Source organism: Calonectris borealis, chromosome 9 (genome assembly GCF_964195595.1).
Source record: "Calonectris borealis chromosome 9, bCalBor7.hap1.2, whole genome shotgun sequence".
Classification (NCBI taxonomy): Eukaryota; Metazoa; Chordata; class Aves; order Procellariiformes; family Procellariidae; genus Calonectris; species Calonectris borealis.
The window spans coordinates 16886875-17008770 of NC_134320.1; the positions used below are offsets into that span (position 1 = coordinate 16886875).

Genomic DNA, 121896 nt, shown 5'->3' on the forward strand with positions numbered 1-121896 from the left:
TGATCCTAATTCCTGTCCAGTGGTGACAAGGGGCAGTATCTCTTGGAGGGCTGATGTCTCAAAAGATGATCCTGACCCTGCGTCGGAGGGAGCTTTCCAACCCTTTCCCCCGGCCTTTCATGCATGATCATGCAATTCCACTTGGCCATGTTTTCAACAGCCCTTTGGCCACCTCTGCTGTAGGTTGCATAGAAAAGGAGTATCATGGGTTGAAAGCTGGGGGAGAGTTTCCCACTGGATTTCAATTCTTGCATGTGACTGACATTCCTGCTGTTAAAGCCATCTTGCAATGAAATGATAGCATTTGTCTGTACAGACAATGGGAACTTTGACTGCTTCTTGGCATCTTCTTCCATGCCATATTTATTATTCGCATGGTGCCAGAGCTGTGTATACTGTGCAGGGAACTTCACTGTCAGTGGGAATTACATGCTTATTTACATTGCTTAGATATTTCAAAGTAGTAAGAGAGCTCAAGATGTTTTTGGAATAGCATCAGCCTGTTGGATTTCTTGGCTTCTCCAACTCAATAATTTTAAGAAACTGTCCGTGCTAATGCCTTTATCAGGTTCAGCTTCTGATTTACACATGAGCTTCTTATAATAAATCTGCCTTTGTTTTCTGTACTGCTCTGAGCACATAGATACAGTGTATTGAAGCACTGAAAACTCTCTGAGAATAGAGATCCCAGAAATAAATCAATAGAGCTGGTGACAGCTGGTGATAAGAAATGTTTGTGAAATATTCATACAAGCTCAGAATCTTTTTAATGTAAGATAGAAGAAGAAAGAACAGCATTACTGAGGGAAGGAAGTTAATGCAGCACTTCTACTTAAGAGCAAACCCCAGAAATGCCAGTAACTTCCTGAAGTTGCTCAAATGTAGCAGATTTACAAATCCAGATAAGCAACCAGCCTGAAAGAGCTCAAGCCTTTCTCCTGAGCCTTGATACATGTGGAATAACTCTGGGGCAGCCTGTGAATTGACAGTGATGTGAAATTGTCTCAAGTGTTTTCACAAAGGACATCTAAAAGATGCCAACAGTAGCAGCATCTTCTTCCAGGGTCTACCTGAAAAGGCATCCCGCAGAGTCAGCTCGTTGCACAGTGGCAGGGCTGCAGTCAAATCTTGCAATGTAAGACCTCGGAAATGGCACCTATATGCATGTGTATGCCATCAGGATTTCTCCCCCACGATGTTGTTTGCCCACCACCTTAGCACCTGCCAACTGGCAGAGGAGATGGCTGGTGTCGTGCAGAGCGGAGGGGTGCAAGGGGGTTCCCTCCCTTGCCCACAGGAACAGCTGCTGTGAGGTAAGATAGAGGACAGCAGACCTTGCCACCTCAGGAACTCGGGATCTCTCTACCTGCATCCCCAGAGGGAGCTTATCACTGCCTGTGACTGCATTTCTGTCTGCTCTTCTTGAGGCTTTTTCATTCCTCCTTCCCCTTCAACCTGCATGAGTCTTATTACTTACACCTCACCTATGAAGGGTTTGCTTCTCACAAAGTCCCTCTAAACTGTCCATGAGCCCCACCGCTATATTCAAGAAAAATTCCCCTTCTCAGCTATTCTGTTCAGATTTCTGTTGTCTCTGCAGAGGTCCCAGAGGAATAGGATTGCTCTTCACAGAGCTGGTCCAGGTGTGCTCAGTTTTCAGCGAGTGCCGCAGTTTACCCCACCTGCCACAGACTCACAACAACCACATGTTTCAATCAGGGCTTTGCATCCAACTGGGCAACTGACCTGGACTTTCCAAACTGGCCCATTGATTGCAACACAAACAGCATTGCAAGGATTTTCTCATTATCCCCCTTCATTAGACTTTTCATTCCTCCAATCTCACTGGCTCTTCAATTTGCCTGGTTGCTCTTTCCTTCCTTCTAGAAGTCCAGCCTGCTTGCTCTTCTATCGCATGTTGCTTTTGACCCTGTCTGCAGTTCCTGCAGAAGTCCTGCACGCTATGGCATCTGCATCACTGAGCAGAAAGGGAAAAACACTCCTTTGTTGAGCCTCATGTGCTTGATTGGAAAAGATCCCAACTCCTACTGCTTTTCCAGAAAAGCCCTGCCTGGATTCCTAGCATACTGCATCAGGGACTTGCTGTTTCTAAGGTCTACGTTTCCTACAGAGACGTGCCGAAGACACCAGGAGCCCCCGGCCATGGGAACCTGTGGGTGCTTTTGCTTTGCTGCAAGCAGACACTGGCTGGTGGGTCCTGCCTGGGCTGGGGGCCGAGCACTGGGCAACCCATCCACTGGGTTTGCCTTGAGGCACAGAAACTGCCCTCTGCTCCTGTCTGGTTCATCAGCCAGGCCCAGGAGCAGGTTTCATGTCAGGAACCTGAATTTTGATGTTGTTTCCCATATTTAGGTATTTTTGTGTGTTCGTTTTTTGCCTTGCTCTGAAACTGAGTTCTGCTCCCCTCCTGCCCTTCTTCTCTACAGTTGTCCAGGTCATCCTCCTTGAGGAGGGACTATTCCAAAGTCCTTGCATCACCAGGTCCATCTGACCATACCAGGCTGTTCCTGACCGGCACAGCCGGGCTGGGTTAGACAAGCTGGTGGCACATTCTGTCTGGGACATTGCACAAGTCCCATTCTTACCATGATATTTTTGTACTTCACCTACCACATCACAAAATACCATACCTGCGAAAGGTACATCACTGGCTCTTGTCCAGGAAAGTGAAGGATGTGACTGACATACGAACAAAACTGCATTTTCACATCAGGGCTGAGAACAAACCATCTCATCACAGTTAAGGACCTCCATCTGTATTCCCAGCAAGGTCCCTCAGGACTGAGGGGTACAAAGACAGCCTTTGCTAATGCCCTATAGTTTGCAGGTGGCTTTTAATGAAAAAAAACCAAACAAACAAACAAAAAAAAGTTGAGAAAGACTCTATCCTGCAGGAGGCAGGGAGGGAAGAACAACATGGACTAGCTAGTGCCAAGCTTTCCTACTTCCCTGGCTCCTAGGAAAGACCAAGCTATGTGAGAGCTGCTCAGTGCTAGTACTAGTGCTCTCTCCTGCCATCGATTCACCTCCTGCTGCAGGCAAGGGCTTTGATTTTTAAGTTGGGAACCACACAGCAACATTCAGCAGGCGGGAGGGGTGGGATGCTGGTACTCCCAGCCCAGCGCTCCTGGCTGCCTTCAGAGCCAGCTCCCCCAGCAGGAAAGCAGCAGGGGAGCCATGAAAACAAGCTCAGCCAAGGGGAAAAAAAGCAAGAAATAGCATTCTTATGACAAGGTAAACAGCATTAACTCTGTCTTGGGGGAGTAGAAACACCACAGTGGTGATAGGCTTTTCTGCCCACAAGCCGTGGAAGGGCGGTGGAACGTGCTCCACCCTCCCCTTGTGTAACGCTCCCCACGCAGCAGCTGTAAATAATCATTTACCTGTGTGTGCTCCTCTTTTGCTGCTTTTTTTAGGGTCTTTCTTCTTAAAGAAGAAGGAGGGGTGGCTGCCCTGAGGTGTGTGTGGCACAGCCTCGGTGCCAGAGCTGGCAGAGCTCTGCCACATGCGACTGGAGCTGGAGCCGGTGGCCCCGGGTTACTCCTGCGAGCAAAGCTGCCAGCTGCGGTAAGGGGGATGGGAGAGTGTGGGCTGCATTTGTTGTTTTTCCAGCGAAAAGAGCTCAACGGTTCATTTTAATTATTGTTTTTCCCAGACCTGCAATAACATTTCTCCACACTTTGCAGTTCTCTAGAAAAGGTCTGGTAAAAACACATCAGCCAAAACACATCTGTCAGCAAGCCAGGTCTGCTTGTTTACCTGACTCCAGGATTTCAGAGCAGGTGCTCTGGGGAGTTGTTTGAATCTTTCCTCACTTCAGGTGCTCAGAAACTGGGGACAGAAAGGGAAGCCAGTCCCTTCCCATGTGCATTATGGTTTTTTAAATCAGTAGAAATGCCCTACCACTGACCCAGACCGATGGGTTGTCTCTTTTGTGGAGGCTTATTGGTCACTGGCATGGTGTAACATGACAAAAGCAACCTTTAGGGAGTATGAATGGGTGGCATGCTCTGGGAGCATGAGCAGAAATGTGACCATGCCCCAGCACACAGCCCTGCGCAAGGAGCAGGGGAGACCGAGGAGTAACGAAACCCTCTGCTGCTGCCTTCCTTAAGGGAGGGATGTGGCCTTGGCCCAGCAAGCAGAGTCTGCACAAGAGGGAGTCTAATTTACAGTGCCCTGTAATTTGCTGATGCCGTAATATGTTTAGCTTGGGGAAAAAGGCTGTGTTGATGTTAATGTGTTCGCTCACATTGGAGCTGTGGTATGTTCCATCGACATGAAAAACAACACCACACTGGGCTGTGGCTGGACCATCCTTGTGAAAATAACGGGGCAGTAGCTCGGCTGGGGCTGAGCTGTCGGGACTTCCATCAGGTGGGAGCAGCCCCCTGAACCTTCCAGAGCCAATTAGGATGTGCCAGCCCAGCATCTGGCTCTTCGTTAAGCGCTATTGCCCAGGTTAATTAGACTTAAAGTGTTAGCACTGGATCAAGAAATATTTCCCTAAAGCTTTGGAACTGGCCCCGAATCACTGATGACAGTGTCAAAAAAGAAAGCTCCATCCCGCATCTACAACCTTTCCCCTAACTGCTGCTTTCTGAGTCCAGACAATGATGGTGAAGATATTGTTGTTAGTACCAACAACGATGCAGAAATAACACGAATGATCTCAAGGCACAGACTGGGGTACCAGGGTGATATACCCTGCACGGACACTGGACAAATAGATTTGCACCGAGAGCAAATAATTACTGCTCTGTGATCTGGTCCTACTTTGGGATACAACATTGTCATGGCTCAAACATGCCTCTCCATTTGCCTAACAGATTTGTCATTGATAATTGCTTACACCTATGCAGCACTTGAGCTCATAGGACTGCTCCAGGCTGTCTGCTTCATGTTTCAGGGCAAGTCTGCAGGACTAAGCCCTGCAGATAGAGAAAGTACTTGTCTGAAATTCAGGCCAACTGCAAAGTGGGTATTTATCTCCACAGGACTTACATGGCTCTTTACAGTCTTATCTGCACACCTGAAGTCTTCATCATCCTCAGAGCAGCTTGGTGGGTTAGGACAGTGTGTTCATTCTGCTTACAGATGGGCAGCAGGCAAACTATAGCCCTGAACCTTTAATCCCTGAAACCAAGGGAAGTGCCTACAGATCTATAAGGCTTTGAATTTGAGTCTCCTGTCATCTGTGCTGGTGCTCTAATCTTCCTCTTCTCCTCCACAAATCCACCACGCACTTGGGGAGCGCCATGTGTGTTGGTTTGGGACTGACCAGCTGTGATGAGTTATTTGGCTTTGGGTGCATGCACAGGATAAAGATGGACCACATTGTCCTCAAGCTGTCCTGGAAAGGGAGAGGTCTCCCTTGCTCCATCCTCACCGGCTATGTGCTCTTACCTCCTTCTTTTTGCCATCTCTGGAGCACACTGAGCTGAGCAAATAGTTCTCTGCCAGGTTTGTCATGTGGTGGTCAGACCAGCAGAAGGCAGGGAGCACGGCTGAGACCCTTCAGCTCAGAGGGGGAGAAAAGCAGGGCGGTGGGGTAGGACCATGCTTTTGGCACTGGTGAGCCCCGGGGCATGGCAGGCCAGCAGAGCTCCCAGGCTTTCTGCAGAATTTCTCAGAAACTGGAACATAAAATAAGTAAGACTCTGGTGTTTCATGCTGCAGAGAAAGAGCCAAGCTTTCCTTGCGCACACCTAATTCTGCTGAAGGCATGAATTAGTCCTGACGCAGAGCAGCTCTTATCACCACAAGACCATGCTTTAATAGGAATTTCCTTACAATTTTTCCCCAGAACGAGGCTCAGGCCAGCTTTGAAAGGTGATGACATCATGACTCAAATTAGGAGCAGATGAAAATTGCTCTTAGAGAATTGCACTTTGCCTAAACCTTTTTCCAAAGAAGACAGATCAGGTGTTTCAGATCGAGTTAAAAACATTAATTACAGCCATAGCAATAGTTCAAAATGTGACAGGCCTTTTATAACTTGTTTGTTACTGTGGATCACAATGTCAATATTGCAAAAGTGTAGTTTGTTTCCATCATAATCAAGTTGTCTAGCACTGAATAATGGAGTAGTGGAGGCTGTCTCTTTTTATCTTGGCATACACAGAGCTCAGCAGTGTGTGTCAACACTGAGAACACTTGAAGGATTGCATTGCTTTGTCTGCTTGGACCCAAAAACACAAGGGCTTTGGAGGGAATTCAAGCTGATTCGTAAAGTACCTGCTCTAAGCCAGCTTACCCCCTCCTAATATTGGCAAACTTGCTTATCTATGTCCTGGCTTTCAGAAGTTCGCCCTCCCTTTCCTCCTATTATTCACCTGGATAATGAAATCCATGCTGTGTGAAAGGGGCAGTGGTACACTCTGCACAGGAACTGGCAGAGGTTTCCATCAGTACTCTGCTAACCCCAATTCTTTCAGTATTATATAAATGATATTTTTCCCCAGTCTCTCTGAGCAGTGGTTTCAGTTTAGCTGTTGCCAACTGCTGTACAAACAGCTCAGAGCTTGAAAAAATAAATAATGTATTAAGGGTGGGACAGAGCCAAATATATACACTTAAATCAACTTGCTCATGCATGACCGAAGCACAGTAATAGCTCTGGTGAAGCAGGCAGCATTGCCTTCAGTGTCCCTGAGCCCACACTGGGAATTGCAGCACCTGGACTCCCCTTCAGGATGCAACTTGGCTGTTCCTACAGATTTTAAGGAAGGGATACCTATGGAAATGATAGGACAAATAAAGCACATAGGGTCCCAGGACTGACCACGGTCCCATCCCTGGTTTTGTCAGTTAAGCATTTCTTACGGAATAGCTGCAGACGACACATGAAGTGCAGGGCGTGCCCTGCTCCCTTCCTGCCAGAGGGGAGATGTGCAAGTAAAGCAGTGCGAGTATTTCCACGAAGAGATTCAGAGAAAGGCTTGTCTGGGGCTCCCCTGTGACATGGGTGATTTTGATTCACATCCCTTGGACAAATGGGAGCTCAAAGCAGTGATTACAGCATCCATGACTTCCCACGGGAGATTCTTGCAGGACATTTGAGTTTTCACTTTTTTGTAGAACTGAAAGAAGTTCTGAAGAAATGCTGATAAAAGCTAAACAAACACTCTTCCTTCTCCCCCTGGAATTCATCTGCAAAACAACTCACAATGCAGCTAATCGAGACCGGAAAGGTTCCTCTCAGAGTTGTGCCTTCTCCTCTCAGGAGCAGTTGAGGTGATTTCCTACGAAAGGCTGTTTCTGTCAGCATCTGTAGCAGTGTTTTTCTTCTCAGGATAGATGGCCACACGTATTTGTGGAGACCACCGGTGCACTTGCTGATGGACGTGCCATAACACCCAGCCTGGGATGGGACAAGATGTCCCTCCCCGCAAGCATGGCACAGGGGTCTGCTCCTAACGCTGCTAACTCAGCACCGGCTCCCTTCCTCCCCGTGCTCCTCAGAGCCCCCTCGGCAGTGCAATCTCTTCCACGTCAGAGATTTCTTTTCTCCTGGTGGATGTTTCTCGTGTGGATTTAATTCTGGCAAAAGGCAGTGAACTTAAGCTTGTGGAGGCTGCTGAATGCTCAGACCAGAGGAACGGGGTGGGGGCAGTGTCAGCTTCCCACACGTTATCTCTGGTTGACCAGGGCAGGTGGGGAAGGGAGGCTCTGGGCTCCATCCAGCCCACAACCTGTGGGATGGCTAAGGATGGTTACTATAATGATGATATCTACTTCCAGAGAAGACCAGAAGAATGTGGTGGGTGCAATCTGGGACACATTCCCACACCCGCCTCTGTATACTTACACTCATTCAGCTTGAACATCCAATTAAGCTTGATGGTAGCAATAAAAAAAAGCAGCAGTATCTGTTCTTACTCATCTGTGAAAACCAGTTAGTGAGATTCTGTTACAGATGATCAGTCAAATTTTAAGCTGACTGGTGAAGTTAGACTCTCAGGATAATTCTGCCTTTTGGAAACGCTGCGCATGTGTGTCAGTGTAACACAGCACAGCCCAACACAGGCAGCCTTCCAGCAGGGTGAAGTTTAACTACTCAGTAGAGCGGAGAATGGGTATCCATTCTAGGACCTGCAGGAGTAAAAATGTATTTGTGCGAGTGTGCACGCATGTAGGTGACATACGCACACGTGTAGGTGACATATGCACATTGGACTGACTTTGCAAGGACGAACGCCAGAATGTTAGAGAAGATCACAGCATCTGCTTGAAAAAGGCTTCCAGCAGCATCATAAGAGTAATGAAAGTTTGGGAATGCTGCCATTTGTGGGGCAATTTCTGTTATTTTTATATGGGGTTCCCACTGGGAAAAAGGCCAAGTCCATTTGTTTGTTGTAACAACACAGGAAGGGAACAGGTTTTCCTTTTATCCTGCTATTACAGCTACCTTTGTCATCATATCCCTTTTCTCATCTGGTTGAGGTCTGTATTCAAACTAGATCTGGTCCATAGCTACCATTCAGTAAACAGTAACAAGCTACAGCCAGCTTTTATCTAGATTAAAGTAAGCAAGCAGCAGATCAAAGATGTAACACGTTTAACTTTCCTTACACTAGTGCAGGAAGGGGTATATTGGACCCCATTAGGAAAGGGTCTCGCTTAGTTCTGATGATAGAAACTCCCGACTGCAGCTGATCAAATAGAAAGCTCTTGAGTTCTGAGCTAAAACAGTTGACGAGCTTCTGACAATACTAGCAGTGAGCCCCTGCTTCATTTGGGTGCTCACATCAGTTCAAATCCAGAAATGATCCCAATCTCTCCAGACTGTTACTGTTTGAAAATGCCATCAGATTTTCAGATCTGGAAGTGCCCCGAGGCAATCTTCGCCTACCGACTCTGGACTCTCATCAGCCACCAAACTTCAAGTAATCCCTTTCTCCTTTCGGATAAACAAACCACCCTTTGCCTCCCTGATCCCCATCCAACAGAACAGTCACTCCCGAAAACGAAAGCATTTACTGATCTAAACTGCTCATTTCCCAACATAATATTCAACGTTGTGAGTCATCCAGAAAGACTCTCCCCTTTTCCATTAAGGTCAGGAGCAGTTTCAGCGGGGAGCAGGCAGGGCAGGCTGCCTGGTCACAGCGCCAGGCTGAGCTGGCAGCACCGGCAGCAGAGTCCAGGTGTCTGCCTCTGCCACAGCTCCTTGCTGGCACCACTCGGGGAAGTATATTCTTTGCATCGATAAATCTGATTGTCAGCTCAGTTACACTGTGGCAAGGTAGGTATAACTCCACTGGAATCAAATGCCAGAGGAGCGTAAATAAAATCCAAAGTTGGACCGTAATCTTAAAGGAGGTCAGGTGAACAAGATCAGTAGCATTTCCTGAACCTTCTTTTTTAACAACTCTTTTCAGATGCAAATAACTCAGTTTAATAAAGGTAGGTGCTGCCCCAGGACGCAACATAATTTGGGTGACAAATGAGGGATGGCTGGGAGGCAGGGAGCTTCGCCTAACTTTAGAAACTGTTTCATCTCTTTCTTAGAGCTGCAACAACGAGGACTTTTCTTTGTGTTTCTGTCCTCAGACAAACTTCCTTTGTTCTGGTGCAGTTTCTCCTCCCCTGGAATTTGCTGTCCCAACTGCCTCGCTCAGTCATGCTCAGGCTTGCTCCAACGCCAGCGTCTCAGAAGTCTGATGAAACCTTAATGATCCCCACTCCCCTGGTACGCCTGTACCCAGCCACCCAAAGAGAAGCCGCGGAGCGTTTTCCTGCAACAACGGAGCCAGCACCAGGCGGGGAGCGGGAATGGAGGGATTGCACCTGCTGGAGCCGGGCCTTTGGGTACAAATATTGAGTGACTCAGATGTCCGGAGTGAGACTGACTCACCAGGAGCACGGGAGTCTTGTCTGAGTCCTGTCTTTCCTGACGAGTGTTTTCACACCCAGGCACACCTTGACCGGAGCAGAGGACAGGGAGCCACCCAGAAGAGCCACCAGCCCTAGGTTAGGGCAGTCCCTTGGGAGGACGTTTGCAGCCTCCAAACTGACCAGAGCAGCACCAGGAATTAAATCTCCTACCTCTCATGTGGACACCCCAACCGCCAGCACCTGCCCAGGCTGCCTTTGCTCAAGCTGGCCCTATTTTCGGCTTTGAGCACGCCTGGGGCAGAGGTTGGGGAAATGCCCGTGAGTTCTCCTCTAGAGCAATCAGCTTGAACTGCTCCTTTGCAGGGGTTCAGCTCTTGGGCACCTTGGCTTGGTGAAAGCTTGGGATCCTCTGGGTATGTGGATACCCTTGAGTGAGGAACTATGGCCCGGGAGCCCAGCCCGTTCCCACCAGCTGAGACCAGTCAATCAGCAGTCTCGGTGGCTGACTCAGCCCAGCTCTCCCATTCGGCTTCACTGAGGAGCACCTCTTAAATCCTGGTGTGACTTCAGACTCAGGTGAATCAGACACTCGACGAAGGAGTCACTCTAGGATTTATGGATTTGAGAGCAAGCTTAACTGCTGCCTTAGGCTGGGGTCATTGTCTAAAGGGCAATACCAAATACAGTCTAAGGCAGCAAGATGCCTGCTGCAAAAGTCTCCTCCATTTCCTTGCTGCTTGCGGAGCTGCACAGCCATTTCTTCACGCAGAATCAGAGCAGTCTGCAATCTCTTGCATCATTCTTAACCCTTAGCGTGTTTCCCTACACATAGAAAGTCCTTTTGCAACCAGTAGGATCAAGCCTAGAGTCAAAAAGCAGCCCCATGTTCAGCGAGGGAATTCTCCCTGCTAGTGTCAGAGCCATGTTGCTCAAAGGGCCAGTGTGAGGCCAAGTTTTCCACATTAGACAGGAGCTGGCATCATTGGAGAGAGCAAAGTTTCACCCAGAGAGGTTGTTTCCACCAGTGCTGCCTGCACCCGCCTGTGCGACACCCACTTTGGAGTTACAAGGAGGGGGAGCAGGAAGGGACCGGGCTCTGTCTCTGATTGAGTCTCTATCTACACCCTTGCCTTAGCTTCTTGCTTTATTCTGGTTTGCATTTGCTCCCGTGCTTTGTGGGAGCAAAACTCAAGTTTCAGGAAGCGTCTCATTAAATTTTCCGTATTTTGAAATGGAGTGACTCACTCTTACCGAGCCAGCCGCTGTTTTGTCCTTGCTCTGTGTGCTGAACCGAGCACTCGATTCACACCTGCCCCACGACTGGCCCCAGGAGTCCAGGGAGCCGGGGGTCCGGTCCGCAGCCAACGCTCATCACCTTCCCCCCTCAAAAAATGTCCCTTTGTGGCTTTTAGACACAAACATGAATGTACATGAAAGGGCAGTGGGTGGGGTCTTGTGCTGAATAATAAGCAGCAGCCAAACAAGTCGAGCAGGTCTGTGGAAGCAATTCAAGGCAGGCAAGCCAAAAAGCTCGGTAAGGTGAGATGTAATTATGATCCCTCTAAGCTGGGACACGAGGAGCCAAAGGATCCACGATACAAACATCAGCCGTGCAGCCATGTTACACCAAGGGGAATTAGGCCCCGAATAACAACATGTTTACAACTTCATGTTTGTCCCGGCCGAGCCAGCTCCGTGATGATGTAACCAGGAGCGCATCATACCTTGGCCAGGCCAAAAATTTTTTAGGGGTAAGAGGAGATGGGGAAGAGGGACACAGGGACATAGAGCAATTTTTTTTTTCCTTTCTTGTGTCCTATCCAAAAAATATTTAACTGGAGAGTGATTTATTCAGGATTTTTCCCCTGTTTTCCATTGTGTGTCATGTGCTTTGGTGGTGCATCAATGATGAAGGGACTGCAGAGCAACAGCTCACATCCAACAAAAGTAAAACGAAGGTTCAGAGCCCAAGCGAACAGCCGCCAAACTTCTGCTACCCCGTTAGATAGTAAAGAGGCCAAAAGGTACCTTGGTTTTCACCAGAAAATAGCCTATGGAAGCATCCTGCTCATTAAGCTATCCCTCACTCATTTTCTTTCTTTACCTGTATGAAGTTCACAGTCTTGGCTGCCCAGTGGCACAACATGAAAGGATGAAAGGGTGGCCATCGTGAGCCAAGTGCCCAACCAAAAGCTAAAAGAAAACCCTACTCTATAGCCAAAGACAAAGCTTAACCTAAATGAGCATCATCATCAGAGGAAAATAGCGAAAGTGGGGGAGTTTCAAATTGTCCACTCACTTCAGAGAAGATCTGACTTTCTACAGCTAAAAAAGGAAATAAAATCAAGGGGGAAAGAAAACAAAAAAGAAAGAAGTTGAGGAAATGCTGAAAGCTTTCAGGCTTTGTGCTTACATCACAAGAAAGAAAGAAAGAGGGGCACGTTTGCCCCTTTGTAAGTTGTATTTAAGAGCTAGACCCTTCTTCATTTCAAGCCAAGGGAATTTTTGCTTTTGAGTTTGAAAAAAGCAGAATCAGAGTCATGATTTTAAAAAAGCTTAAATCCCAGGCGTGTTTTAGAAACAGATTCAAAAGCACATGCTCACTGCAATTATCTACGCCTGCGGTGTTTTCGGACATGTGGACTTCAGGAAAACAATAGCCAGCCCTGTTATCAGCACAAAGGAGGATCAGTTTGGAATTACCGTACCTGTAACGTCGGCAGCCCTCAGCTCTGAGGTTTCCATTCCCACTGTTGTTCAGCTGTGAATTTACTTACAACATTCCTGAAAGAAAATTAAAAAAAAAAAAAAAAAAGAAGGGCATTCCTGACTGAAGTGTGGAACAACTGAGAGAGCTGGCACCCTCTAAACAGTAATTCTTAGCACAGGTCTTGCCTAAACCCAGAGGCATATTCTGCCAGTGGAAACTGATGGCTTTTGAAGCAGGAAAAAGAATCAGATGGGGGGGCGTATCTGAGCACTGGGGTGCTCCAGCTCGAATGCAGGCACTGCACAAGGGTAAAGAGGTGATGGATATGTCCCTGGCTGCAATATTGCCCTGAACAGGAGCCAAGACTGGATCCATTTAAAACACAGGACCATAATGAACAAGTGCAGCCCCAGAAGATGGTTTAATAGAAAGGTTTGGAGATGATGGCAAATATCCTGATGCTGCCTGGTGTTATCACTCAGAGGCACACGCAACTTGGGTAGCTGGGTTAGGCTGGTGAGGAAGTATCTCTTGGAAGCCCTCAGCTTGTTATTTAGGTTAACTACATGTGACTCTCATGTATTTAACACTCCCAAGGATAATATTGTTGAATCTCAGAAAGTTGGGTGGGACGCAGCTAGTCGTGGGCAGTCAAGGCTTAAGGACTGAGCTGGAAAAAAAAAGGTGATGGTGGAAGTTTGGTGAGTTTTAGCAGGTTTGGGCTCCCCGGAGCAGAAGCTCCAGAGGAAGCGGTCCCTCTGCACTGTTTGCACTGCAAACTACACCATGCAGGTAAGCGACGTTGCTTAACCAAAGTGCCAGAAACCTCTTAAAAACATCTTAGAGATCTTGGATCTCTATCCCAAGGGCTGCAAATCCTCAGTGGCCCGGGCCTCTATGGTGCATCACTGTAGGGTGACGGGTCACCCTGTGGGTGGCTGCTGCGGTGGAGCGGAGCCCACGGCAGCCGGTGGGGGGGCGGGGGGACACACACTGGTATCTGCGGCAGCCATCTCGGCTCCTTTCATAATCGATGGGGAGAAACTGGGAGGAAGGCATGATTCACCCGACCTGCTGACACTCTGCCGAGCACCGCATGGGTCGCAGCCCTTCTGCCTGGAAACTGCCCTGCCAGACTCTGCCGCCACTCCCCTGCCTGCACGCCTGTCACCACACCCGCCACCGCCACCTGCGTCCTCTGCTGATGGCCCTTGAGACCCAGACCTGGGGCAGGACGCTGCAGCCTCCCTGCTGGCAGCTTGTGCTGTGACTGCCGGGACGGGGCAGAAGCCGCAACACAGGGCAGCACCCCTAAACCAGCACCCTGCCTCCTGCAGGGTGATCCCTTGGCACTTTGAAGCGGGAACAAGTTTGTGTCGCCCTTATCCATACGATCTCAGCGGTGCATTTTCTTTCTCCATCTGCCAGAGGAGGAGCTGAGATCTGCACCCGCTGTGATTCACGGGGACTGCTGCCTATTTATGCCATTACTATGGGTAAGCCCCGTGGTGACGATTAGCAATCACTTCTATAAAACACCAGTTTCCAGGGTATTGGGCACCCATGAACCATGATAAATTGCAGGCAGAGTGCTTGGGAGCTTCTGGACCCCCCTGGTCTCTGGCAGAGGCACCCATGGGCTCCCGCTGCCCTGGGCTAACCAAAACTGTGACGTTGTGTGGCAGGGAGCCAAGGTAACAGCCCTGCCAGAGGGCTTTCCCCTGCGTGGGGAGCAGATGGATACTCGCACCTCCCTGGCAGCTTATCTTGAGAGAGAACCAAGGCAGCAAGAAAGGACTTGGGATGGGGAGGAGGTAGAGAGGGGGGTGATCCTGGAAGGGAGGAGGCAGGACAGGCTGCACTGAAGGGGGCATTTGGAGAAGGAGGAGTGCTCGGAGGCTTGGCTGAGGAGGAGAGGCTGGTGAAGGTGTAGGGTGAGAAGGTGACAGCAGAATGTGGGGACACTAGGAGCAACCTTGCTGGGGTGATGGGATGGAGCTGGGGGAAGAGCCAGCAGAGGAAGGGAAATGTGGCAGATTGTTTCCCAGCTTTCTGCCACAAATGAATAGAGGTGTGAGAGGCTCTGAGCATAGATATGGAGATTCAGCTAATGTCTATGAAGTTAACCCTTCTCTAAAGACTTGCTGAGCAGGTATCCCATCCACGGGGTATGCAGGAGCCAGGCCTGACGCCCCATCCTTCTGCACCCGTTGGAAATGCACCGCTCACCGCTAACTCAGCACATGCAAAGAGACCGAATGAGTCCAGTCTGATGGTAGCGGGATGAGAGTGCCTGGTGCCAGGTCACCCCCCCGGGGCTCCTAGCAGGGACCACACTGAGCCTTGATGAAGTCGGATAACGGGGTCCAGGTGAACCGGTCCTGCAGGAAGCCTAGCAGAGCCAAACAGCCAGCTTGTCCTCACCTCTGTATGCACTGGTTAAAGTCGGCTCCATTCTGAGCCAGAAAAACCCTCTGATAAATAAGTCAGCCAGCTGCGTATTTACCTTCCAACGCCGGCCAGCACTGACATGCTTTGCAGAGCCAGGCCCAGCTCCAGCGAGAGGGGGAGAGCCCGGGAATGCTGCAGCGGGGAAGCGGGAGGATTTATAGCTGTTTGCAATGGGGGTCGGTGGGTCACCTGAGCTGAGGGGGCCTCCCAGGGCCTTTTTCTCCCTTGCCAAGAAAGGTTTTTCCTTGTTTGGCCTCCTGGATAGTTGGAGCCTGCAGCCCCCTCCCGAGGAGCGGGGTCACTTCAGAGCAGCTGAGCCTGGGAAATGAACCCACAGGTAGGGCTCGCATCTCACGGGGAGCAGGAATCTGCCACTGCCGGCAAGAAAACGGACTTGGGAGGCTGTGAGGAGCTCGACAGAGAAATGAGCTCGGCTGTATTGCTGAGCATTTCTCCCTCGCCAGCTGACCACTTCTTTGTACACCCTCACCCTTCCTGGCTGCTCTCACATTAAACAGCAGTAATAAAAAGACGTTTTTCAGGTGAAATGGGACCCAATGCCTGACGCGGAAGGGATGCATAGGGATGGGCTGTTTTCTGGGTGCAACGGCATAGAAAGACCAAGTGTTTTACCAGCCAGCAGAGCACTCTGCAGGGACTGTAGCACCCTGATGTTAGCCCCTCCCTGGACTGACATACACGTAGCTGAAGCTGAACATTCCCCACCTCTGCTCACACCACCATCGCCTCTGCTCACTTGCTGATTTTTTTTTCCTTTGCCAAGAATGCAGGAACCTGCTGCTCCTGGACGGCTCTGAGATGAGTTTCCGCTTCAAGCGCTCCCGCTTCCAAAGCAAAGCTGAGAGTGCAGCCAGCCGAGCTGCCGGAGAACTGCACTCCTCCCGGGAAGCGCTTGGCAGAGGCTGCTGGAGCACCCCAAAGTGCCTGGAGCAGCCAGCCTTGCGTAGGGAAGGGACGTGGGGCTGGAAGGGGGGGATGCGTGGGGAACCCCGCATCTTCCCTAGGGTGTGGTACAGCTGCGGGGGAGCATTGCCTCAGCTGCTGCACCGGGGGAGGCTGTGCAGGAGGAGGGCTCACAGTAACAATCTTCCACAAAACTGGAAAACTTTGCAGAGCGTTCCATGGCAACAGGTGGCATTTAGGTTTTTCTCTGGGGAAAATGTCTGCGGTTCGGGAAGGAGTTTTTGCAGGAAAAGACAGAAATCTAAGGAGAGTCTAGCAGGATCTCCCATAGCCAAACCCTGGGGACAGGGTCAGTCTTTCTGGGTCAGTGAATATTGAGTATTTATGCTAATTGAATAGCCTGGCAAGGCGAAGGCTGCCTCTACAGGTCCTTACGGTGGTAGTCCCACTCCCTGCCTTAAACTGTGCAGAACATGAACTTCAGCCTGTTTTCTATGCAAATATCCTGACATTTGGGTTAGTGGCTGTTGGTTTGGGTACTTGTGCTGTTGTCAGGGCCTTTCCTCACCATCCCTGGGATTTCCCTCCTACCTTATTTAGGAAACTGCTTGCAAAGCATTGCCGGATTCCTTCGAATACAAAGACTGATTAAATGCCTGGTGAGTCCCGACCTTCCTGTGCCAAAGTCTGTGGCCAAGCGAGGGTCAATGTGCTCCCCTCCACTCCTGCCCTGCTGCCTGCCTCACCCATCACCCACCCGTGCTTTGCAGGCAGGGCGGGTGCTGCCTGCAGCCCGCTGGCTGCTGCTGCTGCGCGGGAGCCGCTCTCGCAGCTCCATCTGCAGGTGCTCAGCCCAGGCTGTGCCTGCACAAGGCTCAGCTCCGTGCAGTGTGGATTTCCAACCAGGCTGCGTTGGTCATGCTGGGCTTGCACAGCCCGTTGCTGTCTGGCTCTTTCTGTCGGGTTCCTGCTCTTCATTGCGACACCGGGGTGCTGCTCCACCCGGCTGTCCCACTGCCTGCCCCACCACATAGCGTGTTCTCATGCTTCACCCTCCAAACTCTTTGAACCAGTCTGTAAGATCCTTTTTATCCTCCTTCAGATCTTCCCTAGAGACAGGATTTCACTGGGACACTGAGGAGAAATTCATCGTCTAGCTATGAGGAGAGGAAGGGTGTGTGGCGGTATCTTTAGCTCCGGTCCCTGCTGGGACACAGGCTCCTGGTGTGATGTGAACCATTTGCTGACATCCACATTTTTAAACTTTCCAGCAGTTGTTCTGCTTGCTGCTGGGTTTCTCTGGAGAAACAGGACCACAAAGCCATGGGCAGCAAGTCCTGGGAAGGTGGTCTAAGGAGCACGCCGAGGTTCCTGTCCCCATCTCCCCACATTACTCCCGTACACTGTCCCCGGAGCAGGCAGGAAGGTGTATTTGGCCTCAGTGCAAAGTCCATCAACAGTTAAGCCTGTAACAACGTTTCATCATCCCGGTGTCCCTCTCCACCCAGTGCTCCTCAGGACAGGCAGGGGACTGTGGCAGCCTGTTCCAGCTCTGTGCAGGGCTGTGGCCAGTCTCTTTGCCCGCTGGCGGCCAAAAGGAGAGCCCGCATCATCCAAAGACCGGAGCAGCTCTCACTGCTCCTTTGGTGGCTGCAATGGTTGTGGTGGTGGCTCTGCACACCTTTGAAACCGCAGCTGCAGGGTTAATGCATTGACCCAGTAGTGTGTGATCTATAGCACTATACAAGAAGGGGATAGGAGGATATAAGGAAGACCTTAAACATCCTCATCTGCAACTAAAAGCAATATTCTGGGAGGAGCCATGACTGAGGAGGGGGCTTCTGGTCTTGCATTATTAATAACAGCAATGCAAAGCTTTTTAACAGCAATCCCACAAAACCTAGTGTGGGGCTTGCATATGCAATTTGTGTCCAGTTTGCTGTGTGTTGTGAAAGGCACCTGCTCTGAGATGTCTGTGGGCAGAGCTCGGCAGACTCTCCACAGGTGAGAATGTCGAGATACTGGAGCAGACTGTGGAAAAACTGCCCAGGAAGAAAGAGGCTCCTCAGCCCAGGGCTGACTCACTGTCAAGTTAGATTTCACGGTGGCTGCTGTTGCTGTACAAGATTACAAGATAAACAGGAGCACTGGCCTACAAGGCTTTTAACTCAACAATTTTCCTTGGTACATGAAAACAAAGCTGAGAAAAAGAGCCAGAGATGGTCAGTTCATCAGGCTTCTAGCCTTGTTCAAAGCACAGCATTCAGGCTGGACTGCTCATGGGATGTGTGTTGATCCCATTAACCTAAGAAAACATGAGCATGGTCCCTCCTGACTACTTTGCACCCCATCTCATGTGCCTACGCGCACTGCCCTTGCTCATCCATCCGTCTGGAGAAGACGGCAGCGGGGTCAGTTAGACTGACCACCAGCCCAGAGTCTGGGAACTGCTGGCTCTGAAGTTTAGGCTTGGAGAAATCCCTCCACCTGTGATGTTTAAAATGGGGGATAATGATGCCTCAGCAAAAGTTGCTGAGCGCTGTTATGGGGATTAACTAGTTAATCCCTGCAAAGTGCTGTTGATGTCTGAAATGCAACGTTAATATTACTGCCTTCCGCGCAGGCAAGCAACGTTCACTTAATTTGAGAATTTAAAGAAGACTACTCTCATTAAGACTCCCAGAACAGTTTTTGCAACCTTTTGTGTATATGACTTTGTCAGGGCTGATGTGACCAGTCTCTGTGAAATAAACTGCAATGATCCTGTTCGTTTTTTTTAGTAGTCAGGCATGGTTCTTTCGTCAGTTCATTTGTCTGATGCAGAGACCGACACGTGAGATTTCAGGCCCCTGGACCAAGGCCGGTGCCTTTCTTGGCACAGCTGGGCTGCTGTTGGCCTGGCTTCACCTGCAGGTTTGCAAACTCTCCATACTGAGTAAGCTGGCAAGAAGCACATAAATAGCATCAATCCGCTTACACTTTCACGCATGGTAAATCCAAGCAGTACAGTATGGAGCAAAGCGTGCCTTGATTGCTTCAAAACTAGAAGAGGGCAATTAGGAAGGTACCAGGCGATACCATGTGATGGGAAAACGGCTGTTGCACACGGCTGGAAAAGCCAGCAGAGTAAAGAGGATCTCTGTCTCTGAGAAACCCCACGGATGTGGAGCTGCTTACCAGCCCTGGGAAAGCTTCGTGCAGTTGGTAGGGCGGCTTTCTAGGCATTGCCAAGGAGCCGGGAGGGTGCCTATGGAGGGAGAGGCAGGTAGCAGGGCTGAGCCGGGCTGCAGAGGCGCCCGCCGGCGCTGCTGCAGCGGCTGCGCGGCGAGGAAAGGCCGGTAGATGGTGGTGTGATCTTGGCACCGCTTCGTTATGGCGCTGATGCAGCGAGGACGGATCATTGCGCGGGGAGCAGAAGCTATTGCCTGGGTTACCGGGCCCTCAGCCCAAAATCCTGCCATGCAGAGCCCTGTGCCCTCAGCTACAAGAAGCCCAGAGTCCCAAAAGTTCACAGTATCTCAAACAACCCTGGGTGTGCTGCTTACAGCCGGTCTTTGTTCTGCTGGGTCCCCGGTGTTTGTTACCCAGCCTCTGGCCGAGTGACCGTGCGGAGGAAGGAGGGAGGAATTTGCCTACAAACCAGCTGGTTCTGACCTTCCTGCCATTGCCCCTTTCTTCCCCGCCTGCATGCAGGGGCGGCTGCTTACCCGCCTTGCAAGGAATGAAAGGCCGGCGAGTGAATCAGAAGGGAGGCATTGTACCCTGCTAATCCCCTTGAGCCGATGCTTGTCAATAAAAGGCGTGACTCTGGTCTCAAAGCGTGTTTTCTGCCTCCTCAGAAGAGCCAGGCAGCTTTGCCCCCAAAATGCTGACTGGTCTTTTTGAGAGGCTGCCAGCTCTAACTTCAGATGTCAAAATAGCACGGCTCAACCCCTCTCTATCTCGCCTGTGCTATCGCTCCTCTTTTCCTTGGGTTTTGTTTGCCTTATACAGCATCTAGCTCTGTTATGCAAGAATTATGCAAACTTAATCCTTACCCCTTCACCAAATTAATTTTCCTTTTTGTATTTCCCTATTAAGGTGAGACGCTTCCCAGGCGGCAAGGAGTCATCTTAGTCCTCCAAGAGGGGATGAATTCAGTGCTGCGGCACTGCTGCGTTTCTGTCGGAGTGGATGAGATACCAGAGAGCAGGGGGATGCGAGGGGCAGCAGCATGTCTCCTGGACATGTTACCGCTCTGGCAGGACGGGGCAGTGCTGGGTGGGACAAGTGCATGGGAAGGGAAAGGGAGGGACTTCCTACCATGGGCTGGTGTTTTTTGATCTTGTATTTTAGAGACTTGAATTCTCCCAGGATGGGAGCCTGGGCAAGCACCCCCACACCTAGGAGTGGGGAGGTCTCCCTCGTGGTCATTTCCTGCCTGTGACACCCTAAGTTTTCTGTGTCCCCTCAGGTTTGCCTGCACCCAGCATGACCCTCACACCTTCCTCTTGGCCATCCTTGTCCGTCTTCTGCTCTGGCATCAGTTTTCAGCAATCCTCCCTTGCACTCCAACCCCAGAGGAAGAGCTGGGAGGAGGGCAGCAGGGTGGGGAGTCAAGGAGCTGGGGCAGGAGTTAGGGAAGAGAAAGACCAGGGAGACTGTAACTTCTCTCCAGTGGTTCATTCTCCTGCCATGCCCCCCACAATCACTGCATCTCACTGCACCTCAAATTTCTTCTGCAATACAGACCCCTTGCTTGCTTGCTACATCCTCCAGCAACTCCCCAAATACTCCCAATATACCCCTATACTCTCTCTATAATACTCCTGTACTCTCCTTCTTGCCCTGCTCCCCATTCCAAGGGGAGAAGGGAAGCCACCCTCAATGTTCCAGTTTACAGGGTGCTGTATCCTTCTACTCCCCCCTGCACCATTGTAGCCACACAGCTGAGGACAAGGTGAGTGGGAAGCATTCAAACTCCCTGGGCAGCTATAGAAATCATAATATTGAATAATACCCTCCCATGCACCCCAAGCCAAGGGCTGCTCCTTGCACATGCAGCATGCTGAAGAACCTGGCCTTAGTTTTCAGCACACTTGAGGCCAAATCCTGATTTATTTATGGCAGTTTTCCAATCAACTGGAGTAGACCAGGACTGAGACCAAGACACACAATCTCGCTAATGTTTCACATAGCTGTACTTATTCTTGCAACATGATGGTCTTGTTAGTAGTTGGAAGGCTTCGGAAATGTGCAGAACAGATGCAGGTAATTTGGGGTTTCCAGTCTTGGGAATATTTTGCGCCCATTGCAGTCAGTGGGAAAGCTACCAGCACTTCCAGTGGGTGCTGGAATGCCTCTGAGCTATTTGGCAGAATAAATTTGACTGTTTTAATGAGCAAAGGAGGGCTTAGGTTTCCCACCGGATAAAATAATCAGCAGCAGTGAGCTCTGGAAATGGTTGTGTTATCACTTAGGTGTCTTTCATGCAAAAAAAAAAAAAAAGTCCTGAATGCAGAAAAAGGAGAAAAAAAGGAAAATTTTTTCTTAAAACCTCTGGGCATTCAGAGCACTGTGAGTCACCTTAGAGCACTGACCAGTTTGGAAATCAGGGTGTTTCTTAACCCGAGTTTGTTACGGGAACGTGCAGCCCGGGTCAGACAAGCTGGTATTTCTGTTCTGAGCAAAGAGCTCATCTGGCAAACTACCCAAAAGGCCCATGTTTATCACACTCCTATGGCACAACAAGGTCCAAGTCCCACTCCACAGACTCATGCAGCTGTGTATGCAGCAAAGCTCATTTCAGGAGGTCCTTTGAGGTGCAGATTTCCAGGAGCTCCACACTGCCCGTGGGGTGCTTCTTTTCCACATCGTGGATGTTTGCATGCCACCAGCTCCTGTGTCAGACTCACAGAGGCTGTGTCTCCTCCTCAGCTACCCACGGAAGGCTGCAACCTCAGAGTCAAAGGCTGAGATTCAAACCTTTGCTGCACCTTTTCTTCTTCTGGTCTGTGGTGCCATGCTTTCCCTTCCTCCAATAAGGAGGTTACTTTTTTCCCTCTGAAAATCGGTTGAGAAAAGGGAAGAAGAGCCCTCCATGCAGGAGCCAAACCTCTTATGTGGCATGAAGCCGATTTGCCTCCTCCTGTTACACTGATAGGTAACAAGGGTGTCACCTGCGTGATGGGGAGGATATTCTCAGGAGAGCTTATAGGAATCTTGGACGAGAAACAGAAATATCTCGGTACGGAAATTTTGTTCATTCATGAGACATCAGGGGCTCTTTAAAGAAGTCATGAAAGAAACAGCCCTTTGAGCTTGTTGCTCAGGGAACTGCACGTTTTCCTAATGCGGGAATAGGTGATGGAAAAGCCCCCTTCCATTATCAAATCTTTATAACCGCCCCCAGCCAGGGGGAGTTTTCCCTGTAGCGTGTTTTCCCTTTTTATTGTGTTATTTCATCACTTTAAATTCCCTTGCTTGTATTTCTTCAGTTCATAGCTACAGAAAGTAACTTCAGCTGTAGCTATCCTGCAGCCAAACTGATGTGCTCCACGTAGGAGGCAGTACCCTGTGAGTGACCTTACGATGACTTCACTTGGTGCCTCACAGTAACCTATAGATACTGATGCTGTAAAAATGGTTTTGTGAGAAGTATAAATACAAACACCATGAGATCACATATTCCGAACTATAACTGAATGCAGACTCTTGGAAGAAAATCGACTCAAAGCCCTCCTGGAAAAAGCTGTCAAGCACAGCACACTTCATAAATTTTTCCACAACCCCAAATGTACCATGCATCAAACAGCCTTCTTTTAGAAAGTGGTGCCATGAACCCCACAACGCCTGGACATTAGTTAGATTACTTGTAATCCATCCAGGACGGGGAAGGGGAAGGGCTACCTCAAGTCCTCTGTGCTCTGGTGTCCTGAGATGCCTGTCCTCGGGGACCTCCACGGGAACCACTGTGCAAGACCATCAGGAAGGAGTCAAGAACAAGCGTTCTGCAAAATGAGCCTGATGGCTTCAATCTTGTGCCACACGGCAGCTCCTCTTGCCCAGGGAATAATAACGAACCTGGCTGCTTTTGAGGGCAGTCCCAGCAGTAAAGCCCATGACTGAGTGCATCATGAGACGGGCCCACCCAACCCAACCCTGGGTAACGAAGACGCATACTGTGCAGGAAACCGTGCTGAACCTCTGTCTTTCTGGTCTCAGGTGCCATCAATGGATCTGAGATTCATACACATGCCTACCCACCAGTTTAATTTTTGCTGTCTTTTCTCTGTATTTCTAGGCAAGTCAGTCCAAGCAGGACTCCTAACAGCTTATTACCTTTGCTCTGGAGCCATCATCCTTCAGATTTCATTGGAGAAGATTAACCATCCTGGCAGATACACCTGCTTGCAGTCAGAATAACCAACATCTGCTGTGGAAATGATTTAGTAACAGTTAACCTGGCTGTAAAAGGTACCATAGCAATGACAATTACAGCATGGCCATGGGGATCTCAGAGCTCTTTACATCCCGTCTCACACTTGTCTATTAGTGGCTGGTGACGTTGCACAAAAGCCTGGAGAGGGCAATCAAAAAGAATTATGAGTTTAATTAAAAACCACCATGACCATTTAACTAGGCATAATGATGCCATCCGACCTGGAATTTGCCCAGCACTCAAATACTTGCTATTTCAAATGAGTAAAAATGTCCAGAAGTTGTTTTACATTTCGGGGGGAAAATGGCATGTCCAGTCCTACAGCCCCTCTAAATCCATGCCAAGACCTTGGTCCAGCACAATCTTTTGTGCACCTCGCATCGTACAGTAGCTGGGCAGCGGGCCACCCTAGCACAGCCCCTGCCAGGAGCGGTGGCCCCGGCACAGCGTGCTGCACACCAGCCTCTGCTACGCTGCATTTTTTCTCCCTCTTTCTGGCTGTTGCTCTTTCATTATTCACTGGAGCAGGGACTGGATGCTGTGACAACAAAGTTTGTGCTGCAGTCCTGCAGAGTCCCTCCCAGACCAGTAAATAGTTGTTGATATTGAATATAATCCATCTGGGCTTCTGTTCAGCATCAGAGGAGGAGAATACAAGAGGCTGTACAGGGCCTCCACTGCCACCTCCTACTCATGCTGCTTTTAATGAGGTTTAGCCATGCTCGTCAAGGCTCTGTCTCAGCAAGGGGCAGCAGTGTGAGAACATCTGGCTTGGGAGGGATGCCAGAGCTTAGCCGTGACGCAGGACCCTATCCCTCAGCTGGGTCGGCCCCGGTGACCGCTGCGGCACTGCCCCTATAGGCACCATAGGCATGGAGCATGGGCTGGGTGCCCACTTGCACTTCTGGGCAGCACCTCCCAGCAGAAGACCTTCCTCTATGACTCTGTCAAACACTCTGAGCTAAAGGTTTCCATGTGGTGTGTCCACCTCAGGCATTGCTGTGTTTTTGGAAAGTTTCAGCTATAATTGTCCTATTCTCTGTGGCTAAGATTTGGGACACATATGTAGTTTTGAGCATTCTTTGTTGAGAAAACAAAGTGCTGCCCAAGTCTGGAGGTTTGGCAGGAGGTGCTCACCTTGGGGAGATTTGCTGCTTTCCCCAAATTGGCCGAGTTACAGGTGTCTGAAAACCTTCTGGTAGAACTTGCTGAGGATGATGGTGCTTGTGTATGCTAACTCACGTGGCTGATGTTAATAGAAATTGTGTCCTAGATATATTAAGTATGCCATACCCTGAAAAATCAGCATATTGATGCCTCAGAAGGCACACCAAAATTTGTCGCTGTATTTCATCTTCATTTTGTGTGGATTAATTTTATACAGCTAACTTGGAGCTAATAGTATTTCCTTCTTGCGCAAAGAAATTAATGAATGGCAGAGCAGCATTTAGGGACAGCATAAAACAGTCAGAGAAAAGCTTAAAGTGAAGTTGTGTCCTCAGAGCAATATTTAAATGCTTGCACTGAATAAGACCTGAAGCTGCATGCTGAAGAATGAGGAGAATACAAAACACGGAATTATTTCATACGACATGAACGTCTACTCTGTGATCTGAGCAAACCACAATGCTGAGGGGGAAGGAGGCAGAAAGAGTAAATAATGAACAATATGCCCTGGAGGCCTCCTGTAGTGCATTCATCTCATGGGTACAGCAGGAAGCAAAATAAAGCAGCCTTAGCTCTGATACCCCCTAATTTCAGAGTGTTAGGCAGTACAACTGTCACATTCTCGTAATATTTTCCTTCTTTTATTCAGTGAATATACACAGTCAGAACTTTTTGCTTATGCCTCACGAAAATATTTGTTTGCTTGTCTGGAGATGTATAAACTCCATTATTCTTCTATTACTATATTCACCCTAAAAATCTGCTCTAGGTGTGTGTCTGCAAAGTGGGGTCTCCATTCTGTTTCTCCTCTCCTCGTGCGAGCCCTGACTAGGTCTCTTCTGCAAAGAAGCCACCTTTGCACAACATTAAGCTTATTTTCATAATAAATTACTCCCAGGCTTTTGGATTACTGGGGGGTGGAGAAAAATTATCCTTCGTTTTGCTTAGCCAATTTAGGAACAGAGAACTTCCCTGCATGACACGATAAAGCCATTTTTTTGTGGTTTGCTTTCAGTATCCCCAGCTCTTTGACCTCCCTTGGGCTTGCGTTAATCCTGTGGAACTCTGAGGTCCTACACCTCTTGCAGAAACCTGCCCAGGCTCGACCTTGATATCTCTTCAGCTTTCTAGTATATTAGATGAATGTCGAAAACACCTAATTTATAACTCACTGCAGGGTTCATTTCTCTCCCCCACCCCGAGATGCCAGGTTGGGACCAAGGAGAGGGAAGGCAGCTGGAGGCTGGGACCCTTCTCCATTACTCAGGACTGGGTGGGGTGATGGAAAGGGGGAGGTTTCCCTTGGTTTGTTTGTCATCATGAATCCATAACTCTGGCTTGCAAACCTTTCACCCACCTTCTCCAAAGGCAGGCCAAGTTTTGAGTAAGTTCACATTTAGCTCCCAAAGAGCCTGGGCTGATTTATAAGTTAGTGTGGAAGTCATACAAACCCCTATGCTTTTTGGCACAAATGCAGGCAATATCACACCTATTGGCTTCCAATTAGAAAGAGCATTTAGCACATATGTAGCACCTGCAGCCTTCAAAGCATTGCTCAAACATTACCAGAGTCCTGGGAATGCGGCTCCAGAGAGGTAAGAGGCTCATGCAGAGACCTGGCCCGGAGTCTGTGCTCTCCGTCTGCCAGCTCAGATGCACGTAGCAGACTTTTCCATATAACCTTGATCTTCCTCTTCCCAGCTCATGCCAGACTGCCTGATCACAGCAGGTGTGGCACAGGGAGCAGCAGCCTTCAGGTAGCACCCACTAATCTAGTCAGCCCCATTGCAGCAGCTTTATTTGTCCTTAGAGAGTCTGGAAGATCTTTGTTTCCTTTTGTGGTAAAACCCTATAGAAAATCACTTGTTTAAGACTTGACATCTGATGGCTGTACTAATAAGTTAGGAATACTTTTAGGGTGAGACCTTAAAAGGTTTTGCTCTCCACCTTTCAGTGTCCCTAGTCTGTGCATTTAGCTAACACTGGAGGCCAGTCCCTACACAATGCTCTCAACCAAAATACCTGCTCTTGCCAGCTAGCAGTCGTCCTGTGAAGCTAGACCTGACTGCAGACACAAGGGAATGGGTGCTACTCAACGTGGTGAGTGAATCAGATGAATGCTGGCGGGTTTTTTTAGGCATCATAAGTTTCTTTTTTATCTACTTTTCTCTGTGTCTAGCTGCTTTCTGTTTTTATGTTGTGAGATCCTGAGAGGGGGGACTGTTCTTTTTTTATTCTGCATTTGTACAGCACATTGCACAAGTCCTGAGTGCTGCCATAACACGTATGTATTCTAAAAATTCCTGTGTATATAATAGGTTATGTGGCTTCCTGGTCTCATGATGAGGTGCATGATTAACCTATACGTCTAATGCTTGGACCAGCTCCATAGCAGGTGTAAACCAACACAGTTGCCTGGTTCTTGTCCTGCGGTAGCAGGATTACTATGTTTAACCTGACAGTCACTGAAATATTACATGTGGCTAGAGATTTCTGTCTGAATTTTCTCACATGCAGCTGTCACTGTAAGAGATCGTTTGGTACCGGGCAGCGCTGGTTATCCCTTCCCAACTCTCAGCCCTTCAGGGAGAAGTGGCTGCCCCGATCTCGGCTCTGTGCTTCACCGACCTTACAGACTGTGCTGGAAATCAGCAAAAACCTCTTTGAAATAAATAGGTAGCACTGATATATGATAAAAATCTGGCTCAAAATATGTTTAGGGGAAGGACACCTTGATCTTTTCTGTCCTAGCTGTTTGGATAAAGGAGGAGAAGAAAATAGCTAAGACACACATAAGACAAATAGGATGGTTGGAGGCATGGGGGTAGACAAAGGCGGTCTGTATTCATAGGTGCCTGCCCACGCACTTCCCCTTTGGTATGAGGAGAGACAGCATCTTAGTTCCCAAATGCAAGGATTTATTGTCTCAGTGTCAGATGCAGGATGTCACTGAAATGTCTCAGTCTCTAGTTTTGCTGTGCTAAGCGCAGCAGAAATCTCCATGGCCAAGCCCCTGCAGAGAGACGAAGCGCTCCTGGCACCGGTAGCTGATTTCCCTTGTATTTAGGGCTAACTCTGCCACTTCTGCATTGACCCTGCTCTGTGTTCAGGGCAGAAGGAACTCAGCCTTGACATAGCTTTCAGGCTGGACACACGCAAACCTCAAGTAATGCTTTCTTGAGCACAGAAGCTCACTATTCATGCAGAAATGTTTGTGTGTGTGCAAAGCTGGGGGTGCAGCGTAGGGAGGAATGAGTTGCTGTGACGTTTTGTGATGAAAAAGCGGACACACAGTTAAAGAAAAAAGGTCCCATTTTCTCCTGGCCAAGCCTCATTGGGGAAACTCCAACAAAATCAGTGATGTTTGGCCCAGAAAGCGAGCATGTTGGCATAAGCATAAAACGAAGCATCCAAATGCTCACAGATGATTTATGAGAATTCCTAACGCCTTTACTGCCATTTCCTCCAGCTGCCCGAACTCCTTCCACACCATCCTCCCATCAGAGAGCAGGAATTAGCCTCCTTTTTCCTAAATGCTAAATTTGGGGAAGACATCTGACTGAGCAGGCCCTCTCTGCAGATGCCCATGAGGATGGGTTCAAATATTGAAGGGTTTCATTTAAAATCAACGTGCTAGCCCAAGCCCCCCTGGAAAACCAAACACCTCCCTTGGGCTCCTTTAGCAGGCAGTATTTCCCCTCGTGGAAGCACGAAGTCTCTGTGTAATGGATACAGCATCAATTAGGGAAAATCTAGCACCAGCAGATGGGCTGTGTGACTTGATATCTCCCCCACTGTAACATGGGCAGTGTTATTTTGCCTCGGGTTCTCTACTTGCTTGTTCATCTCTTCCTGTCAATCTGAACTCAGTTTGTCCCGGAGCTGAAGTATGTTTTTACATAGGTCCTTCTTCAGTCTCCGTCTACGTCTCCAGTTCTTAGGGCAGGGGGGCCTCTGGGGCCTCTGCAAAGCCATGGTTAATGCCCTGCAGAGACCTGCCACAACTTATAGGGGAGGAAGAGGGTCACGGAGCTTTGGTGTTCCGGTCAACCTGGCCATCATAAGCTTGAAAAATCAGTGCAGCCTCTCATTTCAGTAGGGGCACTGGGCTCCTGGTACATCTTATTGGCTCCTCATTTCTGGGGAGTGACGCTCAAAACAGGCTTCTTTGCTCCCATGTAACCTCTGGCTGGAGATGTGCCATGCTGAGGACAGGAGCCAAAAGTGGTAGCAGTTTTTAAGCAGCTGGGGAGTTGAGAGTGGCTCACCGAGACCACTCGCTGTTAGCTGGCACTGACCCTGATGTCAATGGCAATCCTCGGCACTGTCATAGCAGCTGGATTTTGCTGTCTTCTCTCCTCCTCAGGCTCTGCCTCTAGTTGCTGTGCTGTCCATGAGCCATCCCACCTGGCCTATGGACTGACCCCTGCATCTCTACCAGGATGCCGCTCTTTGGGGAGGGAGGGGTTGAAGAAAAAGCTGTGGGCACAGCCTCTCTGTGTGCCACTGGTGTGCAGGATCCTGATCCACAAGCCGTTTTCATGGCGAGTCAGAGAAAATCCCCTGAAGCCCTACCTGGCAGCCAAGCTCTGGCCAATGCAGTATGAGCTGTTCTGCTCAGATGGTTAGTGCAGAGGGAGAAAGTTTCCCAGGGATGACTCACAAATTCCTTGTGATGAATGTGCTGAGGTTTGTCTGAGATGAGGTCAGCTTTCACAAAGCATGAATGATGCAGAAGGGGGTTAGCTGTTGACTTGGTCTCCATCCCATGTCTGTATGAAGAGGGACCAGCAACAGCCCCAGCACAGAGTCCAGCACTGGCACGCATCCCTCTCCAAGGGCTGAGCAAACACAAGAAGCTCTGCCAGCCTCTCCTTTGCCATCTCTCCTTTGCAGATTAATATCTACGAACTTGTCTGGAAGCAGAAGTATCAGCAGTTCCCTGGGATTTGGTCAGCGCTAATAACCAGCAATGTAGCATGCTTATAGGCAGAGAAAGAAGCAGAAAGAAAAACAAGGAGCAGGCAACACTAACATCAGACTTGCTTTTATTTTCACTTTCAAGGTGGTTTTCCAGATTTAATTGTGTTCAATAGTTAAAAAGCACATTCATTTCTTCGTTACCTGCAGCGTATTGGACATCGGTGTTCTTAAGTTGTTTTGGTTTCTAGGTATTTGAGAGTTTAATAAGGTTTTCTGTTTGTTTAAAGAATTATTGCTCACCCAATTGAAAGATAATGGGACACTGTAGCCTTGCCAAGTGTTTTTATGCTTCAATAAAACAACAAGCAATTTACACAAGGCAATAAAACGGTACCCTGCGTTCCCGACGAAGAAACACAAAGCAATGTTTGAAATGATGTCTAGCTCAGAAAATAAATCCACCCTTACTCAATGCAGTCCATAAAATTAATTAGGTACAAAATCCCCCATACGCTCTCCTTTTCCCAGAAGTTTGGAAAATTAGCACAAGATGCGCTTGAAAATCCTGTAACATATCAACATAATTTGTCCCAAGGTATGTTGCTGTCTGCAAAACAGCAGACTGACTACTCATTAAGACTTCCAAAGGGGCATAGGTTTGATCACATACTCCATCATCCCTGATTTCTTTTCTCTTTGGAGTCTGTCACTTCTAGAGCCTTGCCTGGTTGTGTGAAATGCTGAAGGACCCCACCCGCTGTAATGATTTGCCTCTCTACCCACTCTGCTGCAGGGCTCAGGCATTTGATGGCATTTTCTAGACTGACATTCAGAAAATTTTGGAGGCTGTGCTGTCCTTCTGCCCTCTGAATGGCTCTTCCGCCACCTCTATCCAAGGGCTGAGAGCATCCCTGAGCCCTCAGAGTGGCCTCTTGTTGCTTTGCCTCCTTCTTCTATAGTGGCAAAGGAGGATTTTGGAGTCTACCCATGTCACAGTGAGCACTCGCGTCCTATGGAGACTGATGCTCGCAGGGAAGTAAGAGCCCTGTTCCCTCAGAAGTGTGCTGTCGTGTGTCTTGCCTCAATTTGAGTCTTGAGCTTCAAAAGCCTGCCTGGAGCTCCATTTTAAAGACCTCCCTGGCCATAAGGATGCTCTGCCCTTCCCCTTCAGGGACTGCTATAGAGAAGAGATTTCAAGTTCTGTCTTGACTGAAGTGGCAAGAAGAGGTCTGAGCCCAAAATGGGGTAGAAACCCCCTCTTGTTCTCACATCCCGCTTACTCTTGGCAGAAAACGGTTTCTGCTGGCTGTTCCAGTGGGAAATGCCATAGTGAACCCTGAGCCTTGTATTTTGCCTATATGCAGTGATTTGCACCGTCAGTGTTGCTGTTCGTAGCGCAGCAGGGACAGCACCGATGAATAAAGGCTCAATTCTGCCTTTTCAGATGCCAGCTGATCTCAGGCCTTGAAGCACAGGATGGCAAAAAGCATGGTAGAAAATCACAGCAACGCTGCCCTTGATTACAGCTGTGAGCCGGTGGGGAAACACACTTTCCAGGGCTGTTCATGCAGCCCCTTTCCAAAACCATCAAACTCAGCATTTTGAAGCGTGCATTGTTTCAAAAGCTTGTAATTATTCATAACAGCACTAGCCCTATTGGCACAAGGCACCCCCAGATGAGCATCCAGCTGCAGCCAAGGACCTTCTGAGATGCTTTTTAGGACTGCATCTCCACCCAACCGGCTGCTAATCCCTTGGAAATGCCCTACACCCTGCTTGGAAATGCTCTGCTGACCTTTGCTTCGGGGTGCCCACCAGCCTCTTCAGCAGCTGCTGCTCAGAGTGATCCTCCTGGCTTGTAACAACGGAGGCTGTTTAAAGAAATAAATACACCGTCCGGCCAGTTGCAAAGCCAGGTTCACTGCAAACTTTCTGACAAATGATAAGGTCAGAATCTTCTTAAACAGAAACACACCCTGGCACAAAGATTAAAGCTTTCGCATATCTCTCTTGCCATTAAAATCCCACTTCTCATGAGAAACCTCCCTCCTCCTTCCGTAAAGGATCCAGCTCGTTTGAGCCATCCGCTTGTCAGAGCATGATGGATTAGTGCAGCAAAAGGTTGCTGAAGCTTTTAGCTCTCCTTCTCTGGGCATATACTTCAAAAAGCACCCTTGGCCTGGCACACCGAGCAAATTTCACTCCTAGTCCTGAAGGCTTGGCCAGGGAGATGCTTGTGAGACCAGATCACTGTTCTCTGCAGAAATTACAGGGGTCAAAGAAGTAACCGCACTCTAATTTCTAACAGCTGAGATCTTCGATGCAAGGAGCAGATACAAAAGCAGCACTGTCTGTGGCTTACTTATTTTTCACTAGAAGCTATATTACAGAAACTAGAAAATGAAGTAAAACAGAGTCCTTGCTACTGTATTCAGAGATCTTCTCCTCTTGGCTACCCTCCTAAATATTTTTTTGGACAAGTCCCAAAGGTAATGCAATCTAGGAGAGAGGGAGAGAATGCACACTAGGGTCTATTTTTAGTGATTACAGTAAGGCTGAGATCTGCTCCCCCCCCCGCCCCAATCCATCCTCAGCCAAAAAAAAGCCCTGGAGAAACCGCTGAAGCTGAAGTGAACAGCCTGTGCCAGTGACACCCTCTCTGCTGGGGCACTTGCCTTCGGTGCCTGACCTAGCAAAGGGTGTCCCCATGCGAGGGCAGGGAGAAGAGTCAGGAGAGCTGGTTCTTCTGTCCTGAGTGATTTCAGGCTGTTTGCTTCCCTGCCTGGGTGCACAGCACCTTGTGTGTTGGGAATCTGCTCCTTCCAAAGCCTTCTCCTGCTCTCCTTGGAGAAACAGCTACTAATCACAGCAACATCGGCTTTTACAGAGCGCTACACCACAGGGAACATAGAGGCAATTTCCCTTCCCATTCTTCAGCAGTGTTCCTCTTCTGCAATTTCTCTAATTATAGGGAACACCTCAATGAGACAGGATATTTGCTCCTCTCCACTTCATTATCACCATCTGGATTTCCTGCTCTTGCCATATGTTCCCCAGCTGATGTTACAGTCACCCTCTGCAGTGCCACCGCCGGCTGGCGTGCAGCTGGCGTCCCTGGCGCTTGGCATCCCTTAGAAGGGAAGGAGGGGGTGGCTCAAGGCAGGTTCTGATCTCACAGATTTCAGTGTTGATCCTGAGCAAACTGGAGTCACTCCGCATCCTTATGCCGATGCTCCACCATATCCCACAGTTTCAATACTCAACTTTTCTGTAATTTATACTGCTGTGAAACCAGAGTAAATATGCTGCTGCAGGGGAATTCATCCAGCTTTACTTCAGCTTTAACGAAGCCTAAAAATTGGCCATGGGGGAAGAGAAGGAAAGAGAAAAGGGAATGAGGGAACATGTTATTGCTTGGATTGGCAGAATTGTTCCCAAACTGAATGTTTTCCACTGGCCTGCAGCAGCTCTGCAAATAACGGTATTATTCAGCCACCCATTCCAGTCTCCTTCCTCCACTCACCCCGTCCAGCCCTCCCAGACCTTCCTCCAGCAGGAAGGGCCCTGTGTAGTACCTGTGCAGCATCTAGCTTTCCCCAGTTATTGATACAGGTGCAAAGGATGGGGTGAGAGGAGGAATGATAGTGCAATCTCCTGCACGCCCCGGCTGGCCACGGACCCTCAATCTCCTGATTCCATTTGGTCAGGCTTCTTGGTTGGGGCTGATCAAGTGTTGGGAAGTTTCTTGTGGGCTGGCAGCCAGGAGGTACCCCCGCTGCTGTGTGTTACCAAGCTGGTACCAAGCGATGCAAGGTAGCTGCTATGGACCCACCCCCAGGTGAATCCAGGCTTGGTCTGTTGCACACTCACAGCCCAACTCTGAAATCTTGGTTTTTCCTCTCATTTGCCCCAGGGCCGCACAGTTGGCTTCAGTGCTCCACCTCCAGAATTACATCTGTGGGGAGAGACCAGGACCCGCAGAGGTCTGCCTATTACATGAAATGTTAAGAATTCAAGTTCTGCTTCCTTCCCCAGGGGTAATTTCCCTTGAGACAGGATTTTGCTGAGATGTCCTGGGTTGGTTATTCCCTTCCCACACCTGGGTGGGAAGCAGTGTGCCAGCAACCTGTCCGCCTAGCAGCTGTAGTGAAGTGAGTTTTATCTGTATAGCATTAGCAGAGCATTTTAGGATTCTCTAGGATGAAAACTACTGCCATATAAACCTAGCACCTTGCAGTAAAAATGATTCTGCCAAATGCACTTTGGAGTATATTTAGTTTTAACCACCTCTGGGCCTCTATCTCTGCATGCACAGTGTGTCCATGATCTGCCCCAACATCACTTCACTCTCACGAAGATTTTTGACTTTTAACTAGGGCAGGTCTTTGAGGAGAGCAGGGAGCAGGTACAGAGCTACACTGACTTATACTTAACTGCACACCATTTCTTCCAGTTTCCCTTGTGTTGCAGATGATCGGGCTGTGGGTGCTGATTTATGCCTTTTGGTCGGATTAGTCAGAACTGCATTAATGTACAAAAACAATGGACTGTGAAAGGGGAGCCACAGGGCACCCGATACTTGTGAAAGAAGTGAGCTCAATGTCTTTTATAGTCTCTCAGCCCCCCGCCTTTTCACTGAATCATAAAAACCAAAACTGGGAAAGACTGGCAACACGAGAGCCCCGCCCCCGCCTCTGCCGTGGTGTCCTACCATTGCCAAATTTGTTTTTAATTTCCTCAGTGGACTTTCTCTGTCTCTTGGGCTTCCCCTGCAGCTCTCTCCCCTCCTCTGATTTCATGGGCAGGACGTTGGGTTTCCCCCTGCGACGACTCTCCTTTCTCTCCCGGCAGGTTGCCCTCCTCGTGGGCCTCTTCCCCCTGCCTGATGTTTCCTTCTTTCTTCCCACAATAAGTCGGGATCTGGCTCACGTGGAGAGCTCTGCAGGGAAAAGAAATATTTACTCTTGGAGATCCAGTCTCTCACTGCTGGGCAACTCGGGGAGAAAGCTCTGTAGATAAAACCTTGCTGTTTGCAGGTTACGTTTCAGAGCGGGATGCATCATCTACCTGAGCAGGCACAGCAGCCCTGTGGCTTTCACATAAACTTATTTTTAAATGTTTTCTAAGTGCTGAATGCTATTTTGAGACTAGACAAGAACTGATAAAGGGAATGACAAAAATAATAAATGCATCAAGGTGCCCAGATTATGACTTAATGTGTAGGAAAAAATAAGCACAAGGTCATGCAGAGGAAAATATGGCCACACTGGATTTGGGGACAGTTATATTGATTTTAATGGGGGCTCACTTGACATTTCCACTAAAAGATACAAGCTGCTTCAAAACAGCTCTTGAGGGGTCCTTGAGTATTTTCCCTATTGTCCCACTTTGATGCCCACATCTCGCTTTCACAAACTGCGATTCTCCCATGTCGCTCAACAGCAGCTCAGTCCTCACACTTTCAGTGTGAACAGCCCCCTTGCAGGCAGCAGAGCTGCCAGCACAAGGAAACTTGGGAATCAAAGCCACCAGATGTTTACCCCAAAGGTTTTCATGGTCCTGGTTTTCATGGGAGCTCTTCCCTGGAGAGGTGGTGCAAACATCCACGCCAGCCGCACGGGAGCCTGGGCCATTCCATCCACACACTCTTATCTCCAACAACCACCTCATTTTGGGCAGAAGAGGAGGTTTGCTATGATGTGTGGCATGTCTCCTCCACCCCCTGTCTTTCTTCTCCCTTCACACACCACCACAGCGTACAATAGTCATGTCAGAGGGAAGTGTCACCTATGGCTCTACTCCTCCTAGATGAATTTTATGTCCTTCAAACCTTACTCAAACAGACCGCTTCATCCAGCCTGTCCCACCACTATCCATTCACCGTGTGTGGGACCTCCTAGAGCTACAGCCAGACTCCAGCTGTCCATGCACACGCTCTACACTTGACCCATCATTTTGGCAATGTCACTGACTTTGGTCCAATTACAGCAATCATGAATTGGACCCTGTTCACACTCTGAAACTGAAACTGCCACAGCTTACAGCTGAAGTTCAGACTGTTACACAATGAAACCATTCACACGTCTCATTAACTCCGGGCCACGCATTGAAAATAACTGTGTCATATGATTCTATGATTAAATTTTCTCAGTTTATATCATTTATAGGTACCTTCCTGTTCATAACAGCAACTCTCTCTAAATATGTAAAACTTCTTGTGCTGTCAGTGTAGGAAAAGAGCTATGTAGAGCACTATATAATAATTCCTTAGTGTTATTAGTTGTTGTCATTCTAAATAATATAGGCCATGGAGGTATTTTAAACCCAAGCTCAAAGATACAGGCATGTGGCCAACCGCTCCAAGACACCAGTGCGCCTGTGGTTGTGTATTTTGTACTTTTTGAACTTTATCATTCTTTTAATTTATAATGGCAGTAGAGTCCAAGTTTCTGACTAAGCAAAGTATACAGGCACTTGGAATTTAATAAGGTTATACTGTTGCCTACACATGGGAAGACACAAGAATCTTCTGCTTATGTGATTTATATGATTGTATTTCTCTGCTGAGTGCCAACAGCAAGCCTTGTGTTGTACTTGTCTGTGCTCTTGTATTAAGGTTTTTATAACAGATCCAGCACGGGGGTTTCTGCGCTTCACAAAGCGCCTGCAAATTAAAGCACATGTCCAAAGCCTTGAGAGGCACAATGGAGGGATCGTTGCAGAGATGGCTCTGGAGAGTTGGTTTTGGTTTGTACTGCAGAAGAGAAGCGATGGCAAATTCTAGACCACAAAAGCTTGTCTAAAACAGGCACAGATACAGTAAATCCCATGAAATGAAGCAGAGAGACAGGCCAGACCAGGACAAAGGAAAGAATAAGCTGTCAAAGCTGCTATTAATAACGGAGTACAGCAGACAGAGATGTGGACAAGCACGTGTCTTCTGCCTGGGCTGAGGCAACTTTACTGGACACTGAAAAGGAGAATATGAGATGGCCTTGACAATGCGTGTGAGGAACGATATGCCAGTGGGTGATGCACTTACAGCAACATTGTAAGCAAAGCTTTGCTGGCTATAATTTTGTCCATCTGCAGAGGTAATGTCTCTGCAGATGTCAAGGGGAAGTCATAAAAAAGAGGTGGTCATCAGCAAGATACAAGATGGACATGCCTTGGAGAAATGTCGGGATAGAGGCTCGCCGGGACAGAGGACCTCCCAGGTTCTTGTGATTGTAGGTTATGGAAGAAGAACATACAGCATTTGATCATAGGTCAGATGTCTGTTTGGGAGAAAATGATGGAGTCAGCTGCTGCCAGGTCCACAGTCTACAGAAATATTGCTATAAGGAAGTAAAAGTGAAAAGGTTTAGAAGGAAAAATTAAAGGCCTCCTGTTCACCTGTGCTGACCTCAAGTTGTCAGCGACCCATCCGGAGCAGTATGTCAGAGACAGGCTCAAAGGTACAGTGGGACAGCTGAGGGGAAGCAGATTTGTAAGTCAGCAGTAAAGAAACAACAGGTACAACCTGGAGCGGATGGGGAGGCATCCCCAGCACGCACCTTGTATTCTCTCCATCCATATCCTGCTCTGTTGCAATGTGCTCCATCTTGCTGTAAACAAGAATAATAATTTAAAGTGCAAATTCCTCCTTGGTCACTCATCCTTTCACTCCTCCCAAACCTATACTAGTTTTATGTGACTCTGATGATGGATTTTTCCTAGGAGAGTCCCAAAATGTGGCACATGATTATTAGTGCATCACAACGATTTAGTTGGTATTAATTTCCTGACATCTACTGACATTCACAATCACTCCCACACTTTCTTGAATAAAAAAGCTGTTGGGAAGATGGAGGCATTCTACAGAATTCTGGTCTGGATTCGGGTCTAAATCATGAAGTACTTCAGTAATGGTTTTGATATATTCAATAAATCTGTACTTTTGTACATGAGGCAAGGACCAAAGCCCTTCAGTGAGGGTGTGTTGTACTTTTCCATCTGATTCAAAACTCTCTCTCTTACTAAGGTACATGGCTGAAGAGGTGACCCATGTTTGATTTGGGAATTGTAAAGTTTGTCCATGAATTAAATACGAAGGCAAGTCTACAAATGAAACAGAGAGGGCTTGAAACTTAGGTCTGCTTGTAATGTGCATGTTGAAAAGCCATTTTGAAAGGCATTCTAAAATTTGCTCTTATCTGGTTGCCAAATCATCAGTGGTTTGACCCACATATCAGAGTTTTTCTCAAAAAAAAAAAAAAAAGGCTTCAGATGAATCTGTTTACGTAGGAAAAGGTCTTTCAAAACAACTTCACGGGGGCCAGGATCAACATCTGAACACGGGCTGAGTTGTTACATTTTTAGAATTATTCCTTTCATTAGAGGCATGAGGGATATCTCAGGCATCTTGGGGCCTGATTCAGAGTTGTAACATCCTAAACTAGTAATTGCTCTGCTGGGTGAAATCCTGCCTTTATATGTGCAACGCTTCTAAACCCAGCTCCTTTCCAGCTCTGATAAGGCAAGCCCACCTTGCCTACCATGCTGCCGGCTGTAGCAGCTGCATTGCTGAACTGTTATGGTTCAGATCTTCTGCAAGAACAAGACCCCCAATCAGGTGACCAGCAAACTTCTTTCCATCTGCTTGTTGCTTTTCATCCGGGCAGTGAGCAGGGGTATAAAAATAAGGGTAGTTGCTCAAGCAACTGCACTGAATGCCCTAGAGATACCCTGGATTGAGTGCCTTGTATGTGCCAACTGTTTTTGAGCTCTTTGCTGCAATTAGGTAGCAATGAAGCATCAAGGTAAGGGAAAGCACAAACTTCTGTGACTAAAGAAAGCATGACCCTAGGCAGGAAGACTGCAAAGCAGGGGTAGTGGCAGTCTGGTCCTAGAGTGAGTGGGTGCCTACAGAGAAGACCCTGGAGGAAATGCAACAGAATTGGACTGCAGGGTGTCAGAACTAAGAACCTTTTCTTTCCTGTTTCAAAAAGGATTTTTAATGAAAGAAACATTTTGATCAGAAAATGCACCAGGATGAAATATAACATTTTGTTTGACTTCGTCCTCTCCCCAGTCATTCATGTACTTTCTGCATTCCTTCCTACGCAGGGCCTCAATGTTATCACTGCACACGCAGAGATGTCGCTGACTTGGAAACAATATGGAATTATATACAGCACTTCTGCAAATAGATCATCTGAGGTGCATCCTTCAGAAAGTGCACCCAAAATTGCTGGGTGCTTTATCTCTGCGATTTGGGGCAGAGCTGACTCCCACTCTAAACTTGTGCAGTGGCACCTCTGTCATATCTAGGCAGCAAATCCTCAAGTGACCCTTGAGAAGGTTGAAGTAGCCCTCTCATAATGTCACCTCCGTTCCCCAGCAGTGCTGATAACACTTCCCTTGCAAAAGGCTTTATCTGGACCTGAGAACTCATATTGCATGGGCAAGTGGTTACAGCACGTACCTCTCCCGCTGGAGATCTCCCTTCACGGTGTTTGGTTCCCCTGTTGTGGTACCCTCCCCAACGCACCAGTCTGGCAGGGCAGAAGGATGGAGGGACACCCAAACCTTTAAAACATTTTGTGCCAATTTGCAAGAAAGCAACAAGGAAGATATTGTTATGAAATCTTTGCCAGATGGGAAAGCTCTTCACCAAGAACGCTAGTAAATCTCCAGCCATGTGGGAAAAAACGTTCTCTTACGTGAAACTGTCATAAACCAGACTCTATAATCTGATCACTTGCCCAAAGAGAGGGTGCTGAGCCCTGTTTCTGATCCTGGACAAAGCAGTATAAACGAGAAACAATTTGATCAAAGCCACTAGAGCAGCAGAGGGGAAAGCACAGCACAACCATGAGGAACATCTGGCTTGATGCAATAACAAAATCTGGACCAAATGGGTTTCAAGCATCTCCCATTTGCAGCTATTTTAGTCTATGAAAAGATAGCCAACAGCTATAGAGATATTCCTGAAATGTCTGAAATAACTAAGGCCACAATCCCTGATGAGAAACCCTACTGAGCATAGTGTTGTATGCACAGACTTTGGAGTGTTCAAGCCCAGAACAGCTTACAGTAAAGCACCTAATGGGATCCAGGATTTGCCCATTCCCTCTCACTCAGGAACAGCTGATTTCAGTCAAATTAACTGTATTAATATGAAAAACTTCTTGCTGACAGGTGTTCAACACTGAGATTATTTAAAATGCCAACTAAGTTTTTTTTTCGTGTGTCGCTAGGCTGCATTGCCAAACATCTCATCATTAAAATGCCTTAAAATTCATGCAAAAATAAAAGTAACATTTTTGGCAGGGTAGGGCTTTACAGCATTGGAAGAGAGAAATCTTGGAGGAAGCGAGACAAACACACAGCTGGGAGCTGAAAAGGCTTCACCAGCCACTCACTGTACTCATCCCAGATGATTTATTTGCAGAATTCCCAGCGGCGGGAGGCTGCCGGGGCAAGAGGAGCTAGGGGTGGAGAACCCAGCGAAAAACGGCTCCAAGCAATACCCTCACAGAGGGGCAAACGCTGCATCCTGCGAATAACGACGCCCACCGCGGGGATGTGGGGAAGCAGGAGGAGGCGTGGGGCACGGAAGGGAAAAGCGGGAGGAAAGGCTGCTGCTGCCCTTTAAATCACCCCGGGGCAATTTAAATTTCACAGCGTCATTTAAAAATCCCTGCAGCCACGGGGCGAGCCGCGGAGCGGGGATGCTCCGAGCGGCGCCCGGCCGCTGGTTGCGCCCCCCGCGCCACCACCTCGCTGCGGGGGGGCCGGGGCCGGGGCCGGGGCCGGGGCCGGGGCCGGGGCCGGGGCCGGGGCCGGGGCCGGGGCCGGGGCCGGGGCCGGGCCGGTGGCGCGGGCGGGGCGGGCCGGGCCGGCGGCGCGGGGCCCTTTAAGAGGTGCCGGCGGCGCGGGAGGGCGGCACAGGGCCGGGCGTGCAGGGAGCCGCGGCGCGGCTCCGCCACCGCCTAGGGCAGAGCCGCAGCGGAGCCCCTCACACGGCCCCCGGACCCCGCTGCACCGAGATCCGTTGTACGGTGCCCGGTTCCCATTGCACGGACCCCCAGGCTCTGCCGCACCGCGCCCCACTGCACGGACCCCCAGATCCCACTACACCGAGATCCATTGCACGGTGCCCGGCTCCCGTTGCACGGACCCCCGGACCCTATCGCACCGAGATCCATTGTACGGTGCCCGGCTCCCGTTGCACGGACCCCACCGCGGCGGACTCCACTGCGCGGACCTCCGGACCCTACCGCACCGCCCCTATTGCAGCCCGCCTCCGGACGCTATCGCACCCAGCTCCGCTACACGGTGCCCGAACCCCTATTGCGCGGACCCCCGACCCCACCGCACCGGGCACCCATCGCACGGACCGCCGGTGCGGCGGGCATGGCATCCGGGAGCCGGCCCTGGGGGGCCCTGCTGCTGCTGCCGCTGCTGCTGCCGGCGGCGTGCCGGGCGGGCGGCGGGTGCGCGGGGGAAGGCGGCCCGCTGGAGCCCTTCGACGCGCTGTACGCCAGCGGCGTGGAGGCGTACTACGGCGGCGACTTCGCGGGCGCGGCGCGGTGCCTGGAGCGGGCGCTGCGCAGCCGGCGGGAGCTGCGGGCCGCGCGGTTGCGGTGCCGGCGGCGCTGCCGCGGGCAGGTGCGGTTGGCGGCACCGGGTCCGGGTGCCGGCGGCGACCTGCCCTTCTTCGGCTCGGTGCTGCGGCGCGCCGGCTGCGTGCGGCGCTGCGAGGAACCGCGCCTGGGAGCCGCCTCCCGCCACCGCGCCGCCGAGGAGGTGCGCGCCGACTTCCAGCGCCGGGTGCCCTACAGCTACCTGCAGCGCGCCTACATCCAGGTAGGCACCGCCAGCCCCCCCGGCCAGGGCTGCCCCCCCCGCCCCCTCCAAAAGATTATCCTCTCTTCCATCCTCCCAAAACATCCCAGGTGCGGTCCCCCCTTCCATCTCTCTCAAGCTGCCCAGGTATGGTCTAGTCCCCCCTTCCATTCTCACTGCTGTGTATGGTCAGTGGTCATGGCCTGTTCCCGACATGAAGCATCCTGGATGACAACTTGGCCTCTGTCTAGCCTTGGCTTACCTGTGCTTTTCCTGTTTTGTTTTTTGTTTTGGGGGAGGGATGTTTCTGTTTGTCTTGTAGTGTAACATAGTGTAATTCTGAGAATGACCTGTCTTCGGTGGAGAGTTTGCAGAGAAAAGCCCCCAGACACTCCCCGCCAGTAACACCCCGATGCCCCGTGCCAGAGGTGTTTCCCTTTCAGACAAACTGAACTGATGCTGTGTTCCAGGAGCTGGGAGTGTGTGTGAAGCTGAGAGGTATATAACCTCTGCTACTGGGATCTGATGGTCTTTATCCTCTCGTGTTATCCTTTGCATAACACTGTACAGTCAGTATTTATAAGCCACTGACATCCTGAGCATCATCCTCTTATCCTGGTAACTTCCGCCTTGTAGCTGTTACCTTCTCTGAGGGAACCGGTGTTGTTCTTTCAACTTCCTTGCCAAAAAGAAGAAAAAAAAAGAAAAAAAAAACAACCAAAAAACCCCAAAACAACCCACACCAGGATAGTTAATGATATTTTTCTTTTAGTTCAAGACTTGTGCTCTGTCAAGCCAGGTACCTGTAGTAAGTCTTCCTGTTCATGACTAGTAAGGACAGAAACTGTGGGAATTTTATTTCATGCCAAGCTGAATGTTTAAAACATTTCTGGAACATTTCCCTCTGGATTTCTGCTTTATTTGAGCACATTCATAACCTTTTAGTTGCTATAGGCAACTTAATAGGTGAAGACCTGCACAGCGGAGCATGGGGAGAGTGATTCTGCTGAAATCCATTTCCAGTTGGAGAAGCAAACATCTGTCCTAGACAGTGCCAGTGTGGTGCAGTGCCTACACAGCAGCAGAACAAGGAGGCAAAATCAGCTACTGCACTTTAAAACCTTTTGGAAAATCATAGCTATGTTGCTTTTTCTGTACTTCCTTTTCTGTCATTGCCTTAATGTCATTTTTAGAAGTCAGGGATTAGAACTGCATTGGCTTAAACTCGTGTCCATGTGCTGCATAGAGTTCCTGAAAGAAATCCTGGGAGTGAACTGGCACTATAATTTGGCTCGTCTGCGATCCCAGTGAAGCCGGCAGAATTTTCCTGGGGTCCTTACTCTGAAAGATGCTCTGTGTAATGTCACCATCTGTGGGAAGTGACACTAAATTTACCATGCTAAAAAATTAAGTGATTTCTTCTTCTGAATTCAAAGCCTTTCCCAGAGTCACGAAGGTTTGCTCACATCAAGCTCATTGAAAAACTTTCCTTGGAATTAGGGAATGGGTCTGTTCTCCCATTTCTGTTTCTGCTGGGTCTGAGGTTTTTATTATCCTTATTTAAAAATGCATTGTCAACTTATCAAAGCAATATGTGGTGAAAACAGTTTTTTTACATATGACTCATCTTAATTTGCTTTTGCAACGTCTGGAGATTTTATATTCATGCTAACGCTTTGATTTTCCTGCTGTCTGATGGAGTAGCGGATGTTCTTGCTATCTGCATGGATGCCCAGGTTTCAGGCACTGTAGCCAAGGGAGGGTACTCTTTGAATAGAGCTGTTTACATTTTTAATACCTTTTTCTTTAACCCTTTCTGATGCTCTTGGGTTTTGTAAGCAGCACTCTGATCAGCTTTGTCCTGCAGAGCAACCTGTAGTGGTTTGTCCACATCCTCACCCTGCTGCTGCCTGCGCGCGAGCTCTGTTCCCAGGATTGCTCTTTTGATCTGGCTCAACAAGTCTGTGCGCAGAAGAAAATGCCCCACATTGGATTTGCCTGCACTTGCACAAAACATGAGTTCTAATGTTTAGCACTTGCATACACTCGGATGTGAACCATCCCCTCGTGCCAAGGCTGAGTGCCAAGGCTTTGGCATGTTCCCTGAGGGCTGGGATGTATCGGCACACGCACCCTCCAGGGAGACCTCGGCTGCAGCATCCGCTCGGCTTTTTGTCTGAGAAGGGGAACTGCAAAGCGGGGCTTGTGCAGACCCCCCTGCCTTGCCGTGGGTGCGTGGGCAGGCTGCACGGCTCCAGGGGCGGCTGTTTGACCCCCCCTGTTTTGCTCCTTGAAACTGAAAAGGAAATGAGATGAGGTTAAACATCCTGCTGTGTATCCTGTCCGGCCCCTCCCCGGGCTGCGTGGGGAGGCCTGGATGCTGGGCACTTGCGCGGGGTGCCGGGCTGGACAGACCGCAGAGGTTGGTGGCATTTGTGGTTTGAGAGAGGAGGAGCAGCCTGGAATGTGCTTCCCACCTCCCACTCCTGCTGACCTCGCGCTTGTTTGTTTCTCAGGAGGGGAGAAGCGCATCCCTTCAGGAGGGAATGAAAGAGCAAGGAGTAGATATAAAAAATTGAAGGGTTTGGCTCTTGTGCAGTGCTTTGAAAAATGGTGCTGAATAAACATGAGCTAATCCTTGCAGCACTCCTGTGGGGTATGAAAAGCAAAGGCTTTTAGTCCTGCTGGACAGATGCACAGACCACATGTTGGCCAGCACCGTCTGTGCCTCTGCTGCTTTTGGGGCAGCGGAGCCGCCCCGTGCGCCCTGCGGGCAGGCTGGGGTCTCCCGCTGCCTCCCATCTCCCACTGCAGAGCAAGCGCCAGCACAGCGTGGCCCAGTCGTCGATATGAATTAGTCTCTGCCGTGAATTGGTGGAAAACTGTGTTAGAATTGGAGGTTTGGGACTTTCTTTGCTGCATACTGGACTGTAGCAGCGGCTGCCCTGGGCTGCGTTGCTCCTGCTTCTGAGCAGATGCTTGAGATACTCCTGCACAGAGCACAGTAGAGGTGCACGGAGGTGATGGTGTGGTTATCCCTCTGTAAGAACATGTCCCATCAGCCTCTAAATCCATGTCATTCTATCAGTTCCCTAAATTATTTCCTAATTTTATTTTTTTCCTCTGTACTTTCTGAAATAGAAACAGTAGCCGCCTGAAGACCACTGTTCTGTTTCACAGATGTGATCTAAGTGTTTTTGGTGACTCTAGCATGATGTGAGGGGAGACTGTGGTGCACTGCAGGACTGGGACAGCTTGTGGATTCAGCTGAAGGTTTCTGTGGTCTTTGGGCTCTGGATCAGGCCTCTGACATTGACTTCAGTCTCTTAGACAAATGGCTTTGAACAAGCAGCCCAAGTCCAAATGTGCTTATGAGTCTTCTTTGCAGCTTCGAAACATGTAGGAAGACTCCTCCTTTTCCTAGGATAGCTGATGTTTTCAGGTAATTTAGAAAAATATACTGGGTACAGCTAACTGAGGCAGTTATGAGTGGGATAGGTTGTGAGAAGATGTGGAAACAGAGGTGAGAACATGGGGTTTAACTCTTGTAGGGCATGCAGTGGGCTCACCAGCCCACAGAGAAAAGGTCCTTCAGTGGATTTCTGATGTCATGTCCCGTGGACAGAAGGGCAGTTTGCCTTATGCTGTGTGATGGCCGCTTGGTCTTTGCCAGTGAAATACCCTCTAGGCCTGGCAAGTGGGTGGGTGGGGGGAATCTCTTTGCCATCTTCAATATTTTATTAATCACGTCCTCTTTGCTTTGCTGCCTTAGTCATCTTTTTTCTGTTAAAACCTAGCCTGCAGGCTATGATGTTTCTAAGCCCCCCTTTCTGGGGGTTTTCTAGCTCTGAGAGCAAGTGGAGAAGGAGGAAACAATGTGCACCGTGCGAGCGTTTGCTGGCCGCAAGCTGCTGACTCAGTAGCCGTGTTGGAGCTTGCTGTGGATGGTCTGTCACGAACCCTGTGACGGAGCATCGCTTCCAGTCCCTGTGCTAACTCCTGCAAGTCAGTCTGGTCCAAAAATAACAAGTAACCTGGAGAAGTTGATCGCTGTATCGGTTACAAAACCAAGCCTTGCCTCTCTCCTGCCCTGCTAACCCATCCCTCACGGTCTCTCTCCCTCGTCTCATCTTGTTCCCAGCCACAGCATCCCCTGGCCTGTTTGCTGGGTGATCGCTCTAGCCAGTTTTCATTTTCTCTGTATATTGGTGTGCTGCTCCTGAGCACTTGCTCCCATTTTGTAAATGCTGACTCGCAATGGTCTCATCTTCCCACTTGCCTGCGTGCCCCGCTGCACATCGGTGAAGCACGGCAGGAATTGTATGAATGTAGTCTGTAACCACCAGCCTTGGATCTAGATGATGAAAGGCCTTTTGGTCTCTGCTTGCATTTAAAACAATAAATAAAACAAGTCTCCAGTGCATAGGAAGTTACTCCTCTCCTAGTAATGTGAGATTGTAAGTGGGACAAAAGGTGCAAGAGTCCAACTCGGTCTTGCTTATTCTGTCTTTGTCTTGAGGTCCCCCTTGCCGTGTCTGAGTTGTGCTTCAGTTCCGTTATCTTCAAGATTTCATGTGTTGCAAGCGTAAAACAATAACGTTTAGGTTTTTCCTGTTGTAGGAAAGGCTGTTTATTTGTTCTTTAAAGTGTTTTCTTTTTAAAAAAATCTTATTCTGGTCATACAAACTTTATATGGGCAGCTTAATCTTTCTAGTGGTGTTGTTTGGGGAGAACATTGACTTTGTGCTGTTATCTTCTCTGCTGGGTCTTCCACGCTGCAACTGATGGGGCAGTGCTGGAGGCACCACTGGGAGCGTGTCCTTGGGTCGCACCGTGCTCTCGTGCCCACCCATGCCACCAAGATTTCTGAAATGCAGCACAGACACAATAATGACTTGATAAAAGACCATAGGAGAAAAAAAAGGGAATGGAGTGGGAGCCCAAACTCATAGAAACCTTTGTGATACAGATTGTTGCCCTACTCCGGTTCTGCCTTTGAAAACTCCCTATTTATGGGAATCCCAACTTAAGGGAGGAGACTTGTGTGTATAAAACCAATCCTCTAACCACTCCAGACTGATGGTTCTGTCTTCTGCCAGTGCTTATGTGAGCCCTACCACCAGCCACGCTTGGACGTCTGTCTCTGAGCGCCTGTAGCAAGCCTCCGGATGGTTGTTAAGACATCTCCACCAAATTCTTTCCACCTCAAGTAACTACTCGCTGCTGCCCATCTCTGCGCTGTTGCACTGGGCCAGAGTCTTTTGTCTCCTTGACAAACGTCTGGATTACCTACCTAGGGATCACAGAGTAACTCTGGATTCACACCAATGTAGTTGCTTTGGGGATTTGGTTTGTTTCACTCAAGGGCTGATATTTTCCATGAACGTTTTGTTCTGTTTCCTTCATGCTGTAATACTGCATGGACTTAAGCAGATAATAGTGTCCTGTCCTGGGATGAACCGCAGCTTTTGGGGGAAAGGTGGTGATTTCACTTATGGAGTCTTATGGGTAGTGACACACAATAATGTGCAAAATCACGCTAATAAAAAGTCTTTGCGGGAGCAGCCTACTGAGACTATTTCTCACCACAGCCACCACCTGTACTGCGAGGTCTGCCCGGTCAGTTGGTGCTGTTTTCGTAGGATTTGTATGACACATCCCAGACAAAGACCTATAGTAGAACTGTCAGATAATCGTTATTATTTGGATTATTACTATTAGCAGTGTTTGTTTATCTTTAATCTTGAGAATTGGTATTACTCAGATACTGGATAAATAAATAGATCCCAGAACTAATCTCTTGGAACGTCTCTTTATTTAGATTTTCTGAGAGAGCATTCCTAGTCCTCACCAGAGGGTAAATGTTAGTGCTCAGAAAGTTAAAATTATGTAGACAAAAATAAACTCAGTTTATAGGATGGAAAACTCTGAGTCTTGATGGTTGGGTCAGTGTCCCGGGTTCAGGGCAGAACTAAATATCCTGCCCTAAACCCGGGACACTGACCCAACTGCCCCTGCCCCTGGTCTTGCTGACCACTTCAAATGAAATGTTTCTGAAAAGTTTCATTTTGAGTTGAAGGTATTATCAGAGAGAGAAAGAGGTGACCCAGTGGTTCAATACTGACGCTAGCAAATGCACATGTTTTTGTGTTGAAGGTGAGCTTGCAGTTGAAACCAATGTACCAAGAATTACACTGGACTCCCTCGCTGTCTTCACAGGAGACTCAATCTTGACGTTTTGGACTTGACTCCAGGCTGGTGCTGTACTAAAAGTTAGACTAGATGGTTGTAGTAACTTTCTGCTGGGTTTTTTGGTTGTGTTTTTTTTGGTTTTTGTCTTGTTTTGTTTTGTTTTGTTTTGTTTTTAATAGAACAAATCCAAAACCAAAACTATGGTGTTTGCAAATTTCCACATCATTTCAACTGACAGTAAATTAGCACAGCCCTGCTCAGCACTGCTGCGAATCAGGACACAACCAATTAGCACAAACTGGTCTTAAACCCACTAAGCTCATTTCATACAGGCTAGTAGTCAGCCATTTGATGGCCAGGACTACTTTTTTGTCTTGCCAACTTCCTCTTTCTCACCTCATAGCTATGCAGTCATGCCAGGGCTCCAAAATATACTGGCGGCAGGTCCCAGCCTGCAAAATTTCTCATCTTTTGGAGAAAAAAAGGTAAGCCTGGATTCCTCTTATTTCTTGGCAATCCCTGGTGCTGTGGCTTGGATGATGGAGAAGACAATACTGTGACTCACACGGTTTCACTGGATCTTTTGAGATCTTGATCTAATGGCATCCCAATGCATGAGCTAGGTGAATATCCCAATTTGGGAAAAACTGTGCAGGAGAGCCCATTGACTTTGGAGAACAGACTCCTGCTGCTGTGCTGTAACCTGGAACCTGCCCCTACCCTGTTCTTTTATCTCCTTAGTTTCCTGTGGTTTTTTGCACCTTGCTTATCACTCATCTCAGACAGCTTCCTCCGCTGGCTGCTCCTTGGCAGAGCCTTGCTGCTGAACTGCCCTGTCCAAGGCAGTTGTGCTGGGATTTGTTAAATGGCTTTTTGCGCTGCCTGTTAATTCTCATCCATACATCCTAGCGAGCTCTGCTCTGGCTTCTGCTGAGTCCTTTTGTTGTCCTTGGCCACAGAAATAACTAATGGCAGCTCATAATGAACTGCATGTGAATGAGCAATGCAATTTAGCCCTGCTAAGCAAACTTATGCCCAGTACTCACTAGCTGTGCTTGAGGTTTCAACAAGGATTATTCCCATTTCTTCGTACAACTGGTGATTTCATCGTGGATGGCGTGGGCAGTAATGAGAAACCATCGTGTCAGTAACTGAACCATTTGCTGCCAACCTCCTGAGCGTTGCAGGAGCCTTGCTAGCAGGACGCTGGGCTCAAGGCAGTGCTTGACATCTGGAGCAAGGGATTCAGGGGTTATTTATCTTAGTTTTTTCCTTTGGAGGTGCTATGAATTAGTCATTGTGATTGAGTTTGTTCCCGAGGAGTAGGGACCACTGCACTCTGCATATGGCATATTTCCATGTGTGTAGTCTGGACCGAGGCCGGGCTGAGTTTGGATACATCAATGTGAACCCGGGGTGACCCAGCTGAGGGCTGTGGAGTTTCTCTGCCTTTACACTGGGGAAACTGAGATCAGAATTTGGCCTGTGCTTTTTAACAGTAACCGATGGCAGGAAGGAGGGCGCGAAGTTCCCTGGATGCTTTTGTTTCCAGCCAATGTATCAGCAATAAGGTATTGACATTTTTATTTCTTGGCCGTGAGCTGGTGATGACTAATGAAGGCAGGGGGTCTGCCTGTGTGGGGTTCAGGCAGCAAAGAGCTGTTCCTCGTCAGCCTGTGCCTCCCAACCAGTCCTTCTTTCCATGACAACTGGTCAGTTAAACAGACCCTCCAGAGCTGACGTCAAGGGTCAGGGATTTGGCCACTGAATAATTATAGCAACAAAAATAGTATCCCCTTTCCACCCCTTCCTTCCCACATGCTCCTGCTGAATCCCGGCTCATAAATGTCCTTTTTTACCTTTCTTGGATGGGAAGCAAAGCCCACATGTATTAGCTGGAACATATGGCAGAGTTTGGCTGCAGCCCATCGGTTGTGAAGGCCAAATACTCGCTTGTAGCTTCTTGTTCACTTAAAAAAAAAAAAAGAGGAGAAAAACACGTTCTTTCAGGATTGGATGAAAGGCTGAGTCTGTGTTCATGCTGAGATGGGAAGCAGATAGGGTGTGGGACAGTCGCTGACCATGCTGTCGTGCCGAGGAACGTGTCCCCCGCAGCGCGGAGGTGACAGGCTGGCCATTGAGAGGTGTCTGGTGGCAGCTGCCACCGCCCTCCGCTCCCTGCCCTGATGCTGGTTCTCAGGCCAGGAGAGTTTGCAGAGGGGCTGCCTGGGTGAATGTCATTAGCACCAGGGGCGCAGGGCAGCCGGGAGGTTTTAGATGTGGCATAGCCACGGGCAGGAGAAATTTCTGTCTTTGTAGCACTAAAGGTTTTATTAAGGGTGGAGGGAACATCTGGGAGGTGGCAGAAAACACCTGAAGGAGCAGAACGTGAAGTGACGTTGTCAAAAATGGACTGTCTGCACCACCAAAACGTACCTCTGTCCCAGGAGTTTCATGCCAAGGCACTAACATCAGATTTGTGCAGTGAACGGTCTCCCTGAATGTGATGAATGACAGGGGCTCCTACGGGAGATGCGTTCAGTGCTTGAAAACTGGGATTTAGGTCCAAAGCCAAACTCATATTTGCACGTTTAAACAATTCTTGTTTCCACTATAGCAAATTGCATACTTAGGGTACGGTGTTAAAATTTGGTAGCAGATCGGAAGCATGTTTTGGGGATGCTGTTGGCTCCAGGGAGCAGTGCGAGGTGCTCTGCTGCATCTCTCCCATCACCGGGTTTCTTCAGGGCGATACCACGCTGTGTGCAGTCGCTCTCTGGCACGTGCATGTCTGAGCTATTTGTAGCGTTGTGAGGGCGGGTACCGCAGCACAGAGCTGGTGTAAGTGGGGTTGGACATGACATGGCCATCGGGAATAGCTGTGGCTGCAATAAATGGCAACTGATATAACGTGGCTGCTTGCTGACCCGCACGAGGCTGGTGGGTTTCTACCCTGGCAGAGCCAAACCTTTGCTTGCCACCTTGCCAAGTGGCATTGCTCCTTCCTTTGTATGGAGACACTTTGCCAGGTCCTCTGCTCCTCTGGTGCAAAGCCACCCTGGGTCTTGCACATGCTCCTCTCCCTCCCAGCACATGGGGATTTTGCAATGGAATTTAAACAAAAAACCCCAGAAAAATCACAAAAATGGTTGTTAGACACCATCATGCTGCTTTTCACCATGTTTTTTCCAAACCAGCTGCAGTGATGACCTTGATCTCACATCGTGTCCCTGCAGAAAGATGAGCCTGAGACCGTGCTGTGTCCTGTTAAGGTTAGAGGCAGGAGCACTTGAATCCAGAGAGCCTTCTGCCTGCAGCTTTGCTGCAAAAACAAAGGGTGGGCAAATCCTGCGTGAGAGTATTGCAGGTAGGGCACTGCCTAAACCCACAGCTCTTTGAGGTCGGGTCTGGACTCCCGAGGGTGTGATGGGGAGATGTGCTGAAGTTCATAGCCCAGGGCTGTGGGTGCAACTTCTTTTGAAGATGGAGCCAGCCGTATCCCTTCCCAGAAAAGATCAGTGTGGTACAGAGAGAAAGAGCTTGGAAAATATCCTTCAAAATATTTGCTGAAGGTGTTGCTGTGACTGCTCAGGGACTGAAGCAGAGTCTGTTGGTTCCCTTGCTTAGAAAGCTCGGTTTTTAAAGTGGTTTTTGCCAAGGCACTGCCTGTTCCAAGGCTTATATATATTCTGGGGCATCCGTGTCCTGAGTTACTCTGTCTCTTTGGAAGCAGATGAGAAACGGCAAGGTTTCATTGAAATAGTCTGAAAGGAAGAGCACTGACTTGCAGTACGTTGCCCTGCGCTGCTGCTGGAAAACACTCCTTCATCCAGGGCTGCCAGCCTCATCCAAAGGATCTGTGATTGAAGAAAATACCTTAGCGATGGGGAGGAAAGAGCATTGTGTCTTATCGCCATTTTTCTTACTTACAGAGCTGTGTAATAAGTGGATTTTTTTTTATGCATTGATATTTCTGAGATGCTTCATTGAACAAAACATTTCATTTTGTTCTTGAGAGTCCTTCTAGGGATAAAAATGGCAAAAGGACTCCTGGAAATGTGTAGGTAGGTAATAAGGGATTGCTTTTTTTTAAGGACCCTATTAAACCTCAGTCTATTTTAAGGAAGCTAGAATTAGTTTAAAAACGTTATTTTCAGAGAGTTCACCTCATCCATGTCCCTTTGAGGTGTGTTGCAAAGCACCCTACCTGCCAGGACTGCTGATCTCTGTGTCGCAGGGGCTGAGAACAGACAGAAGTTGTCTCACATGTGGGCAACGCTGATCCTGGGGAACTGTTTGCAGGCTCTTAAACCAGAGTTGTGAGATGCGCTCGTCTCCGGAGGTGGGTGAGGGAAGGCCATTTGTTTAGAGAGGACTCTCGTCGTTTTTGGGAAAGGCTTTTATTGCTTGGTGGTGTTCCTGAGTCCTGCTGATCCCTTGTGAGAGCAGGAGGTTGGGGCAGGGCTTGCTGCAGCCTGAGCGAGTGGTGCTGGTGCATCGTGTGCTATGAATTACTGTGGTGCAGAGTCAGCACCCTGTGCGTAGGCACTTCGGGGTGCTGCAGTGACTGCAAATCCCTGTTCTGAGCTGCTGGGGAAGCTGGTCTGCAGCCTCGCAGGGACTGCTCCAGCACTCCCACCCCTGGGGCAGGCAGAGGGTACCCATTTTGCACAGCTCTGTGCAGCCGTGAGGCTGGTCGGTGTGGTGCAGAAGGGATTAAATCCTCCCAGGTTGTCTCCAAATGGGCCCAGCTGGGGGATGAATGAGCCAAAATACAGCCCCCAGTGCCAGCATCACGGGTGTGGGTGTGGACCAGGGCACCTTAGAGCAAGCACAGCCTTCTCAAGTGGACAGCATGGCAAGAGTTGAGTTGCTGTCATGTTTGGTCACTTTTGTTCCCTTTGCTGTAAATACGGACGTCTTTTGGCAGCTGGTAGTTCCCCTCATCCCTCGGTCGGCAGTCTCACTCCGTTTCCTTTAACATAAGCGTTGCATCCTGGTGTCCATTTGCTGGTGGCTCTGCTGCTTCTCTGGAGTCGGTGCTCCAAGGTCAGTCACGGACTCGCTGGCTGTGACTGCCTCTTCGAGTTTGTCTCTTCCTCCAGCCAGCCACCTTGGCTCAGTAGGGTACTGCTAATAAAACTTAATTTCAGACTGGATCCTTTTATAAGGCAGGCAAATAGCAAATAAAACAGCAGTGTGCTGCTTTCGGAAGCAGAGTTTGTCCATTCAGCTGTCGACTGTCTGTCCCTTCTGTACAGCCCAGGCTGCGCTGCAAGCTTCTGGTAGCTCTCTGTGAGCATGTTCAGTGTGTTGCAAGGATGCAAAGGACATCCTAAGGCTCCCACCCCTCTTTATCTCAGGTGGTCAGCTCCAGCAGTGCCCATACAGCTTTACCTCTCCGAATTGCCTGCGTCTGAGCTGCCCGTGCACCCTGCAGTCCCCTCCGCCCGCCTGCTGTGGCAGACCGACAGTGCCCTGGTTTATGCGCATGTGCATCCACTGGGCAGTTATTCAGCTCTAGGCAGCTAAGCCTGTTTGCCGCAGAGCTCCTTCCCCAGCTAATGTCCATGCCTGACCTGTAGCCTGTAGCTGGGTTACAGCTGAAGCCTGGCTTGGGCAGGCTTCATGCAGCACTTTCGCCTGCATGGGGGAGCTGAAGGTGTTGCACCCCTGGCTCCCATCAGCACGATCCTCGCACCCTCCTGCCGCTTCTGTTTCTGTGTGTTGTGCTTTCCCAGCTGTCCTTCCCGCCGCTTGGGTTTGCTCTCCACCACCCAAACTGACTGAATCTTTCTCGCTGTGACCTGAGCACCCCTAGACCTGACTCACCACCGTATAAAGGGGCAGATCCTGTTCTCAGTGCTTTAATGCTGGATTAGGGTCTCATTCCAGTAGCCTCAATGACGTGGGTGTAACTAAGGCACAAGATGCGACAGGAGTGCCTGGTTGTTCCCCAGTGCCCGAGTGGGTAGTTCAGGCCTGGATGATGGGAAGGCTGTGGTGAGCAGCGTGAGAGGAGGTGCCTGGGGGAGGCAGCTCTGCAAGGCAGTGGTTTGTAGAGGACAAGGCTTGTAGCTCCCCAGCTGCCTGGGATGTGCAGGAGAGTTTCAGTTTCGGCAGCTGGCCTCTCCAGTGTGACGGCTGAAGCTCTGGGAGTTGAACTATTCTATGATTCTTTGAATGTTCCCCAGCTCAGGTCTGAGCTTAACAAAAGAGATTTCCCCATCTTGGGGGACTCATTCCAACCTCGTTACTGTTTGGGTTTTGGATATTCAACAAAAAAGTCCCTGGAAAATGACTTTTGCACTGTAGCACAAGGCTTCCTGCAGCGGTGTTTTGAACTCCAAATCACTGTTATTTTAATCAGCGTACTTCTGTTTTGCAAATCTATTTTTGGATCCTTGGTGTGAAATCTAGCTAGATTATAGACTCCTAAATAAACCATTTTTAGCCTCTTTTTTTGAATCAAACCAAACCAGGTAGAGAAACCTGAATAATCATTTGCCTGGACTTTTTCTTTGAAAGTTACAGCACTTAAAGCTGTCACTGACCTGCCAGTAATCAGTGCGCTCAGGTAGCTTGGAAAACGCAGCGTAGAAACCATACTGTCCTTCATGATGCCTTTGAGAAGTATTAGATAGGAAGGGTTTGCATGCTTCAGGCTTATTGTTTACATTCCTCTTCCTTTGCTGTTATTTTACACAGTGCATATTACAGTTCAGCTCCCGAGTGGAATTGTTGGCGGAGTCAGGCGGTGGAGCCGGGCTCAGAAAGGGCTCCAGGTCCTTAGGGATCTTCTGTGCTGCTCTTTGGGGTTGCTTTGGTATTGGAGCCAGCCTGTGCTGAATAGCAAAGTCCTGCTAAGTAGGATTGACAGTTCTTGCACGCTCTAGGTGTGCATCATAGGCTCTTCTCACGTGCGCAGATATGCGTGGAGCTGGGGTGCTGAACAGGAAAACCCTACTGGTGTTTGCCTGTGCTGCACACCTGAGACAGGAGGGACTGCTCAGGTGTAAGAGCCAGCAACGCTTGGCCCCGTAAGGGATTATTTCAGTGGGGTAAGAATGTACCCAAGTCTAGAAAGAAGCATCTTTGGGAAGTGATCAGGATTACTGTGCCAAGTGAAGCAGTACGCTGGTGTAGCTACCAGTGCTTCTAGATGCCGTGGTACAGCTGGGTCAATAGTGCATTATATGAGTGTCCATCTTATTTAAGCTACTTAATGCCAAGTTTGGAGGTTATCCTCTACTATTGAGGGAGGAGAGCTAAGCCCAGACAGCTGAGCTCTCAACCATATTTAATTTTGCTCTGTTTGCTCTGGGTCCTGGGGTAGGAAAGATAGAGTTTGGAGAAAGACGAGGAAGGCAGAAGCTGCTTCTCTTTTCATAGTGTTTCCTATGTGCTAGGAGGACCATCAGGCCTTTTGGAGGTTATCCTTGTAGATTCTCCTGTTGCAGTAGGTTTATGCTGTGCTATACTCCCCCTTTTATGTGCCAAAGCAAGCTTTGCCCTCTGCTTTTATATACACTTAGTGCTTTAGCAGTCCTGAGCATGGAGAACTAGATCTGCTTTTACTTAGCATTAGGAGCCATAAAGCAGCGCTCAGCTATCTCTCGTTTCAGAGCCAGGGTGCTGCTCAGTGCAAGCAGAGACTTTGTCCCGCCAGTGACTGGTGACAACAGAAGGATGTCAGCGCGAGGGAATTTCAGGCGGAGATATGTACCAAATGCTGCTGAAAATAGCAGGGTTTGGAGCCTCCTGAGTTGCTTGCTTTGTTCTTGGTCCATCCTGAGGACAACTGCTCTGACTGCCAGACTGCACTGTAAGTTGGTAATGTATTTAGCAGAGTGTCCTCACAGGTGTCTGGATTTGAAGTCTGGTGATATTAGCAATAAAACTTGCAGTTTTATACTGTGTAATGGCATAGGTATATCTGTCCTTTAATCTGAAAGCACTGAGCTGGAGGTTGTTAGTATAAATGGAAGGGAGTGTGACTTAGCTTACGCAGAAAGAAAAAAAGTTAGCTGGGTTGGTACCTATACTTGCTGTGGACTGACTTACTTCGGTTCTAATGGCTCGGGTTGATGCCTGGTGACTTACTAAAGCACAACAACTGCATTGTGCGTCGAACCACATATTTTGAATTCAGCGCGTTGCGTTTTCATTCTGCACAGCGCTCAGGTGTGATCTGGCAGACCTCATGCTTATACGTAGCAACCGCCTGATGGTCCCAACTGTGTTTTATTTGGGAGTGTGTGACCCAGACAAGTGCTGCTGTGGCCACCAGCAACAGCTTGTGAGGCAGGACAGAAATGGCTGGGTTTGGTCCAGCTCAGCACTCCATGCCCTGATTTGCCCATCTGTGGAATGAGTTTGGTGTGCAGTAATTATCATTACTACAATAATCATTACAACATTATCATCAGTAATCAGCATTGTAAGACATAACTGACATCACATGTTTGGAGAGTGTCAGATGCGCTGCATGATGTCTGTGCACTGCGAGTGAGCTCCGACGGGAATAGCATGCATAAACAGTAGCAGATTAATTAAAGATGTCCTGTACTGCAAGAGAAAAGCCCAATTATGGAAGCGGTTTGCTCAGAGTCAATAGTGCTGCCTGGCTTATTAGCAGAGCATGAGCGAACCGTCCTCTCAGTGGCAACCGGTCGTACAGCAGTGTGGACAGTCACAACTGTCCTACATATGAAAGAGGAGACATACGTGACAGCCGTGTGGGTCCAGGACAGGTCAGCTTCAGACATGGCCCTTTGTTAAAGCTCCTTCGCAGGGAGCAGCACAGTGTCTTGTGTTTGAGCGGCACAGGACTCCATACAGCAAACATTTGTGGTTAGGTATTCCTTATTACCTCTGCAGAGATCTTTTTGACTTCGGGACCTTCAGTATATTTTATTCCAGATGTTTTTCCCTGAGCTGCTGCTGCTGCTGTTTAAAGGGCCCTCAAAACCTGATGACATCTGTGGGATCTGGGGGAAATTGAGCATCTCAGATGAATGGGAGCCCTAAATTATTACCAGGCTGCAGAATAATGGTTCTCCTTGTTTTGGGCCTTTGAAGCCTGATAGGATCACTGTAGGAAATGTGACCCAAGGGTTTTTTTTGGAGTGGTTCCTGAGTTACAAACACTTTCTGGTTGGGACCTGGACTGAATCTGAAAAGCCAGCTGCCTTGTCCAGGGGCAACAGCTTTCATTTCACAGAGCATCTGGCCAAGGATGAAAGGTGAAGTGGGGGTCCTCAATGTCCTGAACCCCATCCCATCCCTTTGTCACATCACCACACCATGCCATAAATCCCATCCCATCATCACACCACAAATTCCCATGGGAATCTGCTCTGCACACCTCTGTATTTCTTTCTGCTGAACCTCATCAGCAAAACCCCTACAATCAGCACGAGAGAGTGCGGGGAGGGTCAGACCCATCTTCATAGCCCAACCAGCCACAGGGCTGAGCAGGGCTGACAGCTCGTCCTGTCTGCAGCTGTGCGGCTTGAGGACAGTTGCTGAGAGTGACTCTCCCTTTGCAGCAAGACTTTATCTATTTTTCATATTGCTTTGCTTTAAAAGAAAAAAAATCACTGCTGGAAAAATAATTATTTCAACATCCATTGAGAATTTTTTGGAAAGTCGGTATTCTGCTTAATTTCAAATCCGTGGAGTGAACTGTAATTTCAGCTCTGGAGCATGTTTCAGTTTGTCTTCCTCCCATGGAAGAGTCAAAAGAGAAATGTAAGTGAGAAAAGTGGGGCAGGGAACAGAAACGTCAGAGGAATCAGGGGAAACGAGTCACAGAATCAACTGTGCTTGGCAGACTCCTGTGCCAAACCAGAGGAGGAGGTCATGGGGATGCCGTCGTGTTGTGGGGCACTCACCTGTCGCAAGTTTCGAGGAGGATAAGTAGTGATGGGTTCAGTTTGTTTTGAAAGGAGAACTTGCAAAAGGGTTGGATTTGAACTTCTTTGTGCAGAAAAGTGGAACAAGAGCTCGTGCTGGGACCGAAGCAGCCAGGCAGGCTCCGCTGCGGCTGGGAAAGAGGGAGCTGATGGTAATATCTGGCAGGGTCTTGGCCCTGCAGAAAGCAAACAGCTGTCATTCATGTCTTTGAATGTCAGGTATCTTGTCTGCGTCACGGTTCTGAAGGCCATGTAGCTTTGCTTCCACCCCCGTAAAGCCTGTGTGCCAGGTGTCTGGCAAAGCCTGCGCTGTCAGGCGGGGGATTTGGTCCTTCCCCCAGGAGGGAAGGTAGCCGGAGAGGTTGAACCAGGGTTGCTCTCAGGTATTGCGCGCCAGGTGTTCCCATCACTGAAGCATGTCCAAAATTTGACTTTTTTTTTTTTTTTGGTCTAGATCCCACTAGAAGATTTCATATTTATAATATAACCTTTCTTTTGTAGGGCATTGGTCTTCAGCAGCAAGCATAGACACATTTCTTTTCTGAAATACAGTTACATGTATTGTTACGGAAGAAAATGCGCAATGGAGCTGATTGGTCTTTTGATGGCTCCCAGGTTAGCAATTGGGAGTATCTTAGCCTGTTCATAAACACCCTTTCTACTACAAAGTGAGGATTTCCAGGAGCTTTTGGCCTTTATTTAGCAAAAGGGATACACTTAGCTGGCATGTGATGCAGTACCCCAAACTCTGCTTTACCTGAGACGTACGTCTTTGTATCCAATCTCCCAAGTGTTAGTGTATTAAACTGCTCTGTGATGTCTTCTGCAGAGCTGTGCGGGGAGTCTTGTGGATTTGGGAGATCTCAGAGCTTGCTTGTGCATATGCACTCGTGTGCACTCATGGGCGCAGAGCTTTAGGAAAGAAGATAGCAGTTGTATTCCTTGAATCCTTCAGAGTTCCCCACTGGAAGAAAACTTGGCAAAAATATGGCATCCTGAATTTCTAAATGTTTGCTTCTTTGTTCGCATTTGCTCATATCCCCGGAGGAATGAAGTCATTTAGTTGATTTGCCCTGCTGCTTCACACGCCTACTTATGAATGGTAGGGAACAAGACTGGGAGTATGAATAGCCTGGCCGCCTGTGGTTTTGAAAGACGTGTTCGCTTGCACATTAGTGTCCGAATAGAGTAGCTGGCTCTGAAATCCTATCAGTAAGGCTTTTGAGTAACTTAAAACCTTTCTAGTAGATGCTTAGAATTTCTTCCACTCTGACATTGTGTAAGCCCCTGTTGAAGTTTCATTACCTCAGTAACCACAGAAAAGCAGCCAGTCTTTTCACTGAAACCTTCTCCACAAAGGTCTGGATTCATTTTTTTTTTTTTTTCCCTTTTTCCTTGAATGCAGAGCACAGCTTATTGTAGTTTAAATACAGGGTAGAAGGCCAAGATCACATATGGATCTGGGTGGCAGTCGTGCTAAAGATGGAGTAGGAATGTGTCTTGTCCCCTGGCTACCTCTGTGCAACTCTGCACTAAATATGGAAGATGACCTGTATAATTTTCAACATAAGTAGGATATTCAGTGCTTTCTTTAGAGTAGCTTATAAAAGACCAGCCCCAAACAGCTGCTGTTTCACGGGCCATTCTTGGTATTTTCCATGCTTTAAATAACTCCAGAGCTTTGAGTCGTGGTCTGGTGGGAGCTTTCCCCACTTTCTGTCTAGAAGTTGTTCCAGAGGCTCACGTGTTGCTTCAGTGATTCACCACTGGGTTAGCAGGGCATCATGGCACGGGCAGTCACAAGATTCCTCTATCACTCCTTCTCTCACGTGCAGGTTTCCTGGCAGAGGGACTTCAGCCCTCCCCAGAATGGCACATGTCCTCCTTGGCGTTAGCGTCCCCTTCCCATATTCACCACTGAGCCCCATCAAGGTTGCTTCCAACCCGACTCCTCCTGCTACTGGTAATGTAGACCAGAAGAGTTACCCAGGATCAGAAAATGTATTTTTTCGCCCAGCTTTTTGTCCCGGCTGGCTTCACACCAGGAGACAGTGACAGTGTATGCCACTGCTGTGTAGAGAGCCTAAAATCTCCCCTTAAAAATTTTAGGCAAACTTCTGCCAGCAGCCAATACATGGAGGTGCTGAGGACTTTTTCTTGCTGTGGGATACTGCTAGGCCTCTTTAGTATTGGGAAAGATTTTAATTTTTGCCTTTTTTTCCCTTTTTTTTTGAGTAGCCTGACCCCAAACAACTGAAATTAATGGCAAACTGAACATCAAGTGAAAAGGTTTTTGATTTGAACCCCCTGAACTCTCAGTCTAAATCCAGTCAAGTTCCACTTGCTGACGCTTGGAGAGAGGCAAAGGAAAAGACCTTTTTAGACACTAGGCAATGCATTTTATGTGTCTCCCCAGACACTCTCATTTTCAGTTTTTTTTTTTATTCATACACCTATAAAATTAAGGGATTATTTTCTTTGGCGCAAGATCATGCCTATTTTCAGAAGCTTCCAGAGCTCTTCCCAATGCTGCAGTTACTGCTGCTGGGGGAATCAGTGCCAGGCAGCTGCTCTTCATTTTTAGGGAATTTAAGAAAAGTTCATAGTGCTTAGCTGGTGTTTTATGTTTAGTAAAGCCTCTGTTTTCTCTCTCAGAGGTTCATTAATCACATTATTTGTTGCTTAAGCAGCAAGGTAGCAATCAGGCAGAAATGATTGATGTTATTTGCTCATATCCGATACAAAGTTGTTGGAGTATGAAAAAAAGATGAGAAGACTTCTGGGACCTGAGAAAGAAAAGCTGTTACTTCTGTCTGTGCTGTGGGGGGTCCAAGGCAAGAAGCTTACCTTAGCTGAGCAAAAAAGCACACAAAGTTCATCTAACAGCTTTCCTCTTTCACGGTGGTGATGTTTTTTTTTCTCCAGCTACTGATTTTTTCATGTGTAATCCGCACAGAGCCGTGTGTGGTTCTGCTCCATGCTAGCAGATGGGGTGCCCAGAGCCAGTAACAGGCGTACAAACTTCTGGGGTTGATGGACTTTCATCTCACAAAGACTGCAGTGCTTGCCCTGATGTGGTAGATAAATTACTGAGAGTGTACAAGTTCAGCAAGGTGAAAGGAGGAACGAGATTTCCCTGTTCTCAGTGTGTGACTGTGGGCAGAATCTGCCGGGCATCAGACACCCACCACCCCAATAAAATGAAAAGGTATGAAGAGGCTAGAAGTTTGATCATGTGCTTTGCCACAGATCACACCATGACTTGTTAGAATTATTCAGTTTAGAAGACTAAAAGGCCCCAGTAAATTGCCTTCCATAGAAAATGCAAAAAAAAAAAAAGCAATGTATGACAGAAGGGTAGCAATGGCAAATGGAGCAGCAGGGCTGCTCTGTGTCCTGCTCCGGACAGTGTGGGTCTCTCCAGTGACCTGAAGTCCATCCCTCTTTCATTTTTAAATTAATTTCAGTCATGTAGGTACAGCTGTTTAACCTCATGTGCAGGTGGGAGGTTCTGCTCTACACATTTTCATTGCAGATAACTGCAGAAGGAAGAAGGCTTCACGGCACGGTGGTGCTTGGGCTGAAGTGTGTGTGTTGGCAGGCTGACAAGAGTTATCTTTTCATTAGCAAGCTGTGAATGTTTGATCTAAACTTGTTGTGGGGCAGCAGGTGTGAATTGCCGCCTGCAATTCATGTTGCCTTTCTTCTGTGTCTCCTTCCCACGCCAGATGCTATCTGGTTCATCAGCGCAGCCACTTGTTTCCACCCTGTGCTTCTGGTTAGACCTAACCCAATCCACGAGTGGGGTGTAAGGGGGAAACAACTCTTGGTCTTTCCGTAATATTCCTAAGACAGAGGTTTGCCACATCTTTCAATGGATGCTGACATTGCCACCGGGTCCCCCTCTGGCTGTCTCAAGCGTGATACGCAGTAGACAGGGCAATGAAACCATTTTACCATAAAAGTTGTGGTGTTAGAGCTGCTTCCCTGAGACAGCTGATATTTCGCACTCCCTGCTGAGAAAGTCTTGCTGTAATCTGCTAGATAAGGAAAGTATTTTTATTTTACCTCCCTTTCACCTCCAAATACAGTGCTTGCTAACAATCTGGCTGTGCCACAACTGCACATTTTGAAAGGAGAGGAGGAGGCTCTCGGTTACCACAGATGCTGGTCCTACCCCTTACAGCTTGCTGAGTCAAGCAGATGTAGCCCAGAGATGATGTAGGTTGCATCTCAGACTTTCCAGGTTTTTCCACCCTTGCAGACCTCCCACTTGGTCATTGTGGTTTCAGCCAAAAATAGAATTTAAGGGACTTGATTCATCCTTCAGGGAAAGAGCAGAGGAAGGACCTGGATTTTTACGTCTTTTCCATGCAGGAAGCATGGTTGATCCTATGGCTTCAGGAGCTCATCACCTGAAGCCCTGCGATGTACCGAATCTGGGAACTGCTCCCAACTCTTAGCCCCTCACTGGGATATGGGGATTGCTGTACTGGCACTGTGTCAACGGAAGCAACACTGAGTAGGTCAGAGTAGAAATACCAATGTGGATTTGTCTGGAAAGTCACAGAATGGACCAAACCCTCACGGAGAACATCTGGTCACATCATTTTGAAACCAGGAGCCTGCAGTTTGGTGTCTCATCCCATAGAAGAGCAACTAAGTTAAGTTTTCAGAAGCCCCAAGCACTGACAGCTGCTGTGAACCTCACACTGAAGTTCCAGAGGCAAACGCTGGCGTTAGCCTCTTGGAGAGCTGATCACCTTCTTGCTTCAGCCTTGGGGAGTCAGGACTCTTTCTGGCTGTGATGTTTCGGGCTGTGATGCTGGCTGCTGCGGCACCTGGAGCCGGGAAACCTTGCTGGGCTGGGAAGTTACTGTCGTGCTGATTCAGAAAGGCAGATGGGGAAGATGCTAGAAGATGCCTATATTGTGACATTTGTCCAAAAAAGATTGTTTCCGGGAAGAGAGTTGCTGTACTTCTTTCACAACTTCAGTTATAAGCAACCCACCTGGAATGGAGCCTGGAAAACGTAGAGAGTCGTGGGCTTTTTCATTCTTGGTTGTACACAGCGTCTTCATCTTGGCCCTTGAGAAAGAGCAGAGCTCTGGTTTATTTTCCAGCTCACAGCCAAGGCAGACTAGTCTCATGGAAACTGGATCCTTGCAGAAGTAGTACGTAGAGGGTGTTGGTTTGTTTTCTTTGCCATTTGTCTTGCTGGAGAAGAGGAGGTGAAGGATTGGAAATGAGACAGGTATATCATCCCCTGATTAATGTGAATTGTCTAGTGTGTTTTGGGACGAATCCCAGTTTCCTTTGGTTATTTTTATCCTAAAAGGTGTGAAGTGCTAATCTGAATTTCATCAAGTGACTTGTTGATGCTTCTCCTGCAATAGATACTTTAGCTGAAATGTCTCAGCATGAGGAAACTATCAGAGGCTCTACGGGTGCTCTGGGGGAGAGCAGTAAATTAGGCTGAAGCTTGAGGTACCAGCCGAGAAGACTGAATGAAGGCAGTGGTGCACGAGTGGCTGCCTGCCTGCGCCTGATGCACTGATCTTGCACTACAGATTGATTTTCTGCTCCTGTGTTTTCAAAGATAGCCATGACATCAGTCAAGCAACTTATTTTCATCTACCTCTTTCCTGGGTCTATACTATTGGGTTCAGTAGGGTGCCAAGGAGCAGCACGAAATCAGAGGTGACATGCTGCCTGGCCAACACAGGGCTCCTTTGACTTCTGGTTTCAGGAGGAGGCAAAGTTGGAAAAGAAGCAGTTTCCCACCTGGAATTTCCTGTTTGGGTGCTGGGAAGGTTGTTAGGGATTCCAATCTTAATTAGGATTTTTCTGTTTCAATTAAGTTCCCTTCCAGATAAGCTCGAGCCCCATACCAGATGTGTCATAAACTCTTCCCTGCAATCCTGCTCCTTTGAAGCTCCTCGCAATAACAGGCTATGGACATGCAGTGCGGAAACCACATTTGGATTTTCTAGTGAGAAAACCTGTTTGTCCCAGGCTTTTTGTTATTGCTGTTGTTACTCTTAGTAACATTGTGTGCACTAGAAAACAGATGATTAATGGTATGGTGGGAGGGGGAGGTTTGTTTTTGTTTTTTGTTTTGAAGCAACTGAGGCAAGAGCAGCTGTATCCAGTTAGAATAAAGGTCCCTAAGAGTAGCCAGCACTGGGCACTCAGGAAAGGACAGAAGAACAGTGAAAGTGGTGTGACACTTGCCTCAAATGCTCACCCAGCCTCCAGAACTGGTGGCTGTGGAGCAGCCTAGATCTGAGGTTGGTGTCTGTGCCTGTGAGAGCCTCCACTGGATTTTTCTTTTATGAATTTGTCTGGCTGCTTTTGAACTTTCATAAAGGTTTTGCATCCACCACTCCTTCCTTTAAAATGTAATGATGCTCTGCGTGAAGACTTGCCACTTTGCCTTTCATCTGAAATTGTCACCTCCTCCTTCCTCATGTTGCCCCTCGTTGTAATGTATTTATTTATTGGTGACTCAGTCAACTCCTTCAGAAGCCAAAAAGGTCTTGAGAAAACAATTAAAAAAAAAGGGGGCCTGTGTAGGTGATGCTATTTAAATTGTCCTTTCATGCAGATGATTGACATACAGCTTTTTGTGCCGTATTAATAATGTGCCTGTGTATTTGGGGGCGGGGAGGCAGGACAGGGAGGTTGGTCGGGTGGAGAGGTCACAGGGCAGTCTGAGAAAATCAAAATGCCAGGAGAAGGCTCTGTGGTCCACCTGGCAAACCTGCAACAGGAGCTGGAACTGGGCATGTTCAGAGCACAGATAGGATGCTTATTTCTAATATTAAGGGCGGTTAGCAATTGCAGTGATTCGTGAAGAACTAGGGCAAATCATATGTCCTAAGAAATTTTCTGAACTAAACGTCCTCAAGATCTTTTAGAAATTGAAATTAATTCTGCAAAGTCATAGATTTGTGCAAATGTTGGGTTGGGAGGCACTTTAAAAACTTACCTAGTCCCCACCTGCTGTGATTATGTGTTTTTAAAATCCTCCTGAGAAGGAAATCCTAAATTCCCAAAGGAAAATGTCCCTGAGATGCCTATCCTTGAAGTTGGGAGTTTTTCCCCTGGTAGCTAGATAACCATTTTTGCACACTACAAACTAAGCCACTGGATAGACCCTAATAAATACAGAGAACTATTAATCACCTTTCTTTTTATATTCCTTTTAAACATTTGAAGGCTGTTTTCAGCTCCCCTCTCAGGTTTTTCACTTCTATCTTGAGAAGACCGCTGCTTTCAGCCCTTCCTCCTGGGACCTTACAGAGCTGTTTTCTCTGTTTTTTTTTTTTCTTTTCCCCACTCTGCTGGACTCTGTTTACTTGTGTTCACTTGTGTTCACTTTTCCCAAAGCATAGACTTTGCATATCTTGCTGCTCCTGTCCGTGGGACTGTTAAGACTGATGCTATTGTCGGATACGCTGTTTGCAAGAGCAGCCCACATTCTTCAAGTTATTGTAGCACTTACTTTTCTGCAGAAATCAGATTATTTGCTGTACAGGTGTATCCTCTGTGTTTGTAAGTCCAAGCTTGGGTTAAAACTATGTTGGGTTAAAGAGGTATTTTTTGCTGGAGCTTGTAGAAAGGGCTCTTCCTACTGAGAGACCTGTCGCAGATACAGACCAAGGGGGGATGACGCCGACGCCTACTCGAGAACGCTGACAGCGTGTGCAGATGAGCAGATGTTTTGGAGGTGATGGGACGGACAAAGGCAGCGTTTCCTGTTGGAGATGGTTAATTTGCTGAGGAAGTTGCATTCAGGGCCAGAAGAGCAAGAGCAGAAGAGTCCCGTGGGTGGTTTCTTGTGGTATTTTTCCAGAGGAGATGCTGATTTAATACTTCCTGTTGTTCAGTGTTGCAGTGGGATTCTCCGATTCCCAGGGCAAGAGAGTTCACGGTGCTGAGCCCTCGCTTAATGGTGTGCAGTGCAACGGCCGTGAGTGCTCTGCTATGCCAGTAGGCACGGGAGATGCTAGATGCTGCTGCCTGTCAATCAGATTGGAAAACACTGCTGAATTCATAAGGAGGGGTCTAGAGAGCAGGGGCAGAGCTGCAGGGTATTGCTCTGGAAGCAGATGCCATTTGGGGAGCCTCCTGCCTTGCAGGGAGCTGGTGAAGGGAGCTAAGGTCATAGCACGGGGTCTGAGCCATCTACGTAGCACCATGAAGCTGCAACTAGTGTTGAAGACAATGAGTTCCTTAGTGTTTTACTGAGTTGCCTGTGGTCGCCCTTAGAAGCAAATTCCCCTCCACTGGGTAACGAATTATCAGATCCAGACAGAGGAAGTCTCTCATCATTCTCCTCCTCTGAGGTAACTCAGATTCTTTGTCAATTAACTTGTTTTACAAACTGGAAGTGCAGGATACAAGAACAGTGGTTAAGAATCTCCTCCAAGTAGTACTCAAGTGGATGGAAACTTAATATGGGTCAGATTGCTATGCCAAATTCCAGCTATCCAAATTGGGTAGCTGACTTTCAGCTTTCCTAAGTCCCTCTCAGATGTAAGCATCACCCATGCATCTCTATTACAATCATGTCTATGGATAAAGCCACGCAGAATATGTGCTCCTTTGGGCTACAGCTCTTAGATGAACTCTCTTTAGAAAACTGGAGATGTGTTTTCCACCTTTCCCCCCTCACTCTGTAATCTCTGACTCCAAAGAGAGCTGATAACCTGTCTTCCCCTCATCCTGGCTTCATACTCACCATAAGCTGCTAATAGACAATAGCAGACCAGTCTGTAAGTGTGCTGTCACTCCACAGCAGAGTCATCATCCTTCGCCATTGCAAAAGAGCAAAACTGGTAGGTGTCCGATACCATTTGCTCTTGATACATCTATCGCCTTGTAGTATTGATTTTGAACCCTTTTTATTCTCTTTTCATTTGGTTTTACCAGAGTTAAAGCATTCTAGTTAAAAAGTATAGAATTTTAACTTCCCTTTCCCCTTTTGCCTTCCATCCCTGTCCCATCCCGTCCTATAGTGGAGTTTAAGTTCACTTGTTTATAGCTGATCACATTTTGTCAGCCTTCCAAGCAGCAAGTAGTACTTGGCAGGGTGATGCTGAGACTGCGTGGGCCAAAAATTATAAAAACCTTGAAATTAAAGTTGTATGCTCCCAATTTCAGTTTTTATAGGGGAAAAAGTATTGCTTCATGTTACAGAAGGAAAGTGGAAGAAGTCGAGAAAATCCAGTATATTTCAAGCAAGGTTTGATCCAAGAAAGGAATCCAAACAAGTGCTGTCAGCTTGTGGCCTCTCTATACAGAGGCAATTCCGTAAGAGGACGTGAGCTCTGCAACGTACTCCTGTGTCCGGGGACTTGGCTCTGCTGATGCTGGAGTATGGGGAGAAGGGGCCAGTGATAGCTTGAAGATGCTGTTTCCAAAATGAGGAAGCCTCCTCACAAAGAGGGATTAGATGACAAGGGCCCTTCACACTGATCAGGTAAAGATTTGGGGAGAAGATGGACAAGAATGGGTGTCCTCCACAGATGTCCTCTGAGAGTGGTGACAAGTCGTGGAGAGGAGGGTGCATGCAGGAGGTCCAGTCTGGAGGGTGATTTTCCTGTAAATTCTGCTTGCAATGAAACCTACGTGGGAAGAGGGCACTTGTGGGTGTGACATTTAGCCTGGGGAGTTTTGGGACACTCCAGGGTCATTTATCCCTTGGATCTAAACCACCAAAGTTCTCACCAAGCGCACGCCTGTGCTCCACGGTGTCTCAGTGCCTCATTTGTAAAATGAGGCTTGTAGCCGTAGATAAATTCATTGTATTTGGAAAGTCTCATAATACATACATATTCAAAAAGGGCAGATACAAACCTGCATAAAATTCTGGGTGAGAACTGTTGGAAAGAATTTTTAGTAGGAGACGAGCAGTGATTTAGGGGAGGTGATAGTAGGGATTATGGAAGAATTAAACTGATATGTTCCTGCTTTGTTAATTGAAAAAAGATCCTGGGGAAAAAAAACCCAACACAGTACATTTCTGTCAGGAGCTGGCCACCAACGTTTAAATACCCGCTTTGGTTTTGCCCTATGGTGTGAGATAGCAACCCCATTCAGCAATATGTTCTAATCAATGTGTCAATTCCCTCCTCTGGAACACAGAGATCAAAGGTTTTTAGAAAATGCTTCCTTCCCACATGGAAGGCTATTCCTAGTATTATTTTTGGAACCGGGGTTACCAGAAGTTTTCCAGGAAGAAAATTGCAAATCTCAGTGCTCCGCAGGCCATCTGCTTAATTTCTTCCTTTTTTTATACATGAGACATTATGGAGCCTGTATGTAATCAGACAGTTGTGTTGACTGATTCTGGCGTGTCGCAGAACAAACACCTTGTAGCCTGGACCAGATGTGGGGAGGCTAATGAGGTGTCTGTAACCAGAGTGTGAAAACCTGAAGCTGCAGCAAAGGTTTGGAATTTGATACCTCTTGAGGTAATGGAAATTAGTGCTTTAGTCAGAAGAGAGAGTGCAGATTTGGGGAAAAGTGCTATTAAAGGCAATGAAGCAGTACATGAATTAGGAATGAGGGATGTTACTTGGAGAGTTGAAGGCTGGCTAGAAAGGGAGGTCCCTGGAGAAGCTTTCATGATGCTTCTTTATATTTGATTATTTCGACTGCTGAGAAAACACAGCTTGCAAACATGTAATTTAAATCCATAGTCTGCTTTCACCTGGAGCATGATTTCATATCTTGCACCGAGAGCCTGAGCAATGCTTGTGGGGATTGCGATCTGAGTCTCTGTGCGGGGTCTGGAGCAGTGAAGCGGGTTCTGGTTATGGGCCATGAGAGGTGATACACAGCCACTTCTCCCCGCTGGTCACACGTAGATGGAATGGGGATGGTTATAAAAAGAGACTCTTTTGGAAGCTACCAAAGGATGCTGGATTTTTTTCTGCCTTGGCAGGAGCAACAAAACTCACCTTTCCAGCTGTGTGCAGTCCCCTCAGACCACTATTACTCATTTTGATGTGCTTTTTCCTCCAGCCCCATAACTCATGTGTAGAACTGTTGGTGACCGTATTTTTCTCTTCACGTGATCTTTTGACATCTCCCTTGGAGTGTGACTTACTGGGCTGCACAGGTGGCAAGGGCAGAACTAGCTGGTCTCATAGCTGGAGATGTGGCTTTGCCTTCGCCTCGCTAGCACTGGATCCTTGAAATGTGCATGGTGGGGCATGTCCCACCCACCCCTGGATAGCTGGGAGTCTGCAAATTTAGGTCATCTCAGACCTAAGGCAGGTGCTCCATGCTCCCAGTGCCCATCGCCTCCTTGGGAACCAAAGCCGAGGAGCCGTACCAGATGGGTACCAAATGGGGCAACCTGTGGAGCACAGGACATGCAGTGCATGCTGTTGCCCACATTGGTGGAACCAGGGCTATCCAGTGAAGTGACTTTTAATCTGGAACTTGCTATTTGGTGTTTTTAGTAATTTCAGTCTGTAAAACCCTCCCCATTCCCCAGGGTGAGATTCCTGCCCTGGCAGCTGTGTTCTCAGAATAACATCGGTGTTGTGGGCTGGACTGGGGAGAAGCCTCTTGGGGCTGTCCTGGAGCTGCCAAACTCCCTTCAGATGTGCAAAACTGCATTTAATTTTGAATGCAAAATTTTTATGGAAAGGAGTGTTTTACCACCCCTTGGAAATACAGGGAAAACCCACATAGCTTGGAGTATCTTGCTAGCATTCAGGCATTGCATGTGTTGCCACTATCTAGACAGATAGGAATAACTATTTTAAATTATCCTTCTTATTTTAGGGCTTTTGCTTTCCTTTGGGACAGGGCTCTTCATTCATCTTCCTTTGGGAAACTCCATATGTTTGTTTTCTTCTTGCCTGTTTGGCATGTTGAAGCAAAATGATGTGATTGACCTTTAGGGTTACGGATGAAGCCTAGTTTCCGATCTTTGATAATTTAGGATAGCTGCAGGAAAATCTCAGAAGCACTATAGATATTACAGATGAAAGCAGAAGCTGAATGTCTTGAAGAGGTTCAGCACTTTGGAAATTTGTAAATATTCAGCTGAGAGAGAAGTGGAGCATGTGTGTGTGATAGATTTAGTGGGTGTCCTTGGCAACCTTCGCCCTTATTGAATCAGAGGAGGAACAACCAGTTTTAAAACAGTTTTTTTTAAAAAAACAGGAAATTTTTTTAAATTTTGCTTGTGGCTTCCCTGAACACATAGATTAGATGGCCTTGCTCTTACATCCCAGTGAAAGCCAAAGGCATGGAGAGGAGGCAAAGGAGGCACGGGGCGGTGGTGCTGCCTGGGGACCCGTGCTGCTTCCCGGAGCGTGACAGCCGGAGCCGTGGCGCCTCGGACGCCGTCCTCCAGGCATTGCTCACTTTGCAGCTGCTGAACGCTGTCTGTGGGAGAGTCGCTCAGCATGTTTCTCAGGGATTTTGGAACGTGTTTTCCACACCACGTGGATCACATGAAGTCCCTGGTTCCTGCTGCAGTGAGGAGAGCTGGGTGCAATTCCCTGCCAGTGTGACGGAGTCCTCCCCTTCCCCCTGATCTCCTAGGTCCCTCCCGAGATGTTTCTGAGGAGGGGGCAGAAATCTCTGAATTCCACTCCAAAGGAGTCAGGAAAGAAACCTCTGTCCTATGCAATCTGCTGTAATAAACATCAGCCCAGAGCCTGTGGGACAGACGGATAAATCCTCCAAGCCCGTGCTGACAGGCACCACTCCATGTAACTGGCTTTTGGTGGCTGGGTTTGTACAACACTAAATATTCAGTGCGGCTGTTCCTGTTACGTCCGCCGGGCTCTGGTTTAACCATCAGACAAACTCTTGCTTCTTGCAGCATCCCTGCCTGCTCGCCCTGCCCCGAGGAAGTCGAGGCTCTAATGGAGTGAAGCCATGGCAATTCACTCGAAGGCACGGAGTAATTAGTGACAAAGCTGTTTATATATCAAGCTCCCTCTTTCTGACCCAGTGATTTGACACTTTGAACACAGCTGCTGGTTTAATGCTGAAGCCAGCCTTTTCCCAAGGAACAGCAAGCCTGACTGCGAGAGAACCGTTTAAAAATGTGTTGCCTAATTGCTGTTGCTTAATTAAACGAAAGAGCATGGCAGCTCTGCATTCTGGCTGTGCTAGGGAAGGGAGGGAAGCAAAGTTGGGAGGGAGAAAGCTCAGAGGAAGCCTGGAGCAAAGTGGTTTTGTGCAGGTCTTAATGGTCTGCCAAATGCTGCTGAACTTTTTCACTGGGCTGCAAAAGCTGTTACAAATTTTTTCTTTCTCCTGTCCCTTCCTTTCTTCCCCACACAGAGCCAACTCCAAGAGCCGGCAACTAGGTATGGTATAGATTGGATGGGAAGGTGTTGGGCTTAGCAAGTCCTGGAGGTTTGTTTCTAGCTATGCCCCTGGTCGCTTTGAGCACGGGGAAAGTGGGTGTCCTGTGGCAGCCAGCACCCGGGCCAGCACGTCAGCGCGGAGCAGCGCGGCACCGTGCGGAGTTACCCGTGTGGGTCTGGAAACAGCACGGTTGTGTTTGCGTACTGCTGTGCCCTCAGCTGAGAAACACTCCAGGCAGAACTTAACTTGGTCCAGCACAGCATCCTGTAAATGTGCTTATTTTGTCCCAGCTGCGTTGCCCTGATGTCTGGGCTGTGCAGCCCCACTGCTTCCAGGTCTGTGGTTAGCGTGTGTTACGTACGGTCAGGTGTCTCTGCACCCGTGGGGTGGACATGCTTGGTGCTTCGCTGTTCTGACTCTTTGGCTTTAATTTCATAGGATTTTTTGTTTGGTTGGTTTTTGCTTTTTGTTTTGGTTTGTTCTTTGGGTTTTGGGTTTTTTGGTAGCATTTTACTACTTTGCGCTACCGGACTTTGAGGTCTAGAGGTAGGAAAGGCTTGCATAGCCTTGGTCTCTTCACTGCCTGCGGAGGGGTCCTCTCCCGGGAAGCTGGAGGCTGAGCAGCGCTGGCCTGGCCACGCTCACCGCTGGGAAGTGCAAACAGGAAGGGATTCATGTTCAAACTCAGTAGCCAGCTCCCAGCCAGCTTGTTTATGGCATTAACTGTCTGCTGCGATGGAAAGGCCATGTTCAAGCAGAATATCCACATGTGGGTCTCGGATGACAGTGAAGTGAGTGAGGGTACGAATGAGTGGGTGTACTCTTTTGCTGCCTGGAGGTGAGTACGTGCAGCTCCTACTCCTGCGAGTTCAGAGAGCAGTTTAGATGCACCTGCAGAAATGCACTGAGCCTCTCCAGTGGTTAATGGCCATTTAGACTTGGAAGGAAGAGCTGGAAGATCAAAGGTAGATGGATGAGGCTGTGGGTCTCTGCCATCTGCTAAATGCATCGCAGGTAGCGGGGCTGGCTGTGCTGCAACTTTAAATTCCCAATGCCTCTTGCAGGGGAGAATTCCCATTGCCTGCATTATATCGCAGCCCAAGTACGCAGGCTGCGCTGTGCCGCAATAGGGTTTAATTATTTTTCCAGACCAGCTTTTAATCCACTTATTTTTCAGTAGGCCTGTTTGGACATAAATGAATGTAATTAAATGTGTGTTTCCCAGTTGGACAAAGGCAAGGGAGAGGAAGGCAGCTGGCCTGGAAGGAGGCACAAAGGCTTTGAAACAAGCTGCTGTGAGGCTCTTTTTGGAGTTAGTGAGTATCCAGTCAGGAAGATGCCAGGGAAAATGTGGCTTATACCCACGTGAATTGCCTTGATCAGAATCCTCCTGCTCATTGCGGAAGTGTGTGGGACTTGGCAGGGGAAGCGGTGAGAAAATGAGTGTCTCTGGGATCTCAGTTATTGCTAGTGTGTGTGTGTGTGTGTGTGTGTGTGTGTATATGTCGTGCTATTGCTGTAGATCTGTTGCAGTTGTATCATCTGATGAGGTGCTGAGCAAAGAGCTCTTAAGGTCAAGACGTATTGGTGTCACTCAGTGTTTTGCAGGATTTGACCCACATGAGTAAGCTAACGAGATACCTCAGTGTGTGTGTGTTATCACTCCAGGACACCGATTGCTTATGAAACATGGTCACCGAACTCCTAAAGGACTGTCAGGTCAAGAGACACAATGAGGTGAAAAAGACCAAGCCAGGAGTCTAGGTTTCTTCTCAATTATTTCCTCACCGCATTTTTTTTGCAATTCCAGTTAAACAATATTTGAGCCTTCAAATTAGAGGGTTATAGTAGAGTCATGTTCCGTGGTGCATGCAAGAATGGGTCTGCACCTGCGTTTGAGCACAAGGAAGAGGTGTAGTCCTACCCTGGTCTTTTCCAAGAACCCAGCAGTTAGCAAATTTGCAGGGAAGAGGGAAATTTGCTGTGGCGAAAAATAATTCCCTCTCTGTGACCAAGCAGGAGTGGGTTGTCATAACCAGTGTCTGGCCATCACATCACTCATACCGCTGTTTGGCTTGAAACCTGGATGGTGGATATGCTGTCAGATGTTTTAAGGATACTTTTTGAAATGTGAGGGTACTTTCTGTATCCTACCAGTGGGTTCAGCCTAAGCTGGACATCCCTTTACCTGCTGTCTCCTTCAGGATGTGCTGGGGAATATGTCTTTTGGTAATGCAGAAGTCACACGCCATGCAAGGTCCTCCTTTACATTTCCACAGGAGTTTTCAGGGGTGTGAGAGGGAAGGAGCTGTGATTATGCCTTCCTAGACAATATGGTTAGGGTCTGTTCTTAGCTGCTAGTTATTACAAAATAGTCAAATCTGCTTGCTTCCACCAAGAGAAGGAAACCTCTTGGAAGTGCTGCTTCCCAGCTGCTGCTTGCCTTCGTGTGTGGGGGATTGAAAAAATTGTGGGTAGGTTGTGAGTTTGTTATTGATGTGGGATGCAGGAGGACCCAAAAGGTCCTGCGAAAGGGAGCATCTAGGTATGAACACAGGTCAGTTTTAATTCTCACGCTGCTATGAAGGCACTTGTTGTTGAAGCATGGAGTAGATTGAACTGGACTAGTGGCAATTCCCTCAAGTACTTTGGTGGAGCCCAGTGCCTGCCTGTGATCAGGTACAAACCTGAAGTCAGCTATGTGGACCTAGGAAAAGGAGTTCCACAACATCTGTCCATGCCTCACCCCTGGAAATGTCAGACCAGCTGGAGATGCTTGCAAGTACCTCCTGGAACTGAATCTTTGGTTTACTTGCCCATCGTTTTGGGAGGTGCAGTGGATGTAGTTTCAGTGCCTGAGCTTTGTACTTTCAGAATTAGACTGAAAATTTTTTGATGAAAATCCTCTGGAAGCTTTAAAGGAAAAAACCCCAAAATTGCCATCAAATCTTCTTCCCAGATCTAGGTTCCTCCCTGTGGGGTTCTCCAGCATGCTCCCACTCGGGTTGGCACCAGATCAGTTTGACGCTGGGGTAGGCTCAGGGTGCTGCCGGGAGCAGGTCGGTGGCCAACCTCCGCATGGGGAACCTGGCGTGGGCTTGGGTTCAGCTACTAGGAGGGAAGGTAGCCTGAAGGTTAAGGGATAAATAAGCTGTGGATATCCCCAGAATCGTTGACCACTGCTGGCTGGTGAAAGCTGATGCATGTGTCTTAAGCTCCGGATTTCTTTCTCTTTTCGTGCAGCCAATGCTAAAACATTCACGCACACTGAAGCGGCAGCGTAAGGGTCATTCCTCAGGCTGCAGAGGACCAGCTTTGTTTCAGCTGGCGGCTGGCAGCTCCTAGGGTGTCTAGCATCTCCCATCAGTGGAGCTGGGAGAGGGGGCAGAAGCAATGTTTCTGACTTTTTGGCGATGTGGGGTGTAGCTGGCTTGCTCCATCCCTCCCCGCAGCAGCTCAGTGGGGACAGAAGCCGCGCTCAAAGCAGTTTGCTCACCTCCGTGGTGACAGCAGCAACATCAGTGCTGCGTGCGGAGACAGAGCACAGCTGCTCTGAGCGGGTGAAAGATCAGAAAGCTCCTGCCGCAGCCTCCCCAGGCCTCTCGGCACGAATCCCAGAGCCGCTGCCTCAAAGCAGCAAGGGGGGACGAGGGCAGGGGACGGGGGGCGCGGGGGAGCCATGGGCCCGCGAGCCAGGGCGACGTGAGCTCAGAGCCATCCTGTTCCCTCGGTGGGAGCAGCAGGGCAGAGAGGGGAGTCAATATTTCCAGTCTTGGCTTTTACGCTTTATTACTGCTGCTTTCAGCAGACTTGTTTGGCGGGAGGAGCTGTAGGGGGGCTGCAAACAATGGCTGCTCACATTTTCCAGCTGTCAGATACTTAATGACATTAACTCCCCAGCCCCCTATCTTTTTTTTTTTTTTCCTCTTTGGCACAGCCCGCTGAAGTGCTGCCAGCAGCCAGCTCGACCCGAGTCCTGGCCCCGACTGCTGCCCTTCACCTCCCAGGGGACCCGGCTCTGCTGGGCTGCCCTCCAGCAGCAAAGGGGCTGTTTTCCCGTAGGAAACGAAGTGCTAAGCAGCTGAGGTGGGATGGGGGTCCCTGGTCTTTCCCTCCCCTTAAGGAGCTGTAAATTAACTAGATGTATGTGTGGGATGGAAGTGTCTCCTCCTTGAGAGCAAGGAAATAAATTGTTTTGTGTATGGAAAAGGCATCTGTTCTCCACACAGACTACTGAAAGCAGCAAAAGCCATCCGGTCTTAGCATCCCAGAGAAGGGGAGGGCTCAGGGGTTTGCCAGCTCCATCATCCTGCTCACCCACAGCCACCAGTGTCCCTATCTTTAACCCTTTGTAGTCCCCTTCCTGCAAAGGCTGGCAGATTGGCGTTGCTCATGCACCGACCCTTCTCACACCATCCCAGCGCCTGCATCGGTCGCTGGGCTGCGGGTTCAAAAGAGCTCTGAGCAGGCTGAGGTTTGAGCCTCGCAACCCGGGTGTTTTCAGTCGCTTTCTTGAGCCCTGCTGGTGCTAGTTTTGGGTTGAAGGGCAGCTGAGCTCGGGAGCGTGCTAAGCCCAGCTGCAGCCCAGTTTGTCAGTTATTCTTGTGAATTAGCCGACAATTTATATTCAGCTTTTCCTGGGGGTAAAGGTGACGGGGGAGGAGACACTCTGCACAGAGAGGAAAAAGGAAAAGTGCCTTTGGACTCTATCCAGCTCTTTGAATTGTGGAGCTGAGGTACATCGCACCACCTCTAAACTGATGCTTTCCACCTAGCTTTGACTCCAGGCATAAAGTTTGCCCTTGTTATGATATATGTATTATATATAAGTGCATGTCGGTCTGTACAAACATTGTACACAGTTTACACGCTGTTGCAACATGCCTGCTGCTGTGTATGAGCACGCGTGTGTGTTCAGACGGTAAGCGCTCTAATGCTTTCAGGAAGCCGTGGGCCGGGAATATCATCTTGATAGGGTGCCCTTATCCCTCACTGCAGGGTACCTGCTAGGTATGTGTTGTCATATGCATGCTGCTTCCCTCCCATTGTGTGCTCTGGGATTTGCACAGGATCTGCAGGAAAAAAAAAAGAAGTTAATTTAGGAACACTCTAGACAGTTCCAATAAGTTGCTTCAATTAATTCTTTGGTATTCCTGCTTTTATTTATTTTTGCTGCCATAGCAGCAGGGATCACAAAAAGTCAGTGCTTTAGTTTGTTGATCAGCGTACAGGGATGTTACCAAACCCCCCCTGCCCCAGAGAGCCCAGGCTCTGCTGGGCTGTGGGGCAGGTGGGATGCGAGGGACCCAGCGCGGGAGAGCCAAGACATCTAAGTCTGGCAAAGTCTAAGCTGTCATTCTGTGTAGCAGCAAGGAGATGTCCTCTGCACGTTCTGATTTAAGAGCTGAGAGCCTATGGGTCAGACTCTTGAGCCACAATTCATTACTGAGGTTAAATGCCAGCCAAAAGCATTTCTGCTCCTCTTTGTGCTGAAGAAAGTGCACTTTAATGGCTCCCGAAGGTGGAAAGTGAGGGTGTCCTTCCTCCAGCGCATCGGAGTGGGCGAGAGGACCATCCGGCTCCTGTTTCCCAGGGGTTGCTGTAGCTTGGAAGAGACACTTGCCGATTTACCAGCAATGCAAAGGCAGGAGCGTGGGAGGATTCCCATGGGGTGGCGAGGAGGAGTTGATAGCTTGTACCTCACAGACCTCCCGATGTGCGAGAGAAAAACTCGAGCATCAAGGGCACTTGAAGGCTGTCGTTTCTGCAGACACCACATTATTCCAGTCCACTTCACCTGCGGCTTCTCCTTTTTGCACCGTTTCATTTTCTGCTTGACTGCCAGTGAAAGCAATATGCTATTTTGATATTATTAGTGGTAGAAAGGCCTAATCAGACCGTTTCTTTCCTTGACAATATCTGCGCTGCCTGCCTGAGAGCTGGTCCAGCCTGCCCGGCCGGTCACGCAGTGGGATTTCCCAAGGGCCGCGGCACGGCATCCTCCCGTTCCTGATCCTTGTCCCACTTACCAGGCACGGAGGGCTGTGGGAAAAAGTGAGCCTGACTTTGTCATCCTCCTTACTCTGAACTGACACCTCCCTGGGTTATTAACTTGGCTATCAAATCTCAGCCGTGGGCTGAAACTTGGCAAAGAAGGTATTTGGGCAAAGTGTGTGTGTGTGGGACAGGATATAATGGATTTTCCTGTAGGAAGCATCCTGGATCAGGGACATAAGCACAGGAAGAGGGGTCAAGTTTGCCTTGGTGTAACTGCTCTGGGATGTGTATCCTGTAATGACTGTGAACCCCAAAAGCAAGGGTCTGCTTACTCCATCAACTCAGAGCTGGCCCAGGCCCATTCCCATGGCCAAGCGCACTTTCTCCTTGGCTTGCAGACTCAGCCCAAGTGACTCGTCTCCATGTCCCAGCAGTCCCAAAGACAGCTTTTTACCTTAAAAGTTGGCTGGGAGAATTAATAGAAGAGATTCTGCGCTGGAAACTCTGGCTGCTGATGCTTTCAGGTGCGATTAATTGTTGTGGTTTATTTTGCATGTTAAAATAGAAGTTACACTGGCAAATGCTGGAGTTTCAACATCTGGATTTATGTTGGGAGCTGGGGCAGATGAAGAGACGTGGCACTTCCCCAACCAGGGCTGAGCTTACTCTGCACACTGTCCTTGCTAGTGTTGACCTGATGTGACCAAGTCCTGCCTGAAGAGCTCCCAGGGCTTACCAGCACGTGTCCTGGCATTGTGCGTACCACAGCTATGCTGCTGTGGGTTGGCATCGTGCTCGGTGCTGACTGCAGCCACGGGCACCGCTCTCAGCTCTGTCCGCGCTGAGCCTGCGGATGTGGCTGGGTGGGTCCTAGCACAGTGGTCTCTTGGGTCAGTGTGATGGTTATAAGTCCAAGTCACTGGCACTCTCATATTTTTTTCTAATCTTTATTAATAGCACATTATATGTTTAATCTGCCTAAGCAGACCTCAACCTGAGGGGCCAGAAAAATAGGGTCTGCCTTAAACCAACAAAGCAGGGAGTTATCTTACAAGTGTAATGCCAGCCTGAACCACCATCAGCATGCCTCCGGCTTTCTTCACAGCAATGTGGTTTATGGGCAGGACACTCATCCTAGTTTCAGATTTCTTCCGTCAGTATTTGTGGCTGTGCTTCATGCTGATCTGCTGTACCTCTGACCCCTTCTTGCCACTAAATGCATGGTTGAGTCTTGTCAGGGTGATACATTATGGTGCTCAAAGTACAGTAAGAGAAATATGGATTTCGCCCTGGGAAACTTAAAAAGTTCCCTTCTCCCCATCTGCAGATTTGATAAAACGGTTTAAGTAAGCTGTGGAGTTAACCCCTGGCCACAGAGGGCAGAAGGTGTGTAGGGGTCCCCGTGACCCAGCCGGTCCGTGGTGATGCTCGGAGGCGGCCGTGTCTTTCTTGGGAGGGTCCCCGCAGCGAAGAAGGGAGAAGTGTGAGCTGGAGGGGAGCAGAGCCGTCGGCTGAGCACCACCCTGTCTGCTCTGTGCGCCCGTGTCTGTGCTGCTGCGGGACTGCCAGCCCCGCTAGCACAGCAGCTAGCTATGTAGTCAGTATGTAAGAAAGAGCTGGGTTTAATCTGCCAAACTGAGAGAGGGCTTGGGGAGTGGCTTTGAAGGGATAGGCAAACCTAGAGCATCTGGTTTTTGGGCCACTTTACCTGTGGTTGTATTTTGAGCCCCCTTAGTGTTAGGAGATTTGCCATTGACTGTAGTGGTTCTAAGTCTTGATGCTTTCCTGCACCTGTATGTGGACTTTCAGCCTTACATGTAGTGGTGGAGGAAATATTCGGGATGTGTTTTACTTCTTCCAATGTTCTACGGCAGAGGGTCGTGAGGCAAACCCGCCCAGCGCCAGCGTGGCTGGCAGCACCCTATAGAGCGCGTTGACATGCCTGTACAGTGCATCGGCTCGCATGCTGTGTGCCAAATGCCAGCGTGGACACGGTCAGCGCTCCGCTAGAGCAGGTGGTGGAATGCTGAAAAGGGTGTTTCGCTCATGTGGAAGAAAAAGTTGCTCGGTCAGAGCCTGTCTCTGTGTCGGTGCTGCACCACGCCGTGCCCTGACACCTCTCACGCTTTGTACCCCCTTGCCCCTTTTTCCCTGCTAGACCCAAGCAAGGAGAGCCGAAGAGGGTTTTCTTTCGTTTTGTTTCACCAGCTTTCTAATTTCAGTCTCCCTGTCGCTTCCTCGCTCCAAAACTACTTCTTTGGCAGGGCTGGGAGAGTGAGTCACGGCCGTGGCCCGGGATCCTGCCTTCCGCTTTGGCCGGCAGCGCTGCGGCCGGTTCAGCGCAGAGCTGCTGGGGATGCCCGCGTAGCCCGCTTGCTGCAGGGGACGGGGGCATTACCTGGGGCGGGGGGAGGCTTTGCCAGTGCGAGTCAATGAATAGGTTAACGAGCAAAAAAGCTTGCTCTGATGTATGAGCCCATTTCCTAACACGTTGCTTTCCAGGGAGAGGGTTGTGTGCGCTCACGTGGTAACTCCAGCAAACTTTTCCCAAAGGCAGGATCACTCTGAAAAACAAAACCACGTGGGAGATGCGTCTACGCAGAGATCTCTAACATCATGGGCTGGAAAATGAAACCAGATTGTAAATGAAGCTGTTCCTTAAAGATTGAATGGGTTTTGCAGAATTTGTGCTGAATAGGGGTAGCCTTTCCATGAGGCTCGTAGGGAACATGGGCTTTGTTCTTTCTGCTGATGAGTATGTGCCTTGTGCCGAACCTGCTGCTGGAAGCAGAAACTCGGTGCCAGTTGGCAGCGCTGTGAAATCCAAAGTTTCCTGGAGATACCCCTCCTGGTTTCCAGCATGGCAAGGATCCTGTGGGCCAGTCCTCAAGGATTTGGCTCCTGTGTCCCACTGCTGAAAGAAAGCAGAGAAGGTAAATATGCAGACTCTTGGAAAAACAACCGGGTGATTGCGTCGGTGAAAATGCCAGTGGCTGCTTCTGATAAGAACGAGAGGGAGAGCAGCAGGAGGGGGGAATGTTTTGTTTCTGGTGCATAATGTTAAAAGCAAACAAAAAGCCCCTCTTAAGGATAAAGGAGACTCTCAGAAGTGCTGTAGCCTGCTTGAGACATGCAGAACTTTGTCCACAACTTTGAGGACTTCCAGGCTAGCTTCAAACATCATGTGTGCTAGCCAGACAACAATGAGCCCTTTGAACACATTTTGGGGCAGAGTACTGTTTTCTTGGAGGGGAAAAGGGAAGGGAGGCTGGTGCATTGGTCTTGTATCAGCAGTCGTCTGTGGTGAGCCCCAGATGCCTTCTGTGGATGGCAGGGCCGGCTGCGGCTCCTCTGCGCAGGCTGGTTCCCGAGGGACTGAGGTCTCACACCTCAGCGGGTCTTCTGCAGAGCCGTTGCTCTGCAAGGCTTGAAGCTCCTCTGCTGTAACTCTGCAATTTCGAAGAGAGCTTTTAAAATAACGTGGGAGTCCGTGGAATTATCCTGCTGCGATGTGTCAGCTGTTGACACAGCAACATGACAGTATGTCATCACTTATTTCCTGCTTGAGGGATCGTAAAGCCTTCTTGTATGGTCTGGGCCCATCTGCTTTCCAAAAGCTAAGCTTTATTGTATCCCTCTCATCCTCACTGTCCTCCTCTTCCAGACTTGGTCTCTGGTGCCTTTCCTTAACCTCATTCATGAGCTCTCCCGGGTGAGGGCATTTTAAAGCCCTTAGCTGACCTGGGCATGGGAGAAGGAGTTACCCACCTTCTTGTACGTGTTTAGGGCTGCACTGGCCAGCTGGCACGGAGGACCACTGTCATCAGCTACATAAGTAACAACTTTGCCATGGTAGGGCTGATGAAGAGGACTACAGTGCAGTTAATGGGCATGTAAGTCTGACCTCTTTCCCTGCATAGCCTGGGACCAGAAGGGCTTACAAGCCAGCTGAGCTGTTGGGCACAAGAGAACAGCGTGTGACACAGCACATGAGTGAGATACAGCGGTTGCCTTGCAGCCCTGGTTTGAGGTGTCCAGGCACAGTGGGCAGCCCTCAGCCCATGCCTGAAGGGGAGTTTGAATCTTGAGCTGCAGGAGAAGCCCACCCCGTCCAGCCCACGTGCCCAGGCCCACCGAGGTGTGCAGGCTCAGCTGGGGCTCTGGCTCTTCCTGGTGCTTCACTCAAAGCATCTCTGTTTTTTCCAGAGGAGTCGAAAGCTGCTACTGCTGTTGTTGGTCTGGTGTACAATCCAGCCTGGGGTTGCTGGAGAATTGGCGGTCAGTGTTGTCCCTCCTGACCCATCACAAGACACTGCTTTTGCTGCCAGCAGCACCCCTTAAATCTGAGCTTTTCGACATCCCAGTGCAAGGACAGGTCTATGTGCAACGGGGAGTCAGACACATGGATGCTCTCATGCTAAACCCTTTGGAGAGCTGCTGAAGGAGCTTGGCTCAGGTCTTATGTCAAGTAGGATGAGGGAGGGAAATGTCTCCAGCTTGTTTGTGGTCTGGCAGCCCGAGACCTTTCTGCTGCTGTCACTGGAAACCAGCTTTTTTTTATATTTGCGTCATTCTTGGGATGTTTCTGCTGCGTGCGCATGTGCCGCAGCCCGGCAGCGTGAGCTGAGTGCGCTCTGCCAGACCTCGAGGGCTTGCGGGTACGGCCCTGGGCCCCAGAACAGCTCGGGGCTGAGCCCTGCCGTGCCATGCTTTGCTGGGCTTTGCAATGCAACTGAAGGACCTGTGTCCTGCTCCCCACTGCATGGGCTGGCGGAGTGGCTTCAGCTCGGTGAGCCGTCCTGTCCCGCGCGGGGAGAGGCTCAGGAGCATCCTGTGCCGGGGAAGCGCTCCCGCGGAGCGGGAGGGGAGGGATGCTGTCGTCATAGGAAGCATCTGTAAATAAAAACCCAGAGGGCTGAATGCAATACTGCTGCTAGCTATGCAAGTCTGCCCATGCCTCTGTTTGCCAACCAAGTCACCATTTAGGTCATGTGGATTTTATTCTGTGGCCCAGATTTATTTTGGATGGAAAGCTGTGTGTTTCCAGTGAAATCACCTGCGGTGATTTATGGTTTGAATTAGCCTCAGCAACGACCCAAACACATTTGTCAGAAGTTCTTCATGTTTGTACTTTTTAAAGCATCTTTTTTTTTTTTTTTTTTTTTTATTTTAGAAGTGTGCTCTGCTTTTTTAACAGTAGTCTGGGCTGGGAGCAGATTAATGTTTTTCCAACAGCTTCTTGAAATGAACAGCTGTTGTTCACTAAATCAAACAGAAGGGCTTTGTGGAAAGTAAGTCCAAAGTGATTCTTTTTAAATCCAAATTAAATGTGATATTATGGTTAGGCTCATATGCCAGGAGGCTAAGTGAGTGAGTGAGACAATAGACTTGTGACTTGGTCTCCCCTCTCATATTTAATCCATCAATAGCTGGCTGTAAATTTATGTTTAGAACAGAAACGTTGTAAAGCAGTGCAGCTCCCGCACTCCGCAGCATGGGATGCTCTGAGACGTTGTTAGCGGTGCGTGGTGGTGTGCGGGGCCCGGGAACCCCACCGTTCGCTGCATGGTCTGTGGCGTGCCATTGCCTGCTGTGACCAGAACATAGGTTTAGGTTTTTTGGGAGGCCACAGATACTGGTAAGGCTCTAGGTTTTGCAGATTACTCAGGCTGAGCAAGTGTGCTTTGGATCTTATGAGAGATGAGATATGAAGTTACAGATGATTTCCTAAGTGATGCCTTTTTAAAGTTAATACTGGAATAACCCCTGAGCTGTTTCTAAGGGGCTGCTGTACTGGAGATGCTGTCTTTGGACTGAGATGCAAAACGCAGATCCTTCTCACTGGTTGTGATGGGATTTCTCAGGACTCGTGGTTTCTGCTCAGGTGTTTGGGGTGAGTCCCACGGGATGTCATTACATCCTGGCTACCTCGTTGCCTTCCGTGGCTTCTTTTTCATCCTCTGCCCCTCTCAGTTGTGGCCCTGGATCATGTCTAAGCAAGTTAAAAGACCTTTGTGAACCAGATGATGATTAGGATCCTTACCAAGAAAGTTTATTAATATAGGTAGCCATCTTTTCTTTTCAAAATCCCTGCATTGGGATATCTGTTTCTCTAAGCATTCTCTTCTCCATGCCAGGGAAAACCCAGACTTGGTACCAGACAGTGAGAGAGCGACTGATTCGGTTCTGCTGCTCCAGGCCAGGGAAAAATGAGCAGCATGAAGTCTGCTAGATGGCAGAGTTCCTCTGCCTTCATCCACGTCATGTGCTGTCATTGGAGCTGCTTGCAGGTTTTATTTTCTAAAAAAAAAAAATAATTCTTTTTTGAGGGTTTCTGGGTTTGCAAATTGGGTTTTCAACAAAATGGAAACATTTGCAAAAAGCAAGGGTGAATCCACATCTGGCAATGTCCTCAGCCACTAGATTTTTTTTTCTTTCTTGTGGATAAATGCAAAAAAGAATTTAAGTGAAGTCTCTGCGCACATAAAACCCTCACTGTCCAAGCGTGATTGATTAGGGATGCTTGCTATTTTCCTAATTCTTTTAGTCTCCGCCTTTTCCGTCTTAGCTATTTCCACTGGAGATGAAACGGTTCTTTGCGAAGGGGCAGGAGACACCCACCCACGCTGGAGGCTCCTCGGACAGACGGGCTGCTGTTCCCTGCGGATCGCGGGGGGAGCGGGAAGCCACCCCTCCCTGGCCGCAGCTCAGGGCAGCAAAGCCGTAGTGAGCCTGACCCTATTTGACTTCTCCTTTCTAGATCTCAGTCTCTATAAACAGCCTTTTATGGTATTTGCCTTTCAAAGAGGAACCAGGGTGTGGATGGGAAGAGTGACAAAGAGCCACTTATAAGGATTGAGTGAGCTCTTACAGGAGACCGGTACGTAATTTTAAGATCAACAGAAAAATCTTGCAATGTCTTAAGCCCTGAAACGTCATCCGAGGTATTTAAATGCAGTCATTCAGCCTCCTAGCAGCCAGGGCCAGAAGGTTCGTGCTCCTGTGTAACAGGGAAACTGAGTCATGGGGATGCTTGGTGACTGGTAGAATAATTCCCAGTAAGTCAAAACCAGAGCCAGGAATTAAAAGCAGAAACCCAGACTCCCCGCCGAAGTGCTTGGAAAACACTGGCTTCTGGCAGGAGCATGACTTCAGCCGTGTCCTCAGCGAGGGCAGACAGCTTCTCATTTTTTGCATACTAGAAAACAGTTTTGCCCCAGACAGCGGGTAACGTCTCTCCACCTGCTGGGGTGACATCCGTGGTGGGGCTGCACCGGCAGCCGGGATGCAGAACGTGTCGGTGCTGTGAGTAGTAACAGCCTGTGCTCGGGGGGGACCCCTGCCAGCATCCCTGCGAGAGACGCCACCGCCCATGCGCGCTGCTGCGCGATGTTCGTGTCCGGCTCCCCGCAGGCTCCGGGCTGCTGTTCATCCCGCAGTTGCTGGCGGGGCTCCCGCTCCGGAGGGCTGCCATCCTTCGCTGGAGCCGCACCAAGCAGCTGCTTTCCCCGTCTCAGGCAAGCAGAGCAAAGCAAACTGTAATGGAGCAAACACCTGCGTTGTGCCTACAAATTGTGCCTTTAGGATGTTGCTTCCTGGTGCCGGTGAGAGCTGAGAAACTGAGGAGCCAGTGCTTGGATAGGAGACCAGTGAAGATCATCCACCACTGCGGATGCTTTTAAGCCCCTGACGTGAAGAAGGTTGTGGAGGAGTGTGTCTCTACAGGGTTTCCAGCGAGTAGGGCCACGAGGATGTCAGAAGTTGGAGCTGAACATTGTATGTGTTTAAATTTGTCCAGGTTGTGGCTGGCATCCAGCCTGGCTCTACCCATATCTGCCCCCAGTACAGAAATCTGTGCAGACCAAGCGTTTATCTGCTCAGTGGTAGATATTGGCGTATTTTGTCTCTGTTTGTTCCAGCGGTGCACACAAGTCTCCTCTCTGAAGTCCTGTTCTGTAAGCAGCTGTTGCAGACGTCCCTGTGCCTGAGCAGCCCGTGTGGGACACGGTGTCGGGGTTCAGCAGCCTCCTTGCCCAAGGACTGAGCTCTTCCCCCACCACAAAGCACTGCGCTCCCAAAAGTGCTGTCTGCCGGCCTGAAACGGGCATTGCTGAAGAACCACGGAAGTTGCTACAAGTGTGGCAGAGCTGCAGGGTCGGGACTCAATACGTGTCGGGGTAAGAGGTGCTTTGCCAAAGCACCCTGAGCCTGCAGCACTTCCCTGGTGGGCTAGATCTGCAGGGAAAGTCCAGGCAGGCATGCCAAGGAAATACAGGCACAAGCTTGCAATCTCCAAGCCGTGTGCATTATGTACTGTGGGTTACAAATAAACTGCATCACCTGCGATGTGTTTGTGAGAGAGGCCAGGGAGGATGGTGGTACAAAAAACCGCAGCTCTGTTTCATTCAGGCTGTTTGGTGCTTCCAGTTTGGTGCTTGGTCACCAGCGCTGGAGCGATCAATGGGAAGTGCTGGCTCTGATGCTCTGGCGTCCCTTCTGGATTATATCAGTCCCCAGGAGTCCAATCTGTGGACTGCTCTTGCCCAGGGTCTGTGTCTTATTTCCAGCTTTTGGCTGGGAGGAAGAAGAAAGCTGAAGGTACATACCTGTAGGAGAGCAACCCAGAGTCAGAAATGTGGGATGCGCTGCTGATCAGCCCTTTGCAGAGGGCACAACTCATGGTTGCTCTCAAGGAGATACATGTGCCCATTTCCTCCTGGGTCACTCCTTTGGCCACACATGCACTGGCCAAACGGGGAGCTGACACATCCCACCCATGCCGTTCCACCAACTCTCCTTCCCGCGAAGGGAAAACTGCAGCACTGGGAGGGCCCACAGCTCTGCTCTGCCTTTCCGTAGACTCTTTCCCAAGTCAGGATAATAGGATTAGTGAGACTGCCTGGAAACCTTGGTCAGAGGAAGCACAACCCCTTAGCATAAGTCTTCCTCGCCTTTCTTCCCCAAGCAGGTTTGCTGTAGGTGGCTCCCATCAGACGCAGCACCCGCAGCCGCTGCTTGGCCACCCGCCGGGACGGGCAGCAGCTCCTGGGCAGTCACAGGGTAAAACCAATGGCACTGCAGCAGCAGATCTTGCGATTTAGTGCTACGGACATTATCACTCCATTACTGAGCATTTGTAGGGGTTTTTTTACACACTAATTAACCAACAGTTCAATTTGATGGTGGTATTCTGAGCTCTGTTACAAGCAGGCGATTGTAACTCAACATCCCAGCCGGCCCCATGGCCCAAAGGAGGGCTTTGAAAGGGCTGCTCTGAGTGCAGCGCATTTGGCAAAGGCTCTGTCATCCCTCCGCTGGATCAAATGTCCTGATAAAGAAACGGAGCTGAGGGGGCTTGTTTCACTCCTTCAAGGAATGGCGTTAGGAGCTGCTGACCCCGGGATCTGGTTCTGATTTGCCGTGAGACATCGGACTCCTTACCTGCAAGCTGGGGAAAATGATACCTCTTTGCAGGGGCCTCGCAGAGCTCAGCTAAAATTAATAGGGAGGGAGGGGAGATGGAATATCTGTGACATTTTGTTGTTATTATTAATGATGCAGAGTGAAGCCAGGGCATCTCTGTGAATAATCACTGCAGTTTGCCTTTTGAGATTTGCCTGCGTTTTTTCCCCTTCCCTACCCTCTACTAATCAGAGCAAAGTTTGACTTTGTAGGAGGAGGGCTCAGAAACCAACATTTCTCAGTGTCTGAAGAAAAAGCGGAGCGTTTCCTGGTGTAATTAGGTCCAGGCTCTCAGGAAATGAAGGCCGTCTAGTTGATAAGTGTTTAGTAATGATTACCAAGCTATGGCTGGGAAAAGCGAGCAAAGTGTTTTCATTTCAGAAGCAGCAAATCCAGCTGAGACTTGCGGTGTGTGTCATGTATGGAGGCAATTGTCCAAGTGGTATGTGGCCTCGCTCGCTGAAGCACGAGCCAAATTCGCCCTGATGTAACTCCACAGGAGACGCTGGAGCTGCACCAAGAGCCTGAGCAGCAGCGGACGCTGTCCGTAACGTGCCTCCGGGCTGAGTGTCGGAGGTGTCATTCTGGAGACCGGTGTTACTCTTCTCTCAAAGCCAGTAATTCCTCTCTCAAATTAGTAACAGTGCTCATCAAAGCTTGGGGAGCTGGAGTAGGGTAAGAGTCACATTTGCAAGGGTAGAGTTACATCTTCTCCAAATGAAATATATATTTCTTCAGTAGTGTTGGATAAACTGAAGGTGGAAGTGCATGAAGGTGGGTTCTTCAGTGTGCTTTCGTTCCGTGTGTCAACCTCAGCTGCAGCAGTCAGAAGCTCTTAAGAAAGAGGACCTCTCCTCCAGAGTTTGCAGGGTCAGATTTTGCTGAGAACATGTACGGCAGTTGCTACGCTGTAAAATCAACACAGTCCATCTCATGTCGGCGTACTCATCTTGCCCACCAAGAGAGCACCCTTGAGACCTTGCTTTTAGTGTCCTGGATGAGAGGGTGGGTTGTGGGCCCCCTCCCCTGCTCTGTTTCATCTGCCTTCATTTCAGAAGATGCATTTTTGTGGGAAAACCCATCCCTGTTTTACTCGGATCGGTTTGAGTTTTAGTGTAATGAACGTTGGAGGAACCTGAGGAAGTTTGCAGTGCTGCTGCAATGGCTCTTGCCTTCCAGGCGTGTAAATGGGTGTGCAGGTGTATTTTACAGCAACCCCCACGTCTTCTGAAAACTCTAACATAGCCTAGCAGTAGGTCTTTCTCAGCCACACATCTACTCTGGTGAAAATAATATACTGATGTCTTAAAATCTCCCAAATCCCTTATTTATTGCAGTTTGTATAAATGTGTTCCAGAGAGGATTACACAGCTCCCTGGAGAATAGGTCCAGCAGTGGCTTTTAAGCACAGTGGTCCAGAGGCAGATGCTGATTCAGGAAGCCTGTAAGCTGCTGCTGTCGCTGATGATACCCTGTGTGCGAGGGTCACTGTGTACCTGCCATGTCCTTACGCTCTGCCCACAAGTGTCCACCGCTGGCCCCTGCTGGGGTGAGGTTCCTGGGATACATGAACCTTTGGCCTGAACTCGCTTGGCAGCCCATACAGGTAGTGCCCCTTGCAAGACCTTTCCTTTGCTTTCCAGACCAACTGAGATTGTGTTGCAGAACTATGGATGTATTTTTCACTTCCCTCTCTTTCTCTACAAGCATTGCTTCCTTGCAGAAAGTAAATGCAATGTCTCCATGCTGGCCCAGTAGTGGTGCATCTATCAGATCAGCATAGAGGTTTCTTTTCAAAGATGGCAGTTTTCTCCAAAGTCACCTAAGGCATAAGCTCAGTTTGCTTCCCCTTGGCATCAGTCAGTTCCCCTCATGGTGAACGGAGCCCACCCCTGATTTGTAGATCTTCTTTAGTCGTTGTAAAATGCTTGTTGAATTGGAATGGCAATCTGATGATTTATTTAATCAAGACTGCAGTGCCCTAATGTCCATCACCATCACGATGGTTTCCAAGCATTCAGCAGTTGCGAATCACAATCCATTGGTTTATGACTCGGGCCCTGGAAAAGGTATTCCAGAAACATCGTGTCTGGGAAAAACATGGTAATTAACAGCATTTCCTTGAAGACTGTCAAGGATTTTGTGTGAGGGGACGATGCATAGATGTGCTATGAGTCTGTTTTCTCCTTGGGATTTAAGGTTTGTTTGCTTCTCCCTTTGCTGTCCCATCGTGGCTCAGGGCAGAGGGAGATAACAACCTCTTGCTCAGATAGCCCAGGCCTGTTTGCAGCCCACCCTCAGGGCTAGGCACTCTGCTTTTCAAACCAGTGCTCTGGTGTTAGTAAAATAAACTGACCATAATCACTGTTAGGGTCAGTCGGTACCTTCTGTAGGAGATGACCTTTCTATTGCTCAGGGAAAAGGTAGGGAGAGGCAGTCTTCAGGCTTGGGATAGGGTTTGGATAAGCCATTTGACAAAACTCTATTTACATCAGAAAAGGGCTGCAAAGGAGGAGTATCATTTTATCACCAGATGACTCTGGCTTCCTGGCTCCAGGATGGTCATGAGTAATCCATGCGTCCTCTCAGAAAGGCGTTTTCTAGGGGCGTACGTAGCTGTTTGGATGATGTTGAGTAACAGCAGACAAGCATATGCATTTTCACAGGAAACTTTGTCTCCCGAAGGGCATTCAACAGGTCATCGTGTCTGACTCTTTTAAAAGGTGCTGAGCCATTGCTAAACCCTGGAAAGGGAGGAAAGTTTCTGCTGTAAGAATTTTTTTGTTTGGCTCAGATTTTTGTGTTGTGTTTTTCTTAAGTGTTTTAGTAATTATTTCTATAGAGATATCAACGTTGGAGAGAGCTTGGTTAGCAGTCTGCCCCAGTGCCTGATGTTATCAACCAGTGCAGCTCAACTAGTTCCAATGTCCAGGGAGGCAGGATACTAGAGAAAATTCACATCTGATCTGTAAAGCTGCTGCTTTATGGGTCTCGGAGAGGGAAGATACATAAAAGCAGGAAAAACGCAGAATCTGGAAAACAGAGGATATGTGACAGTTCTGCTAATTTTGGGTCCAGTCTCTGACTTGCGTTGCTACATTCTTGCAAACATATACCAGAGAAATGCCATCGATCCTTTCCAGGCAGAACTACCGATGACCAGAAGTTTGCCAGAATAAGCTGCTTTGCTTTATTCTTGTAGGCACATGGATGGCATCAGCCTGTCATGCGCAGTCCCCAGGTTATTCACCATCGCTTGTGTAGTATTTGTTAATCAATTTAGTCACAAGAGTATATCTCGCATCCCCTCGTTGGGAGAGGAGCTCGTGTGTCGCCGTTGTTTTAATGAAATCCTTTAGTTTTGATAGAGACATGCTGCACCGTGCTTTGGCCTTCATCCTCCTTAGAATAAACACTGTTAAGTTTGTTTCCTTGCCGATGACTCTGTGTTGTGGATTATACTTGTGTTGGGATCTTAGACACCATAAGACTGTCTGCAAAAGCACCATCCAGTGATCCTCTCCCAGGCATCCCCCATTCCATCTCTGTGTCATCACTTCACTTCTTTCATCACAGATGAGTTTGCTTTGTTTCTGGCTCAAATCAAATGCCTTCAGGTTCCTGAGGTTGGAAGACTTTGTGGAAACGTAGGATATTGTTATGTTCCCGTGGCATCTCTGCTGCTGGAGAGAGTGCTCTGTCCGCTTCCTCCTGTGAGTCACGCTTAGATGATGCACCCCCCAGCCCTTTTAACTGCCTGCCAAGTTTGTTTTGTTCTGGTTTTCCCCTAAAAGCATGCGATCAGTTTTAGCCTTAATCAGATTGAAGCATTCCAGCCTTGACCTTCCTCCCTTCACAGCAAAGGGCTCCCTCGCGCCTTGCTGGCGGGGTTAGCAAGATTCACCCCTCTCCTCCCAGGTATTTCCAAGACTCCCTGCAGGGCACCACCTGCCTCTCTGTCTATTATCAGTCAATATCTCAGATGAAGACTCATTATTTGTCTAACAGGCTGTGGCCCGTGGGACTCTTGCTGGTGGTCCGTGAGGAGGGGATAGTCACATACTGCTTGATTCCAGCTGCTCGATTTCATTAGCTTAAAACGCACAGGCTAATCTTTGCCTGATTCTTTCCCAGGTGTGCAACAACTAGGGCTGCCACAGGGATGCTATAACAACAGGAGGAAAGACATGCATGAGGAACCTTCTGCTCTGGAAAGCCTGGCTGGCTTTATACCCCCCACCTTTTAGTATCTAGCACTGCTTGTTGCCATTAGTCTGTAAGTGTATTGCTTCTCCCATGCTACTCATCTCCAAGGGCCACTGGCTCATCTCTAATTACCTGAGCGAGGAAAACTCTGGGGTGTAGGAGCCTCATGGGTAACCGTCTGCACAGATTCCTGAGGCTGAATACATCCCACCTCTTCCAAGGAAAATTATAAGGGAAGCTCTTACTTAGCCTTCAGATTATGCTAGCATCCTTAAAAATAGAGAAGGAGCCCATTTCTAGCCAGACACGGCTTTGGAGGAGCTGCTCAGAGCCCTCCCGTGGTCCAGGGTGCAGGATGTTTTGCACCACTGACTGCGGCTTGGCCGTCGTGCGTGGGCAGTGTGGTCGTGTGTTTGCAGCTGGAGGGAGGGGGACACCAGGCCAGTTATCTGCTGATAGAAGGGACTTTTTTTTGTACAGAGTAGTGCGCTGAAATCCGTGTACTGCCAGCTCCTGTCTGTGATCTCGGCTGTCGTGCACTGGCACGGAGGGAAGAATCCCATCTACAAGGGGTTTCTTGCCCAAGCTTTAAAAACCCAGTTCTAGGGGTTTTGGGTTTTGCCAGGAGAGCCCACACTGCATATTCTAGGAATTTTTCCATGTTGAAAATGCTGTTTCACACACAACTTAGCTGTCATCAGAGTATGTTAGACAGAACTGAGTGTTTACACGGGACAAAATCTGGCTCGGAGTGTTTTTTACAATCAGTCAGATCGAAGGTTCAGTAAACACAAACACATTTCCCTCTGCTTGCTCTGCGGATGAATCCTGCGATGCCTGAGTGTGTTTGAGATTTATGTGGGAAGAGTCCTTCCTGCTGGGAAGTGGTTTTGCAAGTCACTTGCTGTGAGTAATGCCCTGCTCCTTGTGCAGTGTTTGCTACACCACGTCTGCACTGAAGCATATAATGCACAGCCAGAAACGTGTGAAAATCTTCATCCTTACCTGCCTGGGAACAGTTCAAGAGGAGCGCATCAGCGAGGGAAGGAAGGAAGGGTCTCAGTCTAACTTGCTTTCTCGGTGCAAAATGGCCTTTTCAGGCGGGGGGATGCAGTCAGTCCGCTTGGCACATACATGTGTACACTTAGGTAAAATACTGCCAGCATGGCTCAAGTGAGAGGATCGTTAGGAAATCTGATTTCTCTCTTGGTTAATTGAAAGAATTTGTTCCATGAAGAATATTGAAGTGATTTGTTCAGTTTAGTTTTACATTTCCAAGTATCTGCCACTTTCTGGAGACTAATTCAACGTCTAGTCAGCTCTTTTGACCGTGTACCTACCAATCCACATATGTTTGTGTACTGAAAAATTGCTTGTTGGAATAACAAAAAACCCCAAATCCTTCCTAAGTTTCCTTTCTCACGAGAAGTTTTCCCTGTGCCAATTCTCCAAATTTTTTCTGTTTTGGATTTGGGTCTACCAGAGCGACTGGTGAGCAGGAGCACACAGCGAGGCGCGCTGGGGTGGTCTGAGAGGAACCATCCAAAGCACATTGGAGGTTGTCTGCATTTTGAAAATGGAGAAGACCTCTGAAAAGATGCCTCCAGGAAGGCATCACTACTGCCCCCTGTCACAGCAGTAGCAAGGAGGGGGGACCAACCCTATTTATCTTGAGTTGGAAGCCAAGGAGCTGGTAAACTCTTTGGAGAGCAGGGGATGGTGTGTTAATGAACTCAAAGGCGCTTCACACTTCATCACTTGGTACCTGTTCCCTTCCTTCTTTATTTGCAATAATAAAATAGTTGAGACGAGGTCACATGCTGTTTATAGCCATCTCACTGCTACTTGCTTCTACTTGCCCAGGCAGTAAGCTCTGCATAGACACAACAACATTAATCCTTCATGACACTGAACCTTTTATTTCCCTTGTTATCTGTGCTTACCGACTCCAGAGCCTTCCTCTTCTGCAGAGCCCAGTGCACCCAGTGCACTAAGCCTTTGATACAACAGAGAAGCAGCGGAGCTATGGAAAAGTTTAAAAAAACAATGTCTCTTCAGCAAACCAGGAGTTGTCTGAAGGTTTGAGACTTTGTTTTCTAGATCAGCTGAACGGTTTGAAATTTTTTCTCACAAGCTCCATGCCAGGCTCATGCACTCAGCAATTAACGGAGGTTATGTGCAGGTAGGTCCAGTCTTGGCATGGCAAGAAACACTGGGGTTTTGAGGGGTCTGACACATTTTCCAGTGTATAAGCCTTACTTCTCTTCCCCTCCCAAAAAAAGAAGTTTTAATTCAAACTATGTCTTACATGCTGAAGATACCTTAATACAGAAACAGGTGGGATTACGGCAGTCACACAGAATGCACGACAGTTGCCAAGATCTGATATTGTGTTCAATGAAATGGGGACTCATTGTCAATAATAGTCTGAGGTCTTGGTTATATCATGCCCTGTGACCCCTTGTCTCAGGCAGTCAGAACTGATATTGCTTTGGCTACATTCTCTCTAAAATCCTCTGACTTTTGCACCTCTCTTATCCTTGTTTTTGCCGTAAAAACTGCAGGGTGAGCTGAGCACCTGAGCACCTGTAGGTGTTCTGGCTACAGCTGCTTCCCCCCATAAACGGCACCATGTCAGTGCTCAACGTAAGCAACGTGGTGGTGGTGGTACGGCGCACCGTGCCCCCGGCTGCAAGAGCAGACTGTAAAGCTGTGCGATGCCCGTCTCACAGACCTGGCACGATGCCTGTTCCACTTCGTTATCCCCACTGCAAAGCACCAGAGAGCAAACTTTAAGGGACTGCAAGTTCAGGATCATTGTAGCTAAAACCACGGTGCTGTTGTGTGGCGCATCCCCTAGGGAAGGGGGTAGGCGTTTATGCAAGCTTGTTAAGCATCTTGGCACGAGAGCAGCTTTGGTCAGAATTCATTCGTCTGCAAATAGTTGAGGGCAAGTGTGAATTCAGAGCACATGCCTGCACGTGGAGCTGAGCCAGTCCAAGCTGGTTTCGGGTGGATTTTAGCGATGAGGTGAATCCTCTGTTTTTCTCTTCGCGGGACGCAGCAGTCGAAGTGATAATAAAATCAAACAGCAAGTTAGACATATTCCAGTGAGACAGTTTATTTCCTAGCCATGGCAGGTTGGTGACAGTGGCCTTACAGGTGCAAATTAGATTGCTTGACATGGAGTTTACTGGCTGATACGTAGATTGACAGGTACAAGAATGACGATGAACTATTACGGGACTGTTAACATTATACTACATGTTTCATCATGCAGTCCATGAAAGCTCCATAAAGGATTTTTCTCAGCTGTTATCAAGGAGAATTGGCATCGATTGTATAGTGATGCTCAGGAAGTTCACTCAAGGTCCTTCCTCCAGCCTGTGTTTGGTCCTGTCTAATGCTCCGATTAAAACAGCCTTCCCAATTCAAGCCACTACTGCAGGTTGGAAGTCGCAGTCTCATTGAAGTCCAGGCCAGCACTGTCCCAGATGGGAATGAAACCGAGCATTTGCAATTTGCTGAAATTCTTTAATCTGAGGTTTTGCTGCTTAAAAAAATGTTCCTGTTTTTCTGTGAAATGAAACGCTCCTAACATTTGAATGAGGAAAAAAAAATATTTTTCAGCATCAAAAACCAGAAGCATTTAAATGTTATGTTTCCCCTTCTTGGCTCTAGCCGTTGGCATGGTAAGATCAAAATGGACAGCGTGTTCCCGGGGCTCTCTCAGTGCTGGTGTTCTGATTTCGTGCGTCTTCTCTGGCCGCAATACACAGGGTTTGGTGCAAAGCTGCAGCGATAGTCTAGCGATCTCATTCCAGTGGGGTAAACAAGAAGACCTTAGAGCACGTACTAAGGTTGTGATTCTACAGTTGTCATTTTTTCCTTGCTGATTTTCATTCAGTGATGGTTGTACAAAAATCAAAATCCCCTTGTGTTACGTGCTTGCATATGCTTATGGACCCCGAGTTGCTTGCCATCTAAGTAAACAAAATTATTACCCTGTGGGAGAAATGCTATTATTTTATTGTTATTCATTTAAAACAATGGAAAAATCAGGCACAAAGAAAACAAAATGTTTTTTTCCAGTGGCTGCACAGCGAGATTGTGACAGGGCCAGGAACTGAGTCCAGGTGTCCTGAGTCCCAGCCCAGACCTTTAAACACCAAAATATCCCGCTCCTTGTGAATTCAGAGTGCTTTGGCAAAAGTTTCTGCAGAGCATTTCATAATTAATGTCAGTGCTAGTCTCTGAATGTGTCTTACCAGTTAGGAATTTGCTTTTATATACACGCATCCACTTAAAAACTCCCCAAAACTTAGCAGCTGTTGGCTTCTTTGTGTTACTTGAATGTTTCTAAGGCAAATGTGGGACATGATAAATTGAGAAGTGTTGAGTTGAAATGAGTCCACTTAGCAAAAGCCAAAGGTCATCTCTGCTGTGAAGAGCCAGCAGGACTAGACACAGTATGAGCCTTGTTTCAAGGGTGGGAAAGGGATTTTCTGTTGTGTCTAGAAATCAGACTCTTCCTATCTCACAGGGGTGGATTTTATCCAGGAAGAACTAAGCCCATCCTAGGATCTGTGAGAGTTTTTGACAGCTTTTTGAAAAGGAGCTAGAACCAAAGGAAAAAAGAACATCCCACAACAGACTATTGCAGCTTGCGTCTCGAGGGACCAGTTCCCTGGCTGAGATGCATTTGGTCCCTTTTAAGTCTGCACAGGCAGGATGCTGTCTGTGAAGAGAAATCTGTGGTGTGGTGTGGCGTGGCGTGGAAGAATGCAATTCTCCTGAGCAGCTCAAATAGTGGCTTAATAGCAGTCCTCTGGGTCAGGTCAGCAGCTCATGTGTCTCCAACAAACCTCTTGCCCCATCTCGACCTCTCTAATTACCAGCTGCAGTGGCAGTCCCACCTACACCCAGCATGACCTGAAAATTCCCATCCTGAGATGCTCTGGTCAGTTCTTTATCCTGTATCAGATACTGCCCAGCTGCAATGAGCTTTTCCAGGATGGGATTATGTTGAGACGAGCTTTTTCAGGATGGGATGTATGTTTCTGTAGGAATGTCTCTTTTTTAAAAAAAATTATTTCTACACTGAAGGGGTTTGGGGTTTTTTGGTGCTGTCCTGGATAAAAAATTCTTATAGTCATTTTGCTTGCCTGCTGAGAAGCCAAGGGGTTATGCTGGAGGGTGGTGTCCTTAGGAAAACTCCAAGCAAAGGACTGGAATCGATCTTGTTTTTGCAGTAAAAGCTGGCTTCCCTGCATACGTTGTCAGCACAGAGCTAATCCTGAAAAACTTCTGAAGTTTACACAAGGCAAATTTTTTGCGTTTCTGTGGGCATTGCAGCACAGCAGTGCTTTGGTGTTCAAAGGGCAGATCTGGGGAGCGGGCTGAGATGCCGTCTGACTGGAGCTTTCATCTTCCTTTCGGAGGTATTCACGCGTGCTTCTTTGGCCAGCTCTGCCCTGGCCTTTCTGGGAACCAGATAAGCAATTCTGGCTGTGCTGGAGCAGCAGAGCAGCAAATGGGGTTTAGGAGAGCGCCCGCCTGGCGTGGGTCTGGCCCCGTGGCAACGGCTGGGCTTTTCCTCCAAAAGGTCTTCATGTATCCAGGCGCCGGCTTTCCAAACGTCTCCGTGCCCCAGCGAGCAACATGAGAGTGTGTCCGGAACGGCTCGTCTGATATAAAAGCGCTAATTTCACAAATCCCCTGGTAGATTTGGGTGTCTGCTCCCATTCAATATCTCCCTATCAGAATCACCCAGACATCCCTGACAAGCTCAGCCAGTGATTTCCAACAGCCATGATATCTCCAGTTGCCACCAGTTTGACTCATGGTAGCCCCCCTGTTTGCTCTGCAGACCGTGTTTGCACTCATCCTAACCTAAACAGCCCAGATGAAAGCGCTGGGGGATTCGCTGCATGCCAGAAGGCTCAGTGCGTGTCCTGCTGTGCTCCGCATCTTCCCCGCTTCCCTCGCCTTTAAGCTGGGCTCCCAATCAAGGTCATCCACCTATCTCCTTTTTTTAATGCAAAAATTGTTTTCAGCAGCTTGCTGCACTTTCTAATTCCACCTTGTTTTGAGGAAAGGCCAAAGGAAACCTGTTACAGTAATTTTTTAATATTTGCCACTTGGAAATTGTGTTTGAGAGTGGAGATTCAAAGGGCACCGGCTGCTTCCTTGGCACCCAAAACACGTTCCCTCCGCGCCGTTAGGGAAGGTCACCTCGTAAAAATAATGCATGTCTTCACCCTGTATTTTACCGAGTCTTGCCAAGCTTTACGTGCAGTAGGAAAAGAGACATCATTCTGCCGGTTAAACAACTGGAGTATTTTATTAATGCTGGCAGACTTTCCAAATAGGAACAGATTTCCGAGTGATTTGGTGTGGGCTCGGTGCTTCCAGGGGGTCTCTCCTTGTCCAGTTGAATCAAAGCTGTTGCTCTTGCTCTGCTCCAGAGCAGTGACTTTTTGCCATGCTGTTGCTGCAACTGAGTAGCCTGAGCAAATCCTTCACATTTTTTCCCTTAGTATTTCACCACAAAGCTTGCACAAGCTGCGCATGCAAAACTGCCATAGGATATACATATGCAGGGGCATCCCTCAAGGAGAAGGCCCCATGATTTTACCCAGATGTCAATCCCACTTGGTTCAACAGAAGTTCATGTGTTATTGGATGTGTATTTTAATTTCAAAGATGGTTGCAAACACTTCTGGAGAGGTAACAAGCGACCTGCTGACGAGGTGGCTGCTCAGACAATTGACAGCTCAGCCACATCTCTGAAGATAATCATATGCCAGAGATGAAACTAGTTATTATATGCCTGGCTGGTGATGAGTGTTTGTAGGACCTCTCTGAGCCCCCAAGAAATGCAGGGTACTAGGCAGTTCACGGGGGCTCACTGAAAGAGGTTTTGGATGTTTCTCATGGCTTGGCTGAAAGGCAAGCTATAGCTGATGCTCATTAAGTGCATGCAAGTATTAATCCAGTGTTAAGGAGCCCCAAGGAAGACGCCGTTGTCTCCTGGAGATGAGCAGGGTCTTGAGGGCAGCCATGGCCTCACCTCACCTCACCTCACCTCACCTCACCTCACCTCACATGGCCTTTCTGCCCTGCTCCAGGTGTAGGATAACAGGGTGTGAAGCTTCTCTGCAGGTCTCTTTTTCAGTTCTCATCATTTTGCCGGTTGAGTTGTCCGATGGGTAGGTGTGCAGGTTTCTTCAGGTGAGCTGCCATACCTTGACAGCAGTGTGGTGTAGACATGCTTGAGCTCGCTGGCTCCGGTGCCTCAGGAGGAGCCTAGCAGCAGTGGCACGGGGCTTGGTGTGGGTTTCACTATGAAGGAGAACACTGAGGCACAGCCTTGCTAGGGCTAGCGTTAGCCTGGTCCTGGCTAACAAGCTTGGGTGAGCCTGCTCAGCCTGCAGACATATCCCAGGGGCCTGACTCTGCAGCTTGCTGGTGCTCGGTGGTGTTGGCTTTCTTTCAGGAGCAAGTGCATTAGCCATGGAAGTGACCTCTCTCCTGCTAGGTCATGCAGATGTTTCACCTGAACATCTGTCCTGCTCCCTGCGCTCCCGGCAGCAGCTGTGGGTGTGTTTAGCACTAGTATTTCTGTTTGTTTAGGAGGCTTTCTCCAGGGTGAAACTAATGTGTGGTCTCGGTTCTGAATCTCTAAATCCGAAGTAACTTGATATACCAAGATAAACTCCTCTTTATATCTCTGCCACTCTCAGCAGAGTCTGGCCTTTTCCAACTACACAGGGCTAAGCTTAATAAATGGTCGCAGGTCCCCATTTACAAGCAGAAGCTCTTAGCCTGGACATATCTCAGCCTCCAAGGCTTGTAGAGAGAGCAGTCTCAGCAGCTGCTTTCCCCTCCTCTCTCCGTCTTGTATCTCATGAGAGCATCTCTCCACCCAGGACTGTGCAGGGGGTTGGAGTAGCTGAGTTCAGAGAACGTGCAGCTGGAAAAGAGGCTGGACCCGGTCACTGCTAGACCACGTTGCGGACAGATAAGCAACCTGTCTGGCTCTCGGGAACTCCAGCTCTTCCAATTTCCCTTGCACTGGGCTTTCCTCTCATTTCAGCTGTTTTCCTTAGCCTCTGCATTCAGGTTTTCCTTGGTTATCCCATCACTGCCCAGCCCAGTGGTGTCCAAAGGGTGTCAGAGGTGTAGGTGTCAGGGGGTGCAGCATAAACTGCTGTGTTCACTGTCCTACACCACCAACTCAGCTGGTCTTTCTTATCTTGTTACAGCTGAACAAGCTGGAGGAGGCAGCAAATGCAGCTCACACCTTCTTCATGGCAAACCCTGAGCACATGGAGATACAGCAAGACATCGAGAACTACAAGACCACGGCAGGGAAGGTCAGCTTGATTGACCGGGAGGCCAAGCAGCACATGGTGAGTCTGAGCTAAAGAGGTGCCCGGGTTAAGAGTCAGGCAGTCTGGAGAGGAGAGATGTAGGAGGCCAAGAAAGCATCATCTATGAATGGGGAGAGTCTTGCCGAGGTCCATATTACGATACAGCAAAACAAACTCTCCCTTTCAGTGCTCTCCTTTAAGGCAAGCCAGCTCCTGCTTTTTCAAGGCACTCTTGGCTGTTTGTTTGATGGCTACGTTCCCAACATGGTCCCTCTCTTCAGAGAACTCTGGGGAAACCCGTGGCCGTGAACACGCACCAGGAGGCAGCTTTGATGGATGTCTCCATGGGCACTGATGGACAGATCTTGGCTCACACGTGTTTCTTGTGAGCTGGGTTCTCCCACCTGGGCAGGGTACATGCACATGAGTAACTGTGCTGGTGAGGGTGCAGGGTGGCAGGCAGAAGAGTGACAGCTCTTTCTGCTTCCCCAAAGTGAAAGGCCAACACAAATGCCAGGGCCACCCCCAACTTTCTGACTTCACAAGACACAAGGAAGGAAAAGTAGCCATTTGGTGTAATTAATGGAGATGCTAAGACAGATCTGCCTGGGTCAAGTGCAGTCTTTTCCCTTGGCATTCAGCGTTATTGGGTAGGAGGGTTAAAACAGAGAAGAGGAGTGGTTTTTCACATAATCCAGCAGTGGCACTGAGGATGCTCTAAGTACGGAGATGTTCAGAAGAGTATTTAGGCAGGTTTACATGATTCCACTGGTCCAAAAGTCCATTGATGGCTTAAACGTGGTTTGGTACAACCGCTTACGTCTGGTAGGTACCAGGGGAGATCATTCTGCTCCTGCCTGCTTGTACCTTCTTTTGAAAATCACCTGCGGTTGGCAAGGGCACGATACTGTGGTCTGAGCAGCGTAGCCCGCTCACGGTCTTGTCTTCTGCCTACCTTCTTTGCAGGAGGACTACAGTGCCGGGGTAAGGCACTACGACAAGGAGGAGTACGAGCTGGCCATTGACTTCTTGGAGCGCGCACTGAAAGGGTACTACTCCGAGGATGAAGATTGCCAGATCATGTGCGAGGGACCGCAGAGATTTGAGGAGCACGAGTACCTGGAATATAAGGCTGGCCTCTACGAAGCTATTGCAGGTGAGATCTTTTTGCATCTTCAGGGTTTTCACCCTTGGCTCCTGCAATGTTTTTAATTACTGAGTTTGAGCCTTTGGCTGGATTTCGTGAAGTGTCTTCCCTTCCATCACTGCTGCTGGTGAGTAATGCTTGTTAGGCACTTGTAAGGCCAGAAGATGCAAATACAGAGGACAGGGAACTTGAACATCTCATTTTGATCCTGAATAGAAGCTGGGCTGGAAGAATTGCGTTTCCAGATGTGTGGAACGAATGCAGCTTTCTGTAAGAGCTGGAAGTATAGGTGCTTTAACATAAACTGCCTTGGTTTCCCCCTGTAGACAGTCTCACATATCTCACTGGAATCTAGATATTGCTGGCCCCTCTTTATATTTTCTCTGTTTTTTCAGTGCACATGAAGAGAGCAGCAGAGTCCTCTTGGCCACACTCCAGATGGCCAGGAAAGTTGCCAAAAAGGCTCAGAACATAGATTTCCTCCCCGTCCAAAGGGATGGATTTGTCATTAGCAGAGGCCCACCTAATTATGATCTTCACTGAAATCTCTGGAGAGAACTGTACATTGCTATGTAATCTTCAAATTTGCATATGTGGCTCTGAGCCAGAGGGGATTAAAATGGTTCGTTCTCAGTAGAAATGAGATTACATTTAATTAGTCGTAAGGGAAAGAAGAGCAATAAATTAAGGTTTGTTTGGTGACAGAAGTCTTATTTATCTGCTCATGGTCTTGGAGCTGCATCAAGCTCCAGAATTTTGCTTTTTGTGTGGAAAATACTTCAGTCAGATACAGATTGGGTTTTGGTTTTGCATAATTCTGTTTGTGTCGAGACAGGAAATCTAATTGAAACGACCAAGATGAGAAACCACCAACATACCGGATGGGAAGCTGCCTTTGTCGGGTTTATTTACCCATGCAAAAAATATGAGGAGTGTTGTAAGAGCTGACTTGGTACCAGTATAACTGTCAGCTGATCATGTCTGCTTTTAAAGCCATGACCAGGACACCAAGGGCATATATCAAGCCCTCCAAGAGAGCAGCGTTCAGTGGCAAAGGAAACCCACCTTCCTTCTTACTGAAAGCTGCTGCTCATCGAACAGGTTGTAGTCTCTGTTAAATTGTTTCTGTGCTGTACAAGTTGAGTGCAGCCCCAGTGAGCAGACAAGGTGTTTCTGTGCCGGACCATGCGGAGCGCAGACGTGGTCATGGTGGTGGTCCTCAGGCCAGCACCTCACCTGGAAGTGAGGACAAGCCAGTGGTCTCTGCAGGCGCAGTGCCTTGGCTTGGCCAGATATGCCTGGGAATAACAACTCCAAAACCCAGGGCTGTTCAAGCACCCAAAGAAACAGGGAAGTGGGGGCACACGGAGGGGAATAAGCTATGTAGTGCAACTGCTTTCCTATAGGGAACCGAGTGATTTGTTATGGAACAGTATAATCCAGTGTTTACCCCTGGACCAAGGGCGCTCAGCCCCAGATGTTTCAGCCAGGAGTGGGAACACTAATACACCAAGGAAAGAGAGTTTAAGTTTCTTCAAAACTCTTTTCAGTCCCAGGCTCGTTTGCTGTGCTGCTGCATGGGGTTGAAACGCTCTCACCTCTCTGCCCCAGGGACAGATGCATTTCAGTGAATTGACTCCAGTCTATATAGCCGGTTTCTAGGGCACCTTGACAGTACCAAGAAAAAGCAGTGCTTCTCAGTGATGGATTATTCCAGGTCTAGGATGCTTAAATACATTTAAATTAGAACAAAATTACTTACATCCTTTTCCTTCTTGCTTTCTTAATGCAATACCCTGGATGTGTATAGTAAATCAGATAACTACTCAGACTACCTGCCCAGAGCAAACGGGGACTGTTTTGAGTTTCCACTTGATTTCATCGCAAATTCCTCAGGCTGTTTTTTTGGCAGCGCTGAGAAATGCTTTGGTAGCTGAGCACATGTTTTTTTTCAAGCCTGTGTTTGTTTCTTAAGGTTTTGAATGGTGTACAGAGACAGAGCAAGCAAAGTAGATTTGTAAGTACATTGCAGCAAAGACCCTAAACTGGAATCAGATGTCAGCATTGGCTTCGAAATTGTACAGCTGATACAACGCCTGTCTTGTGGACTCCCACCAATTAAGAAACCTTGCTAATGGCAGATGTTTACCACGTGCTTGCGTTTCCCTGAGAGATATCTCATCTTTGAGAAGCAGCAAACACGGGGATTTTGCTGCTAATATTTGCACCTTAGACCTTTCAGACTCACGGCACAGGTGCCTAGCTCGGCTGTACTTAAGAAGCTGCACTGACCCCTCTTATCTAAACCTCCCCGTGCCCTTGGGAGCTTTGTTGCTGCAGAAAGGAAAGGATTAAAGATGAGCTGAAGGAAGGGAGTCTGGAGATGGCTTTCGTGTGGCAGCACACGTGACCACCTTGTCTTCACACCTCTGCTTGCTTTGTGGGTGTCCTCGCCTTTGGTTTGGCTCTTGGGGTTGAAGAGCTACCTGCCACCTGCACGTCTCTGCACCCGCCCGGCTTTCCTGGGCAGGAGCAGCAGCTCCCGGCACACAAAAGAGATGCACAAGCTCCCTCTACAGTTGACAGAAGGAGAAAGGCATTTCTCAAGGGGGGGCAAAAATGTGACTGCAACTCTCCATTGGCTTTGGGAAGGAGCCTGAGCTCTTTCTCTAGGTGCGCAGTCGCCTGCTGGAGCAGAGCAGCACGAGTTGCATGTCCTTCAGCTGGGGAGATTTACGCTCTGTCTGTCCTGGTCTCAGCACCGTCACCATCCTTCTCAGTTCAGACCGTCTCCTCCTTTTCTTGGCAGATCACTACATGCAAGTCCTGGCCTGCAAACACGACTGCGTCCGAGAACTCGCCACACGTTCAGGCCGTATCTCGCCCATCGAAAATTTCCTTCCCCTCCATTACGACTATTTGCAGTTTGCCTATTACAGAGGTAAGGCTGTCTTTCTGTTCCTCATAGCACTTGCTCAGTTTTGTTGCATTTTGTACAAGTTTGAATTGCCTCATGTGGAAATCAGGATATTTCCCCATGATGTCAGTGCTACAGTGATGCAGTGGCATGGTCTGAAAGAGTCAGGAAGCAAAGGATGTTGGAAATTGTCTCTTTGAAAATCCTTTTCCTTTCAGGTTGACTGTAACACACAGTTAAGTATTTTTGTAAAAGTGTTTTCAATCATCAGTGAGGTTTTAAAAGCCCAACCTTTAGCTTAAACATTATTATTCTTTAAATAAATCATGCTTTTTTAGGATCCTTTCATTTGCCTTTGATATTAGAGTTCTGGGGATTTATATGTTTCACATTTTCTGAACCAACTGATACATTTTCTAAGTTGATATATAACAGATATGCAAGTTAGCACAAGCTTATCCCAAGATGCCAATTTTTGCTAATTATCAAATATTTTAAGATTCACAGTGAAGTTGCAGGAGTTGGTAACATTGCAAAATATCAGGATTTGGCAGTGCTGTAAAATATTGCCAGTTGTGTGGTCCTGTATGGCATTTTATTATGTTCTGTTAGATAAAAGTAAATCAAGGCAGAATTCTGCTATCTCAGGCTCGTGCTAAGAGCTCTTTCCTGAAAAGGGCAGAATGTGGGAGGGTCAAAATTGCTACTCAAACCTAAAGCTTCTTCATTCATCAATGCAACGGGAAGAAAGCTGGAGAAGTCAGCAGCATTTCGTGCGTGGTGTACAGGCTTTTTTATTCCTTTGCCCAATTAGAAGTTTAATGTGGTGGGTAAAAGCCTCTGGAGCCTTGAGGGATGCTGCACATGAGAGAGGCAGGTTGCTGCCAGACAGCATCCACATCCTGCTCATCCAGTTGGATCCAATTTGGATACCATCCCCAACCTGTGCACGACCACAGAGAAGTCATGTCTCTGTGCCTCCGTTTCCCGACCGGTGAAATGGAGCAGTTAAGACAAAGTTGCATCAAATGAGCCTTGTAAAGTGTCGTCCTTCAGCTGACGGAGAGCTCAGGCTGTGCCCTCCCTCTCTGCAGGCTCCCCTCCTCGGCGCTGCCCCGCCGTGCTCTGCGTGAGCCCCTGGCACCGCGGCGGGGCTGTGCCCCCCTCTGCCCCCCCTGACAACTGTTGTGTTGCCTCCCAGTCGGTGACTACGTAAAAGCCCTGGAGTGTGCCAAGTCCTACCTCCTCTTCCACCCGGACGATGAAGATGTCTTGGAGAATGCAGGTTATTACAAGGACCTCTTGGAAGGTACGATGGATCCAGACACCGTCAAACCCAGAAAGGTGAGAGTGTCACCTAACAGCCCTTGGTGGGAGGCTTTAACAAAAGCATCACCTGGAAATAAAAGCAGCTTGGCAGCTTTCCCACAGTGGGACCACTTCGAAAACAGATGCGGAGATGCTGGCCTAGCTGGTGATGCTGATTGTCAGGGTGCAAGTGCAGAGTCACTGGTGTGGGGGAGAAGCTGGAGGGCAGGATCTTCTTTAAATGGGGACTTCAGCCTAGCAAAGCCCAGGCGAGGGCAGGGAGGGCGATGACCGAGAGCCTCAACAACGTAAACCCTCCCCTCGTTCAGTGCTCCGGAGAAGACGCGGAGGAGGAATGCAATGAAGCCCTGAGCAGAGGGCAACCTCCGTTAAGAGAGGGCTGAGAAATATTTTCCCAAGGGAAGGTTGGGATGTCAGTGTTTCTCTCAAGTCACTGAGCTTGGAGTTCAGCACTCAGCCTGTTCTGCGGGGAGTAGCTTTGCTATCACGGGGTTAGGCTGGGGTCAAACAACCAAACAGTATGTGTTCAGTCACCCAGCAGGACAGGCTTCCTCTCCGGTCCGGGCAGCCTTTATCTGCGGCCCTGGGGCTGCCTTTCTCACAGTGCAGAAGAGGAGAAGTTCCTCCCATCCCATCACAGCCCTGCTGAGGCTCGTTCCCCTTGTGCCGTAAGCATAAGGGGGACAGGAATTGTATTTCCCGTTCCCTTGGGAATTCCTTGATTTCCAGGAAAATCAAGGTGAATTTGGTGAAATGCTAAAAAAAAAAAAAGGGAAATGATAAAAAAGAAAACAAGAACAATCATCGTTTTTCCTCACAAAATGAATCTAGGAAAAGACCTGAAGTTGACAAGAACATGTCAGCGTTTCGAGTGTTTTGAAGTTTTCTGTAAAAAAAACTTTTTGCTTTGCAAAGTAATTTTCTAGGAGAAAACCCAGTGTTTTGTTTACATATTTTTCATTCAAAAAAAATCCCTTTGATGGACGATTTCCAGCTCGCTGTGCTTTGTGGTCCCCATCCCAGCGCCCTGAGTGCGTGCCAGGCTGCGATGCTGCAGCCCACCCACCGCCGGGCAATGGGCCCTGTGTTGCAGATGGGGAACGGAGGCACAGCCCGGCCAGGGTCCCTGCTCCGCCAGCCTGAACCGTCCTCCCACTCTGCAGCCGGGGTTTCTCCGGTCAGCCTCTTGCCCAGATAGAGGCTTTGCAAGGTGCTCAGCCCTCTCTGCCAGCTATGCACATGTATTTTGGGGATTCAGGCTTCCTGAATGAGTTGCTGAACACCTCCCCTTCTGTAATGTAGTGAGTGGCTCAGCCCTGTGTCCAGGGTTGCTCTAAGGCATGACCCAAGCATCCCTTGCCCTGTAGGAGTCTACAGTGTTGTGTAAAAAGCAAACCCCTGTCGAAGCAGATGTGCATTGACTGTGTCTGGTGAAAGCTACACATGCAACTACTCCCCTTCTCCTCTTCTTTTCAGGAAGCAAAAACGCTGCTGCGGCGCCATAAGCTGGAGTCTCACCTCTTGCAGGTGGCTGCGGCCGGCCTCGGATACGCCTACACGGAGCCGGTAATGCCTGGGTCTGCTATGGCAAGGACCTTTAGGAGTTCACAGCTCTAGGACCAGCTTCCCCCCCTCTCCTACAAAGCGAGTCCCGTGTAGGTGACTCAGGAGCTGGATCTTGGCCCGGTTTGTTCCCTATGGGAAAAGGGTGATGGCAAAGCAAGGGAGGCAGCTGTTCCCAGGGTGAAGGAGAAGCAGACACAGCCCAGTCCAGCTCTCCTGCCGCGGTGTCTGGCTGGGTCTCAGCCACTGCCATGGTGATGGGGTGGGACAGAGAAGGCTGGGCAAACTGGCCTCCTTCTGTACTCATCATACGATGCCAGTTTGGGTTTGGGGTAAATTTTCCGTTTGGTCACCCCAGGCAATTGCCCGAAGTTGTGTGGGATGGATCCATACCAGAGAGGCTGGCCGATGTCCCCGTGTGCGAGGCGGAGCCTCGCTCCCTGGCTTTGGTTGGAGCATTAAATTAAGAAGCATGACCTGTCTCTCTTTTCCCACAGAACTACTGGAACAGGTACGGCGCCCGCCAGGATGAGCACAGGTGAGCCCCCGCCCTGCCTGCGCCCGCAGCCTCGCTGGTCCCCGCCGCGGGGTGAAGGGGATGTGCCCATGATGGAGTACCAGCCTGCCGCTCGGGGGGTGCTGCCCAGCCACCCCAGCACACCATCATGGTTGAATTAGGGTTCTTTGCCCCTTACAAACATTCCATTACCTACAATAAGCACCTTATTTTAGCTGAGTGCCTCACAACGAGCAATTGTCTAGAGGGAACTTGGTCGATGAGGCAAGTGGTGCTATTCAGGTTAGTTGGTGTCTGGGCTTTGCTGGTGGAAAATGTTGTTCCCATTACCAGAAGAATATGGTTTTCCATGGGACAGGGTGAGGGCTTCTACTTGCACAGTTGTGGCATTTGTACAAAATACCAATTTGCCCATTTTTTTCACCCTTGGTTTCCAAAGAGTGCAAAACAGCGCAATTCCCAGAACTGGAGACCTGTGTCCAAAGTCATGATGTTCTTCTTCTGTCTTGCTCCTTAGTGTCCCATCAAGTATTAGCAGTGAACCAGAAGATGGGCCCCGGCTGTCCCTGGCAAAGAAACCCATGCCAAAACCAGATCGAGAGTTGAAGGAGGGTAAGTCTGATGAAGATATTTCAACAAAATCAGAAGGTTTTTTCCTATTGCTAGACTGCAGACTGCAAAGGCTGGCAGCTGAGCAATGAGGGCCAATCCTACCTGGGAGGATTGAAGTTTTATTTAAGAGACAGAGAAGTCTTTGAGGCTGCCACAGCATTTCTAGGTCTGTGGATCCCACCAGCACTGCTCTGCTCTTGGACCTGCTTTTCCCACCTGCTGAGCTGCTCGGTGCAGAGACCTGAGATGCAGAGCTGGGAGGCTGGGTCCTCCTCACCATGGGGAAGGTGGCACCAACAAACAGTAGTCTTTTCCCTAGGTGCTTTTAAGATGAAAATGTTCTCTGTTGTCCAGGCTGCGGAAAGGTAGATGCTGGATACAATAGGTTTTGGGAACTCCGGTCCCGATGCTTTGCTAAGTGCACTGGATCACATCATTAGCAACCATTTCCGTTTGTAGACTGGCTCGTGATTTCATGTCTTGGCTTGCATCAAATCACTTGGTTTTAAGGCCTGTCGGCAGACATTTCAACTGATTTCAGCACATTTTCAGCAACCACAGAAAATACTATAACATCTTCTACTAAAGACAAGATTTCTGCCATAACAATTTTGAAAAACTGTATTGTGGCCAAATACCAAAGCGTGCTCCTTGCTGCAAAACAGTGGGGTCTCAAGCCAGGAGGTGTCTTGTGTCTCTAGCAGGCCAGCTCCACAGCAGCAGGCAATTAAACCTCCCTGTAATGCAATGGTTGATCACGCTTTTTGGGGAATTTCACAGCTTTCCATGGCCCAAGCTGTCTCCAGCTGCTCAGTGTCTTGTTCAGAGTATTATCCCTTCTCTAGCCTACATAAAATAGGTGAACACCACAGGAAGATCCTGAAGCGCTTGCTTAAGCCAAGATTTTGTTGATTTATATTTGTTGATCTGTTTGCCAAATAATTTCAGAGTGCATCTTTCTATTTTTTCTCCTCTCTATGCTTTTATTCTGGCATAGTTGCAGAATGTTTTCAAGTTTACAAGGAAAACTGAAACTGTTCAAAAAGAAAATGGGATTTTTGTCCATCCAGCTGCATTCTTTCTCTGTTGTCTTTTTTTCTTTCTCTCTTTTCACTTGGAAAAAGAAGAGAAAAGGCCAAAAAAGAAAAAAGAAAAGTCCGTTCTAATTTTGTACTCTTCTGTACGTCTCTCTTTCCCCCCTTCCTCCTTTCCGCCAATTCCTTCACTCCCGAAAGTCCAAAGAATTCCCCAGTTTCTTTGGGGTGTTTTTCACAGAACATACACACGGGAAACAAGTCTCTCTCTCTGCTGGTACTTAGAGGTGGTGGGGGCGGGGAAGACAGCGGGGAGCGCACTGCCGCTGTGGGACGAGGGTTCAGTGTCCACGGCACAGGGCAGCCCTGCTAGTTCCCCGGGAGGAACAGAAGAAACTGGGGAAGCGGTGAGTGATGTCTTCCAGGTTCATCCCTCGTGCCTACGGCTGGGGAAGAGCAACATCCAAGCTGGAAAACTCAGCCCGGAGTTGGAGTGTGCCAGGGGTCTGGATTTCAGGGTCCTGTTTCTCATCCATCTGCATTTATAATAAATGCTATTATCAAGCAACAAGAACAGCAAAGTGAACATGAGGAACATCTTTTCCATTTCCAGGAAACCTAACTCTTCAGAAATAAAGTCGTGGGCTAGTGGCGGAGCTCTGCCCTCAGGGTTACGTGTCCTCCATAGGCCAAGGAGACCTTCCAAAAAACACACAATGTGCCTCAACAGACAGGAAAAGTAGTAATTATGAAAGCAGTGTAACAGAGAAGTTTCCTTGTGCCACATGGTGAGAGGAGCTCTGCAGCTCTGTTTCCTCTGTTTTATCGTGTCTCTGTGACAACGGATAATTTTTCCCACAATTTAGATGCATTTACCTTCCTCCTGGAGAAACATCTGGTTTAGGTTTTTATTGTTGCCATTTCTTTCATTCTCTTTCTTTGAGACATGAGGGGAAGAGGCTTCAGAAGACGGTGATTTAGTGGCCTCGCCGTGTTTTTCTGATCAGGCAAATTTGAGATGGATCCAAACTTCTTGTAAAGAGCCAATCTCTCTCTTCTCCGTGCCCGTTCGCTCAGCCCGTGGCAAGGCTCAGTCGCCCTATACCGGGGGAGCCCAGCAGTGTGCAAGCCCAGCCACAGTTGTATTCCCATCCCAGGAATGCTACCTGGGACCTCCGAAACATAGCCAAGCCCTTGGCTTCTGGCAGGCAGAGGGAGGCAGCCTCGGGGAGCGAGGGGTGGCAGGGATGACCATAGCAGCTCCTTTGCCTCTGCGGAGGAGGATTGTCCTCAGGGTCCTCCGGCTCGCCCACTCCCAGCCCCTCTTCTTGGCGGAGAACAAGCGATGCTTGCTGCAAGCTCAGCACCGCATTAGGTTTTCTATGTGTGTAAAAGACAAAAAACCCCACTGATGACAATTGCAGAGAGCGGCTTTGCACGCCAAGCTGGCAAGATCCCCACAGCGCAAATGCAATGGAAACTTAACGGCCTCTGTTGATGTTGGCTGCTGGGCAGGAGAGCCCGGTTAGCTGGTGTCCATGTCTCTCATCGTGTCCCATCGGGTTTTGGCGTTTTCAGGCTGTGGTCCCTGCATTTGCAAAGCAGCTAATGAGAAGGCGGAAAATGCTCTTGCAGCAAATTGATTCCATCTCCAGGTGTTTCCGTTGCTTCTGTTTCTTTTGTTGCTGATGTGAGGCTAAACTCTGCTCTCCGCTATGAAGCTCTTTCCCTGGCAGCACACCCGGGTGACTTCAGCTGGCCCTCAGCCATGGTACAAGATGTCAACGAGGCCAGGGCATGTTCAGCAGGGTCATTTTGTGTCTCCCTTTCCATCAGGGGGTCCGCTTCTCTACAGCGATGTGAAGTTTGTCTACAATTCGCAGCAGCTGAATGGCACCCAGCGAGTACTACTGGATAACGTCATCTCGGAGGAGCAGTGCCGAGAGCTTCACAGGGTGGCCAGTGTGAGTAGGCAGTGCCCTGGGGGGGACACGATTGCCACCTGGGCTGAGTGCCTGATGCTCTCCCCATCCTCTGGCTTGTGAGAACTGAGCGTGTGATCAGCCCCTGGAGAGGCTCTGGGTTCATGCCTCACTCTTTGAGTGTTGCAACTGATGCCAGGATGCCCGTGGAGAGCAGTCAGATGCTTATCCCCATAACTGCAGCCCAGGAGCTTCTGCTCCTTCTTGGGTTGTTCTTAGAAACATGCTGCAAGACAGAGCCTGTGCAGAAAGAGCCCTTTGCCCCATGTTATACACAACCCCAAAGGCTGCTCATCCGCAAGCCTGGTTGAGCCTTCTCATTCATCTTCAACTGAGCCTGGGAAGGGACTGAGGGTGCCTGAACATCCCCGGTCGGGAGGTGGGTGTCTGTTTTCCAGCATCTCAGAATGGACCGTGCTCATGGAGAGCTGCGGTGCCTTTCCACCCAACTCACCTGTCCTGGTAAATGCAGCCCTGGGGGATTTGGGGAAGAGGGTCCCAGATGCTTCCATTACAGCTCCCCCTCTCCCGGGGAACCAGTTCACCACTCGCCTGTGTTTGTGTCTTTCAGGGGATCATGTTGGCTGGAGATGGTTACAGGGGCAAAACCTCCCCCCACACCCCGAATGAGAGATTTGAAGGAGCCACTGTCCTCAAAGCCCTCAAGGTACAGCTCCGTCCTCCTCCTCTTCCATGCCCTCCCTCCCAGCTGGCACACAGCGCTGACCCTCTCTCGCCCCTTCTCCTTGCCCAGTATGGCTACGAGGGCCGCGTCCCACTGAAGAGCGCCCGGCTCTTCTACGACATCAGCGAGAAGGCTCGCAGGATCGTCGAGTCCTACTTCATGCTGAACTCCACGCTCTACTTCTCCTACACCCACCTGGTGTGCCGCACCGCTCTCTCCGGTGAGGCTCGGGGGGCCGGTGGTGGGGCAGGGCTGGGAGGACGGGAGCGGTTCAGCCCCCCACAGGGGGTTTACGAGTGGGGGACGCAAGCCTGAGAGTAGCTCTGTTTTGCCTGATGCTTAAACTGGTGGCCAAACTTTGCCCCAGTGCTGGGCAAAGTCACTGTCCCCACAGCACGAAAGGGTGGGCATCGCTGTCCCAGAGAAGCTCATTTCTGGGGTGTCTCTTGTTTTTCATATCTCCAGCTCTTCCTCTTTTCTCCTCCCTCTTCTCTTGCCTCCTCTCACTGTCCCTTCTCCTTTCCACCCTGCCCAGCTCTCCATCTCGCTTCCCTGCAGTAAGGAACAAGCAGAGCTATGCAGATCTGAGTCCTCAGATGCTGCCTTTTCTCCCCAGCCTTTCCTTTCCTCCTCTCACCTGTGACCACCACCCGGAGTGGGGTCGGGGCAGGCTCCCCACTGTGACAGACCCCACAGAGCATGGCATTTCCATCTCATCCACCCCTTCTCCTTCCCCCTTCCTCCACATGGTCCTGCCTAGGCCAGCAGGAGAGGAGGAATGACCTGAGCCACCCCATCCACGCTGACAACTGCCTCTTGGACCCTGAGGCCAACGAGTGCTGGAAGGAGCCTCCTGCCTACACCTTTCGGGATTACAGGTAGGAAAAAAGGGGGGCTGCCCCCGAGGGCCCCCAGGGACCCTCCCCGAGGCAGGGCATCCCGCTCCACAGACCTAAAGCTGGTACATCCCAGCCATGGCAGAAGTGAGATCCAGCAGGTCGTTTCTGGTGGCAGCAAGCATCGTGGCTAAGCTTCAAGCCAGAGTTTAACTGTAATGGCTTTGTGATATTTTAGCTTCGGGAGATCCCAGCTGTGGCCCACAGGGCTGTGTCTCTGTCAGGTGGTTTTGGTGCAGAACAGGAGGGTGAGAGCTAGTGGGACCTTTTGAGAATTGTTCCTAGCCAAGGAGAGATCTGCTCGTTCTCAGCTGTGGCTCCAAAATGGGGACACTTTGGGTGGCCCTGACCAGACCCACAGCAGGACCTCCCCTGCCTGGCAGCCCCCCCCCCGCCACGTCTCAGTGGAGCGATGCAGGATCTGCCCCGGAGGTGAGGGTCAGCCCTGAGCCCTCCCCGCTGCTCCCCTCATAGGGGTCTCCTGCTTCCTCCCCCAGCGCCCTCTTGTACATGAACGCGGATTTCGAAGGAGGCGAGTTCATTTTCACCGAGATGGATGCCAAAACTGTGACGGTAAGTTGGTGCTGTGAACCAAATGCTGTTCATCAGCAGCCTGTGCTGGGGCTCTGAGCTTCCCCAGGCAGCCTGTGGCTCCTACCTTGCAAAGAGCCCATACAAAATCCTGCTGGCAGAGGTGCACAGACCTTCTGTGCCCTGTCCCGAGGCTGCGCCGAGCAGGAAACCTGCAGTTCAGAGGGATGGCTGAGAATCGTCCCTGCCTGGAGGACTGCTGAGCTCCCACCCCATCTCGTGGCCAAACACGAAGCAATGCCTCTGTACGTATGCAGTGCCTGGCCCAGAGCAGGTCACGGTGGTGGACATCAGTCCCTGAGAGAGATGGGGCTCAGGCAGAAGCCCCTATCTCTGCATGGGGCTGTCTGGGAGGCTGGGCACCCCCTCCATGGTTGGACAGAGCATCGAGGCACCATGCTGGGGCTCTGCAGTCCAGTAGGTGCTGGAGAGTAGATTGCATCTACCTGAAACCAGTGCCAGAGAGTTGATTTGGTTGGCACTTCTGCCCCGAGGTCCTGCAGGATGCCTGTGGTGGACTCAGTAGAGAGGAGAAAGGTGTTTCACAGCCCATACCAAGACTAGCCTGAACCTCTCTGGAGTTATGCTGTGGCCGTGTTTTGCTGTAGGTGGTCACCTGCAGGCTTTGCAAGAACTCCATGCCACCATCTCCTTTCTGCTTGATGTCCGCGCAGCAGGACCAAGCCTCGCACCTCCCTGTTTACCCCACACATTTTTACAGCTGTGCCCAGAGCGCTGCATGTCCTCCAGAGCAGCTCACTGGGTCCTGGGGTGATGCAGAGAGATGCCCAGTAAGATCCCAGGCCCTGGACCATGACAAGCCCAGGCATGGCCAGCACGTGCAGCCATGCTGCTCCTTGCCACCCTTGTGTTGCTTGTTTTCCCACAGGCCTCCATCAAGCCCAAGTGCGGGCGAATGATCAGCTTCTCATCAGGCGGTGAGAACCCCCATGGGGTGAAGGCAGTTACCAAAGGCCAGCGGTGTGCTGTGGCTCTCTGGTTCACCTTGGACCCGCTTTACAGAGAGCTGGTGAGTCCCTCCATCGCGATGTGAGGGGAGCTGGGGGGTACACAGCATCCCAGAGGAACCTGGACCATCTTCAGCCTCCAGTCCCAGCACATCTATTTTCCCCCCAGCCCCCGCAGCAGCATTCCCGTCTGCTGCACCACAGGGACATGATCTGGTGGCCCAGGGACCCTGCCGGTCATGCTCCTGGGCACCCGTCACCCTGGGGCCGTAAGGTGCAGGGCTGGGCTGGGGTGCTGAGCGAGGTGCGGGAGGGCTCTGCACAGGGCTGGACTGGTCATTTCTGACACCTAGTGGCAATAACCTGATGAACAGGGAAGTCCTCCACAGCCATCCACAGCTCAGAGGCCAGAGTACTGTGCGGCTGCCTCCAGGTCCTCAAAGACGGTTTGGGAGTCTGAAGTCCGTGGATCTGGGCACCCGAACGCCTTGGGAGATCCGGTCTGTGGTGCCTTTCAACAGGCAACCTCCAAATTCTGTTTTAAAAGCCTGCTGTACCAGCCCCTGTCTCCCTTTGATAGCAATTCTGCTCTGTAAGAACAGAAGATAAAAGACCAAGCAAAACGAAATGCAGGGAGAGAGCAAACCCCTTGTGCCTTTGCCTTGTGAAGCAGGTGGGCTCCGAGGGTGTGGGAGAACCTTGTTTTCAGACATGCTGTCTCTCCGCTTTTTGGCACTAGCTGAAATTCCTCAATGCTTGGTGCATGTGTGGAAGGAGATCAGCCCTGCCCAGGGAGCTGGAAGTCCATGTCAAGTGGAGGGTTCGCTGTGGCAGTGGCTGCTAGTGAAGTGTGATAAGGGAACAGCGGTACCCCAGCTCTGCCCCAAGCATTGCAGCCCCTGGAGGGAGGAGGGAATTAGATATTGAAGTGCAAAGTGATTTGATTAATTTTGCCCAGCAAATCCCCAGCACTTCTCAGGCTGTCCTCTGTCCTCTCAACTACACTGCTGGTCCTTGGATGAACCGCTTGCTGTGGTCCTCCCAGCAGTCTGAGCCGCGCTGAATAAGCTGAGAGCAGGCGCTGAAGCTCTGCTGTTACGGTTTCTTCCCTTCCTCTCTTGCAGGAGCGAATCCAGGCGGATGAAGTGATCGCGATGTTGGACCAGGAGCATCTAGGACCCAGTGAATCTATCAACCCAAAGGATGAGCTATGAACTAGGCCAAAGACTTTTTCTATTAAATATTTATTTAATATTGTTAATCTTATTAGAACCCTTCTATTTTTGTACAGAGCCACTGTATAAATTAACAGGTTAATATGATTGTGGAGTTTCAGGAGTGCCTTTTCTCTGTTTAGCACAGCTCTTGCTGGGACTCCTCATCTCTGTGCCAGCATCTCCTGGGACTGACTCTGCCTCTGGGATTCCCTGTCCTTCCCTGGCACTTCTCAGGAGTTATTCAGGCCCACTGTACCCCTTGGAGAACTCCTTTTTTCTTCCTCAGCCAGAAATAGCTGCTTCTCTTTAGCCTATGCTAGAGAAATGTCTCAGGTCTGATAATGGACCCTGCTCAGTGCTGGCTGAAGACCCGGGCAGTGCTGCCCTGGGGGAAACGGGAGCACAAGTCAGTTATTTCCATCTCAGAGCCCTTCACCATTTGAAATATGCTTTTCAGGGAAAAAACAAAGCAAAACCTGGGTCCTAGCAAAACGCGTCTCTCTCTGTAGCCATGCAAAGCTGGTGTTTGGGTATTAATTCTGAGCAAAGCTTCCAGAAATCACCTGCTGGGCAGGGGCATGAGCTGTGCACAAGCGCGAAGGGGTTTGGTTTGCAGCTGACTCTGGTAAAATAGGGTCTGTCACTCATGTTCAGTCTCTGCTCTTGCTAATGACTTGGGACGCATGAAAGAAACTGCTTCATACCGCCTCCTTTGAGCTTCCAGCCCAGTGCTGCTGCTGGTAAAACCCAAGGTTAAAAGTCATCATTTCCAGGTCCATGTTGGAAAGCACCTGAAAGGCTCAGGGATGTTACAGTGCCATGTTGTTAGATGATCATGGTGCAGCTTTGTACTCCAGATGTCCTGGCTGCATCCTCCCGTCCTGACAGTGCAGAATCAGCGGCTGCTCATGGTGTGGTAGCATCTATTTGCTCAGGAGTATGTCTGACCCAGTCTGAGGGTGTTCCATTGAAAGCACATGTTCCTTATCACAAGAGATTTACTACGCCAATAACTACTGCTAAGGTAGCAAATCATCCCTCTAGCACCATTAAATTAACTCCTGTGCATGGGACCAGAGCAGCCCCTACCTCAATCAGAACGAGCACTGAAGTCACAGAATTGCCCACATCCCAGACATAGGAACAGCTTTTATTTTGACCCAACAGCTGTTTCTGCTGCTAGAAAGCAGTTCCTAAAAGGCAGGTTGCAGCAGTCTTTACTGTTGAATTTACTGCAAGTCTGCTGTCTCTCCAGAAAGCACTGCGGGGATCTTGGCTGGAGTTTGCATCCCTGAGCAGTTTTGCTCAGCTCCCTGCTGCATTGGCACTTTCTCAGTCCTTTTCTGCTCCCCTCTGCCAGCTTTGGCATTCCCAGGACTTAAAACCTGCAATAGGGAATTGTCTTTTCTATTTGTTCATGCAGCTTGTGCCTACCCAAATCTTCCAGGCTCAGTAGCTCTTCTCATCCAGTCACTGGCTGCAAAGGCCATAGACAAGGATGGTCCTTCTGCAGAGACCTCCCCAAAAGCTGGTCCTGGGCAAGATAAAGGGGAACTCAGTGCATCTGTAAAAACAAATGCCCAGACTGTGAAGGGGGCACCATTACCACCTAGAAAATGATGGAAGGGTCTTTTGCTGCACATCCTCCAGTGCTGAATCTGCAGGGGAGAAAGCTCTGAGTGTTTCTGAGCCACCAGTGTGGCTTGTTTCTTTGAGGTTATCTCCCTTTCTCCTAGACTGTTGAAAAGATTCATCGTGTTGGCTCCCCAAGGAACTGCCCACAGTTTACCCTGCAGAGACCCTTCCCTGCTTAAATGCCTCCCCTGTAAATGCTTAACCCCTGTTTTTTAAAATAGCCAGAGGAAAAGCCGGAGGGAAGAAGGGGAGGGCAGCTGGAGAGCTGAAACGCAGGTTGTGTTGTCCCCCGTCTGCACCATGCTATTGCATCCAAGGCTTGACTCCTACATGCTGCATCTTGAGTGTGAGTTTGTGCTGCCACCCCCCTGACAACCACATCTGCCCAAGCGCATTCTGCAGAGCTGCCCCCTCCAAGCAGCTCGGTGCAGCCCCTGCCCTCCCGGGGGGGCTGCAGGGACCCCCTAGCTGGTCCTTCTGCGGGGAGGCGGGGGGGGCTGGCACCGGTAGTGGTCTGTTTGCTGCTGTGGTGGTTAGCCAGAGCTGTGTCTAAATCCAGGGGAAATAAACCAAACACAGTATCTGGGCCTGTCTTTGTCTTTCTTTCGCCAAATATTAGAAGGGGAGACTGGGGGGTATGTGGTTTGTTTCACAATGGTGCCTCTCCCTTTGGGGTTCCCTGCCCCAGTCCCCAGAGCACACGCACACATCCCCCGTGCTGGAGGAGCATCAGAGACACTGCTGTGGACGGGGTTAAGCAAAGTTGTGTGTGTGCATTTGCCTGCCTGTCCATCTCCGTTGCTCTGCATCCAGCCAACTAATAACTTATGTACCCTTGGCACACTTCAGGTAATTTGGAGAGCAGGAGGAGGGTGTTGCAGCCCCTGTGCAATGCTGGGGTGTGCAGCAGGCTGGGGTGCAAAGCGGGGCGCTGGCCGGCTCCTGGAGAAACAGCAGCTTTAGTGGAGAAAGGTGGAGCAGCCTCAGAAGGATGCAGCATTTTGGGACTCAATTGCAAACACAAACCCCAAATCCCCAAGAAGGGGAAAGACTTCGGGCTGCCTGGGCCGTGCCGCTCACCGTGCTGCTCTGCCACCGAGACCTGCCTGCGGTCCCTGCCAGGCTGAAGCCAAGAAACAGGAATGCAGTGAGTCAAAGGCACTTCTCCTGTTTGTTTGTTTTTCCAACTCTCTGCTCTGGCAAAGTCTAGCTCAGAAGTGATTTGTATTTCTGCTGCAACAGCAGAGGTTGTTGCCAAGTTTATTGGCACACTGCAGCCTCGCAGGAGCAAGTTACAGAGCTCTTTGGGACATGCACCAAAATACAATGTAGGCTTTTGGGTCTCTTTTGTATCCGAGTGGGCTGCGTTGTCACCAAGGTGGCTTGGCCTCTGAGAAATGAATTTTAACTCTTAGATTTGATGTAGGGCATCTGGCAGAGCTGTCAGGGTCACATCCAACTGCCCACAGGGCACCCGCATCCCTGGAAAAAGAAAGCTAACAACAAAACCCAAGTGTATACACTCCTCCTTGGTCAAATACGCCACAGGAACAACCTGGTGCACTAACATTTTTGCTTCCTGCTACATTGGCTCATGCCGGTTATTCCCCTCTTACCCTGCCAGTCTGGTAATTGCTGCGTCCCAAAGCCCCTACATGAAGCAGCTCCCCGAAGAGGCAGTACCCGAAGTCACGTCACTGAGAATAAAGCTGATGTGCTTTTCAGTGCAAGCTTCATGGCTCCCGGGCCAGCTCTGAGCTCCTCTAGCCCAGGCCTGGCCACCGAAGGGAACCACAACCGACTTACGTGTTGGCCATTTGTTATACGTGTCCTGGTTCTATCACCGGCAATGGGAGCGGTTTGGAGATGGAGATGCTTGAACCGTGTCTTAGTTCGTTGTTAACTCTGCCATGCCCCTCTTAATACTAATAATATATGCAGGGTGGATTAGCAGGGTTGATTCATGACATTCAACGAGAAAAAAAAGAAAACTCATAAAGGAAACGTAATAGAATTAAGAAGTATTTAAAACAACAACTGAAGTGGCTCTGTGTGTGTGTGCGCGCGCGCGCGCTTGGGTGCGGCCGCTGCTCTGAAGTGAAGCCCTGCGCGGTGTTACTCAGTGCCAGGGGACCTTTACTAGCAAGGAGCTTTGGTTTTGTTTTGACATTCAAGTGGGCCTGAGCCAAGTTTGGTCGCCCCTTGCATAACGCTGCTGCTAGGGGTTGCGGGGGGACTGGAGGAGGCTGGTCTGTGCCACAGGCATGCCGTCAGCAACAGGGAGTCAGTAATGTTTCAGGAAAAAGTACATATGAAATGGATGCCTTCGTTAAGAAGAAGATGAATCATTGCACTTCGCAGTCAGCGATGCGGCAGCAGAGCGTGCAGAGCTGGCGGCAGCGAGGGCACTGAGGTGTGGGGAGCAGTGGCTAGCAGGGGTCATGGTAGCCCAATAAGGCACCCGATGCCTTGTGCAGAGGGTAGGAGCATGGAAAACACCTTGTACAAGCAAAGAACCACCAACGGGGGCCAGCAGAAAGTCTGAGGCTGAGCCCCTTTGGGTTGTAAATGCCTTACTGCAACTGGCTGCTGGAAGTTTCCCTCCAGCCAAAAGCTCACCCTGAAACCTCACCTGAAAATAAGACTTGCGGATATTTACAAATTCCTAAATCCACAGTCAAGGCTGAAATACCTAAAGCTCTTTATGTCCAGTGGCTACAGAGTCTAAAACCTGGGCGTGTCCATAGGCATTAGCCTGCGAGACTTTTTGAGGCGTTACTTTTAAGTGATTGAACCTCACCAAAATTGCTGTGGAGGCTTAGACCCATGTGGACAAGTCAGTGTCCAGCAGCTCCACTGGATCATGACTAATCCCCATTGATTCCAAGCTGGGGCATGATTAGCTTATAAAATATGGTATATTTGGACCTTTTGTATGTCCCCTTTATTTCCCAGGAGCTAGACTGACCGCCCAAAATACAGCAGCTTTGATGACCCTTGGAGACCCAGCAACAAGCCCTGCAAGCAGCCAGCCTGGCTGGAGACCCCCTTCTGCTGCCACTTCATCCCACCCTGCAGCTGCATCCCTTTTGCCATCTCTCCACCCTGGTGCTCGGTCCCTGCCCTGGTGATGGACAATTTGGGTGGCACCATGCCCGCCAGCTGCCGCACGTAAGGTTGGCCAGTCCCTGTGCAAGGGTCTCCCCACCTTAGAGGCGGCTGCTGGTCGTGGGTGGGAGCAGAGCCTGGACCAGTTTGTCAGCTTTGCATTACAGCTGCTGGCTGCCTGCAAGCTCCGGTGATTTGGTCAGGGGAAAGATGTGAGCAGAGGAAGGAGATGGAGTTTGCACTGTGAGCAGTGCTCAGCCCTCCTGGTTAAACCTGGGCAGAGCCAAGCTGAGCACTCACAGGCAGCCGAACATCTTCCCATGAAAACCTGTCATTAAAAAAAAAAGGTTGTTTCCTCCTGTCCACACCCTTGCCCAACCTGGGGGAAAAGAAAGAACAAAACAGCTGGCTCTAATAATGCTGGCAGTGAGATAAAAATGGGCTAGTCCTGCTTTGGGGAAGAACTATATTAAAAAAGGAAAGAAGCATGCACATCTTTTGTTTCCGCAGCTGCTCCCTCACCCACACCCCACCAGAAGAACCACCCTGTCCTGCAGGAAATGTTGCTGCTTGTCTGTGCATCAGGGTATGACCCTGCCTGGGTCCCACGACATTGTGGTCTTCCCCAGATGTGGATGGGCACATATATATGTCTGCTTCCCCTCCCACCACCCTATTTACACAGCGGGCACCCAAACCCAGCGTATAAGGAGCCTTGGTGCCAGCGACAGCACCGGCACCCCAGAACCAAGCCAGTGCAGCCGTGCACGAGGCCAGATCCTGCACCGTTGTTCACCCCAGGCACAGCCCTGCCTTCACTTTGGGTCCGGGGGGCCCATACGGACGGGTGCAATAGATGCCACTGAGAACGGCGGGGCCCCTCATATCCTCCCGGAGCACAGCGTGGTGTGCGTGGGTCACTCGTCCCTCCCCAGAGCACACACTGCACCAGCGAACTGCTGTCTCCACAGGTCTAGTGGATGCCACAGCCAGCCCAGCATTACTTTTATCTTGTTTTAAACACATGGTGAAAGCTGGCACCGACTTTGTTTCCTTCTCATTTAGCAAAACTTTGTTATGCAAAAAAAAAAAAAAAGTAAAAAAAATCATAAATGTCAACATGTCCCAACGCCCTGGCCACCATCCAACCCTGCCAAAAATAAGTCCAGCACACTACAGGAACTTGAGAAAGCAAAACAGGCAACTCGGAGAGCTGCCTGGCCACCCTCACCTTGTTTCTGGGGCAAGGCAGAGAGCCGGTGAGCCGCAGGGGAGCGGGGTTCAGCCTCGGTCCGGCTGGGCGGCAGCGGGCAGCGTGCGAGGCCGTGGCAGGAGAGCGCGGGTGCAGGCAACCGCATTGCGTGCCGTGGCAGGAGCAGGCAATGCGAGGGCCCCGTGGGCAAATGGAGCCAGGCTGGCGAGTGGACACGCTTGGCAAAGGAGCAAGTCAGCTAATGATCATTTCCAGGGGTGGTTTGGATAACGAGAATGGCAGTTCTAGTAGGTATTTCCTGAGGTTGAGCAGGGCAGGGCAGGGGGAATTAATATGAGCTCAGTTTAGCTTCTACCCCTCCTTTATTTGTCAGGAGATTAACAGCAGAGATGGTAACGGCACCATCAGTCTGCTGCCGCGATGGGGTGAGCCGATAAGCAGCTCCTGCGCTGCCTTGCATGCAAGCCCAACGGCTCCGGCACACGGGGAAAAACACCGGAAAAAAACACCCCTTTTATCACACATGGCTTTTTCGCAAGGGCCTTAGCGTGGCTTCGCTCCCAAGTTCGGGGGAAAAACGCTGCATTGGAGGGGCCCGGCTGCTCCCAACTGACCTCCCAGTGCAGCCCAGCACCACCATCACCTCCTTGCAGTGCTTCTGCACCCGACGCTGGCTGAAAGTGCTGGGCTAAAGGCTGGTCCCTGCTTTGTCGGTGAGAAATGAGGCCACTGCTTGCCACCAGTGCGCTTTAGGCAGCTCCAGTGCAAGAAATCAAACTGGTTGGTTTGAGTGCAATGAGGCAGAAGCTGGAAAGAAGTGCGAATGCCCTGCAAGGCACCTCCCAGCTGCTCACAGTGCTTTAACTGGACCGTAGCAAAGGTGGAGAAAAGCTTCTCTTATGATCCCCCTCATAGAGAGGAGACCGTGGACCCGCTGGCAAATTTTGCAAAGATCTTTGTCACGCCTGTGAAAGGCCTGTTCACGGCAAACCTAGAGCCATCTCTGAGTGTACGTAGCTCTAGCAAGGAAGTTTTGACTGGACAACCACTGAAGCAAAAGCCCTGTATTTTAAAAGCCTCATATTAGTTGCAGTAACCGGACGCATGGGCCAAGTGTGCCTGTCCAGGACAGGGGCCCCAGCTGCTGTGGGGCATCTTGGCACCAGGCTCATCCCTGCAGGGCTCTCTGCAGTGGCTGGGCACAGCTGAGGTGATCCCCTTCATCATGTTGTTAGTCACTGGCCTCATGGCCCCACACCAGGATGCCCACGAAAACCATCTGTGGTGACATGCATTTCTGCATGAAGCTCTTCTCATGGAGACCCATCAACGCATGCCCATGGTCCAAGGATGGCCGAGCACCGTGCGGGGCAGCTGCCCGGTCCTGGGGGTATCGCAGGGGGCTGGTCCCACCACTGCACGGGAAAAAAACAACCCACCAGCATCTTAAAACCAGTTTGCTGCCCCCAGGCACCTGGGGGTTGTTTGTTCATCTCCTTTCGTTTCGACACCTCGTGTGAGAGGCTGGGAGCTGGCATTCACCGCTCCAGTGGTGCCAGCTCCGAGATTGTTTTATTTGATTTGCCGGCCAAATTGGGTGGATGGGTGGAGACTGAATTTTCCCCTTTATTTTTGTTTTCAAAAAACCCTTCTGGCCCTGGGTGAGGCAGAAGGAGCTGAGTAGTTTCATGTCTA

General features: G+C 49.3%; 1 protein-coding gene across 1 annotated transcript; it reads left to right on the plus strand.

Moving 5' to 3' along the window:
- The first annotated feature begins 40856 nt into the window (after window positions 1-40856).
- Window positions 40857-116449, plus strand: P3H2 (prolyl 3-hydroxylase 2). The gene is made up of 15 exons (XM_075157100.1): window positions 40857-41309; window positions 98680-98826; window positions 99754-99943; window positions 102744-102875; window positions 104053-104195; window positions 105657-105746; window positions 106241-106281; window positions 106778-106872; window positions 109743-109870; window positions 110460-110555; window positions 110643-110793; window positions 111334-111451; window positions 111967-112042; window positions 112950-113090; window positions 114153-116449. Exons 1-15 carry the CDS (start codon window positions 40857-40859, stop codon window positions 114240-114242), a joined length of 2091 nt encoding a protein of 696 aa, XP_075013201.1. The 3' UTR covers window positions 114243-116449.
- The last annotated feature ends 5447 nt before the right edge of the window (window positions 116450-121896 follow it).

Coding starts and splice junctions, on each gene's coding strand:
- P3H2 (XM_075157100.1), top strand. CDS start 40,857: ATGGCATCCGGGAGCCGGCCCTGGGGGGCCCTGCTGCTGCTGCCGCTG. Junction 41,310..98,679: donor TGCAGCGCGCCTACATCCAG/GTAGGCACCGCC, acceptor ATCTTGTTACAG/CTGAACAAGCTGGAGGAGGC. Junction 102,876..104,052: donor GCAGTTTGCCTATTACAGAG/GTAAGGCTGTCT, acceptor GTTGCCTCCCAG/TCGGTGACTACGTAAAAGCC.